Source organism: Quercus robur, chromosome 7 (assembly GCF_932294415.1).
Source record: "Quercus robur chromosome 7, dhQueRobu3.1, whole genome shotgun sequence".
Lineage (NCBI taxonomy): Eukaryota > Viridiplantae > Streptophyta > Magnoliopsida > Fagales > Fagaceae > Quercus > Quercus robur.
Window position 1 is genome coordinate 9,934,938 of NC_065540.1, and position 141,893 is coordinate 10,076,830.

At 35.4% G+C, this 141,893-nt stretch overlaps 14 protein-coding genes and 1 non-coding gene across 18 annotated transcripts; 8 read left to right on the forward strand and 7 right to left on the reverse strand.

The window, feature by feature from the left end:
* Positions 1-4,093: 4,093 nt before the first annotated feature.
* LOC126692133 (patellin-3-like) lies at positions 4,094-6,757 on the reverse strand. The gene is made up of 4 exons (XM_050387626.1): positions 5,568-6,757; positions 5,204-5,328; positions 4,935-5,085; positions 4,094-4,780 (listed from the first exon to the last, which is right to left on the reverse strand). The coding sequence occupies exons 1-4, from the start codon at positions 6,627-6,629 to the stop codon at positions 4,526-4,528; spliced, it is 1,593 nt and encodes a 530-aa protein (XP_050243583.1). The 5' UTR covers positions 6,630-6,757; the 3' UTR covers positions 4,094-4,525.
* A 13,887-nt stretch (positions 6,758-20,644) lies between these two features.
* LOC126692134 (iron-sulfur assembly protein IscA-like 2, mitochondrial) lies at positions 20,645-23,696 on the reverse strand. Its single transcript, XM_050387627.1, has 4 exons — positions 23,352-23,696; positions 22,697-22,827; positions 22,474-22,582; positions 20,645-20,979 (listed from the first exon to the last, which is right to left on the reverse strand). Exons 1-4 carry the CDS (start codon positions 23,511-23,513, stop codon positions 20,914-20,916), a joined length of 468 nt encoding a protein of 155 aa, XP_050243584.1. The 5' UTR covers positions 23,514-23,696; the 3' UTR covers positions 20,645-20,913.
* Positions 23,697-29,565: 5,869 nt separating this feature from the next.
* Positions 29,566-31,988, forward strand: LOC126692135 (glucosamine 6-phosphate N-acetyltransferase-like). Its single transcript, XM_050387628.1, has 2 exons — positions 29,566-29,753; positions 31,334-31,988. The coding sequence occupies exon 2, from the start codon at positions 31,376-31,378 to the stop codon at positions 31,847-31,849; it is 474 nt and encodes a 157-aa protein (XP_050243585.1). The 5' UTR covers positions 29,566-29,753; positions 31,334-31,375; the 3' UTR covers positions 31,850-31,988.
* A 3,466-nt stretch (positions 31,989-35,454) lies between these two features.
* Positions 35,455-40,879, forward strand: LOC126692136 (uncharacterized). Its single transcript, XM_050387629.1, has 5 exons — positions 35,455-35,842; positions 37,018-37,153; positions 37,252-37,992; positions 39,387-39,576; positions 40,484-40,879. The coding sequence occupies exons 1-5, from the start codon at positions 35,766-35,768 to the stop codon at positions 40,507-40,509; spliced, it is 1,170 nt and encodes a 389-aa protein (XP_050243586.1). The 5' UTR covers positions 35,455-35,765; the 3' UTR covers positions 40,510-40,879.
* A 2,174-nt stretch (positions 40,880-43,053) lies between these two features.
* LOC126692137 (uncharacterized protein At5g03900, chloroplastic) lies at positions 43,054-51,514 on the reverse strand. The gene is made up of 14 exons (XM_050387630.1): positions 50,967-51,514; positions 50,160-50,267; positions 49,954-50,057; positions 49,742-49,825; positions 49,116-49,188; positions 48,950-49,015; positions 47,905-47,994; positions 46,235-46,300; positions 45,797-45,939; positions 45,597-45,683; positions 45,426-45,489; positions 44,446-44,589; positions 43,930-44,093; positions 43,054-43,569 (listed from the first exon to the last, which is right to left on the reverse strand). Exons 1-13 carry the CDS (start codon positions 51,354-51,356, stop codon positions 43,950-43,952), a joined length of 1,563 nt encoding a protein of 520 aa, XP_050243587.1. The 5' UTR covers positions 51,357-51,514; the 3' UTR covers positions 43,054-43,569; positions 43,930-43,949.
* An 8,431-nt stretch (positions 51,515-59,945) lies between these two features.
* Positions 59,946-65,339, reverse strand: LOC126692138 (external alternative NAD(P)H-ubiquinone oxidoreductase B2, mitochondrial-like). Its single transcript, XM_050387631.1, has 10 exons — positions 65,178-65,339; positions 63,642-63,912; positions 63,005-63,211; positions 62,642-62,892; positions 62,305-62,524; positions 62,087-62,191; positions 61,279-61,545; positions 61,065-61,186; positions 60,289-60,408; positions 59,946-60,204 (listed from the first exon to the last, which is right to left on the reverse strand). Exons 1-10 carry the CDS (start codon positions 65,273-65,275, stop codon positions 60,117-60,119), a joined length of 1,749 nt encoding a protein of 582 aa, XP_050243588.1. The 5' UTR covers positions 65,276-65,339; the 3' UTR covers positions 59,946-60,116.
* Positions 65,340-69,658: 4,319 nt separating this feature from the next.
* On the reverse strand, positions 69,659-73,937 carry LOC126692140 (pentatricopeptide repeat-containing protein At2g36240). Its single transcript, XM_050387632.1, has 3 exons — positions 71,738-73,937; positions 69,974-70,098; positions 69,659-69,867 (listed from the first exon to the last, which is right to left on the reverse strand). Exon 1 carries the CDS (start codon positions 73,848-73,850, stop codon positions 72,369-72,371), a length of 1,482 nt encoding a protein of 493 aa, XP_050243589.1. The 5' UTR covers positions 73,851-73,937; the 3' UTR covers positions 69,659-69,867; positions 69,974-70,098; positions 71,738-72,368.
* A 7,798-nt stretch (positions 73,938-81,735) lies between these two features.
* On the forward strand, positions 81,736-87,715 carry LOC126692142 (1-(5-phosphoribosyl)-5-[(5-phosphoribosylamino)methylideneamino] imidazole-4-carboxamide isomerase, chloroplastic). Of its 2 annotated transcripts, none has more exons than XM_050387637.1 (8): positions 81,736-81,899; positions 82,033-82,225; positions 82,637-82,844; positions 83,465-83,550; positions 84,296-84,397; positions 86,039-86,172; positions 86,454-86,502; positions 87,294-87,715. In XM_050387637.1, exons 2-8 carry the CDS (start codon positions 82,037-82,039, stop codon positions 87,468-87,470), a joined length of 945 nt encoding a protein of 314 aa, XP_050243594.1. In that variant the 5' UTR covers positions 81,736-81,899; positions 82,033-82,036; the 3' UTR covers positions 87,471-87,715. The 2 variants fall into 2 exon arrangements, with proteins under 2 accessions (XP_050243594.1, XP_050243593.1); XM_050387636.1 differs by having other exon boundaries at positions 81,744-81,899; positions 82,020-82,225.
* A 2,282-nt stretch (positions 87,716-89,997) lies between these two features.
* LOC126692141 (heme-binding-like protein At3g10130, chloroplastic) lies at positions 89,998-93,942 on the forward strand. 2 transcript variants are annotated; one of them, XM_050387633.1, is made up of 8 exons: positions 89,998-90,268; positions 90,364-90,450; positions 90,995-91,065; positions 91,463-91,564; positions 91,661-91,765; positions 92,393-92,528; positions 93,480-93,589; positions 93,690-93,942. In XM_050387633.1, the coding sequence occupies exons 1-8, from the start codon at positions 90,055-90,057 to the stop codon at positions 93,762-93,764; spliced, it is 900 nt and encodes a 299-aa protein (XP_050243590.1). In that variant the 5' UTR covers positions 89,998-90,054; the 3' UTR covers positions 93,765-93,942. The 2 variants fall into 2 exon arrangements, with proteins under 2 accessions (XP_050243590.1, XP_050243591.1); XM_050387634.1 differs by having other exon boundaries at positions 90,000-90,262.
* Positions 93,943-96,377: 2,435 nt separating this feature from the next.
* On the forward strand, positions 96,378-102,835 carry LOC126692143 (uncharacterized). The gene is made up of 12 exons (XM_050387638.1): positions 96,378-96,804; positions 97,351-97,415; positions 98,093-98,165; positions 98,353-98,371; positions 98,902-99,021; positions 99,731-99,800; positions 100,214-100,257; positions 100,354-100,395; positions 100,728-100,787; positions 100,955-101,022; positions 102,388-102,445; positions 102,560-102,835. The coding sequence occupies exons 1-12, from the start codon at positions 96,491-96,493 to the stop codon at positions 102,650-102,652; spliced, it is 1,026 nt and encodes a 341-aa protein (XP_050243595.1). The 5' UTR covers positions 96,378-96,490; the 3' UTR covers positions 102,653-102,835.
* LOC126693852 (small nucleolar RNA snoR145) lies at positions 101,728-101,876 on the forward strand. The gene has a single exon (XR_007645563.1). It is a non-coding gene; the product is annotated as a small nucleolar RNA snoR145 (small nucleolar RNA).
* A 3,805-nt stretch (positions 102,836-106,640) lies between the features above and the next one.
* LOC126690991 (serine/threonine-protein phosphatase 7 long form homolog) lies at positions 106,641-111,048 on the reverse strand. Its single transcript, XM_050386079.1, has 8 exons — positions 110,938-111,048; positions 109,142-109,899; positions 108,751-108,841; positions 108,304-108,624; positions 107,334-108,140; positions 107,124-107,231; positions 106,910-107,019; positions 106,641-106,769 (listed from the first exon to the last, which is right to left on the reverse strand). Exons 1-6 carry the CDS (start codon positions 111,046-111,048, stop codon positions 107,142-107,144), a joined length of 2,178 nt encoding a protein of 725 aa, XP_050242036.1. The 3' UTR covers positions 106,641-106,769; positions 106,910-107,019; positions 107,124-107,141.
* A 1,745-nt stretch (positions 111,049-112,793) lies between these two features.
* On the forward strand, positions 112,794-113,451 carry LOC126690992 (GDSL esterase/lipase 4-like). Its single transcript, XM_050386081.1, has 2 exons — positions 112,794-113,098; positions 113,213-113,451. Exons 1-2 carry the CDS (start codon positions 112,921-112,923, stop codon positions 113,449-113,451), a joined length of 417 nt encoding a protein of 138 aa, XP_050242038.1. The 5' UTR covers positions 112,794-112,920.
* A 9,803-nt stretch (positions 113,452-123,254) lies between these two features.
* Positions 123,255-129,386, forward strand: LOC126692144 (alpha carbonic anhydrase 1, chloroplastic). Of its 2 annotated transcripts, XM_050387640.1 has the most exons (7): positions 123,258-123,384; positions 123,465-123,591; positions 124,291-124,505; positions 127,283-127,389; positions 128,494-128,596; positions 128,738-128,920; positions 129,030-129,386. In XM_050387640.1, the coding sequence occupies exons 2-7, from the start codon at positions 123,513-123,515 to the stop codon at positions 129,162-129,164; spliced, it is 822 nt and encodes a 273-aa protein (XP_050243597.1). In that variant the 5' UTR covers positions 123,258-123,384; positions 123,465-123,512; the 3' UTR covers positions 129,165-129,386. The 2 variants fall into 2 exon arrangements, with proteins under 2 accessions (XP_050243596.1, XP_050243597.1); XM_050387639.1 differs by having other exon boundaries at positions 123,255-123,591.
* A 2,646-nt stretch (positions 129,387-132,032) lies between these two features.
* On the reverse strand, positions 132,033-133,386 carry LOC126692145 (uncharacterized). Its single transcript, XM_050387641.1, has one exon. It carries the CDS (start codon positions 133,271-133,273, stop codon positions 132,428-132,430), a length of 846 nt encoding a protein of 281 aa, XP_050243598.1. The 5' UTR covers positions 133,274-133,386; the 3' UTR covers positions 132,033-132,427.
* Between the last annotated feature and the right edge of the window lie 8,507 nt (positions 133,387-141,893).

Here is a 141,893-nt window from a genome sequence, read left to right on the forward strand (position 1 = left end):
ATGACAATATTTTACATGTAAAACATTTTCAAATGTAAAATATTTTATATGAAAAATATTTTCACTAAAATATTTTTATTTTACCGTGTTTGATTGTATACATGAAATGCTCTAAAAATCATTTTCAGTTTTTGTTTAACTGTAAAATGAAATTTTTTTTCCTAATTCTCAAAACCCACCAAATGCAAGCACAGTCACACAAACCACTGCCACCACCAAAACCATCAGCCACCAAACCACTACCAAATATTCAAAAAGCACCCACCAACTACCCATAAAACAACCGCCAAATCACAACCAACCTCCAAACCATCACCAACTACCCAAAAAACAACCACCAACAACACAAAATCTAGATCAGAAAGCCAAAAAAAAAAACCAAAGACTAGATCAACAACCCAAAAAGAAAACTCACGAACACAGAACCTCATCTGAAAATTTAACAGCCTAGCAAATCCAACTACAGCGAGATCGGAGTAGCCACTGGGTTGGTAACACCGATGATGGTGGGTGGTGTTAATCGGTGGGCGGCACCACTGGGTTGTGGGAGAGAAGGATTGGTGGGTGAGGTAGTGGCTTGCGTTGGAGGAGAGAAGAAACAAGAATGAGAGATGGGGAGTGTAACGAGTGTTGAGAGTGTGTTGGGCAAAAAGTGCATAATGTTTTACGCTTTTTTCAAGTGTAAAATGTTCTCCAAAATTTTGCCTTATTTTGCTTCTTTGACAGAAAATATTTTCCTACAAAACAAATATGGTAAAATGTGAAAACATTTTTTTGAAAATATTTTACTTCGAAACAAATGGAGTGAAAAATTCTAAAACTACTACAAAATTCTACTAGAAAAACATTACAAGTTGATGCGGCAAAAATGTGATGGCATTTAAACATCACAATAGATGAATGCTTGAATTACTTTTTGTGATTAGTGATATGTCAGTTGGTAAGGTTTATTTTATAAACTTTCTAGTATCCCTAGCAGCACTCGATAGCGAAGGCCGAAGGGTGCTAAGTTCTTTGCTTCAATGATTTTTACTGCACCAAGATGGCCTGGGTGGGAGAAAAATTACTGAAATCATTAGTCATGGCAACAGACCCCTGTAAGAATTCCCTTCTGCAATTTTTATTACTGGCATAGATTTGTTGTGATTGGGACAATATCACTGTCACCTTGGACCGGCATTCATATTTTGTTATCATGCATCAACTGCAACAATATCATCAGTAGTGAAAAAGGATGTGATTAATTTTTTACATTCATCAAGTTCATCTTTCATATGGGTCGAGCATAGGCTTGATATCAATGTAATCCACGTTTCCCCATGCTGGAATCAGCTCTATTTAGGAACTGTGCATTGGGGGAAAGAACTTTCAAAACATAGACGACTATGATTGATTCAAAACTGGCATAACCCGAAGCAATCAATGGCCGCACGGGCGTTTGGAGAATTATGGCTCCCTCCGCGATAGTCTGTTTAGTGTCTTAGGACCACCATATATGGAAAGCCCCGGGCCATTTCGAGATCGAAAACGAGTCTAGCCAAGTACAAGTTTGGGCAGCGCAACAATTGGCTAGCTTTTCATGTTGGTCCTGAGACACTTACTGGCTACATGACCAACCCACTGTTCGTATGTTAGCTGGTGATGCTGATCAAATGTAAATAGAAAGACATGAATGATATTCTTCATATGGCCTGCTTCACTATCAGTTCAGCTGAGAAGAACTCAGAACTAGAAAAAACCTGTTGAATGCTATGGGATGATATGGTTTGAATGGACCACTCTCAGGTAGTATTTTGTTCTGTCTTGCCACACTAGGAAGACTGAGAACTCAAGAGTCAAGACAAGCTATTAAGGTATTGTGGTTATTTTTTATTCCATCATAAAATGCAAATGAATAATATCCATCTTCTGCAGATTTTGTATTATAATGATAGTATCTTACACCATTAATTGATAATAAAGTCGCATTAACATTAACGTGTAAATTGTATAATCTATGCCAAGAATGTTTCTTTACAAAACTAATATAAAAACTCATAAAACCTTTGAGCAAGGAGGCTATATCTACATATTCATTGGAGGATGGTCTTAGGGGTTCTTCAATGGGAAGAGACCCTTTTCCGACTAAATCAACACTGTTAGCATTCCCATCCAACACGCTCAGCCATTGCATGTAGCCCTTGGAGCTGGAACATTCAAAATAACCCAATTGCCACATAACACCCTTTATTCCCAAAAACCTTCCATTTCATAGGCATACCAATATCAAAACAAGGCAAGAAACATGCTTGCTTGGCCTACAATTGTGCCTCACCTTTCCCAATTGGCCAGGAAAAAGACTAAGGTAGCCAGTGGCATATTGGTGCCATGAACCGTATTGGGCATAACGCTACTCATCTAAAACATACCAATTAAAATACACAACAATTTTGGAAATTTTTTGACTGTTTCAACTGGTACAAATATAAAATGTTATAAAAATGTTATTTAAGCTAATACATTAGCTTCATGTACTTAAACTAATATTTGAGCCTATGAAATATGTTGATTTTAAATTATATGTTACAAAAATAGCATGTGTTATAAATTTGAAAAACATCTTACAACTAGTCCTTCAAATCTAAAAACTTTTTAAGAATTTGAAATAACATCTTACACCTAATTATTTCAAATTTATATATTATTGAAATTCAAATCCATCCATGAATTTCACAAAATTTGTACTTTGTTGGTGAAAATACCATTTTGGTAGGCATGCATTTTAGGGTATTTGTCAAGTTGATCCTTGCTATTTTCAACTTGCAATCAATTTGGTCTCCATTATTTTCAATTTGCAGTCATTCTAGGTCCAAATTTGGGTTTGTTTTAGTTGCTAAGTTTATATGTGTGTCTACAAGAGTTGGAGATTGATAAATTTGATTTGTTTTTGGTTGTCAAAAAGTGCAAGAAAATGCAAAAAAAGATGTGAGTTGACGACGGTGACCAAATTGACTATAAGTTGAAAATAATATAGACCAAATTAACTACTACCAAAATGGTATTTTCTCCAACTTTATTCAAATCATGTAAACTAAAAACTAAAATTGAATTTAGAATTTGCTGAATTCCCTATATATTAAATAATAAAAAAATTGCTGAATCCCCTGCACTTGAGTTTCCAAGGACAATACACCCAAACCCACAAACATCAAAACTACTTTAGTTTCAGTCTAAAGAAAAAAAGTACTAAAGAAACCATTAGCATATGTCACACCTAGAGCATGAAGTGAGTGCATATTTTTATCAACTGGCTTTAATTTTCCCACTCTTCAACCACAAAATAAGTGTTCACTGACTTGTTTTTAAAATTTTATGTTCTTTCAAAAACCTAAAGTTTGCTCTCTCTAGTTTCAGCCAAAAGAAAAAAAGTACTAAAGAAACCGCATATGTTACACCTAGAACATCATGTAAGTTCAGCTTTTTGAGAAAAGCATGAAAAATGAGAAACATGTATGTTGTAAGCACAACTCACCAACAGATCCTGCATTCAGATCTCACCCAAACAAACCATTTAACAGTGTGCGAGAGATATAGGACAATGAGCATCAAAGATTAGGAACAATCACCAAATATAAAGACAATTAGGGGATACCTGTAAGTGAATAAAAAGAATCACAACCGTGAAATTAGGTAAATCTAGCTTGCCTGGGTTGCAGAAACAGCTACATATCAGTTCTCATCTGGTGATATCAAATACAGAGTACAAAGCCACCAATGCAACCTAAGGCAAAACGTTGGCATGCTAAACAGCATGTGAGAACATCATTGAATGAAAAAATTGATGGACAAAGAAGTATTCTTCCTGGCCTAGAAAAAAATAAAATAATGAAAATCTAAAGTATATGCTTTTCACAAAAATCAAATGGAGGAGACTGGCATACATGTTATTATCAAATTAATAACCAATTTGCTGCCGTATTATACATCTCAGTTCAATTTTCAAGAAAATGGATGTAAATTGGAATGATAAAATGTTACGAAACCAATGTAGATTTACATATGCCAATCTGACCCTTATCTTTTTAATTAATGTACTTCCAATATAAACCACAAGTTAATGGGGCTAACAAGTTTCAGACTTCATTTATATCAAAATACAGTGTAACACCACCTCATCGTAAAGGACAACGAAATTTTACACCACAATCACTCCAACTCCACTTGAACTTGTATGACAAACGAACTGATAATTCTAACACCAAGTATTACAAACCAGTGATCTTCACCATCTTGCTCCTCACCAAAAAAAATAAACAAATAAAATAAAGGCCAAGAAGAAAAACAGAGACTCACCATGAACCACAAGTGGAGTAATTGTCTATCCATTTCCATATACTAAATTACCAAAGTGAACAAAAACACCAATCTACAGACACAATGGCAAGGCCGAAATCTTCAACCATTATGAGGATGACCAATTAATGACAAGTGAAACTACAGTTTTTGCAAGAAAAGTTTCCGAGTGCTTTTAGCAGATTTGAAATCCTCAATCTAAGAAGGATTTGATTTTGAACCTGTATATCAGCTTCTTCTTTTTTGAGGTTGGATTATCAACGGTGAGCAATATTTTGCCTAGTTCATCAACTTTGTAGGTGTGTGAGACCACTGGTTCATCAGATGGAGCCTTCTTCGTGGCTTTCTGTATATTAACTGTATAAGCACCTTCAGCATTAGGCACGAATTCAGCACCATAGCTCACCTCCCAGCCCACTACACGAAGCTCCCAAGTAAGGATACATTTCTGCAATTTACCCCATCTCCAATTATTAAAAGAACAACTCTTTCAATCATCACCAATCATGCATATGCAAGCCAACATTACATATTAAGAATCTGAAGTTAGAATGAGTACACAAAAAAGCATGCAGAACACAAAGTTAATAATGTAATCAGACCTCATAGATTATGATTTCCACAGTTTGCTTGGTTGCTGGTTTAACTGTAATCTCTGTGGCTGGATCAGAAACGCTGAAGTCCGGGTTACAATCACAGTAATCGACACTCAAGCCACCATATTGAACTGGCACTTGCTCGGGAGATATGTATCTAATTTACCAATCAACATCAATTCATAGTTAAAACCAGCCAGCCACAAAGAAGGATGCGAAATTGTAAAACTAAATTAAGGTCCAAAATATGTATATATAAACGATTATCTACTAACTTGAAAAGGGTTTCAGCAGATTTTGATGGTCCTGCAAAGACAAACTTGCTCTTGGTCCTCTGGGTCAAGAATGGATTGATGATCGCATAGAAAGCAAGATACCACCAAGGAACATTGATAAACACCTTAAGAAATGAAAAACCAAAAATCAAAACAAGTAAATCCAATGAATCTAACAAAACAGAATCAACATAAAAGTCAAACACCAAATACCCAACATAAACATTCAAATAAGCCCAAAAACAAAAACAATTGGGATATTCTGTTAGAACAATTGTTAAATCGATTAAAATAACCATTTCTCAATAGTTCAAGCTTGAACCACTCCACCTCCCTCCCATTTTGTAATAGCTTAAGCTTATACCTGTTTCGCGACAAATTCAGGATAATTGTCTTGAAGCAACTGAAGAGCTTGTTTGGTAGCCAAACGGAGCTCTCGCTTTCCGGGTCCCGGAGAATTCTTGAGGTCATTAACCTGAAAGAGTGTGGAAACACCAGGTGGATAAAAATCAAGTTTCCTGATACCCTTCTCAAGAAACTGTACCCTCCATTTCAGGAAATTGTCTCTCTTCTCCTCATCAGCAAACGCCTTTGCATACAACTCCTTGTTCTGAAACTCACCATAAACATTGTAACACACTGGGTGTCCTTCTCTGTCAAATCCATGCATGAACACCACTTTATCCCACTCATCCCCAAGGTCCTCGTTCACAAGCGCATCGATCCCGAACTGTTTCCTCCATTTGATTGTGTTCTTGATCATCAACAATGAATCTTTCACCTTGAAATCCCTGGCTCGTAAGAACTTGAGAAGAATCACATCGCTCCTGTCATCTTTAAGAAGAGGAATACCCCAGATGGATATTTCTCCTTCTTGTTCTTCTGCTTTGTTTTCCTCCACTTGGCCTTCCTGCTTTTGAGTGAACTGTTTAGTGTCCAGAGCCTCTTGGACGAGTTGCCTCAGGTCTTGTAAAGCTTTTCGCTCGGAATCTGATAGATCAGATAACAGGTTGCTCTCTTCTTTGAAAGAAACAACAGAGTGAGAAATCTGCTTGGTGGGTTTCTCAGATTCCACAGCAGGAACAGCAACAGCGACAGCAGCAGCAGAAACAACCTCTTGCTCTTGGGTAGATGTACTTTTCACCTCCACTGCAGCTGGCGGCGGCGGAGGGAGAAGCTCTTCTTTCGTTGGGGGTGGCTGAGAGAGTGACCCTTCTTCTTCTTCTTTCGCAGTACTCTCAGATTCAGTCACTGTTACAGTGACAACAGCAGCTGGTGCTGGTGCTGGGGCTGATTCTGGTTCAGGTGGCGGCGGCTGTGACTCTTCTTCTTTATCAGCCGCCACCGCCGCCGCTAGAGATAGATGACCATCGGAAGGTGGTGGGGCCACTGCTTGAGGTGGTGGGTTTGGTGTTTCATCGGCCATTTTGAAAGTGACTGCGCTTTTGCTTTTTTTGTTTTGTGAAGAATAAAAAGAAAAAGAGTGACGATGAGATTTTTAGAATATGATGAGATGAGAGAGTTCGGTGAGACCGACAAAGAGCAAAGTGAGGTTGAGAAATGTCTGGAATCTAATTATAGTAGTAAATATTACTATGATACAAAACATTTTGCTTTTTCATCACCTTTTTACAATTTCCTTCAAAATATAAATATCTTGCCCAACCAAAAGTAATTATTCCATTTTCTTTTTAGGTTAATTGTTATACATTACACAATTGAAAACAAAAAGATAAATCACATATTTCTGATTACACTTAGTGCCATAAATTTTGAAATTTTGTATAAGTTAACAGCAAACTTAATATAATAATAGTTATAATAAAAAATTGAGATGTACAATTCGAAAAGTTTAGGATGTAAAATATAACATGAGTATAGTTTAAAGTAATAAAGTATTTTTTGAACTAAAATTATGATTTCAATACGCATTTTTAGTTCAAAAATAAGATTATGTGTATTTTGTGTATAATAGAATAACAATCCCTCTTTTTAATAGTATTTATTACCCAATCTTAAATTGCAAGTGTTCCCATAAAATAAATAAATAAATGCTTTGCACAAGAGTTTGGTGACTGGTGCTTTTATTCAATAAGGGTGAATGGGGTGAACTCTCTTCACTAACTACTGGATCAAGTTAATATGTTTTTTCAATTAAACATTTTAATACTTAATTAACGAAATAACACCGTGTTAAGACTGAGAGTTTTATAATTTAATTGATTAATATTTTTTTTTGGGGTTTTGAGCTTCTCCAACGAGTTCTTGACTGTGCAATAGTTGGTACTTATTTGACATTGCTATATCTCAAAAAGATTATTTGTTGGTGCTTCTGTTTGATCTGCATGAGTTTTGCAAATGAGGGTGGGTTGTTTAGTTCATTGTGCCAAGTTGCTTGGTGATGCATAAAGCTTTAATTGGATATTAGGAAGCTTGGTGGCTTTGTATGTCTTTCAATTAGTTGTTTGTGATTGAAAATCTTTTATTTGTAAAGATTGTGGCACATGATCTGTTTGTTTGTTTAGTTGTGAACCTTGCCATTTACAATAGGTGGATACTAGATTCTTCTGTATCTTGCTTTTCTCATCGATGATGTGACTGCAGGTAAGTTAACAAAAATGGTGACTCATCAAGAATTCTTGAAGTCGGCTAATGAAACAAAAGCAATGGTGAAATTTCAACTCAAGAAGGTTCTTTGTATGGGGTTTGCTGTTGGAAATTGCAGTATGGAGGAAAAGTAGATCTTACAGAATGTCCACTTTGACATGTATTTCTTTTATTCTCCTAATGACTGCTGTTACTGTCAAAATTTGTTACGTTATCTTAATTGTACCTTTTTTTCAAGCCTGTACTCCATATAGAAGATAGGCCAAATCAAGGTCCAACGGCGTATAATAATGGATATATATCATTCTCATTTCTTAACAACAACAATTATAGTAAGACCAACTACACGTTAGAAAGAATGGAAATGACAACTTTTAAGAGATTTTTATAGAGATAATAAACAACAATAAAACAATAGTCAAATCATAAATTGATTCCTCGCATACAACATGTGAGATACTTCAAAAGCTTGAGGCCCTTGATTTTGAAATTTGATTGTAATACAACCGACACAATGGTTTATTCTTCTAATTTTTTTGAATATTGCATACCTTGTATTTTGAATTAAACTATTAACTACCTAGGGAACTTAGACTATTCATTTATAGTTGGGATTTGGGGGATTGAGGGAATGGTTGGCAATGTGGGTCTTGGGAGTGTTGGCAATGAAGGCAAAGGCGGAAGTGTTGGCAATGGGGGCAAAGGTGGCAGTACCGGCTTTGGCAATGAGGGCAAGGTTGGCACTGTGGGAATGCTTGGTAATGTGGATTTTGGAAGAGTTGGGATAGTGGGAAGAGGTGGAATTGTGGGCCGTGGGAATGTTGGCAATGAAGGTAAAGGCGGCAGTGTTGGCTTTGGCAATGTTGGAAATGAGGGCAAAGATGGCAGTGTTGGCTTTGGCAATGAAGGCAAAGGTGGCAATGTTAGTTTAGGCAAAGTGGGAATGGATGGAATTGTGGTATGTGGGAATGTTGACAATAAAGGCAAAGGTGGAAGTGTTGGAAACAAGGGCAAATGTGGCAATGTCAGCTTAGGCAAGGTTGGCAAAGAGGGTTGATCAATAGATTGTAAAAGTATACGAGTTGCAAGGCTAACATTAATGTTTGAGATGGACATTGCAATGAATATAAATAAGATGAAGTACTTGAAAAATGCCATACTATTGGAGTACTTTGTGTTACAAGATTGGAAGAAAAAGTCTCTGTTGTGTAACAACAAAGGAGGTAATGGTTGGTGGGAGTGATGATGGTGAGTGGTATATATTGAGGTACCGATAATAAATGTACATAACTTGCAATTTATTTTTCATTTAATGAATATAACCATTGAATGGAAAGTTACTAAGACCTCTTATTAAAGTTACAAATGTATTTATTTTTAATCTTAAGAGTTACAAAATTTTTAATTTTGCTTGAGACTTATTCAACCCGTTTAACTCATGTAACTCTTTAGCCCATAGTGCCTATTAATACTCTTTTAAATTAAACACCCTCTGCTAAAATTATGGTGAAACTGATGGTCATTTTTGTTGTTGCACTTTCGCTGAAAGAATACAGAAAAGACTATGTGACAAGTGTAAATTTGCTGTAAAATATACAAGAACTTGGGCACACACATTAAATGGACTGGTAATGGCTGCTGTTGTTTACTATACTATGAAGGAAAGTTAGAGTCAGAATCAGTCTTCTTAGGTAGGTTAGTTAGAAAGAAGGACTATCCGGTTTTTTTTTTTTACAGCTAAAGGACCCTTCAATGTAACTCCTATGCTTCTTGTTTTAATGAGATTTCTTCTCTATAAAGCAAAAAAAGAAACAATTTCTCTTAATCAAGCAAGTGAGAGAGAGATGCTACATGCATCTGATACAAAAGAAACCACCTTCTAGTCTAGGCAGTCTTCTTAATCAATAGTTGGATTTCCCTTATGTGTACAGTTGATTGCCTAGTTATCTTAAGTTTTGGTTATGATGTTGATGAATGTCACAACAAAAAAGGAATAGCTTGGAGAATGACCTAAGCTACCAAAATTAGCAACATAAAATGGAACTGGCAATCATTTTGGATTTTTTTTTAAATAAATAAATTTCAATAAGCCTAAGGACACACCTAATTTTACTTCTAGCTAATGTGTTAAGTTATGATTGGTGCATGATAAAATAATGTCAATGGTGGATCTATGTAAAAGTGATACTACTCTTATCATAAGTTAACACAATAATATGGTTTGAAATTGGGTGTGTATGTAGAATTGTTGAATAAAGCTCAATAATTTCTATGTTTTTTTTTTTGTGCCTAAATTATGTGGTTTGGATTGGATATCTGTGTTTTGTGCGAGCGTGTGTTGAATCTATTAGCTGTTTACTAAATTTAGCTATATAACTATTTATGAGAAGTCTCAATTGTTACTTGAATAGTTCTTTTAGGATATAATTGTGGTTATAGGGATGCCAACTTAGGCTAATTGCTTACATAAACAATGGGGAAGTAACTTGAAAATATTAGGATATAATTGTGGTTATGGGGATGCCAACTTAGGCTAATTGCTTACATAAACAATGGGGAAGTAACTTGAAAAAACATATATATATATATATATATATATTTGACTTAATCTAATCTAATATGGCTTAGAGAATTCTCAATTTTGAAAACCAAATATAAGTACATGAAGAGTTAAAAAAAGCAAACAAACAAAAACAAACAACTTAAATGGGGGCAAAGAACTTTTAAAAAACTATGAGATAATTACAGATTACCCACTTGTGGTTTAGCCCGAATTTAACTTATCCACCCGTGATTTCATTTTTGACATTTTACTCACCTGAGATTACTTTCGTTTAGTTTCTGTTACCCACCTTTGTTAAAAAAGAGGGGTAAATAAGTCTTTTTACACCCATTTTATGTTTCTCTCCTCCCAAAACAAGAAAAAAGAAAAACAAGATTAAAATATGGTATTAGTTTCTCACAATTCACAAACATGAAGAACATACATCCAATAAACTAATACAAATCAAATCAAGCAATACCATCAAAGTACAAACCACAGATCTATCAAAATACAACCCCAAAACCCAAGTCAAAATACAAACATCAACACACCCACACACATCCAAACCCACGGATCCATCAGTAACCATGTCTCAAACCCCATTTTTCAAACCCCAACAATCAAAAGGAACCCAATCCCTAAATCAAATAAACAAAAGAAGAAGAAAAATATAGCATAAGATTTGATCCCACGTTTTATACCAGATTGGCTTCAAAATTAAGCCCACAAAAAAGAGTCACAAATTGCTAGCAACACATTGAAAATTAACATGCAGAGAGAGAAAAATCACAATTTCAACTTCTCTGTTGAAAAAAAAAAAATTAGAGAACTTTAATGGAACTTAAGAACAAATGATTTCAAACCTAGGCATATATTTGAAACCCCAATTTCAAATCCAGACATATATTTCAGGGACTTCTCAAACCCAGAAAAATTAAACTCAAATCAACCACTCCATAGATCTCATCCTCTCTCTGTCTTCTCCCTCTTTCTCTTTCATCCATCCATCCAATATATCATTGAAATATTTGTAAATAGTGGAAAAATCCAACCATCAAATTCCAATTTACCCTCAATACATATATTATTAGACTGAGTTAGCATTAGGAGGTAGAGGTACAAGTGGGCAAAGAAGACGCCGCGGCGGAGGAAGACGTGGGCGCTACAGGAGATGAGAAGCTCAGTGCGATTGATGAGGGAAGGGTCAAGCCTTTGACAACCAAACTTATAAATGAGCTTGTCGTAGTTGATCTTGCCTCCGTCTTTGCCTAACACTATGCTCCTATCTCCGCTGCTTTTTCTATCCATCAATCCCAAGACCCACGACGAGCTACTACCCATAGCCCCACAAACCCAGGTCCACCCACAGCACCACGACCCCACGCTGATCTGAAGCCCACCCAATAGAGAGAAACACAAACAAATTAAGACCAAAAGTGTTCCCAAACATGAACAGGTTGGTAATGCTCAAAACCCAAAATCTGTAGGTCTCCTTCTTCCTCGGTTTCCTTGCATGATGAAAACCTAGATGATTCTCAGACTAATAAATCAAGTGGGTGCCATTGTAGCATCTAAGATCTAAGGTGGGTGAGCAAGCGTGAGAGAGTGCGTGGGAGAGGAGTGTTTGATCTGATTTCTTGTTTGATTTTTTGATGAAGCTTGTTAGAGTAACGGAAAAATTAGAGGTGGATTACAAAGCATAAACAGAATGAACCACGAGTGGGTACAATGTCAAAAATGAAACCACGGATAGGTAAGTTAAATTCAGACTTAAAAAACTCAATTTTGAAAGCCAAAATATTGTTTCATTTTCATCATTGAATAACTTTCACAACTGCACTTGAATTATCAGACACCTGTGCAGAACGTGACACCAGAACTTAGCCTCAGTTGCATCACTCATGACATGTAAGATAATTTATGACACCTTATAATCATACAAGGATCAACATTAAGAAACATAGTAATAAATATAAAAATTGTAAAATTACCAATAGTTTTTTTTTAAAGTTACAAACTTTTTTTTAATCTTTATTTGTACTTACTATTCCATCAATGACAACCAATGACAACAAGTTCAATTAGTGACCTAAGAACCCGACTCATACACTAGATTAAAAAAACAATAACCAAAAAAAAAAAAAAAAAGGAGATTGAGTATAATATAATTTATTTATTTATTAATGTCAAAAATAAATACAAAAACTTTAAAAGTACCTACATGTATTTATTTATTTTTGAAATTAGAAGCTTATTATTATTTTTTATAATCTTAAAGAAAATGTGAAAATATCACTTTGGTCCATATATTTTGGTAACAATTAATTTGATCCCTATTATTTTCAACTTGTAATCAATTTAATCCTTGCCATTAACTCACTAACGAAAAATGTCAACGTGGCAAGCGGTGTGTACTTTTGACATGTCTAAATTTAGCCATGTCAACACTCAAAATGAAAAAAAAAAAAAATGTCACATCAACATTTTATATATATATTACCAATTTTATCTTTTATTTATTTATTTATTTTTTTACGTTTACCATTTCTTTCTTTCTTTCTTTTTTTATGGTAACCAAACAAATTTTTATTTTTATTTTCTCAATTTTATTTTTTACTTTCTTATATTTTCTTGGTAATCAAACGGTATACTATGATGCACCGACACGGACACGGATACGGTAATACGGCAATTTTTGAAAAACAAGAACACGACACGGTGTGGACACGGCAATTAAATAAATAATTAAATTTTATATTTAGGCATTTTTTTTATATTTTTGGGAAAAGAAGAATAGAGAGAGATGCTTTGAGTAAGAAAGGAGTAGAAAAAAAAGAAGAAATACAAAAACAAAAAAGAAAAGAGAGAAAAGAGATCCGGAGAATGAGAAGTAAAAGTAAAAAAGAGAGCTTTTTTAATTAAAATTACATGTAGGAAATAGGAATAAAATAATGTTATAAAATTTAAAAGTAGAAATTAAACAAGGTAAGATATTGTTGGGCAACTGTTGTAGTGGTTGGAAGATCTATGTACTTATATATTATTTTATTATTTATTTATAGTTCTAAAAAGTTGAAGTTTGATGTGTTTTTTATTAAACATTATTGGTTGCCAACTTAAACCCCACTAATGTTACTAAAAGACAAAATTAGTTATAAAAAAAACTAAAACAAAAGGCAGTCATCTTGGTTTTAACGAAACCAAGTCCTCTGCACCAAAAAGAAAACAAAAGCGTTGGAAAGAAAACAAAGGCGACGGAGGCTCTCACCTAACGCTTGAAAAAATTGTTCAAAGTGAGCGACTAGTCGGCATCGTGTCGGAGAAGCGAACGATCGTGTCAGAGCCGTGTCAGAGAAGCAAAAAAAATAAAACACCGCTCGGACATCGGAGTCCGACAAGTCGTACCGGTATCAGTGTCCGACACGTGTCAAACACTGGTACTTTGTCAAAAATGGCGTGTCGGTGCAACCTAGACGGTATACCTTGCAATTAGGTTCACCAACACTAAACCTAGTTCCACCAGTACCGATTCCAAAGAGCCACCACCTCAACAGTTCAGCACCACCACTAACCCAAATCGACAAAGAGCAAAGTGAGGTTGAGAAATGTCTAGAATGTAATTATAGTAGTAAATATTACTATAATACAAAACATTTTACTTTTTCATTACCTTTTTACACTTTCCTTCAAAATATAAATATCTTGCCCAACCAAAAGTAATTATTCTATTTTCTTTTTAGGTTAATTGTTACACATTACACAATTGAAAACAAAAAGATAAATGACATACTTCTGATTACACTTGTGTACCGTAAATTTTGAAATTTCATACAAGTTAATAGCAAACTTAACATAACAATGGTCATAATAAAGGATTGAGACGTGCAATTTGAAAAATTTAGGGTACAAAGTATAATATGAGGTGAGGTATAGTTTAAGATAATAAAATATTTTTTGAACTAAAATCATGATTGCAATACATATTTTCCGTTCAAAAATAAGATTATGTGTATTTTGTGTGTAACAGAAGAACAATCCCTCTTTTTAATAGTATTTATTGCCCAATCTTAAATTGCACTAGGGTTCCCATAAAATAAATAAACAAATAAATAAATGCTTTGCACGAGATTTTGGTGACTGGTGCTTATATTCAATAAGAGTGAATGGGGTGAACTCTGTTCACTAACTACTGGGTCAAGTTAATATGTTATTTCAATTAAACATTTTAATACTTAATTAGACCGTGTTAAGACTGAGTCTTGTAGTTCAATTTATTAACATTTCTTTTTGGGGTTTTGAGCTTTTCCAACGAGTTCTTGACTGTGCAATAGTTGGTACTTATTTGACATTGCTATATCTCAAAAAGATTATTTGTTGGTGCTTCTGTTTGATCTGCATGAGTTTTGCAAATGAGGGTGGGTTGTTTAGTTCATTGTGCCAAGTTGCTTAGTGATGCATAGAGCTTTAATTGGATATTAGGAAGCTTGGTGGCTTTGTATGTCTTTCAATTAGTTGTTTGTGATTGAAAATATTTTATTTGTAAAGATTGTGGCACATGATCTATTTGTTTGTTTAGTTGTGAACCTTGCCATTTACGCTATTTTCTGTGGCTATTCCAGAAAACACTTGAACATACTCTTAATTTGACACTCTGCCTTTTATTTACCTGGGCACTGGTTAATATCTTGATGTTCTGAAAATTTAGAATGCTAAGATACTTGCAGAATTTTGTTTGATTGATTAACAGACTTTTCTTTGTGTTCTATGACCTTTTGTTTTGATTATCATTATTCATAGGTTGGATACTAGATTTTTTCTGTGTCTTGCTTTTATCATCGATGACGTGACTGCAGGTAAGTTTTCAAAAATGGTGACTCATCTAGAATCGTTGCAGTCGGTTAATGAAACAAAAGCAATGGTGAAGTTTCAACTCAAAAAGGTTCTTTGTATGGGGTTAGCTGTTGGAAATTGCAGTATGGAGGAAAAGTAGATCTTCCAGAATGTCCACTTTGACATATTTCTTTTGTTTTCATTATGACTTGGGAAGCACGGATGCAGCGCCAGAGGAGTCGCACCCGCGTCCGACATGCGAGGGGTGCCGCTTAGGGATGGCAATTTTGCCCCACCCCGCCCCGCCCCGCAAAGGTGGTGGGGCGGGGATGGGTTTAGTATTTTTATCCCCAACCCGCCCCGCCCCGCCCCGCCCCGTCCCCACCCTGCACTAATAAAGACTATAATTGTAAATTTAGTAAACCCTAAATCACTAATATTTAAAGCGAAATACAAGAGTACAAGATATGAGATAAAATATTTTTTATTCTAAAACCCTATTGCTATTGCTGCCTCTGACCCATCCCTATTGCTATTGCTAGTCAATTTTTATTTGTTATAAGACAATCTTTATTTTGTTAAAGAACTAGTCAATTATCCTTGATGATTCTGTTCATTCAAAGACAATGTTTATTTTGTTATAAGAAATTTTGAATTATGTTGTTACGTATTAGACTATTTAAATACTTGGTTTATTTAAATGCTTGGATTTTAAAACATTTTGTTTTGTTGTGATTTATATTATTGTACCAAAAAATTTATTTATATATATAAAATTATATTAGAGGCGGGTCCCCGCGGGGCCCCAAGGTGCGGGGATGGGGCAAGGTAGTTTTCCCCGCACCTCGGGGCGGGGCGGGGATGGGGAAAGGCAACAACCATGCGGAGCGGGGACAAAGATCCCATCCTCCGGCCCCGCCCCGCCCCATTGCCATCCGCTGCCCGCGCGTCGGGCCGCGTCTTGCCACTTTTTTTTTTTTTTTTTTTTTTTTTTTTTCATGACTCGCGCTGACGCAGCTCAGACTCAAGCTGATTTGCGCAGACTTGGGCCGTATCGGCCATATCGGGCAAAACGACCGAAACACATCGTGCCGACGTTGAACAAGAAAATGAAAACAAACAAAAAATGGATAAAAACTTGTGACTGACTGTCTCTTGAGCCAGCGAAGATGGAGAGGAAAGAGGTTAGATTGTGATATCGGTGGCCTTAGCCCCTTTCTTCTTCTTTGCTTCTTCATTTTCTTCTTCCTTTTTTTCGCCAGAGCCAAACCCTTCTGTTCTGTTTCTTTTTTTGAAAAGTTTTGTTTTGTTTTTTTTTCGTTTTTTATTTTATTTTATTATTTACAGCAAAACTATAGGATAACTGGATAAGTTAAATGCCTTTGTTAACTTTTTTTTTTTTTTTTTTTGTGCCTCTCAAACCAAACACATGAGCCAGCCACATCTTCCTTCTTTTTTTCTTTTTTTTTTTTTTTTTTTTTTTGTAATGAGATGAAATACACCTATTTTAATATCTGCCACATATATCATTTATTTTGTTTTTGGGTTGACCAAATACGTGAGCCACTAAGCCACATCATTTTATTTATTTATTTATGGGAAGCCTCATCTATTTTGATACCTCTATCAATAATTCAAGTGTCAAAAACTTTAGTGTACTTATTACTATCTATCTATTTATTTTATTACTATTATTATTATATGAGTTTTCTATTATTATTATATAAAAAAGTATGCTTGGCAATATATTAAAAATAAAAATAAAAATATTTTTAATAATTTTTTAATCGCCGCACCCCACCGCACCCACACCCTACTTTTTCAAAAATTGCCGAGTCCCACAACTGCACCCGCACTCGAATTCAAAAACGCACCTATGTTTCATAGATTATGACTCTGTTGTTATTGTCAAAATTTGTAATGTTATCTACACGAATTCTTAATTGCTCCTATTTTCAAGCCCTTACTCCATATAGAAATAGGGCAAATCAAGGTCTAATGGCGAATAATAATGGATACATATCATTCTCATTTCTTAACAACAACAATGATAATAAGAACAATTACACATTAGAAAGAATGGAAATGACAACTTTTAAGAGATTTTTATAGAGATAATAAACAACAATAAAACAACAGTCAAATCATAAATTGATTCCTCGCATATAACATGTGAGATACTTCAAAAGCTTGAGGCCCTTAATTTTGAAATTTTATTGTAATACAACCAACACAATGGTTTATTCTTCTAATTTTTTTGAATATTGCATACCTTGCAATTGAATTAAATTATTAACTACCTAGGGAACTTAGACTATTCATTTATAGTTGGGATTTGGGGGATTGAGGGAATGGTTGGCAATGTGGGTTTTGGGAGTGTTGGCAAAGAAGGCAAAGGTGGAAGTGTTGGCAATGAGGGCAAAGGTGGCAGTACCGGCTTTGGCAATGAGGGCAAGGTTGGCAGTGTGGGAATGATTGGTAATGTGGATTTTGGAAGAGTTGGGATAGTGGGAAGAGGTGGAATTGTGGGCTGTGGGAATGTTGGCAATGAAGGTAAAGGCGGCAGTGTTGGCTTTGGCAATGTTGGAAATGAGGGCAAAGGTGGTAGTGTTGGCTTTGGCAATGAAGGCAAAGGTGGCAATGTTAGTTTAGGCAAAGTGGGAATGGATGGAATTGTGGTATGTGGGAATGTTGACAATAAAGGCAAAGGTGGAAGTGTTGGAAACAAGGGCAAATGTGGCAATGTCAGCTTAGGCAAGGTTGGCAAAGAGGGTTGATCAATAGATTGTAAAAGTATACGAGTTGCAAGGCTAACATTAATGTTTGAGATGGACATTGCAATGAATACAAATAAGATGAAGTACTTGAAAAATGCCATACTATTGGAGTACTTTGTGTTACAAGATTGGAAGAAAAAGTCTCTGTTGTGTAACAACAAAGGAGGTAATGGTTGGTGGGGGTGATAATGGTGAGTGGTATATATTGAGGTACCGATAATAAATGTATGTAACTTGCAATTTATTTTTCATTTAATGAATATGACCATTGAATGGAAAGTTACTAAGGCCTCTTATTAAAGTTACAAATGTTATTTATTATTTTCATCTTAAGAGTTACAAAATTTTAAATTATGCTTGAGACTTATTCAACCCATTTAACTCGTGTAACTCTTTAGCCCATAGTGCCTATTAATATACTTTTAACTTACGCACACCCTCTGCCGAAATTATGGTGAAACTGGTGGTCATTTTTGTTGTTGCACTTTTGCTGAAAGAATACAAAAAAGACTATGTGACAAGTGTAAATTTGCCGTAAAATATACAAGAACTTGAGCACACATATTAAATGGATTGGTAATGGCTGCTGTTGTTTACTATACTTTCGGGCCTCTCTGTTCGTCATTATAGCTCGAGAGGTAGAAAGAATTACAATCCCCATCCCATCTAAAATCCTAGGAATTCGTTGAAAGGAAAGTTAGAGTTAGATTCAGTCTTCTTAGGCAGGTTGGTTAGAAAGAAAGACTATCTGTTTTTTTTTTACAGCTGAAGGACCCTTCAATGTAACTCCTGTGCTTCTTGTTTTAATGAGATTTCTTCTCTATAAAGCAAAAAAAAGAAACAATTTCTCTTAATCGGGCAAGTGAGAGAGAGATGCTACATGCATATGATACAAAAGAAACCACCTTCTAGTCTAGGCAGTCTTCTTGATCAATAGTTGGATTTCCCTTATGTGTATAGCTAATTGCCTAGTTATCTTAAGTTTTGTTCTGATGTTGATGAATGTCACAGCAAAAAAGGCATAGCTTGGAGAATGACCTAAGCTACCAAAATTAGCAACATAAAATGGAACTGGCAATCATTTTGGATTTTTTTTTAAATAAATAAATTTCAATAAACCTAAGGACACACCTAATTTTACATCTAGCTAATGTATTAAGTTATGATTGGTGCATGATAAAATAATGTCAATGGTGGATCTATGTAAAAGTGATACTACTCTTATCATAAGTTAACAGAAGAATATGGTTTGAAATTGGGTTTGTATGTAGAATTGTTGAATAAAGCTCAATAATTTCTATGTTTTTTGTGCCCAAATTATGTGACTTGGATTGGATAACTGTGTTTTGTGTGAGCGTGTGTTGAATCTATTAGCGGTTTACTAAATTTAGCTATATAACTATTTATGAGAAGTCTCAATTTTTACTTGAATAGTTCCTTTAGGATATATTTGTGGTTATGGGGATGCCAACTTAGGCTAATTGCTTACATAAACAATGGGGAAGTAACTTGAAAGGAAAAAAAAAAAATATATATATATATATATATATATATCTGACTTAATCTAATCTAATATGGCTTAGAGAATTCTCAATTTTGAAAACCAAATATAAGTACATGAAGAGTTAAAAAAAAAAAAAAAAAAAAAAAAAAAAAAAAACCTTAAATGAGGGCAAATAACTTTTAAAAAACTATATAAAAAACTCAATTTTGAAAGCCAAAATATTATTTCATTTTCATCATTAAATAAGTTTTACAACTGCACTTGAATTTTCAGACACCTGTGCAGAACGTGACATCAGAACTTAGCCTCAGCTGCATCACTCGTGACATGTAAGATAATTTATGACACCTTATAATCATACAAGGATCGGCATTAAGAAACATAGAAATAAATGGGGGCAAAGTTTATCGTACAAAGTCGGTAATTCTCCAGAAATCTCACATGCAATCAACCACATTTTAGCTTACTGCACAATCAGAACCACATAAAGTTTAAGTGACCTGAATAAAGTCAAGATTGTGGACCTTGAACCTTGTTGAGTTACACTTTCAAAAATAGGGTTGGAATAAATAAATATTAAAAAAAACACTGTACTTGGAAAAAATTCAGAAAGATATATTCTCGAATTTACTTCTCCTAGGTCCATTTCAAGTTTCAAAGATATCAAAAACCAACTTTTGTGCTATGAACAAAATTTAAACTTCTATAATTACATATGCCTACAGCAAAGAAAGGCTTTAGATTTTGGTATTCCAGGATCCAGGTTGCCCCTTTACGTGGGCCAGAATGGTGCCTTGCACCATGCTAAATGCTATCAAAGACGCAAGGGAGGGCTTAGCATGGTATAATTTGTGTAATTGCATATCAAAAGCACCCATTAAATGTGTAACAAGCATTCAGGGTGTTACTTGTGTAATCATCCATCAAAAGCACCCATTATATGTGCAACTAGCATTCTTTTAAGCATTCATACAAAAAAAAAAAAAAAGCATTTAAGTCATTACAAAATGAATAGCAAAGACTTGAGAGATTAAATTTATTTATATTTAGTATAGCTTGGAAAATGACCTAAGCTACAAAAGAATGCAAAAGATAATGGAATGCAATCATTTGAATTGCTTCTTTTTTCTTTTTCTTTTTTTGCATCAAAGCAAAAGTTCTTTTCTAGGACAAAAAGGTTCTGCAAGTACATGTATTCTTTATTTATTAAAAATTGTCAAACCTCCGAGTAAGATGAAAAATACAAGAGAGGAGCTCAATGACGAATGAGTGGTTACAAGTTACAACTATGTTCATACATGATTAATAGTATACAGAAATAGATATTCCTGTGAAGCCAAATAATTGTTATTGAAAAGAAAATATAATTAGCAACCAATTGGAGCCTAATGTAAATGACCTCTGAGCTGTGCAGGAAGAGAATATGGGGAAGGAACTTGAAAGAACACTACAGTTTCACCATGAAAGAACTTTTACAACTGCACCCGCCCACTGCACTTGGATTTTCAGTCACCTGCACACAACACCAGAAGATAGCCACAGCTGTATCACTAGTATGACATAAGATATTTGTTGACACCTTATGATCAAACAAGAATCAGCACTAAGAAACAAAAATGAAATGGGGTGCAAAGTTTATCATAGAGTCAAGACCAAGGAGGACCTTGAAACTTGTTGAGTTACAAGCTAAATACCTAACCCTATGGTTTTTAAACTGGCTCCAGTTTACTGAAGGTTCATAATTTTGTGCAATTCTATTGAAAGAAAAGGATTTGTCCCTTCAAATTATGCAGAAAATAAATAAGGACCATTATTATATCACCTATTCACATTCAAAAATTGTAACTTCGTAAGTTGTGCTTAGCAAAGTCTACAAATAAAATTATTCCACATCATTGAACTGCATGACATGATGCTTCTAGAATTTTGTGGAATCCAATTGCTTAAGAGCATCTTCAGGAAGACCAAAACCAGTATAATGAACCATGTCGACTTAGAGAGTTAAGTTTTTTCTCTGAGCCAATTAAGACAGTACTAAGGCCCGAATTCCAGGTCAAAAACAGGAAATGGTAATAATATTCTGTTTTTGATAGGTGGAAATGGTTATAATATTCACTTTTGTATAATCCAAACAGCCTCTGCAGTTGAACTTTGTTAGCATTTCTTAGATATCTTTTGGCTACTACTGCCCACCTAGTAGAGTATGAACTTAAGCTCATAATTTATTAAATAGTTTTTTTTTTTTTTGATAAGTAATAATTTATTAAATAGTTTAGGTGATTATATGTTATGTATAAAATGTTTATGCTATCATAGATCAAGTCTATCTTGTACAAGGTCCCAAAATTTCCCTCAAAACTCACTGCACATTTATGCACTTCAATAGATAATATGACAAGAAACACTGAACAAAGAATATTTCTATCAAAAGATATTTCTATGGAGCTTTGTCTTTAGAACTTTTGGGATTTCGTGGGTTCCCTCACGATCGGTGGCAGATTTCCCCTTTGGTTGGTGGAATTGGTTGGGGAAGCACTCATCTAGCATTTGGAATTTAATTCCGTTGTCTTTGATGGGGTGTATTTGGAGGGAACGTAATCGGCAAACCTTTGAGGACTTAGATAGATCCAATGACCAGCTGCTTGCTCTTTTCACTGGTTCCCTTATTGATTGGTCTAAGGCTTGGGGACTCACATCTAGTGATTCTCTCTCTTTGTTCCTTAGCTCTCTTTGTCTTTGTAATTAGTTTTTCCTTTCTGTTTTTGCTTTTCTTTTCTTTTTTGTAATTTCTGTTTTGCTTTGTGCTAGTTTGCATAAAGTAGTTTATCGAATATATTTCTTTCTTACTTATAAAAAAAATAAAAATAAAAAAGATATTTCACAGTTATTATGCTAATACATTGATAAAACCTCTCCAAAACAATGAGTCACCCTGTTGTGATCACAAGTATTAATGCAATGTGTGCATTCAGATATCCAAAAACACAACAAAACTAAATTGACTTACCACAAAAGCCGCTCGGATCAGCTCCTCAACATAATCAACAGTCGCCCCTTTTATGAAATCGTATGAAATATTATCAACCACCAACTTAACTCCTTCCTTCTCAAAAACTCTACAAACATTTTTAGATAAGAGATTAAAGTATTAAAAGTAAAAAATTAAATATACTTATTATACTCAGTTTACAATTAAAACCAAAAAGGGTAGCCAAAACGCATACGCATACCGGTCATCTGAGTTGGCTTTGTCATCCAAATCAAAAACATATTGGAACCCAGAACAACCACCAGTTTCCACACACAAACGAAGCATCTTTTCATTACCCGATGCCTCACTAGCTTGCAGCTCTTTCATTCTCTGCAGAAATTAACATCTAAAGGCATCAACTTTCTGACAACAAATATGGAAAACCCAGAAATTTTTGACTCAGGAAATTTCATTTCCTACATTTTTAAAAAGAATATAGGTCCTGAGTTTCATTGATGCTTATATAAAACTCAGAATTCCCTAAAACTGTGCAGTAATCAACATCAAAAATGAAAAACCCAGAAAATTTTCTCCTAGGAAATTTCAGTTTCAACTGTTATGATTTTAATTTTTTGTTCCCTACTTTTATTAAATAGAATATATGTTCTGGGTTTCATTAATGTTTCAATAAAACACATAGACCACAAAAATCCCATTTCATATTCTTCTTCCAAAAACTCCACACTTCCAATGTCTTTTGATGAGTCATTCATATCCATGAAACAGACAAATCCAATAAATATCACAAATTTGAAAGACCCAATACATAAAATTGAAGCAAAAACAAAACCCAAATCCCAAATTTGTGAAATAGACCAAAAAAAAAATTTGAGAGAGAGAGAGAGAGAACATACTCGGACGCAATTTTCGGTCAAATGAATATCATCGGGGGAAGGAGATGGATCAGAAGAAAGGGATTGTTGAAGAGCAGAAGAGGAAGAACTGAGAAGCCTTTGGTTCTGTCGGATTCGACCAACCAAGTAAGGTGTCAGACGCTGAAACAGTAATCTCTGCATCTCTTTCTCTCTTTCTTTCTTTCTTTTTTTCTTTCTCAGAGACACATATGTTATATGTGTAGCTAAGCTAGCTTTGTTTTGCTGATTTTCTATTTTTGGGTTCCAAGAATTTCGATGCTGAGAGATTCTTGAACAAAATCTTTTCTTTCTCGCTTTTACAAACACACACACAAATCCAAACCCAACTTCTTGGAGTTTTTGTGGCTTGTGCCAAACAAACACCCTCACGCCCATGTCAGCAAACCATGTCGTTCTTCTCATTACTAAACTGCTTGTCGTTCTTGATACTAAATTTAAAAACTTTCCATTTTCGGTCCAGGACCAGACCAGACCGAACAGTAACTATATATACACACTTTTAAAGAGAGTTAAAAAAAAGTAGGGGTGGCAATTTGTGTTTGAGTGTCAAGTTTGTGTCGAGTCGATTTATGAGTATTTGATTAAATAGGTTGACCTTAACTCGACATGTTTATTAAACAAGTAATGATTCTTTAGCCCTAGCACAACATATTTATTAAACAGGTCAGTCGTATCAACTCATTTAACAAATTTTATCAAAGTAAAAAGAAAAAAAATATATACAAATTTTAGTATTAACTTTGTTAGGGTCATATTTTCTATTTATTAGCTAATCCTTTGACAAAATGCACTTTACTTGTAATTGAGTAGATTTAAGTTTGGTTTAATGCATCAAGAAGTGTGTTATTCAAACATAACAAGTGTCATCATTAAAGATATGAAGTTGATCCAAAAAACAAGTGAAGAAAAACTGTTTCATTAAAACTCAACACTAGTTGCTATCGAGGTTTAATGAGAGAGCTCGTCACAAGCTTGACACAAGCTCAATCTATCGAGACTTACGAATTCAGAATTCTCAAATCTGAATTTCAACCCATGATGACTTAAATGATTAGGGTTTCTTTCTCTACAACCCTAGTCATATATAAGGCTTATTTTAAAAGTCATCAAGTATGGAAACATAGACTTAGAACTCATATACTCATTGAGAAACTACTATGTTTTTGCGCCTTAGGATTTTGTAATCAAGTGCTTCCCAATCTTCAACGTTTATGAAGTGAAGAACTTTGTAGCCAACAATAATCAATCAAGTTGCTAGAGTTAGTCACGTACTGGGATCTGTGCAAAGGAGTTAGTTACAAATTGGAGATTTGTGCAAAACGAAGAAGTCTACTACAAGATCAAGTCCAATTGGGTATTGGAGTGAATGTTCAATTGTAAGTTGGTATTTTGGGATAGACGAGGGTAGTGGTAAGATTCCTTGTACTTGTAACCACTTGATTATTGATTAGTGGATTATTGAGAATGGTGACCTGAAATTCACTTAGTGGGGTTTTTGCCTTGTGAAAGGTTTTCTCCATTTGTCAACAAATCACCGTGTTATTTATTTCCACTGCATATTAGTTTATTTGTTGATTTGTTAGTGCCTCCACGATTTGCATGTAATTTGACCTAATCAATCAACTTTGGTAATTGAATTAATTAATCGGGGTCAATCTATAACCCAACAAATCCAATTGATTCAAACTATAAAAAACCAAACAAATAGATTTTTTTTCAATATAAAATTTATAACTAATGAGTAACGCATTATAAATAATTATTCAAAATTAAATAATATCTTAATATTACAAATAATTAATCACAATATGTCATACAAAAAACTACAACAACTAATAAGTTTATATATTTAGAATTTTGAAGGGTATATTGATAAAATGACATTTAAATAAATGGGTCAAATGAGTTTTGTGGGTTGGACACGTATATTAAATAGGCCAGTCATGTCAATCTAAATATGACATGATTCTGATAAGTCTTAACCCATAATTTACTAATTTTGTGTCGTGTAGTGTAGAGCTTGCGAGTTGTGTCGAGTTTGAGAGTCATGTCAAATTTTGCCACCGCAAACCCCCCCCCCCCCCCCCCAAACAAAAAAAAAGACAAAAAAAAAAAAAAATTCCAAAACCCAAACACAGGTTGCAACCACTCAATCTCACGTTGATTCGGTCAATGGCACTATCTGTCTTTAACTGGTGGCTCTCTCTCTCTCTCTCTCTAGCCTATAATCTTGAATGAATATTTCACACTTCCTTTATACATGACCTTGTCATCTTCTTATGGAGATGTACAACTGAGCTAAGCTATCTTAGTTGTTTGCTTCTTTGTGTTGAGACTCTGATTGAAAATGAATATGGGTTCAACTGAATTTGTTTGTGCCAAGGCTGTAAGGTAGATTCCCTTCCCATGCCAAAATAAGTTTGAGGCTGCTGCTAGGAACTTTATTTTAGGCAGTCTGGAAGTAGTGATTGAACAAATGTGGACATTGTGGTTGGCCCAAATTATGTATTATATATATTTTTTTATTAGTAAGTTACACACATACAGAAAAAGTCTTGAACTCACGACCTCACTCTCCCTCTAAAAAGTTATAAGGGGAGGAGGTGCCAGTTGAACTAGATCTCATTGGTAGTTGGCAGAAATTATATTTGTAAAAGGGAGATATGATTGCTCTTTTAAGACTACTCTTTAGAGTTCCATTTTTGTGTTTGATTTCTACATTGAAAGCTCAAATTTTTATGAAAACACAAGAACTTGTTTAGACCCCCAAATAAAAAAAATACGGCTAGATTGCTTTTACTCTTAATTAATCAAAGTGCGGAACAAGAGTAAATAAAGTGCAATGAACCGATAACTACTCTAGTGCATAAACATGAACAACAAACAATAAAAGTAAAGTACAAGAGTAAGGGAAGAGAGATGAAACTACATGATAACACCAAGGCATGTTATTGAAGAGGAAATCGAAGAATTCAGCGAAAAACCTCACTGCGACCCTCCAAGTCGAAATTGATCCACTAGAGAATAAAGTTGGAGTACACGAATAACAAAAGACCCTCCAAACCTCGTCTACCCAATGTACTTGAGCCCTTCAAGCTCCTGCTATTAACAGACTTCTCGGAGTCATGTCTTCTCTATCTTTCAAGATCCCGCAATACGCTTGATTGCATCCACCAAGCCTCACCAGCTTCTTTTGGCAAATCTCCAAAGCTTCCCAAGCTTCAAAACACTCATTACACTTTGAAAATGTGTGGGTTGTGTTTAGGTACAGATCTCTTACCTTGGGTAGTTCTTTATACAAAGACCCAACGGAGCTGCCTTTCTCTCCTATTACTGCACGATCTTGACTCTCACTTCTTCCACTCTTAGTCTTTTTTAACACGTTTCCAACAACCCCCTTCTCTTCCTTAACTTCTCATATTTATAGCCAAAAATTAGTGGGGAATTATGATTACTTTCATGGTTAGTGGGAAAGAAAGTCCAATGTCATTATTCATAAGTGAGTGTTAGTTGGGAGTGGGGTGTGGTAAGAGTGGCATTGAAACTAGTTCCCACCTTAGTAGATCTGCTCGGTAGCGATATTTCCCAAGGCACTGCCGGATAGCCGAGAATCGGTAAACCTAAGCAGTTGCCTTAATGTTCAGTAAGTGGTGCACCGGGCGTGATCCGGGTGAGGAGGTATGGTGCGTAATAATTAAGACCATTTGCTCAATGGGCTTTAAGGTGGTATGAGACCTGGGCCTATGGTCCTTGTGGGCCTAGGGCCCGGGCCTCAGGCAAAAAGAGGTTGGAGTCATGGGCCGCATTGTTGGGTCGGAACCCAAGGCCCAATTGGGCCTGGGGTTCGGGTGCCATACAATAAGGTTGATGACCGTCCACAAAAAACTCAAATGGAGATCTATTGGATGAACCAAGAATTCATAGGAATGTAGAATTAGACATTCTTTTTTTTTGGGGGGAAAAAAATTTCAATTTCAGTCTCCTGAACTAGCTTCCATGGTCTGTGATGTTGAGCATTCCTATTTCTACCTTTACTTCAAAATTCGTTTTTAGTGTTGGGGAGCGAGTCATTGATCAATTTAGGAGTACACCTAATCCTGATGTTATTGAGTCACTAGTTTGCACTAAAGATTGGTTGTATGGAGATAAAGGTAACACTATTTATTTTTACATTCACTTAATATTTAGTATTTATTATAAGACTTTTGCTAAATTTTTTATGTTTAAACTCATATTTTGGTGTAGAACTTGTACTGTTGCAATTAGATGATCTCACTGAAGATATCGTGAATCTGGATATCAACAAGAAGTGCAAGGATGACTCCTCATCAATTGATAGCTTTATCTCTTCTAATCATGTCTCTTGATGTTGCATTTTCTAAATATATGAACAATTGTTATTGTTGTTATGGAACATGAACTTTTAATTTGGAACTTGGCCTTGTAATTTTATTTTATGTAGGCACTTTTACTACTTTTTTGTTGTTATGTTTAGATCTCCAATTGTATCTACATTTAATTATTGGTGGCTTTGTTTGGAATCTAGTGTTATGTAATTCATGTAATTTATAAACATAGTATAATATATGAAAATTGCTAACAGGTTAGATTTTATTCTGTCCAGTAGTTGAACTTGAGGTAAAAGGTTTAAGTCTTGAATCTTACCATGCTATTCTGGTCTAATTGTGAAATTCTTCTTTTTTAAATCCTCGTTTCCAATCAGTGTGTACAAAATGATGATACAGATTCGAAATCATTTGTAAATTTTAGTTTTACATTGTCAGATCACGTAATACAAACACGAACGCTTAAGGCTATTGTTCCATCTATTCCTGTATAAAAAGCAAGGCATGATTCTTTGATAGTTCTCAAGTTATTCTCATATGCTTACTTTTGTAGATTTGAATGAAGCGAATGTTTCAAGAAATAGCATTGGTTTTCAAAAACTACAGGAAGTCTGAGCTAGTTTAGAGCCTGGAATTATAATTGTACATTTTTATCAAAGCATGAAACAATTCTAGGACTCACAAAAAATAAGAAAAAGAGATAAACATTTAACCTGAAATCTTGTAGTTCAACTGGTTGATGATATTTTATAGTATTTTTAACAGAAACATCCCGGATTCATATCTTTCATCCTGTTGTAACTATCAAAAATAATAAAAAAATAAATACAAGGTTGACATTTGAATGGTGTTACGTAACTTTTGTGGATAACTTAGAATCATATACTTGCTTAGGTTTCTATTAGTAATAGTAGTGTTCCAAAGAGTTTGACAGGGTGACTACTTTTGGTATTTGAAACATCATCTAGAGCAGATGCAAAATTTATGTTATTCTTATTGATGAATTAAGTACATAATTTTTTTTCCCGACATTTCTCACATTTTACTGATGCAATAAGTTGTGATTGATTGGAAATAAATAACATCACATGAGCCTACACTTTTATTATGCAACAATTACAATATGAAAAATGTACTTTTTAGGCATGGGCCTATTTGGTCAGCTTGTTCAAACAACAATTTTCACATTTCAAAATATACTTACACATATTTTAACACACTTTTTTACCTTCACGTATTTCAAAAAATTTCAAACAGTAATTCTCAAACTCACTTACCAAACGGGATTCGGGTCCTAATTATACTTTTACAAAATATTGAAGCAAAAATGAGACATTTTACATTCTAATTATAATTTCTAGTAAGGGAGTTGGTACTCATTGAAATCCTTGCAAGTCCTAGCTAACTGAGGTGGTATTATACTTCTTCTCCACAAAAACAAAAATGTGGTATTTTACTATTATGTATAACATGATGCATGCAAAGTCCTCACATATGGATAGATCCCACAGTAATTTTTATTGTTATTTTTTCTTTTTGGAGAATCGGTCTCATACTATTTTATTTGAGAAACAAACTTACGATTAAATACATACTTTACTTACACTCTCTCATCAAACTCAAACACATTACTTAACCCAAAATAAATAAATAAATCCTCTAAATATTTTTAATAGAAACATTCATGGTTCATATCTCCATTTCGTTGTAACTATCGAATTATCCGAAAATAAATAATAAATCCTCGTGAATTCTTTTTTTTTGGTGCCTAAGACACCCATTTCTAAAATAAAAAATTATATATTTCTCTTTTCTTAAAATTATATATTTAATCCTTTAATTTCGATTTTTGCTTTTTTATCCTTTTCACAGCGGGACGTGCTTCTCTCCCGTTTGTTATCATCCAGTTCTCTCTCGTCTTTTCCATCTCTTCCCAAAGCTTGGAGTGGACTGCAAAATCGAAACTTTCTTCATAAATTTCCCTGCTTGCCAAAGCTTCTCGAGTGACTGTGTCCTCAAATCGGAGCAAGACTCGGTACGCTCTCTCTCGTTCGAAACTGGGTCTTTCATTTTACTCAATATTTGATATATATTGTTGTAAAATATTTGCATATCTTGTTTGTTTCAGTTTGATTGACAGTAATTGATTGATTTTAGCTTCCAATCTCTTGTGCCCATCACAAGTTTTATTCTGCATAATTGCATTTAGATGAGAACAAGTTTTATTCTTGCATATCTTGTTATTCTTGCTTTTCTCCTCCTTGTGTTTGCTGTGCTTTGTTGTTATGCTATTTGTGAATGGGTATTTGATGGGTTGTGGGTTTTGATGCTTGTTTACTATAATTCTCTAGTTGGTTGCTGAGAAATAGAGGAATGTAATGTGTTTTCAACTTTTAGATATTGGGCCCTTTTGTTTTAACTCTCTGTTTGATTGCTGAAAAAAAAAAAATGAAGGAATGTAATGGAAAATTGGTTTTTTTATGTGTAAATCTTGGATCCGTCTGTGTCTAATTTTGTTTTGGTGTTGATATGAAGGTGTCAATGATGGTGTTTGGTGGTGTTGATAATAGGGAGGTTCAAATTAACCGTTAAGAGCGAGAGAGAATAGCAAACATGATTTGGGAATGCTCATTACCATTGATGCACTATATTTATGATGTAAACTTTTCATGATATAATGTTTTTTTATACACAATACTTTACATTTTTTTATGTTTGGTTTTTATTTAATGGATGTGAATTTGAATGCATGTCAATTTTTATGTATCATTTTCCATTCATGACTTAATTTATAAAACATTGGTAGGCGGTCGTGCACACACGCAATTAACTGCAATTTTCCATTTGTGTTATTTTATGTTGTGTGACTGTATATGCTTGTAAAATTAACGATCATCTTAAAAAATGTTATTATAGCGACCCTATTTAATTTTGGTATCATTGGCAAAAAATGCTTTCTACACTTTTTAAAACCAAATTGCAATTTCGTTCAGCATAATTACATTTTAGTAAATCTTTCAGCATAATACCAAACACAAACTTTTAGAAAAATACATTCTTTTATGATACATTTTTCTAAATGCATTATGCTAGAACATATTCCCTTATTAGAGTTACCAAATGCAGCCTTATTGATTAGGAATCCCCTTCTAGAGGTTATATTTGTGAATGCAGGTCCTACTAGTGTTCTAGATCTGTTATGATTGCCTGTGTGTTAAATGCAAACTTTGTGATAGTATTGATGCATATGCTATGTGCCGTTTTTTAGAGGAGGATAGTAGGTTTGCACTCCATGCTTCTTCAAAGGACTGTTTTTTGCAATTCAACTATCCATACGTTATTTTTACTCGTGTGGTCAATGCAACAGTTATTTGAGTTTTTTAGGCCATGACTTGGACTTTATTTTTCATAAACCAGCAGTGCTTAAGCTTTTAAACAGGGGAGGCAAGGCCTTCTTTCTGTACTTAGTTTAGAGGGGCTGGTTATGCCGTGCAATTTGATTAGAACCGATGCACTTATATATAACACTTGCTATTTTTGTGCTTCCAAAGAAATATTTATAACTCTTTATGGATCTAATGCTTTCTTGTTATTTATTCTAATGAATGGTTCCAGTTCCTAATAAGTTAGGCAAAGAACTGAAGTACTTTCGAAAAGATGCATGCCAGTAACTTGTCTAGTGAAGAAGAGAAGTTTCAGGTCCGAAAATTACAGATCTCAGACAAAAACAAGGGTTTCATAGAGCTACTGAGGCAACTAACTGTTTGTGACTCTGTATCTGACAAAGACTTTGAAGATCGATTTCGGGAGCTCAGCGCCCTTGGAGATGACCACATTATTTCTGTGATAGAAGATGAATCTTCTGGGAAAATTATTGCAACTGGGAGCATTTTCATTGAGAAAAAGTTTTTGAGGAATTGTGGCAAAGTTGGGCACATTGAAGATGTTGTAGTTGACTCCAATGCTCGAGGGTTGAAATTAGGCAAGAAAATTATTGCGTTCCTCACAGAGCATGCTCATTTGATGGGATGTTATAAGGTGATTCTTGACTGCAGTTTGGAGAATAAAGCGTTCTATGAGAAATGTGGCTTTAAACAGAAAGAAATTCAGATGGTTAAGTACTTTATTTGATTTATTTTTGTATCACTTACAAACCATTTTTGGCAGCGGTTGTTGTCTAATTGTATTTCGAGAAATTTTTTTTTTCAATTGGAATGAGGCTAACTCTCTCTGTGCATGGTGACTAATTCAGATTACTTATTTTATTGCAGTTGATTTTGTTGCATCAAGAAGTGAATCCGTTACAGGATATAGTTTTGCTGTTGTTATTAGTATCAAAATGCTTGATTATAATGTGAATTTGACTATTTGAGTACATTGATATACCCTTAACATGTTCTTTATATTTGGAGTAGCAAGTTGTAACCACCAAATTGTCAAGGCTGCTGCTGTTATCTCTGGTTGCAAAGTGAACACGATAATAAATGTTGAAGCTTATTTTGCTTTGCTTCTTTTGCCTTTTATGCAGTGAAGACATAATTTGAAAATTGAAACCATCAATTTTTCCTTAGAATCAGATGTACAGTGATCAAAAAACGATTTGCTGCTGGCATGGTAAACGAGGCCCTATTAAACCTGACCTTATTTTTCAGATTTCGTGGATTACCACATCGACTGCCAATTTTTGCAGAAGCAAAACCCATCAACAACAAAGTGTGACTTGAATGCCAGAAATCATTGCAGCAATTGCTGTAGCTAGTACTGACCTATAATCTTATTCAATATGAACTAGAATTATGTCTCAAAAGTTTTTTTTTTTCTATAGGGTCAAAACTCAAAAGATAGTGCTTATTATGATGGTTAATCTTCATAAAAAAACAGCTTCTCCGGGGGAAACAAATAGTCTTTTTGGCTCTCGAAAAACAGCTGTACCTGGTGGAGAAAGTGTGACAAAGTGAAAGCTTTTGTGCTGTTAAGGATCTTAAGGTCAACATGGCAAATTGCAATAACAATGTCTTGGTTGGTTTATTTACTTTTAATTGTTCTTCTCTTTTTGAAAAATACGCTATCCTTTCATAAAGATAAGGAGACAACATTGTTGCTGAAATTGAACTTGAACTTTTTCCGCGTGACATTTGGGTGTCTTTCTTTGGAGTTGAAATAAAGTGGATGAAAAATTTTGAAGAGAAAATAAGATGTAAAACTTTTTTAGAGTGTGTTTGGTTAGATAAAGGGGAAGGAAAATAAATAATAGAGCCAAGTGTTTTATCTCCGGGCTTGGTAAAAAATTTACTCTCCAAAATAGAGGGAAACAAATATTTGGACAAAAAACTCCCCTCTCTAACGTGCTAGGTACTGTTTACCGTCTTTTTTTTTCGTTTTGTCTTCTTCTGTTTTACGTGTCGGCTGTTTCTTTTCTTTTCTTATAAATTTCCTTCTTTAGTTTTTTTTTTTTTGTCCTTTTCCTTTTTTTTAATCTCCTTTAGTTTTTTTTTGTCGTTTTTTTTTTTTATAATTATAAATTTCCTTCTTTAGCTTTTTTTTTTCCTTCTTTGTACATTTTTAATGCTTTTATTTTTTTTTTCATTTGTATTTTTTTCTTATTTGTTATTGTATTTTTTTTATCTATTAGAGGCATGAAAGTAAATTTATACAAACTATATTTTCTATCTTTCCATTTTTCTACTATCAAACCAAACACCATGAAGAAAAACTAAAAACTTTTTTATATATCATCTTTCCATTTTCTATTCTTCCATTTTTCCACCCCTCCAACCAAATGAGCCTTTAAGTTGTGATTGCATTTATAGGGTGTTTGACAAACCACACAATTGGTTAGTTCTTATATAGTTTTCGAGCGCAAGTAATAGCTTATGAGTAATGACACTTCCATGGTATCTTAGTATGTGATCCAAATTCTATTTCTCATTCCTCCACTATCTACCCATCTCTAAAAAGAAAAAGAACAAATTTAGAAGTAAAATTTTTTTTCCACTCTAATTCCTACTCTACCAATGATCCAATTGTAACAATCATTCTAATTTATATGCTCATAGTGAGCTTCTTGAGAACATTACAAAGAAATTCATTTCCATAATTACATAACATATGTGAGACAAGAGAATTAAACACACATTTGAAGAAATTATCAACCTTGTTAACCCCCAAAAAAATAAGTTTCCACAATTCGATTAATATAGTAAGCTGTAATTGAACTAAATGTTACTTTCACGTGAACTCTTCACTGATACTATATTTATTATGCATCAATTATAAATTTGTAACAAGCACATCAATAAATAAATAAAATAAAATAAAAAAATGTATTCCTGGATTTTTTGGGCTGGTTCCCAGTCTTCTTCTTTTTTTCTTTTTTCTTTTCATTTTTGTATTTATTGATAAATTGATAAATCTTACAAATTCTTTGGACGTGGCAAAATGTGATTAGGCCATGCATCCCACATAACGTGATCACATCAACACATGATGGCTACTCTTTTTTGATGGCTGCTCTTTCCTTGGCTAGTACACCTCAGCTTTACCTTTCACTTTCGTTTCAACTATTTCACCTGCTTATTTTGTTATTTTTGTTATTTTTGTTTTGTTTTTTTTTTTTTTTTTTTTTAAGCCTGCTTATTTAGTTATTAGAGCATTCACATCAGCAGCTCCTGTATAAATGTATAAAATACACATTTAGGCTACCTTTACACATTTTGAACCAAAAAACGCACTACATCAGTCAATTTAAAATCGTGTATAATCATCTAAAATTTTCAACGAGCTACTGTACTGTGTAAATTTACACAAGCACTGTAGCATGTGTATTTAGTTTTTTATTAATTTCCGTTCGCACCAATTTTTCTCTCTCTTCTCCGTGCACAACGACCTCAACTCCTCATCTTCTTTTCCTCAGATGCACATAAACACACCTACACACAAACACATCCACACAGAAAAATCAACACAGAGATACACTTGCTAAAAAAAAAAAAAAAAAGATACACAAACACACCCACACACAAACAAACCCAAACGGAAAAACAAAAAAGAGACAGATCGGTGCTTATCGGAACGATCAGAGCTCGTGGGTATGGGTCTTGCCTGATCGGAGCTAGGGAGATCGGTGCTTGTGGGTCGGAGCTAGGGAGAACTAAGCTGTGGATCGGTGCTTGTGATTGGAGCTGTGGATCGGTGCAGCTGTGGATCGATACTTGTGATCGGAGCTGTGGATCGGTGCTGCTGTGGATTGATGCTTGTGATCGGACCTGTGGATCGGTGCTGCTGTGGATTAATGCTTGTGATCGGTGCTATAGATCGGTGCTAGTGATTGAGATGATGTGGATTGGTTTGTGACCGAGAGGGAGAGAGATGAGTATAGAGAGATAGACCGAGAGGGAGAGAGTGGGTATGGAGAGATGGAAGAGAGAGAGCAAGAAATAAAAAAATATGGTAGAGAGAAAGAGAGAGCGCGTATAAAAATGGGTAAAATGGGTTAGTTGAGAGAAATAATAAAATAATTGAGAAAATTGATTATTTAAATAAGAGAGGTGATAGAATAGATGAACTGACGTAGATGTTTTGTAAAAATAATAATGTAAAATAAAAAAAGTTAGTTTTTGATGTAAAATAGACAAAATCTTTTAGAGGAGCTGACGTGAATGCTCATAGTTATTACACCTTAAATGGAAACCAAAACAACCTGTTGGGTTGTGTATAAAACTTGAAAAAAAAATATCCTTTCTTTTTTTACTTTAACCCACAAAGCCCAAACCCTCCATTTTTATTTTCTCTCAAATCTCAACCATTCTTTGTAACTATTTCGAGATTCAAAATTTCCACTATATGCTATTGCTTTCAATTCCATTTCTACTCCATTACAAGTATTTGATCTTTTTATAAAAGAACGTGCCTTTTCTTTATTGAGGAATATGTTTCTATAAATGATTCTAAGCTTTCATTACATACCCATTTCCTTTCAAAGTTGAGGGTGCGAATTTTTTTTTTTCTTTTCCTTTCTTTGTTTTTTTGGGTAAATGTAATTATTGACATGGGTTCGAGCTTGAATCAATGGGAATCGGACCCTTTGTTTTCTGCAGCCGAGGTTGTCCAAGACTCTGCAGACAGGTCAGTTTTTGTTTTCTGTATTCGTTTTTGGAAGTGTTTTTATTGCTTTTGAAAGCAAGAAAGTTTCCCTTTTGAGAAGTTCTTTGTGGGTTTAATGAAAATCTGAGGTTTTTGTGGCAAATGGGTGTTATGTTAAGCACTTAGATACAGATTAAAAAAAGAAAAGAAAAAGAACTTTGGTAGTTGCACTTTTGAGTTTGTGAATCTGTTGCTTTCCCATATTGTCTATAATCGTTCTTTTGGAAAATAAAGCAAGAAAGTTTGCTTTTTGAAACGGTTTTTGTGGGTTTAGTGATAATCTGAGTTTTATGTGGCAAAAGGATGTTATGTTAAGCACTTAGATACAGATAAAAAAAAAAAGCACTTAGGTAGTTGCACTTTTGAGTTTGTGTGTGTTTGAATCTATTGCTTTCCCATATTGTGTTCTTTTGGAAAATAAAGCAAGAAAGTTTGCTCTTTGAAACGTTTTTTGTGGGTTTAATAATAATCTGAGGTTTGTGTGGCATAAAGGTGTTACGTTAATCATTTGGGTAGTTGTACTTTTGATCTTCTTTTTTTTGGGTGAATTTATTGCTTTCCCAGATTGTTTATAATCGTTCTTTTGGTTTTAATGAAAAATTAGGGAAATCTACAAGAAATAATGGAATGAGTTGGGCAAGTCTTCTAGGGGTGCAAATATTGTCATATTATGTAGTGCAAGTTTAAGGATCATACATTGCTACTTGTTTTGATTTTAAGTATAGTAGATAAGATTCTCTATGGCTCAGAATTTGAATTTCTTTTTGGTGGGTTCGAAAATTTGCATGAGGTATAAGAAGATGCTTCCCTAATGGTTCTTTGGAACTTCACCACCAAAAACAACATTTGCTTTTTGGTTGCTTTCTTAATCTGAAATTTGAAAACTCTTGAGCAGTTTGGATTGAGGACGAGGGAGGGGGAGTGGAATAGAAACAAGCCATTAGAGTAGTTCTCTTAACACAACAAATAAATATGATAACTTCACACGTTGCATATGCATTAGACACTTCCCTTTTTGTGTAATAGGTTCATCTTCCTAAAATATTAAGTTAATATGATTCAATTCTTTGCTTGGTTTAACATTTGGGATGATATTAATTTATCCTAGAATCTTTAGTTATATTGATCCAGTTCTCTGTTTTATTTTTGGCATTTAGGATGGAATCAATTTTCCGACTTTTGTTGCATGAGCGAAGTCTTGTTCAAGTTGAACATCCAGACCCAAAGCTTCTTTTGTCACTTGATTATCATAGGCGTGATCTTGCAACAACCCTTGAAACAGCAAAATGGCAGGTGTTTATTAATGTTGACCTCCATGTCCTATGTATATGTGTGTGTGTGTTTGATTCTTTACTTTTGTTTATCTTAAACTGGTTATTATCTCTAATCAGTTGGAAGATTTTGAAAGAGCAGTCAACTTGTCATCAATGAAAGACAAATCTCAAATGCGGGAAGACATAACTTCCGGACACAAGCAATTTGTCAGAGCCATCAGGGAACAAATCATTCATGTGGAGAAAAACGTGGAGGATACTTCATTGCGAGTTCCCATGAGAAATACCGAGTGGGTTAACTTGAATGAACAAGATAGAGATGGGTTAGCATTGTTTCTTTCTGGGGGAAATCCTAACGAAAACTTCAATCGTTATGATTCAGAAGACAGTAGTATGTTGAAAAGATTTATTGATCCAACCACAGCATCAAGTTCAAAAGACAGTGTGTCTGGGCTCATTGAACACAGCAGCAGAGAAATTGAAAACCTGAATATTAATGGGGTTTCACATATCAACCACAACCTTGATCCCAGGAAGGGGAATAACCTGAGGAGGGTGGGCTCTCATTATTCTACAAAGTTGGGTTTTGAAGCACCAGATTGTCTTCAAGAGACCTCTTGTATCAGACATGGTGAAGATGAGAGTTGGGACCTGGAAGCTAATGAACGCAAACCTAAAAACTTCTTCCATGAGAACAAGTTGCGAGGAATTCAGAGCAGATTGAATGTATTTGGTTTCTTGAATAACTTATGGACAGCATCTGTGAACAGGGTCACTAGGAATTATACGAAGAGGTTAAAAGATGGAGAAGAGCAAAGGGATTCCCCAACATACATTGACGTTTCTCATGGGGCACAGGTAATTTTAACTAGACCATGCTGATGACGCAATGCATATACACAGTTTATACCGCATAAATGGGTAATCAACCTCTGGCAAAGCAGTGAATACTGAATATAGTGCCACCGGAAACACTTTGGTCCCATTTCAATGAATATATGCATAATGGTTTTATTTAGAATAATGATGATATTTTGTGGATGTGTGCTGCACTAAAATTTATGAAATTTTTTCATAAATTGTTGAAAGTGGAAATTAGGGGTAAAAGTGGAGTTTTTTGTTAATTTTATTTTATTTTTAAATATTTTTCTTTCTGTCTAGCAATTCACTAGTAAGGAGAGACACCACACAGTCCACAAAGTAGACTCTTTACATTAAGGAATAATAAGGAAGATTGAGTTATCATTTGGCTATAACCTGTGTTTGCACTATATGAAATGACCCCGTTTGCACTGACAAATGCGTTCCTAAAATCCACTTGAACAAGTGTAGGAAAGCACTTGTTAAAAGGGAATATAGGGTGTAGTGAAGTATCTTATCATCATTTTTCCTGAGATACAAAGTCATGCATTACATTTAATTTTGAAATGCTGCTATAGGATGCATATTATGATGATTATTCTTATTTGATAAGAAATTATAGTGTATTCACAAGAGGAAAAATGAGTACAGCCCCTGTACATGAGGTATGCAACAGATACACAAAAGAAAAAAGAAAAAGAGGAAAATAAGGCTAATATCAGTTCTCATCTGCAATGATCTGTCAGATGAAAGAGAGATCATTATGACAAATTTAAGGAGTCTGTGTCTGCAAGTGTATAAGCATGAACCACTAAACCCCCCCCAAAAAAAAAAGAAAAAAGAAAAAGAAAACCCACCAAAAAAGAAGAAGCAATGATCTCTTATCTGACATGTTATTACCAGACATTTTATTGAGTCTTACTTTCTTGCTTGCTGTTATGGTAAAGGAAAGAATATAATTAAGAAGGTATAAGCTTGTAACTGCCAAGTGCCAAGTTTCAACTTTTTATTATTGGATAATTAAGAAGATGCTAGGCAATGGTCCTTGGACCAAATGTTATTTCCTACACCCATAAATAAGAAGCGGATGGTGAATTCACGGAATCCATTTTTTGTCGGTATGTGGACTATATTTACCTAAGAAAAAAGGAAGAAAATAAAGTGGAAGATGCTAGGGATTCAAAACCCCCATCAATTTAATGTGTTTTCAAATTCTTTTTAGTATGTGGGTTACACTCTTCTTTGTTTCAGTTGTGCATGAAGATAGAATATCACTTGACCATTTCTGATTCCGGCAGGATTGAATAAGATTTATATTTTGTGGATGGAAGTGCCAAGCCTTATCAAGATTTACTTTTCTTCGTGCTTATTGGTGTGGGTCTCTTTGACAGGGTCAGCATTTAGCTTCTGGATATAGCAATTCCCAAGGAATATACTCAAGTGTGTTGACAAAGGTTATGATCTTGTGCAACTGGCTTGGGGCATGTTGGGCAAGATATCAAAGATCTCCCTTCTATGTTCAAGTTAATAAAAAATCAATTCCATTGATATTGATGATATTATTTATAGTCATAATTTTAGGTAAGCACATTTGCACTTAAAATTCATTTTACTTTTCTACTTGTCGCTCGTATTAGTTATCAATCTAGTTAAATAACATAGAATTCGCCATAGGAAAAAAAGGTATTGTTTTGCCATGCTTATCTTCTGCATGAAATGCTTGCTCATGCAATCACTAAGTACCAATGCCTTTGTATTTTATTGCACTGTAATGCTTCTTTTTGCTTTAAGACATTTTTTTTTTTTCTATTCAATAAGCTTATTCATTTCTTTATGCTCTTCGTACTATCATGGTATTTTATGCACTGCACCATTCTATCCCTATACTTCTTAATTGGTCAAAGGATATATTTATCATCTTAAGATCACATATTATAGGGTGTTTTTTTTTTTTTTTTTTTTTTTTTTTTTCAACTATTGTGATCCAAGGAGCACCAAAAATATTTCAGATTTTAATTTTGAATTTGAAATTATTTTTCTTCTTGAATTTGGTTTTTAATGTTGAGATTTTTATGGGATTTAATTAGATATTTCATATGGATGTAATCCTTGAATACCTATTAAACTAGTACTCTTGTAATCATGAAAGACACTAGAATTGGAATTAGAAATTCATGGTATGTGTTTCTCTTTGTATGGTGGTGATGTTAAACACACTTAGGTAATGATGCCTAAGGTTTTCAGGCAGATTGTAGGTGGTGAAGCCTAGCATTTTTTCTGTTTTTTTTCTTTTCCTCTTTATCTCAATATTCCTACCCTTGTTCTACATCATGTTGTGACTTGAACCCTACAAGTATTGAGAATATTCAGAAAATATGAAGATTTTCATTTTCATGACTATGCAGATATATAATTAGATATCGTTTCTTTTTCAGAGTTGATGTTAGATATAAAACTGATCTCTGCTTAAATATGCTCTTTCATGCAGGTATGTTGGTATCCCGAATAGCTTAAGGGCTGTATTTTTTGGTACATACTACTATCCATGTATAGGGATGTCTTTGCAATGCCTTAGCGATGGTGGGAATTATTGGTTCTGAACTGCTAATTTTCCTACTTCCTGACATCCATTTTTCTTGCCTGGGTGCAAACAACTAATCTGTTCTCTGTAGACATTTCTGTACCTTTGGGCATCAATTTATACCATTCATTGATCATGTGATCATCATCGTTTCTACTAGCAATGCATATTTGAAAGTTTTAGACTGATTTATACAGCACTTGTCTGTAAAAAACTGGTATTGGTTTTGCTAATGGGTGTTGCTGATGGGTTTTTACACAGGTTACAATTGCAGGCTTTGCTTTTTAGCACTGCATGTGTTGATACAGTGGTTGATTAGTCAGTGTCCATTCTATGTATTGTAATTAGTAGGAAAGGTCTATGGAGTTGTCATTTTCACAGTTAATGTTACTACCCTTCCTGGGCACTATCTTGGGTCCAAAGAGGTTAAAATGTTGGGTACAATCTTTGTTGAAAGGAACTCCAGCTCTCACTTCTCATAGATACATCCGCCTGATAGATTTGAAACATGACTATAATAGCTTCAGCCCCTCCCCAATTAGAGGTTCAATATTGTATAAGGGATATACAGTGTAAAATATGTAAGGTAATTTATAGATAGGCTTTCACATGTGACTGGCCACATGGTCACAAAACAAGTATATAACAAAAACTATCAAATGATAACTTCATTCTACTTTATAAGGGCCTTGATAGAAGAGAGCAAAGTGGAGAAAGGAATTTCATCTGCCTCTCAATCATCTGGTCTTTATCTCTTAGATATACCAAATGGAAGCAATTGGATAGACACGTTCCAAACAGTTTTTCTTTTTTTGGGGGGGTGGTGGGGAAGAAGTTCTGGGGGCAGATTTACCATTGCCACCACCCTCTAAAATCTTACTTTAATACAATATTGGTAATGCGACTTGCTAGTTCAAATATGGCTGATGCTCAGAGTTATATTGAAGCTTTGATGATTTAGCACACTAAAAAGTTTCCTCGCTCACATTGAATGTCATCTATACGACTATATCTATATAATATTTAAAAATTGAAGTGTATCATTTATTTTTGTTTCACTCTTATTGAGTCACATTAGCATTGCATTTTGGTCCTTTCAGTTTACTTTGATCCATTTTAATTATAAGATCAATTAGTAAATAACTAAATTAGTTAATTTAATTATTTTGTCCAAATCTACTAGAACATGAAGTCATTTAAGCATTTTTTAAATTAATACTAATCAAAGAATAAAATCTTTTAATAATGCATCTTATGAATGTTTTCATTTAAAATTTTAATATATAAAGAACATTTAAATGATATAGTTTATTCTTTCTAAAAAAAAAAAAGTATAGTTTATTAGCTAAAAAATTTACAAAAGTGATATGATTGGTTAGTTTCACATCAACAGTAAAATAAACAAATTCCTAATTATTTTTTAGTGATAATGTAGTTAGTATAAATTTTACTATATACAAGTCTTACAAATCTATATAATATCTACAAATTAGTGTAGCATTTTAGTCCACTTAGGTCATTTTGGTCCACTTCAGTCCATTCATTTAATTAGGTCCAATTCGGTCAATTTCATTGCACTTAGGTCCATTTAGTCCACTTAGATCCATTTCAGTCCAATTTGGTCTATAAATTTTACTACTTATAAGTATTACAAATCTATATAATATTTACACATTAACGTAGTTTTTCAATCCATTTACGTTTATTCAGTCCATTTTAGTCCATTTCAATCCACTTAGATCCATTCAGTCTACCGTCCAATTCAATCCCCTTCAATTCATTTGTTTCACTTTGATTCATTCGGTTCATTTCGGTCCATTTTGGACTAATTGGGCCTTAAATTGATTTTTTTGTAGGTTGATTTTTTTTTCTTCTTAACTTTTGGGTTAAAAAGTATGATATTTTATTTTATTTGGGCCAAACTATTTAGTTTTTGACTAAAAAATACAAAATAATAATAATAATAATAATAATAATAATAATAAGTATTAGAAATTAGAGATATGGAACCTAAAAAGACAATAAAAATTATAAATATTCAAAAAAATTACCTTAAAATTCAAGCTTCAATAATATAGTCATTATATTTATATTTGAAAAGAAAAAAGAAATACTACAATTCTAAACTTATATTCATTTAAATTTAATGAAATATTAACATGTGTTCCTTGGAATAGGGGTGTATTTTTTTTTTTAAATATTTTGGATATGTTCAAATTAATCAACAGATTATGGTATTTAAAAAAAAAAAAAAAATTCTAATAACATCCTCTCCTTTTATAAAACAACAGTATAATTATGTAATTTAAATATTTTTATCATTTATATATGTATGTATGTATATATGTATTATTGTTGAATGCAAAATACATTATACCTTCCATTGCATAAAACTTATAAAAATAGAAAACAATTTCAAATAATACATGCACTATTTAACCTACAAATTTTACACCATATTCTTATAAAGTTTGCAATTAGTTTGTATAAAAATTAGTGCTACATCCATTCTATTGCCTTTTTTTTTTTTTTTGGTGTGTAAGTCAGCATTCATTTCAATTCACTACAAAGAAGTAATAGGTACAAATGAGAGTATTAATCGGTCCCAGCACCCCCTAACCGGGTTTTCGTCCCAACACTCTGGAACGAGTAACTCAACAAAAAATAATTACATTTCACAATCAAATGTATTAGGAAATCCTAAGTTTCAAATATGAAGCAAATGATACTATTAAATACTGTCATTGGCGTATGGTAATTTCACAGTAATGACCCATCTTCATTTGTATATGGCAATGGGAGGATATATTAAATCCAACTGAAATTATATCACAAAGCATCATTGCTATCCAAGCAGCATTCCTTGTTACCTCAGGAGACTGCAGAATCCATCCTTCCCATACTGCAATTACTACCAGTAGGACTCAACTTGGAGGTTCACACTAAGATGATACTCTAAAGTTCTCAATGAAGAATGCTGCGAGCTCAAGTACCTGAAATTACACATGCAACAATGGAGTAATTATTAAGTGAGAGAGCACCACGATGACAATAAAATCCAAGGATTCATTTCCCTCCGAAATTTTAGCAATTACTAAATCTAGTTATACTTAGTTTTTGCACACCCAAAATGTATTGACTCATATTTAAATCTGTGCATTGCAGCTAGTTAATAGCTAAGAAAAAATGGCTTGCAACACCCCAGGAACCAACAAGCACCTATACAAAAATCTGCAGGGGACTGGTTACAAACCGTAGCATCATGCAAGTGCGCTTAACATTATATTCAAATGTATCATACGGACTACAATCTCTCTCACTCTCTCATCAAAGGCCAGAAATGTTAACTTTACCGAGTTACGGTGGCCTTGGTTCAATCTGACTTCTCTATCTCTCGAAATCTCGTATCCCATTCCTGGGCCTCATAATCTTGCTCAATTAAGTCCCTGTCAGTGCTGTAGACAATTCGATCCTGCCCTATGACTGTTCTCTGGGCCATGTCCCGAGCACTAAGGAGCTGGATAATAAAATGATAATTAATCAAAAAAAAAATTATAAGGAAAATCCAACACAGAGATGAAGGCAATGATGTCATTCAAGTCCAAGACCAAGTCCCACAGGGCACAATTAAATGTACAAGCCCCTATAAATAAAAATGAGACTAAAAATTGTATCTCAGTTGTAGTAATAATGGATGCACATGGCTGTTTTTTCATAAACGCTATTCACATAGCATTAGGTAGATGGAGATTTTTGGACTCAGTACAACCTTTTATTTAACCACCTGACACATCAGCAACATAGAGAAAGTCTTTAACCTTTCTTTTTCTTTTTTTTTTGGCCCCCTAGATAAACACTAATGCAGTTACCTTCCGCCTTAAGGAGACATCAGGTGATTCAAGTGCTCGAGCACGCAGTTGCCTGGCTTGATTTCTCTTTTCTATTTGAGCATTCCTATTGCGGACGAGGAACCACCGGACCAAAGGAATTGCAAAGAAAGAACCAGCATAAATCTGCGGAGTTATCGTTCAATAAATAGATGCAAGCAAAGTTAAACCAACATTTGATAACATTGCCCAAAACCAAAGGCATCAATCTTATCTTTGCAAAAAAATGAGTGACACTAACACAATCGAAAAAAATTTAAAAATTGTTTAAAGGATACAATTTCAGCAAGTACTTGGATATGAGTTCACCAGCAAAAAACTTTTTTCTCATTGATTATAAGTTTTATACCATGAAAGCAAGTTTAGATTCTCAAAAGTTGAAGAAAGCCAAACATGGATGTGGTGAATCACAGATTCCATTACTGGATATGTAAAATTGCAACAAAGGACAGATACAAAATTCAAAAATTGCAACCCTCTGAACCACCAGCACGTCAGTGAAGTTTGCTTGATTGGTAACTGTAATTAATTGCAAATTTTAGATACCCATCAAATATGGAAGCAATGTGATAATGCCACAATGAGATTTGTTAAAAACTTGACAAAGCACAAGAGTTGTTAGCCACCAATTTTAACTGCAATAGTATTACAAACTGATTACAATGGATACCTTCTTTTTGTGTGTGTGTGCACGCTCACTCGCATGTGATAACAGACTAGAATGAATACTTGACATCAAGTGAATGGATACACACACACAAATAACCGAAATCCATAATTATTCACCAAAGAGTAAATCGATCAAGCATATTTCTCTTGCCCTAAAAAACTCAAGGACTACTTTGACCTTTCCTCTGAAAACAAAATATAAATCACCCTCTCACTGTAAGTCATTAAATTCTTGAACGGCACAATCACAGAAAGCTGCTTATTCATTTTGAATTCGAGACAACAAATCATACCTGAAGGAGAGGAAATATGTCAGTGACGAATTTAATCAACCCGCTAGGTTTAACTGAAATATCCCTTCAAATAGAAACAAAAATAAATAAATAAAAATAAGGTGGGGATATTAGAGCAACATATAGGAAAAGCCACCGAGTAAGAATTATTCACAAGATATCCATACTTACTTCAACATGGTTCCAAGAATAATAATACCAAAAAGGTTAAGTCCACCTAGACCAATTACCATTGCTCTTTCTGAAGTGCTAGTTTTGCTGCAAAGCAGGAAAAAGTATCCATATAATAATTGAATCACAGATGGAAATTTTTACCACATAATTTGGGGTGGGGGGGGGGGGGGGGGGGGGGGGGGGAGACAATGAAGAACCTGAATTGCCATTTCCTCTCATTGAAAAACTTCTCAATCCCTCCAATCCAATCAGTCCATCTTCTTCCCACATATTCCTTTCGTCCACTCCTTTGAGAAGAAGCTGTACGCTGTAGAGATGGAAAACGATACAGAATATTTCCCTGCATTATAAGAAAACAGGTAAATGTAAATTAAACCTTTTCATGCCAGATAACAAGATGTGTGAAAATCTCACAGGTTGCAGTATCAGCATTAAGATATGAGAGCATGCATATCAACACTACCCATAATACAAATATGATTAATGTGATGTAATGTCATAGTTTCTTAAGAGATGAAACAATCCAAGGTCACAACAAACTGCATTCTGCAGACTTCATCATATTGACACATATATTATCTGGACAAGAGAATAGAGACCATATAATTTTCTTTCAATAAATTGTTCTAACATACCTCTTCATCTATTTCAGGCTGACCATCAAACCGTAAAAGAACAGGTAAGATGTATGAGTCATCATTCTGGAACCAACAAAAAAGGAAATAAGTGAAAAAAAAAAAAATAAATAGCATATATGCAATGTAAGAACTGAAGGAATGATATTTTCAATTAGTCTATTAGGAGATTATTGATTGATGCCACGTCCATGAATGAAGAAAAAGAACATTAAATATGTATCTTAATATTTAACAACTTGAATAATAGAAAATAAAAGATAGATAACTTAGAAACTATGAAGCACGGGTGCGTTTTGGGACTCGGGTGCGGGTGCGGGTGCGGGACTAGGCAATTTTTGAAAAAGTAAGGTGCGGGTGCGGCGGGACTCGGCAATTAAAAAATTATTAAAAATATTTTTATTTATATTTTCTATATATTTTTACTCTTAAAATATTCTTAAAAAACACATTAATATACTTGATTCACAAAACAAAGAAAGAAGAAGGCAAGAAACACATCTGAGGTCAGAATTTCAGCTGCTCCGGCAAGTTTCAAGGCCGATTTCGGCCTGTTTCGGCCGTTTCTGGCCTGTTTTGGCCGTATTAGTTGCCAGCCGATACAACCCGATATGGCCGATACGGCCCGATTCTGGCCGAATCAGCCCGGTTCGGCGCGAATCCAAGAAAAAAAAAAAACTCAAACGCAGCACCGACGCACGGTCAACCGCATCGGACTCAGGTGCGCCACCCTCGCAGCCGCGTCCGTGCATTCTAGCTTAGAAATCAGTACCAAGCAAGAGAGAACAAACCTAGAAGTCAGCACCTAAGGTTGGTTGGAGTTAGCACCAACCCATTAGACAAATTTCAAGAGAAACTTTATTAAAAAAATCAAGTTGTTAATTGTTTCTGTAGGAATACAATATTGTGCTGATATATGACTTAACCCTGATTCTAATTGAGTTAGGAAATTGAAATTTTAATGCCTTGGGAAATCCCAATTATTGAATTACAAAAATAACCTTGACTCTAGAAAATTAATAAAAGACCAATACCCTAGTTAACTTTAAAAAATTTATGATTGACCAATAAAATACAATTTTGACTTTTAAAATTAAATAAAACCAAATTAAAATAAAATATAAATTTGTGCTTCCCACATCAATATTACAGCTGGAGATAAAAGAAAGCAACTAATATGTAGAGATAACATCCAAACACATTTTGAAACCTTCAATTATGCTCTTGAAAGGAGGAGAGGAGGAGGGAGGAAAAAATAGAGACTGCAACAAGCTAAAAGTATTAAGTCCGAGACATTAAGATACAAGTAGCATCAAAATTTAAATACTGAGTTTCTGGGTGTATTTTTTAATGCCAACATGGGGAAATTTAAGTTTGATAGTCAATAAAGGTTTGGAAAAATAATAATTTTTAAAAATTTTTTGATTAAAAAAAATTATATATATCTGATTTAAAAGATCCATGGGTTATAAAATGCAGAAAGAAGATAAATTAAGCATAGCCAAAAAAAGCAAGGTATCAGAGACTTTTTATTTGCAATGAAAGAGAGGCAATACTCCATCAATCTAATTACAATGACATATAAATGAACACACTAGCACTCCAAATTCAAGGCAAAAAGAACAAACACATAATTCATGACAAATAGATTACATCAAACATGAACATACCGTAGTTGCCCCTGTACTTTCTACGTCAAGATATGGAGCAAGTTCTTCAGCTGTGACAACACCACCATTGGAGGATATGTATTGCCCAATCTGCATATGCATATTAAGGAAAATGATTAAATTATTGCATTCTTCTTCCCTTTTCATTTTTTATTTTTCCAAGTTCTACATTCCCATGCAGACCTATAATTATATCTTTCCTTTTCTCTCCTCTTTCTTTACTAAAACTCACCCCCCCCCCCCCCCCCTCCTCCCCCCCCCACATAAGAAGTCAAGCCTGTGACCTGACCCTCAATGCCGTACTTATCCAGAGAGGACACAATTTGGTCCAAAGAACATTGCACCTTTTTTTCAAAAAAATTTTTTAACATAAAACAATATATTATTATCTGTAATGTTTTTGTGTGTGTGTGTGTGTCTTTGAGAGAGAGAGAGAGAGACAGAGACAGAGAGATTCCACTGGTCTAAATTATAGGATTTGATTTGAACTTGAGGGGTTTAGGGATTTGATTGCTATTTTAGTTGAGTTGATTTCCTTCCTTATTTGATGTAAATTGGGACTATATATAGACAACACTAATTGGTATGTTGATTTTTTATGAATAAAATTCTATTAGAGATTTTCCCTAGTTTGGTGATAATGCCAGGAAACTCTTAAGTGGTGAAGCCTAGAGTTCAGGCAGCTCCAGGTGCTAAAGACTAAGGTTGGTGTGTTCTTTATATTTCTTGCACACGAGCTCTTTGGAAACTTTGCATCAGAATAACTGTCTTAACTTTCCAATAAATATCATCACTAATTATAGCCCCGCTTCTTCCTTTTTGTTTGATAGATTATTATAGCCTCACTAAACTGCTCTTTTTGGAATGAGACACACAAAGAAAAATGGAGGTATAACATACCGCTCAAGAGAGGGAAGAGTTTGCTATAAAAAAATCTAAATGATATATGACTTTGACAAGGGAAAAAACTAATAGCAACAACAACAACCAACGAGCTTATATAAAATGTTAAAAGCGACAGACAAATTGAGTGCTCAAATATTACCAACTTCCATCTCTCTTCTTCAATTCCTTGATTTGGATCACCATCCCCAAACACGAATGAGAATATCTAAAAGATAATCATTTATAAAGTGAATATATATTTCCTTTTATCAACAGTAGAAGATAGCCAGCAACAAATAAAAATAAGAATCCTTTTAATCACATACAGATTCAATGAAGTTCATCTTGTTATCATCTGTTTGTATTCTTCGCCTCCTATAGTAATAAGGATCCCAGTACCTTGATAATATAAAACAACAAAGAGGTTACATAAGGCTCTTGCACATTCAAGTGTTCACTTGCATGAAACTCAATTTGAAAGCCAATGTTCATCCTTTTTCAGACAGAAATATCATATATACATATCTTTATCCTCAACTAATATCATCCATTTACCCCCAAAAAGTCTAATAAGAACAAATAAATTTATGATCACCAGTTCACCACAATAAAAACCAGCCAAATGATCCTCACATTTATCTCTCCCCAAAAATACTTCATCAGGGAGACATTTAAAAGACCACTCTCAAATATGCATGAATGATTAAACACTCAAGCTTACCATTATACCATATTATAAACACCAGACAATACCAATGAGCAAATCTCACAATAATTTTATAATAACCTTAAATTTTCACTTTGTGATCCCCTCAAATACCATTTGTCAGATCAACTGGACCATTTGAAACTAAATTGCCAACCAGTCAACCCTTGCCCCTGCATTTACACTCTTATGAAACGCAAGATCTGTAATACACCCCTCAAAAGTCTGAAAGTACAAAAATATTACCAGAACAGGTCTGCTGGACTGAGGTAAAAAGTAAATCCCGAGTCATAAGATCGGCCTCCACGTCTTCCACGACTATCGTCTTCACTGTCAACCAAATTCCACTATCATTGTCTTCATATTCAAGGGGTTTATTTTTCTTTTTTCTTAAAATGGACATCTTATCAAGATAAGAACATATGAATGATTTGAAAAACTAAAATTCCAAAGATTACCTTCTACTACTAGAAAGAAGTGCAATAATCGTGGTATAAACAAGAACAATTGAAGCAATCAGTGCAGTACCAAAGGAAACCCTTACTAAATACTCAGTCGTGGCCTGTCAATTCAAATTTGCACCAAGCACAAGTTAAAATAAAATAAACCATTATTTCCTAGTAAAACCTAATCACAACACCAAAATTGTAACAAGAATCAACACCTTGGCCTTCTCAAACAAAGGCTCAACTTTGATTCTAAATGACTTGGCCGCAAGCTTTGCGCGATAATCTTTCGGGAAAACATAGAGCACGTCACCCTCGTCCGATACCTGTTAGAGACCATCTTGAAAAAACAATTGCAATCACAAAATCAAGAACTCCAATACTATATCTAACCAAGCAAATGTATCACCACTCCCAACTCAGACTCTACACATAATCCTACACTCCATTTGTTACCTATCAAAAAAGAAAAAAAAACCTTACGCTCTGTATGTTTCAGCAGAAAATGTATTCTTCACTTTTTAGTGTTTGGTAAGACCGTAAACGCAAGTCAATGGAAAATGTTTTCTGTGCTCAACAGAAAATAAGCCCAATATAGCAGAAAATGTTTTCCGGAATGTTATTTATTCAAGAGATCATCACAAATAAACTCCACACTACAAAAAACTCTTCCATTCGTAACTTCTCTCTGTTTGCCTCCACTCTCTTCGTTCACAGACCGACCAACCATTGACTATTATTGACTGACCATTGACTTCTTTTTATCAAACAACTCACTTTCTCACTCAAATTTTTGCTTAGATGCAAATTTTGGGGCATGAATGAAAGTCTTTGCTCATATAATTGAAAATGTTTTCAGGCTCAATTCCAAGGCAGCAACCAAATACATGAAAATGAATCAATTTATCCCACAAATACATTGTTTTCTATTAACTATTTTCCGTCGAAACAAACGCAGTGTTAAATAAATTCACTAACACAATAACACAAACATTTCACATACATCCAAAAATGTGAGTGTGTACCTCCAAGAAGCCATTGGTGTCAGAAGCAAGCGCTTGCAAGGCCTTCTGAGCTTCATTCAACTTGAGGCCAGCTTTGCTCGCCACGTCACCAATGGTAACTCTACCTCCGCAAGCATCGACGGCGTCCATAGCTCGCTTTCTCACATCGGACGGCAACTTGTCGCTCTCCACCGCACCTCCGGGCCTTATCGTCGAAGCGACATCGACGCTGCTCGCTTTCACAGCTCCGACACGTGCCAAAACCCTAGGCTCCCGAACTTTCCAGGCGATTCCGAGAGAAACTGGTCGCGTTTGAAATTGGATTGGAGGTCTAGTGGAATTAGAGGGTCTAGAATTAGAGTAGAGGCCACAATTTGGTGATATTATGAAGCATGTGGAAATTGAGGCCATTGATTTTGAAACTTTTTTTGTTTTGTTTTTTTCTCAAGTTTTGGCCATGGAAATGGAAGAGAGAAGGCTTCGCACAGTTCTTTACTGAACTGAACTGGTGTCTCTGGGCTTGTGGTTCAGAATAGGTAGGAGCTTTGGATTTTTTTTTTTTTTTTCTTGGATTGAGCTAAAAGCCTAAAAGTCAAATATTTAAATACTAGATAAGTCTTTTTATTTATTTATTTTAAAAAAACCATATATATATATATATATATATATATATATGTCTAACTCTTTAAAGGTTGTAATAATTAATTAAAGATTAAATCGAACTTGTGTACCTTCTACCAACGCAATATTGTTATCCACATTTTTAATAATGTTATACAATTTTTCTATATAATTATGTGTAAACAAACGTACATAGTTTTTATTTTTTATTTATTTTAAGGATGTACTCAATTATGTACCCTAATGTATACAATTTTTGAAAAATTAGACTCAATTTTGTGTATCCTGTGTACACAATTTTTAAGCATGTATACATTTGATACCATTCAACGAATGATGTAATGTTTCAAAGAATGTAGTCAATATACGCAATTTTATACATTCAACAAAAATAATTTTTGTTTCTCAAAAAAAAACAAACATAATTTTTAAAATGTACACAATTCGATATATTTAACATTTGCAATTTTTCAAAGAATGTACATGTAGGGACACGATTTGCGTTGGACCACGGTAGGGTTGGGTTCGCACGTAAATGGACCCGTGCAATATCATTTGTAGAGAGTGGGGTCGAAAGGCTAAGTCATGTTTACTCGGCTGTGGTTTTGTTAAGTTTTTCCTGCATGATTTAGAGGTGTTCACCCCTTTGGTCCTCTCCTTTCCGGAAGGCCCCTTTCTTTAGGTTGCAAATTTTCCTTTTATATTAGCATGCATTCAATTTCCTTCGTCCACGTGTAGGGTCGAACTTTCCTAGCCTAACACTTGTCCCATCAGTTTAAGACATGAGTTGTTGGGAGTGGTTGAGTAGGCTAAAGAGACACGACTCTGTGAGAGGCAAGGCTCCGTCTAGGGCAGGTAGTTTGGGCAGCCCTTCCTAGATATTTTAGATTTCTTACAAGATTATCCCTATGCCGCTTTTACCCCTTTCCTTAGTGTAGTTCTGGGCTAGCCGAGGGCTGTACCCTCCTCGGCAGTTTCTATGGCCCATTGGTGCTTTGCGTTTATTGGGCTGGGACTACTATCCTCTTCGGCCTGGGCCTTAAGCATTCCTGTGAATAGGTGGATCTGGCCCATCTGTCGTCGGGCCCCACAATAGCCCCTCAAAACCCTGCTATCCAACTCCTCGGTTGGAAAGGTGGGTTTTGATAATACCGAGACTTTATTGCGGCTCATTAAGTTCGTCCCTTGATCAACGTCGGCGACTTCTCACCTCCCCAAGGAATGCGCCGGTCTACGAGGTATTTCCCTTGACTTACGCGTGATGCGTTTATTCCGTTTGGTTAGCCGTAGTGCGCTTTTAATGTCTTCCTTTTACGAGGCCTCTTAACTCCAGCGGTTACGGATTGCTTGGAGAAACGAAACGGTTTTGCATTTACTAGTAGATTTGTTAGAGGATCGGAGCGTGTCACGTACCCTCGTCTTTTTCCCCTATATAAAGAGAGAAGACAAGAAGGTGATTCTCTCATATGCGAATCCCTTAGACTCTTCTCAGAATCCACTTCTTCCCTCTGGTTATTCCTCATTCGATAACACGCCCCCCATAGTGATCAGCCATGAATGAATCCCTCCTTTCCCAGAAACACCATACCTTAACGAAACTCGAGATGGCTCGGTCAGGGCAAGGGTGGCGGAGACTCAAAGTTTGTCTCCCCATTCTTTTAGCCAAAATCCGAAGCAGGGACTCGTCATACCCCATTTCTGGTGTGACTGAGTTGAAAACCTCCCTTGTCATCTCCATCCGCTCTCTTATGAGCATACCTAATATGGCTCCCCTTCTCCCTCTTTTGCTCCTTTTATTTTCTTTTCATTGCTTCCCTCTTCTTCTCCTCCTTCCCGCTCATGTCTTCCATCTTCTTTTTCCCTTGCATTCTTCAGTGACAAGAGCTTGCTGAAGTGCTTCCATGTCTTCCAATTCGTCTTCCTTCTCCTTCATTATTTTTGTATAAGGATCTTCTCCTGATATGAGCAGTACTGAGGCATAGAGTTCAGAAAGACTTTGAAGGCGAACTCAGAAGACACCTGATGGTTTACTTATTTATGTTACGGATGCTGTTACTGTTCTAGCAGTTCATTTTTTGTATAGGCTTGTTTAAGCCCTTCCTTGTATGTTGTAACAATTTTTCATATTAATAAAAGTGATTGTTATTCTATTTCGTATGTCTTGTTTATATACTTTTAACAAATGTGAATGCGCTGCTCGGCATAATAGTATAACATTTCAATTAATAATAAATAAGGACAAAGTAATCGTTGGTAAAAAGATGCCGCAATGACTTTAACAAAATAATTATTCAACGTAGCAATCCGACCAGTGTGGAATGAGACTTATCTTAAAATTAGCCGTGATGGGTATTAAATGCTCCGATTAGATGTAAGAAGTAGCTATCCGAGGACGTGTTACCCACCGGATGAATGGCCTCTTTAAGTTGACGATCATTAGGTTGTTCTGCCATCTCGATGATACGCGAGCCTTAACCTTTTCCAATATTTAAGCCGAGAAGTTTCTTCATTTGGGCAGTTGATTTCCCGGGCAGCCTGAGTCCGAGGACTTTGCAAAACCTGGGTTTTGTTCAGGACTTATGCGTTTTATCTTATGTACTTGATTTTTCCTTTTAGTTTGAGCTCGAGGACCATGCAAGCCTTAGGTTTTGTCCGAGACCAATGTCCGCATTAGTATTTGGTTTTCCCTTTTTAGCTTGAGTCCGAGGACCATGCAAGCCTTAGGTTTTGTCCGAGACCAATGTCCGCATTAGTATTTGGTTTTCCCTTTTAGCTTGAGTCCGAGGACCATGCAAGCCTTAGGTTCTGTCCGAGACCAATGTCCGCATTAGTACTTGGTTTTCCCTTTTAGCTTGAGTCCGAGGACCATGCAAGCCTTAGGTTCTGTCCGAGACCAATGTCCGCATTAGTACTTGGTTTTCCCTTTTAGCTTGAGTACGGGGACCATGCAAGCCTTAGGTTCTGTCCGAGACCTTGAGTTCAAATTTTCCCTTCCTTTGAGCATTTCCCGAGGTGCTTAACAGTGGTTGTTCTCGGCCATGGTCATTGCTCGGCGTCGGCCAAAGTACCTGGGCCCTTACACAAAGCGGACCCGGGGCCACGAATCCACCTAGCCTCTGATTTAAGAGATATTTCTGCAACTTCTGGCCACGTGGTACTCTCTGATGTCACGGGGACCGAGGTGCACCTTTACGAGGCTCTTTAATCTTGTGGTTGCAATTGATGTTGGAAGTTGAGCCAAGACTGTTTTGTCTGTAGCGTTTCTTGGGAAGCCACATGAGTTGACTGCCATCACCTTGTCTTTTCCAATAAATGGGAAGGAGAGAAAGTTGCTTTATATACGCACAAATCCTTCAGATTTTCTCCCACATCACAGCTTCCATCTTCGGAGTTCTCCCTTTTTGGCATTACATGTTGAAAGTGAGGGTTGGGAAGAAAGAAATGTCTCCGCCACAGAAGCGCCGTGTCTTCATGAGGCTTTTAACAGTAAGGTATGGGCACAGGAAGCATAAGTTCAGGAGAGTATTCCATCTCCACCGAGGGAGAATGGCGTCTCTCCCTCTTTTAGCCAAAATCCGAAGCAGGCCCTGTTCATGCCAGCACTTTGGTATGGCAGAAGAAGGGTTTTCCTCCATCAGCGCCTCTGCTTTGCGGCAGGTGTATATTTAGAGAAAGCCCCATCACCTTCAACTCCCTGCACCTTTTCTTCAACGGTGTCAGGTTCAAGTTGGGTCTTTTTGGCTGCCTGAGTTATGGGCAGGTAAGGGTGCGGGGGAAGAATAAGGTCTCGGAGCTGTAGCCAACCTTTCCTCCGACATACCTCCTCAGCTTTCTACAGCTTTCTTGTATTTTTCTTTTTCTTGCTTATGTAGTACTCATGTAGTAAGCTTTGACGTAGGCTGATTCCAGCTTTTCATTGCACGATGTACTATTTCTTCATCGTAATAAAAATAGCAGTTTATATACTTGTTTTTGGGTATGGTTCTTTTGGCACACCACCTCGTGAATGAGTGCACTCCCCGTATGTGCTTTCTCTCAGCGCTACTTAGGGCAAGAGCCCCTTGAAACACGATTCAACTCGTTCTAATTTGTTTTAACTTACCTATACTACCAGGCATAATAATAATTGACAATAAGTTAAATTCAGGAAACTAACCTAGGTATCGGTTGAATGTCCCGTGATATGTGCGGGAATGCTGTCCGAGAAACGATGAACTCCAAATAATTCATTGCAGGGGGTGACTGAGCATCGAGTGACTTTGATTATGTTTTTAGAAACATGTTACTCCATTTCATATCGGCCCTTTTGGTGTTGAGGGTCCGAGACTTGTATGCTTCTTCTTAAGTAGTTGGTTTCCCCAGAGGCTTGGGTCCGAGGATCATGCAAGGCCTTGGTTCTGTCCAAAACTTGTATGATTCTTTTTAAGTAGTTGGTTTCCCCAGAGGCTTGGGTCCGAGGACCATGCAAGGCCTTGGTTCTGTCCAAAACTTGTATGATTCTTTTTAAGTAGTTGGTTTCCCCAGAGGCTTGAGTCCGAGGACCATGCAAGGCCTTGGTTCTGTCCAAAACTTGTATTCTTCTTTTTAAGTAGTTGGTTTCCCCAGAGGCTTGGGTCCGAGGACCATGCAAGGCCTTGGTTCTGTCCAAAACTTGTATTCTTCTTTTTAAGTAGTTGGTTTCCCCAGAGGCTTGGGTCCGAGGACCATGCAAGGCCTTGGTTCTGTCCAAAACTTGTATTCTTCTTTTTAAGTAGTTGGTTTCCGCAGAGGCTTGGGTCCTCAAATAAGGTGGGGGGAGCTGGCTTGGTGTTTGAAGCCCCTAGGCTTGTCCATGTCGTTGACAACGTGGAACGTAGCCCCTAGCAAGAGCTTATGTTGGAGTGTCAGCAATATGTCGCCGGTGATATAGGCACCTTCATAGCCCCTTGTTCGAGAGAAACTCAACTTCACCACCGCTCGAGCTAACATGCAAGCCTCCCCACAGACGGCGCCAATTGTAGGGACACGATTTGCGTTGGACCACGGTAGGGTTGGGTTCGCACGTAAATGGACCCGTGCAATATCATTTGTAGAGAGTGGGGTCGAAAGGCTAAGTCATGTTTACTCGGCTGTGGTTTTGTTAAGTTTTTCCTGCATGATTTAGAGGTGTTCACCCCTTTGGTCCTCTCCTTTCCGGAAGGCCCCTTTCTTTAGGTTGCAAATTTTCCTTTTATATTAGCATGCATTCAATTTCCTTCGTCCGCGTGTAGGGTCGAACTTTCCTAGCCTGACACTTGTCCCATCAGTTTAAGACATGAGTTGTTGGGAGTGGTTGAGTAGGCTAAAGAGACACGACTCTGTGAGAGGCAAGGCTCCGTCTAGGGCAGGTAGTTTGGGCAGCCCTTCCTAGATATTTTAGATTTCTTACAAGATTATCCCTATGCCGCTTTTACCCCTTTCCTTAGTGTAGTTCTGGGCTAGCCGAGGGCTGTACCCTCCTCGGCAGTTTCTATGGCCCATTGGTGCTTTGCGTTTATTGGGCTGGGACTACTATCCTCTTCGGCCTGGGCCTTAAGCATTCCTGTGAATAGGTGGATCTGGCCCATCTGTCGTCGGGCCCCACAGTACATAAATATGTACAATTCTTTATATTAAAAATACACATTTTTCAAAAAAATGTATGCAATTTTGTACATTCAATGTACACAGCTTTCAAAGAAACTATATAATTTTGTATATTTAATGTACACAATTTCTAAGATTATACATGTGGGGCTCAATAATTTGTGACACTAGCCCACTTTTACATTGGGGCCCAAGGCCCGAGCTGAGGAGGGGTAAAGCCGAGGATGTGTAATAAACGCCCAAATAGTCTTGAAACATAGCCGAGGATAATTCTGTCCTTGGCATATCCGAGGTCCCCCTGAGAGAAAGGGCAAGAATGGTATAGGAACAGTTTGGAAAAAAATCTAAAATATCTATGTCAATAAAGAAGGGGTCGCTGGATAGTATAACGACCAAGGACAAAGGGAAAGTTGCCATTACTGCCATTGAATACTCTGCACCTGACAGAGCCATGCTCTTCAGCTTTTACAACCACCCCCAACCACTTTGGGTATGGGCTGATGGGACAAGTATCAGTCCTGGAAAGTCGAACCTACACGTGGACGTAGGATAAGAGATACAGGCTAATATAAAAGGAGAAGCAAGCAATCCGAAAGAGGGGCTGGGAAAAAAGGCCAAGAACCAGAGCCTCCCAGACTGCCTCAAGGAGAAAGACTCCTCGAGCAAACACGGCCTACTTCTATACGAACAAGACGACTAACCCTCGTTTGGTGACCAAGGCTTAGCCTTTCAAACCCACGCTTTATAAGTAATATTTTTTGGGCCCTTTTTACGTGCGAACCCAACATCATTTTGGGTCGTTACAAATTAAGTCCTTACAGTACACAATTTTATACATTCAATGAAAAATTGTACACAATTTTTTACATTTAACATGTACAAATTTTCAAAGATTGTATACAATTCTATATATTCAACTTATACAATTTTTAAGAATATACACAATTCTATAACTTCAATGTACATAATTTTTTAAAGAATGTACGCAATTTTGTACATTCAAAGTATACAATTTTTTCAAAGAATGTACACAATTATGTATACTCAATATACAACATACACAATTTTTCAAAAAATAAACAAAATTTTGTATATTTAAAGTATACAATTTTTAAGAATGTGCACTGTGGGGCCCAACAATATGTGGGCCAGGCCCACTTGTTCACGGGAAGCTTTAAGGCCCAAGCCGAAGGAGGTGGTAGTCCAGGCTCATTAGTGTAAAGCACAAATGGGCCCAGAGAGGCAGCCGAGGATGGTGCAGCCCTCGGCTGGTCCAAAGCTCCACCAAGAAGAGGGGCAAAAGCGGCATAGGGACAATCTTAAAAGAAAATCTGAAATATCTAGGAAAGGTTGACCCTACACGTGGACGAAGGAAATTGAACGCATGCTAGTATAAAAGAAAAAATATGTAACCTAAAAAGGGGCTCCAGTCCCATTAGGAAAAAGAGGGTTCCTGAGGTGAATACACCTGAGCCATGTATGAACACCTTAACAAAAACCACCGCCGGGTAAACACGACTTAGCCTTTCGATCCCACTCTCTACAAATGATATTGTATGGGCCCATTCACGTTCTGACCCAACTACAATTTTGGTTCGTTCTGGAACGTGACCCTACATGCACAATTTTATATATTGAACGTACACAAATTTTTTTTAAAAAATGTACACAATCCTAATTCCTGTACATTCAATGACCATAATTTTTCAATGAATTTACTAAATTGTCAATTCAACGTGTACAATTTTTCAAAAAATGTACATAATTTTGTATACTAAACCTACACAATTTCAATCTACATATTTTTTTAAAACAACCCAAAGAGATGAATAGAGTCCTAAATAACGAGAGAGATGCAAAAAGCAAGTCCAAACGACATAGGGATCCATATGTAAACATAGTATCTATTTAGATACGCTTGAATAACCATTTCTCACAATTCGAATGTATATAACCTAACCCAATTCTGGTTTGCCCCAGTATGGAATGAACTTACAATTTATAATCTAATGATTGAGTCGATTACATGATTATAAGTTTATAGCCATAGCCCATTTCCATTTTGGGTAGAACAGATCTACTTATATTCCAGTTAGGTTAAGAGGGATCTTGAACTAAGAAATAGATTCTAGAAGACAATTTTTAAAAATGTACAGTATTTTGTATATTCAATCTACACATTTTTTAAAAACATACAAAATTGTGTACATTTAACGTATACATATACAATTTTAAAGAATATACACAATTTATATACTTGCACTAGGAAGTCCATATCACGTCATACCCATTAAGCAACACTCCTCGTTCGAAAAATCAAATAATAGCAAGAGCCTTGCAGCTCAAAGTTGGCACTTTTTGGTGTGTCTATAACATCCATAGTTCAATCTTTCCTCCTCTTTCTAACTATCAAATTATCCAAAAAAAAAAAAAAAAAAATGAAATGAACGAATAGTTCACACTCCGAAACCCAACCTTCTCTACAAAGCAATATTTCACAAGTCAGTCTCGAAAACTCACAAGTCACAACACCCCTGTTCAATTGCTAATATGCCATTGCAAATTGCAATACCTTAATGAAACTTCCTCTCCCAAAAGAACCCCCTAATTAAAGATTTGAAACTAACCAATTTGGACTGCACCCTTCTCCTTGGACTCCCTAAACCCCAAAGCTAACCCGAGCCTTGAATTACATCAATAACTACTAATAAAAATACCAAACGCATAAAAACCTGGCTTAACCAATACTTAGTTCTGGTTAAAACACCTTCAAACTACTAATAAATTTTCACTATGTGGATCACGAAGGACAAAATTGTGATAGACGAAAAACAAAACTTAGAATTCAAATAAATATCGATCAAAATTGCTAGGCCTCTATTGTCTAGACAAGATAATTTTATGGTTGAACCAAATCTCTAATGTAGCATATGGTCCCTTCTAGTCTCAGATTTTGCTTGAGTCCCTTCCAAATATGAATCTCCTTCCCCAATCAGAGATCACCAGCATTCTTGTCCTCCAACTGACTAGCTTGCTGTAAGTTGATACAACCATCAGACAATGACAACATGGTAACAACTTATTAGATCGTGGAAGCAAATGGGAATTAATAAATTACCTGGCATATACTGAGTACCAGAGCCACTGAGAGCTATGACCAATCGAGACCCAATCTCCAGGAAGTTGGAATGCAGCTTGTTCTCCTCCCAGTGGTGCAAATTGCCCCAAGTGCCTATACCTAGAATTAAAACCATCAAAAAGTTAGCTACATTGCAAGGATAATCTCCTGCCTACCCCATTGTGAAATTGGATGGATAAAACAGACACACATGCACGTGCACACACTTATTTCATATTGATTATTGTGCTGATAACTTGAGAGTGCGAAAGTAAATACACTTTGTACACAAATTATTAAGTGCCTTGCTCCTATACAAGTTACCAGATATGTTATATAAACCTAAAAGATTTTAGTTTACAAGGTTATTGTATTTTGCATGCAGAAAAGCCATTATCCAAGTGAGAGCTGAGACATAGCTGGGTCAGTGACTCAGTCTAGAGACTTGAAAATTCCAGAAATAGCAAGAAAAAGATTCAAAATACTTCCATAGCAAACCAGTCAAGACGACTTTACATAAAACTAGAACATGACTAGTTTGACACTGGCAGGTACATTAATGTAAAACAAGATTATGATTAGTTAAGTGCTGCATGTCTTTTGCTATCAAAACCATAATATACAATTCTCAATCTTATGTTCAATCACCTGTGACAAGTAGTTCTAGTTGTTATTGACTGTATTAATTCTGATGTTACAGCTTGCATAATGTCATACATACATTCTGTATCGCAGGAAAAATAAAAACAAAATTTTGTGCAAAGTTCTGCTTGTACCTAAAGGGATGAAACCGATGACGTCCAGATTCCCTAAACCTGAGAGGACCTTCAGGATTCTTCTCACACTGTTCCATGCGATTGAAACAGTCTGCAAGGTATTGGCCTTGCTGATAAGCAACCTAGAATATTACAAGGACACAAGAAGTCAAGAAGCGAGAATGTTTTTAGCAGAAGGTCAAATAGGTTATGCAAAGGAAACTAAATCAAGTACCTGAGCTGTTGGAGGGAGATTTTTCATCTGAGAGTCCACTTCAGTCAGAGCTGTCTTAACGTTATCAATTTCAATGGGCTTGTTTTGGTCATTCTCTTGAGTATTCTTCAGCAACGCAGCAAAATTTTTCATCTTTTTCTTCTTCAAATAAAGCTTCACTTGAGGGTACCTCTCCAGGATGTCATCCATAACATCATGAAAGTCCTTTATATTTAAAGTACCAGATTTATTCTTGTCTGCTTTACTGAATATGGCGGAAATATCTTCCTGAAAACAAGTTGTTAATAATAAATGAAAGATTTAAAAAAATTATAAATCTAAAAAATTATAAAATGTCTTCCTCTCAGCTGACTTGGCGAATAAAAGATATTCATGATAACTTGTAATTAAATGTAAAAAGACATTAACAAAAATGTATGTAAATGAGTTAGCACATGTTGAATCCTCAATTAGAAATTTATTGTATACTGTTTCTTTATAAAGTATTTACAAGGACTGAGTGTGTTTATTTGTACATAGGTGAACAGCTTGCTTCTTTGTTCAGTAAACTGATAGGGAGGAATTCTCTTAAACAAAATTGAGTTGAGAATTGCATATTACTCATTATATGTACTCGATATATATATATATATATATATTTTTTTTTGGGGGGGGGGGGGGGGGGGAAGACAAAAGAAAGAGAAATGACATAGCAATTGTTGTACACATTTTTTATCACAAGCATCCTGTAGGTCTTGAACCTATACACAATTTTGAGTGCTCTCTATATTCAAAAATACACAAATAAGTCAGGCTGTAGATATCATACCATGACTCTGCGCTGGTTTACTGTTGCACAATCCCCAAGGGCATATACGTTATCACATCCTTCCACCCTCAGCCATTCATCAGTAGCTAACACACGTCTGTTAGTCTGCTCAAAGGAATAGAAATTCAAACAATTAGAGTAAAAAAAATACAAAGCTAACACCAGTTATGATTGGAAGTGAAGGGAAAAGAAATCAGTGTAGTTTAAGAGCAACACACCTGACCAATTTGCTTCATGAAATCCGCTATTTCAGGGCGAGTCCCAATACCAGTTGACCAGACAACCATTCCATAAGGTATGTTTACAACCTCGCCAGTTGCTCTTACTTTAGTAGATATTTCTTTATCGGATACTTTTACGACCATTGATCCTGTTTTCACATTAATACCATCTCTTTGAAACTTTTCTTCAGCAAATGCAGAAATTCTCTTGTCAAACCTGTCACGTTAGCAGCAACTGAAAGCATTAGAAAACAAACAGAGAAAGAAGCAAGCAAGGGCTTTAAGCAATTACACAGAATTAAATTAAAAATGTGAAAAAAGCAATGTGCCATACATGTTCAGAATATGATTGCCAGCTTCAATGAGGGTGATTTTCACATAGTCTTTACTTTGAGGGTATAACTTGACTAAATCATCATAGACATAGTCATGAAGCTCTGCAGCAAATTCCACACCAGTTGGACCACCACCAACAACTACAAAATGCAAAATCCTTTTCTTCTCCTCTTCACTTATAGAAGGAAGGCTTGCCCTCTCAAAAGCATCAATCACTGTCTTACGGATTCCCAGAGCATCATCTACTTCCTACATAAAGTATTTTATTTTTTTAAGTTATAACAGAGTAAAAGAGTAAAATGCTAAATAAAAGAGTAAAATGCTGCTAGTATATTTTAATTTTTACTCCAAGTGAAGATACCTTCAAGAAGTGGGCATGCTCCATAACCCCGGGGGTGTTGAATGTATTTGATTGGGCTCCCATGGCTATCACTAAGTAGTCATAGTCTAAAGCAAATTCTTCTTTTCCATCAAAATTTTTGTCTTGACTAGATTGACAATAAACTTTCTTATTCTCTGCATCAATCTTGTAACATTTAGCTTCCTTGAAGTGAACATCATAGCTTTTCTGCCATGTCAAATCAAAGAAAGGTGTCATCTAAATAACTCCAGTTTCCCTGGAAAATGACTAGCTCAAAAGGCTTAAATTGCTCAACAATTTATATAATCATAAGCATTCAGCTTTTAGCAGATTTGAACTATATTAACAATATTATACACACGCATACTATACCATACAGATGCAATATGATGCGGAAGGATAGGAAATTATTCAAGTGACTTGCTCCTTACTAACCATTCTAGATAAAAGACTCATCCCATTCTCATACAATGATTTTTTTTTTTCTATTTGAACTTGACTTTGTAACATACAATCTGATATAACACAGTAAAACTCAGGCATGTTTTTAAGGCTACAGAAAAATTTATGACAGAAATGTCAATAGAAACGGATGTGGATAGCATAGCCATTTCATATCTCATTCATTTAAGATTACCTTCTTGGTAATACTGCGAATGGGTTCAACAATGCTGCGTGCTTCCACTGTGCCACAAGTAACACTAGGTAACAAAGGAGTGAATGCAAAATAATTACGAGGTGACACCACATGAACATCATATGAGGGGTTTTTCAATTCTTTCAAAAAGCTGGTGCCAGCCCATCCAGTTCCAACTACCACCACCTTCTTTTTCTTGAATTCACCTTGAATTGATTTAGCATACATAGATTTTTGTCTAGCATCAGAAAATGCCATAAGACCTCCACCACTGCAACAAATAGAAGGTCCAGATTAAGGGTATGAAAATTCAATAATAATAAGATAAAAGAAACCAATTAAACCACATAGCAACTACAGTGGGAAAATACAATTTGATAATAACAACAATTGAGGAGGAAATTTTTTTTATTCCATTTCAGGATCCAGAAACAAGCATTAAATAGAAATCAATCAGAGATAGTAGTCAATAGTAGTACCTATTGTCAAGTTTTAGTCTGCAGTTAAAGATGTACAAATACATAAAAATTAGGAAACCAGTCAATTAAATTTTAGTATCATTAGTTTGCAATGGTTATATTCACCACAAAAATCTTCTAGCTACTGACCCTGCTCTTTAAATGACTGTCCTTCATAATGCAAGATTTTTGGACAAGAAATCATGAATCACAGTCACATATTTAATTCAAGTATCACCAATTTCTTTTCTTTTATCTTTTTAGATCAAAGTCACTAGACCAAGCTAAATTCTATAAAAACACACAATACAAAGCACTTAATTTTCCTGCAACATCCAAATAATGAGTGAATTGGTATAATAATTTTTCTTCTTGTATACAAGTCATGTGAATCATGCAAGTCAAACTATATTTGATTTAAGTATTTCCTTCAGCTTTTAATCTCTATGGGTCCGTTTGGATTTGGGAGCCTAAAAGCGCTAAAACCCAAACGCTCATCTTAAACCCAAAACACCGTTTTGCAACATAAGCACACCCTATAGGACAAAGCAAGAACCTGGGAACAGGATTAAGAACCTGACTAGAGACTGCCACATGATTTGGACAATGTTTAACAGTATATATCAATTTTTATTCATCCCACAAGATCAAACAATATAAAAAAACAATGACTATAAGAAATAAAATATCAGTAATTTCTAGATGAAACATAACACACTTTTTCTCTCTCTTTTTCCCATATACACAGGACAAATCCTATGTAAAAAATAAAAAAATAAAAAAAAATAAAAACCCCATTAAAATAATATGAGGGAGTAAATTTTTTCACTTTATATGTAGTACACACACATAAATATAGCCAACTTGGTATTAAAAACTGTGTTTTTCATGCTAAATATTAAACAAATTCAATGAGTATGACACCAACGACAACAATCTTTTCCATCAACTTCAGGAACTGCAAAGATTGTAGTGAACACAAACCTTAAAAAACAGGCCTTTCTAGCCAAAAAAAAATAGTACTAAAACTCCTACAATCTAAAATATAAAAATTCCATGAATGCAAAAAGCATTAGACCTGACGGCAGTGACGGCACAGACAACAAGAACTCTCCCGAGCATGGGGTGAGTTTGAAAAACCTTAGGGAACCTTTGAAAGAAAGAGTAACCACTCATTGTGAAAACCCTTTATTTTTCAAAGGAAAAGAAAGAAAGGGTTTTGCAACAATGAGAAAAAGAGACAGTAACGATGTAGTGTGCCCTTTATATATATATGTAAGAAGAGGCAATGTCTGAGGAGTAACCCTCACGCAACAACGTAATAAACATTCTCAGGGTTTTGTGAGGGTTTATATTTTTTTATTAATTATTATTATTATTATTATTATTATTTTGTTTTTTGCTAGTTCTATTTGACTTGTCAAACTGGGTTGTAAAACTATTTGAAACGAGGTGTAACGGTGTAATAATTTTTTTTTTGAACAGAACGTGGTGTAATAAATTGGGAAAGGATCCTCTGTATTTTGTGACAGTGATACAGTATCTCTAATAAGCCTAAAATGAAGGAAGCAGATTATTTTGATTTTTTTTTTTTTTTTTTTTTTTGAGAAAGAGATTATTTTGATTGTTAATTTAGTATAAAAGACTTTTTTTTTTTTTTTTTTTTTTCAGAAGAAGTGTAAAAGGCTTAAAAGTACACAGTTTTGACATTAAAGTGATTAAATTAATATAAATTATTATGGCGGTTTTATTTCTCAAAAAAATTATGGTTGTTGTTGGGGAATTTTATAGGGTATTTATGGTGGTATATTCGCTGCTGCTCCTGAAGTGCAATCAACTTGGTTCATGTGACAGGAGGGAGTTACCCATTAGGCAAGAGGTATTTAATTATTGACTTCCGGTAGGATTTTTCTTTATTCTCTAATTATATCACTGATTTTTGCCAATAAAGAATACACTACTCTCTCTTACAGCATAAGAGCAGGTTCTCATAAATTTTGATGGCTAGCTCTTCCTTTCTCTCCCTTTCGCATGAAGAACAAGAGGAACTGGCTCACAGCAACAAGAAGGTTAAGAATGTGAATCATGCAGGATTCAGTGATAGTAGTGATTCAAGACCATCATCTCCAAACCAGCCCCAAGGTATGTGGAGTCAAGCCATATCTTTTAAGGACAAGGTTGTGGGTGAGATTCCTGGTGCATACACTCAGGCTTTTAACTTTGGAGACCTCATGGAGGACGATGAAGAGTTAGATGACGAAGTAGAGGCTCTTAGGGAAGGGCTAGTGGCTTTAAAGTTCTCGAGAGAGCTCAAACAGAAAATCATACACCCATGGGCAAGGGCGTTGATTGTTAAGGTATATGGAAGGTCGATTGGATTCAACCTCCCTATCTAGGAAAGTACTTGGGTATCCCCATTAGACAGCCGGGCATGTCTTCTCGAGAGTATAATTTTATTCTTGACAGAGTAAAACAAAAATTAACGGGTTGGAAAGCTAATTTGCTTTCTTTGGCGGGGTGTGCAGTGCTTATCCAAGCTTCCTTAGCGGCTATCCCTTCCTATGTAATGTAGTGTGCTGCTCTTCCGGGAAGAGTTTTGGATGGTATAGACCGGGTGAACCGAAATTTTTGTGGGGTAGTACGGAGAATCAAAGAAAGATGCATTGAGTTGGGTGGCAAAAGGTTACTAGAGCTAAGGAGGAAGGAGGCCTTGGTCTTCAAACGGTAAGAGGGAGGAACATTGCTCTCCTTGCAAAACTGAATTGGAGGTTGCACACAGAGCAAGATATGCTTTGGGCAAGGGTCTCAAAGCAGAAATACTGTTCTGGTAGGAGAGCAAGGGCAATAAATACAAATCGTCTTCCGTGTTCTCAGGTATGGACAGCTATAAAGAGAGGTAGGGAGGTGTTCAATAAAGGTAGTATGTGGCTGGTGGGTAGAGACAATAATTAGAGTTTTTGGTTTGGGAATTGGATCAAAGGGGGTCCCATTCGTCATAGGATCCTAGGCCCGTTGACCCGTGAAGCTGAATTACTTGAGGTAAAGGATGTTTTGACTGACTCGGGTTGGGATTGGGGTCGTATTCCCTTTGCTCTACCTCTGGACATTAAGAACTTGATCCTAGCTACTCCAGTGTCTATCACAAGCAGAGGGATTGACAGATTAGTTTGGGTTGGTAGTACCAAAGGTGGATTTGATGTTAAAAGTGCTTATAAATTGGCTGAGCATACTAATTATATGCCTGCTTTGTCTACGGGGTGGATTTGGAAAATTAATACCTTACCTAGAATTAAAACCTTTATTTGGAGATGTGTACATGATAGTATTGGTGTTAAAGGTTGCCTTGTTAGGAGCGGGATAGGTGCTGATGATTTATGCCCTATTTGCCAAGTAGATAAGGAATCAGTCTTGCATGCTCTTTGAGACTGTGCTCGGGTTAGGGCTGTCTGGCTGCAACTGGGAGTTAGATACATGAATCAAGTCTTTTGGAGTAGCGATCTTCAAGAGTGGTTAATAATGAATGGGAGTAAGGGTAGCAGGGCTATGTATGGAAGAAATCATTGGAGTAAGCTATTTTCTTTTGCTATTTGGATGATATGGAAAGGTAGAAATCAAACGATATTCTCTAGTAAAGCTCAGAATCCGAAGCTCTCAATTGAAATTGAGAATCTGTACACCGAGTTCATGTATTGTGCTAGCTCTCCAAGGTGGCCTATGCCAAGGGTGGTAGTTGCATGTCGTTGGGAAAAGCCCCCTAAGGGATGGACCAAGTTAAATACGGATAGGTGTGCTATAGGTAGTACGGGCTTGGCTGGCTGTAGAGGAGTTATGCGTGACAGTCATGGGGAGTGGATTTCTGGGTTCTCAAGGCATATAGGGATCACGAACAGCTTTGTGGCTGAATTATGGGGATTAAGGGATGGGCTATTGCTGTGTAGTAACTTGAATATTCCCTCTCTTATTGTAGAACTGGATGCTAAATCCATTGTGGAGATTTTTTGCAAGACGGGTTATGTCAATGATGTGATCTCTCCCATCTTGGATGACTGCAAGATGCTCATCACCAAGTTCCAGCAAGTGCAATTTAAACACTGCTTCCGCCAGTCGAATCAATGTGTAGATGCACTTGCCAGGTTAGGTGCTGATCAAGACTTAGATTTTAGAATTTTTGAAAGTCCGCCTGTGGACGCCTTTGTGTTCTTTGAACAAGACAACAATGGTCTGTGCTTTAACAGATTGTGTTCTATGTCTGCTGCTTCTTCTTAGTTTATAATATCATCTCTTTCACCAAAAAAAAAAAGAGCAGGTTCTCTCAATGAAATTTATGGAAAGTAAAAAAAAAAAATCCATTCATTTTGTGGGGGGGGGGGGGGGGGGGAGTAAATACAGATGCAATAAACTAAGAAAAGTTAGGGACTAGACAGATATTAGAATCCATGAGATTTCTCTTACAACATGCCCATAGCGGGAACAAAAAATAACTCGTAAGTCTAGCTGAAGAGATCGCCTTAAGCAAGCCAAGGCATCTACACTTTTGTTTGCTTCCCTGAAGGAATGCACAATTTGAGAGTTACGCACTCTTCGCAAGGGCGACCTGCAATCATCCACATATGTATTCCATTCATGAATAGTATTAGTTGCGTCCCATTGCAACTTTGCCCCGCCTATGGATTAGATCTCTGTGTTGCCCTACTCATTTGCTTGGCCTTCTATTCGTATGTTTTGAGTTGATGCCATGTGTTTTAACTTCTTAACTTTTTTTTATATGGATGCAATTTAGGTCCAATGCATCAGTGCACTAGATACGATACGATGCAGACACATGTAACCTTTTTATACATAGTCCAAATATGTTAACTTTTGTTAAATGAACTTCGCAAATTTTCTTTCCAAAAAGCCAGTAGTTGAAGAAGATGCAACTTCATCAAATTGTTAGGATCCATTTATGGTATGGGAGTATAAGAGCTAATGCGTAATTAGTGTCCAATATAACGTGAATAGCCAACTTGACAAAACTACTATTACATGTAACTCTGTTTAGTGCCGAACTGCCGATCCAAAACATTAAAGTTAAAAGATGAGTTATATGTTATCATGCGACGTGGCAAAAAAATCAAAAAGTTAAAAGATGAGTTATATGTTATCATGTGACGTGGCAAAACTTACCGTTAAGATGCTATCTTTTCCTTGTGCAAGGAAAATAACCAGAGACCATCTAAGCATGAACATGTCAAACGAGAACTAATGAAGTTTAGTTTGGAATTCCAATGACTTTGGCACCATTGGTATTCAAAAAGCAAAAATGAAATATATAACTGGCATAAGAGCAACCACAGTTGTCACTATATAATTAACACAACTAAGAACTGCAAAACAAGAAGTCGATTCAAGTTTAGGAAGGCTGATGTATGTTTCAGTGTAATTGAGTTGTAAGTTGTAACCAAGTATTTCTTCTATCATTAAATTATTGTCTGTATAGAACCCAGTGACATTGGTCATCATATATGAAAATATTTGTCAAAGTGATTATTTATCAAAGAGACGTTAGGATTTTGTGTGTGTGTGTGTGTGTGTGTGTGTGTGTGTGTGGCAATAATAGACAAAACATATGCGACTGCAATTGCAAGTACCAATACAACTTGAGGTTATTTACAAATTTAAGGGCCTCCCAAATGTTGCCTCAAATTCGGCTTGAATCTCTCCCAACAATGAAACTTCTCATCCAATCAGATACAGCTAACATCCTTGTATGCCAGCTCAGTTGCTTGCTAAACATAGGAAAGAATTATAACAAATCAGATACAATGATGCACACACTATTACCATCTCAAAAGACAAACACATGTAAAAATACCAGAAGCAGAAGATAATTACCTTGCATATACAGAATGCCAGAGCAATGAGTGCCGTGGTGGCGTGGCCCATTGAAACCTAGTCTCCAGGTACCTCTGCAGCTGCCTGCTATCCTCCAAAGGTTTAATTGCCCAAAATGCTTGTACCTTGTGGTCACAAGTTGCCAGCACCTCATTGGTTAGGGAGGGCCAAAATAAGTCGGCGAAAAACACAAGCAAAATAAAAATGTCTGTTTGGGAACAGTTTATGCTTTACTTGATAAATGAAGACAGCTAAGATCCATGACAGATGAAGACAATCACAAAAGAAAATTCTCTTAGACTGTGATTAATGTCAGCAAATGCTTTACTTGATAACTTTGTCAAAACATCTTTAACTATCTTGACAACCTTGGAAAGCTACTCAAATGGAAGGTATTCTCCAGACTCCAGTCACAGGTGATGACTACAAATGACACGTGAGAACAGATAAGGAAGGAATAGTTTTTTTTTGGTGTAGGGGGTGGGACAACTTACTCCTCTGTAATTGGCTATTCACAACAGTATGCAAGTATCAAACATGCCAGATAGTTTTAAAGATCAATTTAAAAACTAGAATACTGAATTAATTGCTTGCTGCTCAGGTATTATGATCCAGTCATACAATCCTGATAGATCTTTTGCTTGACCATTTTCCAAACATACTTATCAAATAATGATTTTTTTGCTTAGTGAAGCAGAAACAATGAGAGTGAGAGGAGGGGAGGAAGATTAATGTGTCCAATGACAATTATATAGTTTGAATATGTAATTTTTGCTAAACAAAACAGACCTCTTTCTCTGAAATTGGCTAAACTATTTCTGCTAAATACTGTTAAAATTAATCATTCCACGTAGTGGGTTTTTGGATGTCTGAGAAATGAAAGGCTCCATTGAATTGTTACAGTACTTTAATTCAGAAACTCATTCAATTGTGATCCAATTTCTAGATATAATCTCACATTAGCTGTCATGTCATACAGTGGCCATTTAGGATGATGTTTCTGTATGGTAAAAATTATAGGCTATATATATATTTGATAAGTAATTGAGATTTTATTGCACATGAAAAATACTCCATGTTCAGGATGATGAACATAAAGCACCTAGAGAAATACAAGCAAATCAATTAGAAGAACTAAGAGAGATTTGGAAATAAAGAATGGAAGTACAATTGGTAAAACCCCAAGCCTGAGACCATTCAAACAAAATGTGAACCCGCAAGGACTTCAATTGCAATTCAGTTTCTGTGGACTTTAATTTGCCATAATCTTTGCAAAGTTTTTCTTCTGTTCTTTGTTCTCTGATGTTTCTAAAGTCATAGCAGCAACAAACTAGGAAATAAGACCAATTAAACAATTGGACTGGACCTCACTTTCCAATATAGTAATGAAATACCTTAATGATTCATTTAAATATAAGTATTTAGAAGTAGTGATTTGCCAGAAGTATACGTCTTTCCTCCTTTTAAATATTTCTAGGTGCATAACTGTCTAGGTGCTTTTTTTTTTTTTGGTTTAATTGGTTTGAATAAATAAAGGGAAAAGTAATTATATGTTCTATTGGTGAAATTTATGAATGCATTTGAGTTTAATTAATATGTAGAATTGAAATGTTTAGGTGTAAAATCTCATTTCAAATTTGTAAAGCAGCCACCTGTATACACAAAGATGAAATACATTTGTGTCCCATTATTTGGATAGCAAAAAGTCATAAATCTACTTCAAATTAACCCAAACAGCCAAGCCAGTATAGGAAAGATATGTACCTGTACAGCAGCAGACAGACTTCACGTGCAAATCTACATGAGAAAGGAGTAACTTAAACCCTTCAACATCCACTTCCTTCTGATCATTCCCCTGGTGTTCTTTCAGCAGATCTGTTACATCCCTCAGATGCTTGCTTTTTACATAGAGATCCACTTGGGATACCTTATGAGGATGTCATGTCATCTATCACATCTTGGAATTCTTTAACAGTTAAGGTACCAGAGTTGTCTTTGTGAGCAGCTTTAAATGTGCTCAAGATATCTTAGAAAAGACAGAATGATAACAAAAATGTAATATTACTGTAGATTACAAATGTCAGTTTAGACTTCAGAGACACGGTAAAGATATCTCCTCTAAGTTCATCTCAAAAAACAATAATTTAGACACCATGTATGTTACTTTAAGACTAACAAAGGTGAATACAAGATGTATTGGTGCTAATGCAACCAAGTAACCCACAACATCAACAATTTACCGGCACAAGGAGCTTGCAATCATCACCAAATACCTAAATCTCTGATGACTAAGACAAAAGAGGACATTTTCCTCATTATCAATCAAGAATTTACAATTGTTTCCAAACAAGTGCAAGCACTGAAATCAAAACGTATTTGAAAGATGCTGATATACTCAGTTACCAATAACATTGGCTTGGCGCTGCACAGAACTTCTTGCATTAGCAAGTCCATCCATCAACCTATTATATGTAGCAATATTGGGTATGAACCCCCTATCCAACATCTCATCCACCACCACTTCCCCTTCCTTCTGCTTTCTCTCTCTTGTATAACCAGACATCAAAATACTATAGGTCATTCCATCTGAATCCAAACCCTTGCTTGAAGCCAGCAACCTCAATCTATTTGCTTCCACAGTTCTTCCCACATCGCAAAGACTTTGAAGGAGACAATTAAAGGTCACACTATCCGGAATTATACTCTCTTTAAGCATCCTCTCTGTCAGTCTAAGTGCTTCATCAATTCTCCCTAACCTCCTCAATCCTTCAATCAAAGTAGTACAAGCAATCAAGCTTGGAACATTTCCTTTCCCCCATAACTCATCCACAACCTCCAATGCTCTACCTGCATTTCCCTTCCCACAAAGTGCCTCCATTAGACCGTAATAATCATACCCATTAGGCAACACTCCTTTCCTCGAAAAATCAACCAATATCTCACACGCCTCCGAAACCCGACCTTCTCTGCAAAGCCCATCAACCAAAATCTCACAAGTCACACTCGAAAACTCACACCCCAATTCAATCATCTCATAAGCCATTGAAACACCTTCATCGAACTTCCTCTCCCTAAAGAACCCCCTAATCAAAGTGTTAAAACTAACCACATTTGGACTACACCCCTTCTCCCTCATCTCCTTAAACAACTCCAAAGCTAACCCGAACTGCGAATTCCTACAATAACTACTAATCAAAATATTAAACGTATACACATCCGGCTTAACCCGGTCCTTAGTCATTGTATCAAACACCTTCAGTGCATCATCATGCTTCCCACATTTCACAAACCCATGAATCAAAATGTTATATAGCGCCACACTAGGCCTCCCATCAATCAGTTTTTTCATAGATTCAAAGGCAACAACAGCATCATCCAACTTCCCAACTCTACAATAAGCATTGATCGAAAATCTGAATATGGGTTCGGTTCGTGGGCAGGAGAAAATACCGTCGGAGCAAGGGCAGGGATTGGAGGCGAAGAATTGGAGGAGGGAGGAAAGGTCGGCGAAGCGGTGAGAGATTGCGAGAGTGCGAGCCATCCACTCGAAAGTGGAGTGGTCGTGGCGAAAGGAGTCGATGGTGGAGGCCCAGTTGAAGATGTGGAAGTCGAAGTGGGTGAAGGAAGGGTGGTGGTGGAGCTTGGATTTGAGGAAGTAGAGGAGGTGGGTGGGAGTGAAGGGTTGGGCGAGGTGGGCGTTGAGGTAGTGGAGGAGGTGGGTGTGGGTGTGGTTGTGGTGGCCGGAGAGAGTGAGGGTTGGGAGTGGGGTGAGATGGGTTGGTGGCGGTGGTGGTTGTGGGATTGGAGAGAGTGGTGGTGGTGTGGAGATTTGCAGAGCTTTTTTGGAATTGGCATTTAGGAGCTTCTTCAAACCCATTTCTCTTGACAATTGGCAGAATCAGCCAACAACACTACGCTCTGTAATGGCGGGATGGTATGTGGGCGGTTGGGTGGGTTTTGAATAATTATCTATTCATTTGAATAAAATTTCTCCCAAAACTTCGGACAAAATGAACTTATACCCTTTTCACTCAAATTAATTAGTTTTTTGTCTTTCTTTTCAAATTAATTAAAAAAATTTTCCTCTTTTGAAACTCGACTTTCTCAAAATCGAGTTAAAAAAAAAAAAAATCTAAAACCCTATAGTGACGTTTTTAAGGACCTATCATGACGTTTTGTAACTTGATATCCATGAAATCGAGTTATAGGCAATAAAATTGCATATAACTCGATTTCATGGATATCAAGTTACAAAACGACACTATAGGGCTTAACTCGATTTTGAAAAAGTCGAGTTTTAAAAGAGTGACATTTCCCTAATTAGTTTGGGAAGAGGGGCAAAAGGCTATATAATTTGGATGAAAAGGGCATAAGGCAATTTTGTCCCCAAAACTTCACATATATCTTTATATTGAATGTGTACTCTGAAAATTAGACCGTTTAATTACATGTTTTTATTACACCCTTCATACTTTTAGAATTTCAAGAAGATCAAATCAATTACTATGTCATCAAACAAATGTTAAAATTTCAAGTTTTGATAATCTAAAATTATGTATAAAAAATAAGTTTATTAATTGAATAGTAAATAACTTCCAATTTGAACAAAATTTGAAATACATAATAAGAACATGAGAAATATAAAATTTAACGGTTAAACTTTCAAAATTCATAATATATATAGATATATACAAGAAGTTTGAAGAGAAACTTTGTTCTATTCATACATATAAATATATTCTTATTTTTTACTCTTTACTTGCCTAATTCATTTAGGAGTAATTATTTAGTGTTCTAAGAGCACAACAAGTGCGTGTTCGACTCTCTAACATAATAGTAAATTTCACTAATTAAATTCATATAGACTAAATATTCAAATGAGAAGGGAGAGTATGCATACGAACAACTAATTTGGGCTGCCACGAGTAAAATATAAGGATCACAAGTTGTAATTCTTATTGGTTAGCCCTACAAGAATTTGGCATAGACCAATACGAACAAAAATTAAGAATTTTGTGTAGAGCACTTGAAACCTCCCTACAAAGGGTGATCTACATTGATTGGATGTGATCACAAATAATCTATACGAGGGTTGCCAATTCACAAAAACTACTGACCAACTCTTATGTTTTTGCACTTGTGCATAGAAGGTTTGAACTTGCACGAGGTTTGGGGTAGAGGGGCCTTTGCTAATGCACTCTCAAAAAGCTAGTGTGAGGGTCATTATCATAGATATGCGGGATAAGTGGTGGTTGCCTTAAGTAAGAAAATTCGTGCTCCTCTTAGGGCACTTGAGATTGAAGCTAAAGCTATGGAGGTGGCAATTATATTTGCACATGATATAGGGCTACAATATGTAGTTTTTAAGGTGAATCTCAACTAGTTTGTAGTGCATTGCAAGGGAGGACTATCGCTTCATCAGTAATTGAAATATCATTGTGGGTACACTGGTGCACTTGTGCCAGCCAACCCACATTCCTGCATAACATGCTAAATCTCTTTGTTAGAAATACTGAATGATTGTATTGTATTTCATAAATCAAAGAATATACATCAGTGCCTTAATATAGGAGACCTATGTGTGCGGTACAAGTAAAGTATAGTACAAGTACAAGTGTGCTATACAAGTAACCTAATTAGGCCTAAAGCCCATAACATAATATACGTTAACAGCCCCCCTCAAACTCAAGGTGGATGTGAGACCAGCTTGAGGTTGTCAACCAAATCACGAGTGCGTCTCTTAGGAAGTGACTTGGTGAAGATATCTGCAAGTTGATCTTTGGAGGAGACGGAGAAAAGCTTGAGAGCACCATGGACAAGATGATAACGGATAAAATGACAATCAATCTCGATGTGTTTAGTCCATTCATGGAAGACATCATTGTGAGCAATATGAATGGCACTCTGGTTGTTACAATAAAGGGGAGTAGCAAAGGATGTGGACACACCTAAATCCTTAAGAAGTCATCGTAGCCAAATGAGCTCAGATGTGGTATCAGCAAGGGCACGATATTCTGCTTCAGTACTAGAGCGGGCCACAAAGGTTTGTTTCTTACTTCGCTAAGAAATCAAAGAAGAACCAAGGAGAAAGCAATAACCTGTAGTAGACCTGCGATCAGTGGGATCTCCTGCCCAATCAGCATCAGAGAATGCACGGAGTACAAGAGGAGACTGAGCTGAGTAGAAAAGGCCATGGAAGAGGGTGCCCTTCAGGTATCGAAGAATGCGCAGAACAGCAGCATAGTGAGTTGATTGTGGAGCAGACAGATACTGGCTCACCTGATGAACAGCATAGGAGATGTTTGGACGAGTAACTGTGAGATAAACTAGGCTGCCAACCAATCGTCTGTAAAGAGAGGGATTAGACAATGGTTTCCCCCCCTGAGGGAGTCAGATGCGCATTAAGCTCAACTGGAGTGTCAACAGTCTTGCTATCAGTGAGTCCAGCTCAAGACAAGAGTTCAGAAGCATACTTAGCTTGAGTAAGATAAAGTCCATCTGTAGAATGAGTGATTTCAAGACCCAAGAAGTAGCTGAGATGTCCAAGATCTTTCATCTCAAATTGCTGACTGATAAAATCCTTGAGTTCTTGAATGCCACTGAGGTCATCACCAGTTATGATCATATCATCCACATACAGGAGAAGTAAAATAGTGCCTTTGTCAGTGCGACGAAGAAATAAGGCAGAATCATAATGACTAGCCATGTAACCCAAATGAGAGATGGTAGAGCTGAATTTGGCAAACCAAGCTCGTGGAGCTTGTTTAAGGCCATAAAGTGCACGTCGAAGGTAACAAACCTTGTTTGAGTCAACAGAGAGACCAGGAGGAGGTTGCATATAAACTTCTTCATGTAAATCCCCATTAAGGAATGCATTTTTGACATCCATCTGAAAAAGATCCCATTTACGGGCAGCAGCAACAGCTAAGAGGGCACGGACAGATGAGATACGAGCAACCGGAGCAAAGGTCTCTTCATAATCAATTCCATACTCCTGTGCAAAACCTTTTGCAACAAGACGAGCTTTGTAGCGCTCAATGGACCCATCAGAGCGAGTCTTAATCTTGTAGATCCACTTACAACCAACCACAGATTTCCCGGGAAGTAGTGTCACCAAATCCCAAGTATGGTTTTTAGATAATGCATCAAGTTCCTCTTTCATTGCAATCTGCCATAAAGGGTCAGTGGAAGCCTCACGATAGGTGTGAGGCTCATGTAATGTAGCAAGAGCAGTGTAACAATGATAGTCAAGTAAATGTGCAGGAATAGATCTTACTTGAGTTGAGTGACGAGGTGGAATGTCTTGTGCAAGATCTTCAGGCGGAGCAGGAGCAGGGGACCCAAGCTCAGGGTTGGGGATGGGTAGCTCGTCTTCAACCTGTTTATCTTCCACATGTTCATTAAAGGGTGAACTAGGAAAGGGATCAGTGATATCTGGTGGTTGGACAGAGAAGTCTACAAGAGAATCAGGGGCAACTACAGGAGGATCAGGAGTAGCTACAGAAGGAATATGTGCCTCATCTGGAAAAAGATCTAAAACAGAGGAGGAAGATAGGGAGGCACGAAAGTGAGAGAGCTCGACAAAGAGGCGATGTTCCCAAAAGACAACATTGCGGGAAACACGAAGATGATGAGAGACAGGGTCATAACACTGATACCCCTTTTGAGTTTCGCCATAGCTAAGAAAACAACAAAACCTTGACCGAGGCTCAAGTTTGTTATGCTCATGTGGCTGAAGAAGAACGAAACAAGTAGAACCAAATGAGCGAAGGTGGTGATAGTCTGGAGATGACCCAAAAAGGCGCTCATATGGAGTTTGATTTTGGATAATCGGACTCGGAATGCGATTAATAGTATGAACAGCATGAAGAGCAGCTTCGCCCCAAAAAGGAGCAGGAACTTTGGCAGAGAGAAGGAGAGCACGAACAGTGTCAAGAATATGACGAAGTTTCCGTTCGGCTCTACCATTTTGCTGAGAGGTACCTGGACAAGTTAGTTGATGAACAATGCCATAGGAATGCAAAACAGCTTGGAAAGCATTTTGAGTATATTCAAGAGCATTATCAGATCGAAAAAATTTGATGCGTTTGGAAAACTGAGTTTCAACCATTTTTGCAAAATTAGAATATACTTGCAATAATTCAGAACGATATTTCATATTGAAAATCCAGTTATGGCGAGAGTAATCATCAACAAAGACAATAAAATATCGAGACCCACCAATACTAGAGACAGAAGAAGGGCTCCAAACATCAGAATGAATAAGGTCAAAGATATCAGTGGATATTGCTTCACTAGTATTGAAAGGCAAAACTGATTGTTTTCCTAATTGGCACGAAACACAATCAAAATTTTTTGTAGACACTGAACTTAACAAACCTCTAGAAGCTAATTGTTGTACCCGAGAGGAAGATGCATGACCAAGTCGAGCATGCCAAAGTGCAAGGGAAGGAATTGAAGAAGCTGTAGCAGCTGCAGCAACAGAAACAGGAGCAACAAGTGGAAGACGAAGGTTGTCCACGGGAAACATACGCCTAACTCTAGGACCAGTCCCAAGCTCCCGTCCCGTCCTCGGATCCTGCACAATACACCCAGAATAATCAAAGATAATGCGATAACCCAACTCAGCTAATTGTCCAACAGAAAATAAATTATAAGAAAGGTCAGGAACATTAAAGACTCCAGGAACCGAGAGATTGGAGGTCGCAACGGAACCTATATTATGACCAGACATTGTGGAACCATTTGCTGTACGAATATTAAGAGGGTGCGATGCAGGTTTAAGGTCAGAAAATAAGGACGAGTGAGGTGTCATGTGATTGCAACAAGCATAATTCATAAGCCAAAAGGTAGGAGACATACCAGATAAAGCTGAGAAAGAAGAGGAATAAGATGCATTACCAACCGTACGAATGACATTGGCGATGATATTTATAAGGTCATCTCTGGAAATGGTGAAAGTGAATCCAGAAGATTGAGACTTTGCAGAGACAGGAGCCATAGGTTGGACACTCTCAATGTTAGCAACAGTAGCAGCAGAAATGGAAACAGCTAATTTGTTGCATTGATAGCAAGTCTCAATATTATGGCTAAAACGTTTGCAAAAATTGCAAAAATGTTTGTTGGATTGTCGGCGACGATTGTTGCAAAAGGAAGAAGACTTGTCCTTATTCTTCATTTTAAAGCAAAATATGCAAAAATAAACTGCAAAAATGAAATCTACGCGAAAAACTGAGTAAGGAGCACCTATACTGCAAAAAAAGTCAACTCTGCAGAAAAGTCAACGGTCAAAGTCAACGGTCAAAGGTCAACTCCAGTGATGACGTCAGCAAGATGACGTTGTCGGATGATGTCAGCTAGGGTTGACGTAGCAGAGATGACGTCAGCGATGACGTCAGCAGATGACCCAGCGGCGCGTGGGGCGCGTGAGCGCGTGGTCCAATCTTCGCCGAAACTTCTGTCGACGCGTGAGGGCGCGTGGAACGCCTGATGATGCCGATTCTTCGCCGGTGATGTAGATTGGAGCAAGATGAATCCGATGACTGCGGCGGTGAGATGATCGGAGCAACACAGATGGCGCGTGGAAAACCGGCCGAATCTTTGATCGGCGCGTGGCGGCGCGTGAGAGGTCAGATGATGATGATTCCGGCGGCTATGTGTAGATCGGTTGAAAATCTACACGTTGATATTTCTTACGTCTTAATCAGAGGTCTGATGTGGAAGACCTGACGGAGGCAGTGATCTTGGTGGTGGTGATCGAGCTTCTGACGGTGAAGATTCAACCTTGGCACCTCTGAGGGCACAAAAAAAAGATTTACTGACCGAAGAAGTCGAGGCAGCGGAAAACACCAACAAAGACAGGACTGCAAGACACAAGAAGGTTAGAGCAATGGCTCTGATACCATGTTAGAAATACTGAATGATTGTATTGTATTTCATAAATCAAAGAATATACATCAGTGCCTTAATATAGGAGACCTATGTGTGCAGTACAAGTAAAGTGTAGTACAAGTACAAGTGTGCTATACAAGTAACCTAATTGGGCCTAAAGCCCGTAACATAATATACGTTAACACTCTTGAAGTACCGCACTAATCGACATGTACACACACACACATGTAAAAACCTGTATTTCACAACCTGAATATTTCTCCATTCCTCAACCTCTCTCATGATTCTCTCTCTTCCAATCTCCGGTGGTGCCCATTGATCCAAATCAGTGATCCTCCTTTAACTTTCATCCTTAAACTCTAGTTAATCAAACGTGAGTCTCAACTCTAATATCTATTGTGGCTTGTAGGTTTGATGTTTTTAATTTTTGATATGTAGGTTTTTGATGTTTTAACCTATGGGTTTAGATCATAGATTTTTGGGTTTAGATCTTAGATTTTCAAAATTCTCTCTTACTTATGGTGGAATCCGATGAAACTAGTTTTTGCTTCAACATAATTTATCCTTGACATTGTTGGAAAATCACTTCAATGACGTTGCAATGGTTCATGTTTTAAGGAAATAGACGAGGTCGACACGAACCTAAAACCCCCTATCACCCTTAGATGTAACTATGTTTAATTCTTTCAATAAAATTTATAAGCTTCCCATAAATAAAAAAAGTATTATAGCTAAATATCACCCAAAAAAATTCCACATATGGCTCCCTAGTACTTTTTAATTTTCTATGAAATACTATTGGGCTTTAGTCAACAAGTTTGAAGAGAAACATGTTGTAACATTTTCAAAAAAAATTCAAAATATTTCTCCTTATTCTATCTCTTAATCCATTTCCTTTAAAAATTATAATAAATATTTTAATCAAATGTATTGAAAGGTGAGGATGAAATGTAGTATATTTAAAAGGGTGCGTGTAACTTTAAATAATATTACATTTTTAAATAATTTTTCATTAGATGCAAATTTTAAAAAATTCACCATTAAATTACATTTTTTTTTCTTATAACTTTTATGCCTATAAAATTTCAAGATTATCATAGTTCTATAACAATTCTCATCTATGGTAAATACACATCCAGTTATTACAAAATTTATCTAAAATTTCAAAAGAACAAGATCGATAATTTTATGTTTAAATTTCAAGTTTTGATATATTTAAATTATGTGTATAATATGAGCTTATAAATCAAATTGATAGGTGTAAATTATTGGTGTAATCTTAATATTAATTCGATAAATTTTTTTTTGGTTTCCCACAGTGTATCCTTAAAACTTTCAACCAGAGACTAATCACTGTTCGTGCCGGGTCGGCCCATGAAGGGGTAAAGCACTGGCCCAAGGATTCTTTTCAAAGTGCAGGTAGCAGGACTCGAACTAGGGAGCACACCTAGTCAAGCCAAGTACAAGCACTCTGAGACCAAGCGCCGAACCGCTTGACCAACCCCACTGGGTTAATTCGATAAAAAATTACTATTATACTATATAAGATTTTTGATAATGTGTGTTTGGGTTCGACTTAAGCTGCGTTGCTTTTCTTGTTCCTGCGTTTTTGTTTTTTTTTTTTTTTTTTTTTTTTCACGCGTTTTGTTTTGGGGTAATGCGGTTAATGTTCAATAAACAGTAACCGCAAATGTTGACTTTCTGTAGTGAACAGTGCATATATGCACTGTTCACGGACCCACAAATTACATTTTTAAACAACTTTTTCATTAAAAATGGGTCCCACGGTACTATTAATATATTTAAAAATTATTTTGCTATAGTATTTTCAGTTTTCAGTTTTCAGTTTCAGCAAAATAAGTTCTATCCAAACACAGCCTAGATATAAAAAAAAACACAGCCCACTAAAGGAGGGAGTAAAGAGTAGCCGTTCTGCCCATCAAAAAAAAAAAGAGTAGCCGTTCTGAATCAGCTGATCTCCGATTCCGTCTACTCCTACAAACTTCAACAGTGCAACCGAAAACCCCAAACCTGGGTATTTTTTTGTCTTTTTATTTTATTTTATTTTCCACTTCTATTTCTTTCCTCATTAGCATTACGTTTTGTTTGTTTGTTTTTTGAATTTTTCCCCTACTACTACTATCTGAATCCATAGCAACAATGCACAGCACGATGTTTCGGACCCTCCGTACAACAGCAACATCAACCTCCGACCTGGGCTCGCTCCGACCTTTAGGTTCTTCTTTCCACAGCCGAAACAAGCATAGAATCGTCACAGCTATTCCTTGTGTTGGTTTCTCACGGTCACGCTTGTCTATTAGCTGTTCGGTTCGTTTCCGTCCTTGCATTGATATACACAAGGTACCAGAACTAAATATTGGCCAAATTTTGTATTGGGTTCTCAATATTTTTATCATTGATAATTTTTTGGCACAAATTTTGTCAGTGCCTATAAGGTGCTTGATGAAATGTCAAGGAAACACAGTTTAGAGATATTAAAGGTTTGGTAACTCTTATTCTGTTTTACGATAAAGGGTATCTTTTACATATTGTTTTGTCTAAAATATAATTTCTTTACTACTGGGTTTTTGGATTGTCAGAAGGGTATGAGGGAAGATAAATTCTTCTATTGTATGCGGTGGCCAATGTGTATAAATGGGGGTGGATGGCTATGATACATTTGGTTATATTCATGCAGTGGTGCTAATTTGAGGTGGGACCTTGGGTAATTTTACCTGATTGTTGTGTTTGAAATATGTGTTTTTTTATCAGGGGAAAGTGAAACAAATTGTTGGGTCAACCATTCAGGATTTGAAGGAGGATGGGTCAGCTCCTGTTACCAATTTCGAATCAGATAAGTCAGCGGCTGAGTTTGCCAATTTGTATAAAGAAGATGGACTTACGGGTGGTCATGTCATCATGATTGGAGCAGATCCTTTGAGTAACAGTGCAGCCATTGAAGCATTGCACGCTTATCCCGGTAGGTCTACGCTTTCATAAACTGGTGAATTTGTTTGCTGTCTTCTGATATGTTGTTTTTGTGGTTGCTTTTGTTGACTGATGCCATTGAAGACTAATTAAGTTTTTCAACTTATATTGATGGAAACTCAAGTTCTTGATTATAGTCTCTCTCTTTTTTTTTCCTCTTTCTTTTTTTAAAAATAAAATAAAATAAAAGAAGTAAAATCTATTAGGATGATTCTCTCATTTTGACTAGAGCGCGACCAGATCCGGTTAGATTTAATGAGAATGACATTAGGCTTCACTTAGCATGATCTTCGTTTCACAATTTATATGTGATCACAAACTACTTTAAATTACTGCTATTCACCTACTTGTGTATCTATTTATCTTAAATAATTAGAACAGACATTCTGTTAGCTGATCAATTTTTGTCTAGGACTTCTTTATACATTTTTGGGATGTGATTTTGATTTAGCATTCGCACCACTTTAAGTGCCGTATATGAAGACATTCAACCCTTGGAACCGAGCATTTCAAGATAAAGTTGTTTTTCCTTTGATCTCTATAATTGATTATAAGTTTAAAACTTACAGACTTTTCCTCTGCTAAACTTACTGCGAGGACTGGTAAAAGTAGGCGGTTTGCAAATTGGGGGCGGAATCAATTCTGACAATTCGTTGAGTTACATAGAGGAAGGAGCTAGCCATGTCATTGTCACATCGGTATGTTATAAATTGTTCTTTAAATTTCTGTTTAAAACTTACGTGGAAAACATGAATAACTACTTAATGAATCAATATAATTCTGATCTCTCTCTCTCATCAAAATGCATATGAAATTTCAAGTCTCTTTTTTTTTTTTTCCTAATCTTAAGCATAAACATGGGAAAGCCTCATAGGCTGACTCATTTGGGCCAGGAGTACTCCTGGTACCTGTTTAAATATTTCAAGCTGACTTACGTGTGGTTTGTAGACTGCAACAGCAGCAACACCCCGACCCCCCAAAAGAATGGAAACCCAACAATCAGCATGGTAGGATATATTTGTTTGTTACCTTCTATGAGTTATGAATTCTCCTTGAACTATGTCAATGCTATCAAAATGATAAAGACTCTTTTAATTACTTCGTTCTAAAAGCCACTTCCTTCTAACTGTTATATGTATTGAGTTATTAGCATTGAACATGATAGAAGGAATGTTTTTAAATAGCCATTGAAGTGGTGCGAGGGTTAAATATAAGATTTGCATCCATACTCCTTACCTTGGGTAAAGACATATACTTTTCTCTGTATTGGAAGAGTGCTCATGTGATGAAACTGGATTTCATGTAATGCTGGTTAGAGCATAATGCTTGTGGAACGATGTTTACATGGAAAATAATACCAATAATTTGAGATAATCTAAATAAAGAATTTCTCTGGGTTAAAATTTTAAATTGGTCATCATTTACTTCTTGGTTTCATTACAGTATGTATTCAAGAATGGACAAATGGACCTTGAAAGGCTTAAAGATCTTGTTCGTGTTGTTGGAAAGCAGAGGCTTGTGTTGGACCTTAGTTGCAGAAAGAAGGTATCAGACAATTTCAAATTGAGCATTTATGCAGTGCATAACTGGTTTTCCAGAGTGAGGTTTTAGTCAGAAATATCTTTAGGCATGAATATGTTGCATGTCTTACAAACTTATATTTGAACCAGGGTTTGTACTGGTTTTTTGTATTCATTATTTTATTGGTAACTAAGACATATCAGCAGTGTTGGTGAAAGCATGAGACGCACTAAAGTGCAAAGGCCTTGGAGCCTAGGCAAAGCAGAAGCATGCGCCTAATTGAAGTAAAGCCCATATATATATATATATATATATATATATGTTGAAGAAAAAGGTGTATAATAACTTCTGATAGAAGGATTCACAGTATATAATCTATATTTCTATGCCTATAAAAAAGGATTCACAATATGTAATAAAAAAATTAAAAGAGTATTACTGCCTCAATTACTTATAAAAAAAAAATAAAAATAAAAGAGTAAGATATTTAGCCTATTAACTCAATTGGTTTGAATCTTATGCAATTGCTTTTTTTTATTTTTTATTTTTTATAGGAGTCTTATGCAATTGCATAAAGGTTATAGGTTCAGATTCTAAATAGCCGAGTTCAATTTCTTAAATTTTCTATGTAGTGAATTTGAAAACAATTAGTAATAGAAAATATAACAATCAAGTGATCAATTAATCACATAAAATTTTAAAAAATTGTTTGTAGTACTTTTTATTTTTTATTTTTTTCTGTTTGTAGCTCTGCCTCATATACACATCCCTTGTACTAGGGTTGCTTCATTTTCACTCCTTTATTAATGAAATATTTTCTTATAAAAAACTTAAAATTTAGAAATAGCATTTTATATAATTCTTTTGTGATACTAGATCAAAATGAAGTATGTGGTTGAATCAAAAATATACCCAAAAGGCAAAGACCAAAGAGCACTTGAATGGTATATGCCTAACATAAGCAATGCAATCCAATCCTAAATTATATAATCATCAGTTCATCATTAGCATTAAACATTAGACCATAATCAATTTCATCATAAGATTTGTAACTCTCATTTGCTGTTTGGTCCTTGCAATTTCTTTAATTTCTTCTAGAATGTATCGTGATGATGAATAATGAGATGTTGACTTGTGTTGTGCATCGCATCATTAATGAGCTCCAGCTCAACTTGCACCTCCTCCCTTATAAGTTCTAGGGAGAGGGTGAGATCATGGGTTCAAAACCCATTTTGTGTGTGTAACTTACCAATAAAAAAGACCAAATCAAGAACCCATATAAATGTACTTTTGAAAATATGTCCTGTTTTAGCTGTCTGAAGTGCTTTGGCTGTAGATCTTCGCATTTTACATTTTCAAGTGTGCTTTTATCAATGCTGCATGCTCTAGGCTCAGATTCTTGCACATAGAAAAGCATACATTAAGAATAAAAAATAATAAGTCTGATAATTTTGTATAATTTTTTTCCCATTTTGTTTGTTAGTTGATGGGATATGGTGATTGCACCCATTAAATGACACTTCCTCTTCCTACAATTGTGGGATGGAGGGTAAGGTTGCGGATTCAAGACCTATGGAGTGTGTGTTTAACTTACCAATAAAACAAATTATTTGATAGTTATTCAGTTTCAATTATTACCTTATATGTGTTGATTTTGATTTGAAGGAAGGTAAATATGCAATTGTAACTGATAGATGGCAGAAGTTCACCGATGTATATCTTGACCGAAAAATATTGGATTTTCTTGCCAAATATGCGGATGAGTTTCTTGTCCATGGTGTTGATGTTGAAGGGAAAAAGTAAGTCCTAAATGTTGCGGTCCTTAATTCGACCATAACTTTTGTCTTATTCCTTACTTTCAAACTCCTATACTCAGGATTCATAAGTATCTAATCACTTTCAGACATATTATTTGTAAGGGATCATTACTGTAATTGGGGTTTACTTTGCTTATGGTTGGCATGCCAAAGTGAAGGAAATAAAAAGACTGTCTTTAATTGACAATAAAGATTGTAAAGTGTCTTTGATTTCCAAAAGAGTTCATCAATATAATATGATTTTGATTGTTTTTTGGTTGCAGGCTGGGAATTGATGAAGAGCTTGTGGCATTGCTTGGGAAGCATTCACCGGTGGGTAATGTATTAGCTGCATTTATTAACTGTCATTTGTCTTGATGATTGTCTTGCTACCTTCTCATTTCTTTGTTGTCATATGATGAACTGATAATGCCCAAAGCACTGGATTTACCAAAATCTTTCTCATGCCTGAATTACCTTCATTTGAACCATTCTAAAATAGCGTGCCTGTAAAACATAATTGTGAGCCTTGTACTCACCTACAAAAGGGTAAAAACTTAGGCACAGTTCCTTAGCTACAGTACATTAGGTGCCCTAATTAAATTCAAACAATGCATTGAATTTAATTATTCTTGGAAAAAATTCTTATAAAAAAAAAATTTCTTGGAAAAAATAACACAATTTGTACATTATTGGTTAATGCAACCATGTGCTTGAATTATTTTTTGATGACATGGAACCTCACCAAGGCAAGACCCATCCTTAGGGAGTAAACCACAGATACATGACTCCACCCGCTAGAACTGTGTATCAGGTAATTTAGGGGAACTCCTATTGGGGATTTGAACCTAGGATGTTTGGGTCTACAGCTAATCCCAAGCCTTCCACCACTAGGCTCCTAATGTACTGCACATAAAGAACTATACCTAAGTTCACCCCCCCCACCCCCCAAAAAAAAAAAAAAGCAAGCATGATATTTTTTCTTTGGACCTATAGTTTGCAGCCTCTTGGAAGTCCGTCTGTAATGTATGAAGTCACTAGGCATGCATTCCTATATCGTTCCTCTCCTATATGCATGCTATCTTACATGAATAAATTGTTAATACATCATGGTCTGGTGCCAGATTCCTGTAACTTATGCTGGTGGTGTGACGGTGATGGCTGATTTAGAGAGAATAAAGGTGGCTGGGATGGGTCGTGTGGATGTTACCGTGGGCAGTGCTTTGGATATTTTTGGGGGCAATATGGCATACATGGATGTAGTTGCTTGGCATTCTCAGCAGGAGGCTTTTACAGATTAGTGCCTCCTATTGTGTTGTTTGTGTTTTTTAGTTCCATGTCAGCTTTCGCATCTCATATGCAATTTAAGCAAAGAGAATTAACTTATCAAATACTAAAAATTTGAAGGACATTCTCAACCTTCTGGACTTGTAGAATTGATGTTGGGACTTGAAGAGATGTTGGCAACCGGAAATTTAGAAGATTAATGAGAAAAGAGAGGAAAAACTAGAAAAACTATTGAAATAAATTAAGAATTGATTTGTCACTTGCTAAGTTTCCACTCTTGGTTTTACCTATATTGCCCTGAAGCTGGCACCATTTTTCACTTTCAGGGCCTTTTTTTTTTTGGTTGAGAATCTGAGTGTTAAATTCTAGTTCCCTCCTATTTTCGCAACAACCCGTTTGTGGTTTCCAATGCATTTATGGCGAAAATGGGTAATTACCCATAAAAAACAAACTATATAGTTAGTAGAGCCGGTTTACAAACTATATGCATTTTTAGCAACTCGAGCCTTAAAGGCTCGATTTTGGGCCCCTAAATCGAGCATCTGAGGCTTGATTTTCATGGATTGTTCATCTCTAATGTGACACTTTTTCCAGGTGGCGTCTACGTGGAAATCGAGTTTCTAAGACTCGATTTCTAATGAAAAATAAAATATTAATGCAACCCAAAATGCAGAAACAGCGGAAAAGAACGCAGAAAGAAAGAAAAAAAAAAAAGAAAGAGAAGAAGAAGAAGAAATGGAGATCAGCTCAAGCCGACCTAGGCCGCGCCAGATCCAGGCTGGCGACACAGGTCACGCGCGACAGATCCAGGCCGGCAACCCAGGCCGCGCGCGACCAGGTCGCCGCGCGCAACCAAGTTGCCGCGCGACCGCGCGGCGACCTGGGTAGCGGTGCGACCGCGACCCAGGTCGCACCGCGACCTCACGCGACCCAAGTCGTCGCACGACTGTTTCTGGGTTTTTTTTTTTTTTTTTTTTTTTTTTTTTTTTTTTCTTTCTTCTCTGATGAACACATTCTTCTTTGGGTTTTTTTTTTTTTTTTTTTTTTTTCCTTTCTTCTCTGATGAACACATTCTTCTTTGGGTTTTTTTTTTTTTTTTTTTTTCCCTTTCTTCTCTGATAACACATTCTCCTCTAGGTTTTTAGGTTTTTTTTTTTTTTTTTTTTTTTTTTTTTTTTTTTTTTTCCTATTGCTCTTGTGGTTTTTTTTGTTTTGTTTTGTTTTTAAATGTAAATCGAGTCTTAGAAACTCGATTTCCATGTAGACGCCACTTGGAAAAAGTACCACATCAGACGCAAACAACCCATGAAAATCGAGCTTTAGAGGCTCGATTTAGGGGTCCAAAATCGAGCCTTTAAGGCTCGAGTTGCTAAAAATACATATAGTTTGTAAACCGACCCTACTAACTATATAGTTTGTTTTTTTATGGGTAATTACCCATTTTCGCTTGCATTTATGGCTGTGGACCTATGGTTACTGCGTTAGCTTACTAGATCTTTCAGTATAATCTCAAATCCAAAAATTAAGCAATACAATGTTTTTCATGTGTTAAGATGGCAAATTATAATTGGAATCACTTTTGCATTAACTTATTGTAGACACTATTTCAATTGTGCTCCATGGCCCATGCTATCTTAACATTTCTTGAAAAGATTTCTCAAGCGATTCGATTGATGGGATTTGGTATTAACATTTTTTGAAAAGTTTTTTTGAATGATTCGATTGATGGGATTTGGTGTGATATTCATGAGATTAATGAGATTGATATTTAAATATTTTTTCTTAAAATGTATTTGATTTGATCCTATATGCAGGTAGTAAAAATGATAATCGTAATTTGGTGAGATTTAAGAAAATTAAATTTTACCAAAAAATAAAAAGTGGTATCTGTTGAACCTACTCCATGCATTCCACTTCGTGTCACATATTAGGCTTGCTCCGTAGAATAGGCTCCTAAGATAATAATATAAAAATAAATAAAGAATTCAAGGGAAGAAAATGCAAAATTCAAGAGTTATGGAATTCAATGGGAAAAATATACCGAGTAAAATGTCATTATGGCAAAAGTATCCAATAATTACCACATAGGGTGTGGCTTGATGGTAAAAGTCTTTGTCCCCGCGGTCAGAGAGGAGCGATTCGAGCGATAACCCTAACAAGATTTGTATGGTACATGTGTCGTGAGGTCGATGAGCTCACACTGGAGATTTTTTTTTTGAGAGATGCTACGTCTACAACATTTTTACAATATTTTTACAACAAATCATGGGTGGTTAGTTGTTATTGGTTCAAATTTAAAACTAACACTAAGATTACTTTTTTGCCCCAACAAAAACAACCAGTAACAACTTGCCACTTAGGATTTGTTGTAAAAATGTTGTAGAAATGTTGTAGACATAGTATTTCTCTTTTTTTTTTTTCTCAGAAAAAAAAAATCCAATAATCATAGTATTTTTTTTATTATTATTATTTATTTTTCAGAATTGCCGGGAAAAAATGAAAATTTTAACCACCACTTCTTTTATGAGTGAACCTCCTCAAATTCTCACTCTCTCTCTGCAACAGAAATTCAAAACACGCATACACAAAAAAAACAAAATGATGCTTCTGTGCAAGCCTTCACTTCTCACTCTACCTCCGCTCAGAACCTCAACTTCCACTCCAAGAAACCCTAAAAGATCGCTCTCGATCATCACCACCAACTCAACTTCACCGACACAGCGGCGAAGAACCATGTCCGCCTTGGAAGCCCGAATCTCTCTAGTATTCGCTCTCGCTTCCCAGGCCTCCTCTCTCTCCCAGCGACGTAAATGTCCATAACCAATTCCTTTTCACATTTTTTCACTACTTTTTAAACAATCTATGCTTTTGCTATTCGAATTTTGACGTTGTCTTCCTTTCGTGCAGTTTTAGTGGATACAGCTACCGAGGTTGTCAAATACGTGTCCCCGAAGAGGTTCGAGAGTCGAACTCTCGAGGAGGCTTTAATGGCAGGTAAAATACAGTTGTTGCACAAGTTGATTTGATGATGTCCGCGTCCTTATTTTGATATTTGTGGACAGTTAGTTGTATTTTTTGAAAAATCTATATAAAACATCGTTAATTGTGGGAAAATGCTAAAGCTAGTACCAATTTTACTAGAGCAGATTGGTATCACATTAAAAGTGGGAAATGTTAAAGCTTCGGGTCAATTTTACTATAAAACGTTACAAATTGACATGACAATGAATGTGATTGCCTGATTGGCGAGATCTGTATAGTGAAATTTATGCTAGTTCTACTCGATAATGAAGGGTTTAAATTCAATGGTTCTTGTTAACTAGTGTCCCATGATTACAGATCAATGATTCACGGGCGCATGTATAGATTTAAAGTGGTTGTGTATGCTTTTCTTGGTATTTGTCCATGGTTTTATTTTTATTTTTATTTTTGGAAAAAGAATAAACAAACATGATTTAATAGTGTGAAATGCATCTTGTGTTGTCTATCTGTTATGGAATTATGGGATTTTGTGTTGTCTTTTGGGTTTTTGATGTAGTTCCGGACCTAGAGACGGTGAACTTCAAGGTTTTGAGTAGGGGAGATCTTTATGAGATAAGGGAAGTTGAGGTATGAATTTGCTACTACAGTATGTTCTTTACTCTGCCTCGTAGACTGATGATTATTTGGATTTGGATTTGGGAATTTTATGATAAATACGAATAATTGATGGTCATGTTCATAAATACAATAGCAACAACGGATTATAAAATAATAAGATAACAATGAAAAGAATGATTACAATATTTACGCGTATAATGTCTAAATTGAGAGGTTAGGCTTTGGTGAGATGGCAAGTGCCATTCACCAAAAGTGATAGGTCATGGGTTTGAGTCTAGGAATCAGTCTTTCCAATAAAATTGGGGGTAAGGCTACTTGCCATAACCTCTCCCAGACCCCACAAAAGTCTAAGTTTTGTGCACTGGTTATGATAATATCTAAATTGGGGTTGTGATTGTGGAAACAGCCGTACTTTGTAGCGGAAACAACAATGCCTGGGAGGACTGGATTTGACTTCAATGGAGCATCTCAATCCTTTAATGTATTAGCTGGGTACCTGTTTGGTAAGGTAGTCTTGAAATTTTGTAATGAATTGCTGTCATACTTTCTTGTAATGTACTTATCTTTTTTACTTTGCTTAATCTGGTGCCTTTGCTGTTTGTAGAATACAACAAAGGAGACAATGGAGATGACCACACCTGTTTTTACGCGTAAGACCCAATCAGATGGAGAGAAAATGGAAATGACGACTCCTGTGATAACAAAGAGGGTATGATATTTTTTACATGCATCATAATTCATATGTTTAATAATTTTTGTAGTTTCTGATGATATGGAATTTTGATATGTTCTTGTATGTTTTAAATGGCACTCGTGGTGCCTATGTTGCTTTTCTTTTACATTTCTCTCAGAGTATGCTCTTTAAAAAAAAAAATCAATCTTGTCATATGGTCATAACTTGACCTGTCTAAAATGATTATATTTTAGTTTGGCATTACCTTGGACCAGCTGAAAATTACAGTCTATTAGCTGAAACTTTTTCTTTTTTAACGGATTTTTTATCAGGACTTTATTGCTTTCAAATATCAAAGATTGCCCTTGGACTCTAATAATCTATCTAGTTCTTTCATTTGATGAACAACTATAAGGCCCCAGTTTCACATTTTGGTCCTTAATTGTATGGTTTGGTTGTTTTAGCCAAAAGCCAAGGAGGTCTTTTTGCTTGGTCTAAGTGTTGGGTTTCATTTTTTTTCTTCTTCTTGTTTTGCAATTTTGTCCTAAGTACAGTAGAAAGATGTCAATTGTTATAAAATCCTAATTTGTAGTCTTTTTCAATATTTTGCATTTGGTATATTTTATTTTTTATAATGATGTGATATTATTGCAAATGTTTTAGATGGAAGATCAAGATAAGTGGCAGATGTCTTTTGTCATGCCCTCAAAGTATGGTGCCAATCTTCCGCTGCCTAAAGATTCATCTGTGACAATCAGAGAGGTGCCAAGGAAAATTATTGCAGTTGTTGCCTTTTCAGGTCTGTCCTTCCCTTTATCTGATAACCCCCGAGCTATGTGAATATATAAAGTGGGTTAAGAATCTTTTAAATGCACCATCATTCCTAGTTATTAAATATTGGATGTTATTTATTACCAAGGCTTTCTAACATTAGAACATTGGATCAGACTCGAGAGCATGTTGTTAAGTACACCTGATTGTATGTAAGTTTCTATGCATTTTGAGCTATGCATTAGTGATTGGGTTGAGATAGTGGAAACTCTGCAGTCAATTTGTTGTGAGTGTAGTCAATTATAGTGGGTTTTGCAACACAGAAAAAAAAAAGAGATTAAAATAATCACTCATGGAACACAAAGATTTACATTGTTCTGCCTTAAGCCTATGTCTAAGAACAAAATTGAGTTGAAAGTTTCACTATTTCGCCAAAAAATGGGAAGATCACAAATGTAGCATAGACTCTCACAAAATCTAAACCCCAAATAAGCCCAAAGCTTTCTATCTCTCTAAATTGACAAGGCTATGGTATGAGGAAAAAACTAAAAGCTATGTATATATATATTACCCCAAACTTGGCTTCTGATGCAAGGAGGTTGGTATACAATTCAAAACCAAAGCAGAATCGTATTTCAAGGTATAGCCAAAGTTGGCTAGATTGTTGCTGTGGCAAATACCCAAAATCCCCTTTTACCTCCTTTTCAGGGGTTGCAATCCAAATACAAGTCAATCTTGATTACTTGTAAACTGACCATGGAGAATAATTCTATGTGAGCCAACTGGAGTCCTGCACGTGATGCAACTCCAGCTAATTCAAGCCTCCTTATATAGAATTGGATCATAGTTGTAGTAAGTTCTGTTTAAATTGTGAGCTAATATAGTACTGTAATTATTTCAGAAATAGAGTAGCATATTATTCATTATCAAAGTGGATATGATGTATTTATAATAATTGTCCCTTCTTAATTTCTATTAGGATTTGTTACTGATGAAGAAGTTAAACAACGGGAATCAAAGTTACGAGAAGCTCTGAAAAATGATGCACAGTTTCAGATTAAAGAGGGTGGTTCAGTGGAAATTGCACAGGTGAGATCCCTACTGAAATGTTAAATACCAAAGGTCTCTGTAAACATTGATTTCTGGACACTTTGTTTGTGTCAATGACTTTCTGTATCTATGGTTGCAGTATAATCCACCATTCACACTTCCATTCCAACGCCGCAATGAGATTGCTCTGGAAGTAGAAAAGAAAGAAAAATAGCAACATAGCAATTTTAGAATCTTGAGGTATAGTAAATTAACACACTTTCTGTAAAATAGACAAAAACAACTTTTTGGATATCCAGGCCATTCATGTTCCATAATGTAATATCTTACATAATTGATTTGGTGCTTTTGATATGTGTATATAGTGAAATATCCTTCTTGCTATTCCATTATGCATCATGGCACGAGTAACAGTTCTCAGATACTGGAATTTTGTTAAGATCATGTGTTTGGGTTTGGTGTTATTTTAGTTGCATTGTTCCTCAACTAAACATGAATCTTGCATGAGCATGGTTGTTTGTGAATAGCTGAATGCTAGAAAAACCTAATATTAGTGTTATGTGAATGTGAGTTGAATTGGGATCTTGAGATGAGAAATAAGAAAAATCTACAGAAGTGCATACCCCTAGCAACGACTAGTTTAAAGTAAGCAATATAATCAAGTCTAAGCACATATAGACTTCACCAAAGGATTTTTAGTTACCACAGTCGAATTACATTGGATTGTCAGGAAACCGTGAAATAACAAGCAGAGAAATTCTAAAATAAAGCAGCAATGATTTCATATACAGCTTTACACGAATGTTAAAATAAACAAACTTGCATCTTCCAATGCCCTTTTTGTCCTTTCATGTTTAAATGTTACCATCTGCACAAAGCAGCAATGATTTCATATACAGCTTTGTATAAACTAAAATTAAAAACTAAAATGTCATTACAATGCAGGAAAATAATCTTAAATATTATTACATGTTCAACGTGCTGCTGTGCTGGTAGTCTGGTATAGAGTAGGACACAACATAATCACAAAGTTATCCAAAACAAGATGATCCTCCAAAAAAGACAATCAACTCCACTCATGACAGAAACCCGTCATGGCTTCGATTAGGACTTCACAATAGGGATTGCTTTGGAACCAAGTTTATTTCATTGTAGTTCTTTTATTTGAGCCTCTTTGTTTTGGGGTTGTATTTCTGAACCGTGGTTATCTCCTCTCACCATTTCTCAACCAAATTTCATTTCAGCTTACATCATTTTCCTTTATCATCTCTATATGTTAGGATGTCTTAATCTTAGTATAATTTCTTTTGGAGGTACAAAGCTTTCCTTCGGTATACTACTATACTGTCCAAGTAAATTGTTAGGCATGAAGATAAAAAATAAAATGAAAAATGTGCCAAATTGTGACTTAAATGAAATAAGTGGAGTAGAAATGTAGAATCATCTGTATTCCATCAAGATTTGGCCAATATGAATTTTTCTACCATATAATTCTTATTAAGCTAAATTGAACAAACATAGGAAAGCATGTGGAGAAAATTACAGGAAAAACTAAACGTAATTAACTTAATACAAACAGTCTATTGAACTCCAAATCACCTAAATTAGAATAATCCTAAGCGAAGAAATTACTCAAAAACTAAAAATTCCTATTAAAAGAACCATTCAAAAGATAAGGAATTCCTCTCTTCACCTAAAAAGCATTTACATCGAGTGGACTCATCCTAACATGTCCATAGAAATATCCCAAAGCCCCTCAATTTGGAATGTCAAGCACATTAGGTACCTGTATAATATATAAACATATAAAAATCGCATTCCTGCACAGCCCCACACTAGTACTAAGGACGATGCATAACATTTCAAAATAGTATCCAGAAATGTACACTGAAAAAAAAAAATGTGTGACTAACGTTGCTCAAAGCTTCAAGTCATATACAGGTAATGTCTGGTCCAAAAGGCTGAGTTAGACCTGTAATGTCTCTAACTGATCAGGACTTCTATGGGGATGGTTACGGAGCTAAGTTTGTCTCTTGTGGTTCTTTCTTTCAGCCTCTTTGTCCGTATTAGTTTTGCTTTCACCAGTCGTGATCATTTTGTGTCACATAATCTCATTTATTGGATTTTTTTAAAAGTTTTAACCCAAAGTGTCCGACATAAAATTTTAAGTTGGGAAGAGCGGTGAATTGAACCATAGATGTCTCCATTAGAAACACTAGTGTGTAGCTTGTGTATATGCACAGATACAATTAAAAATATTAAAAATAATCACAATTACACGATTCAAATTAGTATTTTTTTTAGAAGATATTCAAATTATATATGGTATTAGTTTATATTTTTTTTAAACGTACATTTCTAAAATATGTAATGGTTTCTCATTATATATATATATATATGTATGTATGATTTAAAATTTAAGTAGTTTTAAATTTTTCTGTTTTTGCACCCAATAATTCATTTGTTACAAAAATTAAAAACTTAGATGGACATGTGACAAAAAATTGGACTTCAATTGAAATCCAATTTAGAATCTAATTGGATTTGGATTCTTCAATTTTTACATTCAATAATTCGCTTGACACATGAAAGAACTTCACACACACACATATATATATATATATATATATATAATTTACGAGGTATAAAATTAAAAATTATATAAAAAACGTTTCACGAAACTGAGAATCAAATTAAAATCTAAAAAGTTAGACCCTCCGGCACATATTAGGCCACGAGTGGAATGGTCATGTCCTGATCACAGTACCAAGTACACATACACACACTCTCACTCACGAGTCACATGCAATGCTAAGCTAAAGTTGTTCGATCAACGACACAAGTTATAAATATCCAGAGACACAAACCACCAAAAAACATTCGCTCTCTTCTCCCTCCTCCACTCTTTTTTTGGCCGAACTGCAAAGCAAAAAAAAAACCATGGCCACAGCTCTCAACCTTTCACCACCACCAATTTCACTTCTGAGGCCACTCTCGTACCGCAAAATACCCATGATCACCACCACCATTAGAGCATCAACAAGCTCCTCTGAAACCTCTCCTCCTCTTACTACTTCCACCAAAGACCAAGGACTTTCCTCCTCACCATCATCATCGGCAACTTTTGCTCCTCCACCTGATTTCAAGCCACCGGTGCCGCAGCGCTTCGGTGTCAGACCCGACAAGAGATGGGAAGTCTTCACCGCTTCTCTTGGCTTGTTTTTTCGCCTTGGGACTGGTGTTTTCGTTTCTGGGTCAGTTTGCTTTTTTTTTTTTGTTGCTTTTGTTTTTTCTGTTTCCCATAATTTATTTTTTAGAGTTGAATGGGCCAAATTATCTTGTGTGTGCTTGGTTTACAAAAAAATTTCTATCCTCTAGGGTCTTTGACTGTAAAAAATGCAACATCTTTGTCGTTTGTTTATTTTTTGGATGAACCTTATATAGGATGCTAGTGTTGTAAATTCACCTTCTTAAAAGATAAATTTTTGGAACACGAAGGAATTTGAAAGGGACTATTAGGCACCAAATAGAGTTCACTAGGAATTGAAAGGATTAAGAATTGGATCATAACATTTCTGAGGAAACATGCAAGTGCATAGACAGGACAATATTGTTATACTATTTGGAAAACCATACAAATCTAGCTTCAAAATCAACTCAGGTTAACATTTGCAGATATTTATGTTATAAAAATCTACATTGTTGAAAGTGTTTTATCATACATCATTATCTCTTGTATGTAGCTGTGGACACTTACATAGATTTCCTAAGTTTGTTACTTTGGTTTTATACCATGGCAGGTATTCCGTGTCCTTTGTTCCCAAAAATGAGATTCCACCTGGCCAGTACGCTCTTGATGCTGGCGGTAACTTGAATTTCACTATGGCTACTTCTTTGTCATCTTAATTAGTTACATTTGTGTGCTTGTAGTTAAAATGCTAGTAGAAGTGAATGTTCCTACCAAATGTAGAAAAATGATATGACATCCTGAGTTTATATACATCTATATTGGGCACTATTCAAGAATTCTAATGTGTTGTTTGTGGTGTTTTCTGTCAACCCTATACAAAGTTCCACATAATTTTCTGATGGGAATTTTCTGTCACATTCATGCTATAGATGTCATTATTGAATCTTATTAAGTATTCTTGTTTGGTTTACAAAAGAAGAGGAAGTTTTCTACTATTTTGAGATGTTTTACATCTCCCAAAATTTTATGTTGTTTTTGTATTTATATGTTGAATATGTAGACAATTTACTGGACGATGGCGCTTGTGAATCCTTGTAATAGTTAGAAACACAATGATGCAACTTGTAGTTCACTTGGAACCATCAAACTGCAGATCACTTTTGAGATTTACTCCGAAATCCCTTATGTAATTGTTTCTGCCATTTTATGCCAATATTTTCTGTGGCTGACTAAGTATACCCTGATTGTTAATAGCACAAATCTGAAAGGATATTTTAATGCTGATATAACTCTCTGTAGACAACTCTGCCCATCTGTCTTCCTGATTTCTTCGTTCTTGGACCAAATTACAGATTCCAAGGCAAAAGAGACTTCAAAATTAGGCCCTCGGCCAGAGAAGCCTATTGAGATATATGAGTTTGAAGGGTATCATTTTCTTCTCCACTGAATTCGTTGGCAGTAATTGACCTTGATGCTAACTTTCTTTTCCAGGCCTTTTTTATCTTCTTATATTATTCCCCTTGTAATTTGTTATATGCCCATGTGGTGAACAAAGACTGACAGCATCTTTTTCCCCTTCCTTCATATATGGATTATCATGGATCATGTAAAGCTGTCCATTTTGTCGGAAGGTAATATCAGCATCCTAGGATTTCTGTTTGATTTTTAGTGATATATTAAATGATTTTCCTTATCCTTTTGTAGTGCATAATTTTGTTAAAATTGTATATGATGGAAATAATATCCCACTTGAAACTACCTCACACTTCATGTGCATGACTGCTGTATTGCACACATAATTATTGGATGGTGGTGTTATGTCTTAGATGACAGAATGATCTCAGGAAATAGGCAACAAGTTTAGCTTTTAAAATAAAATCTTATGGTTTTAGGTGAAAGTGTAATTGTATATATCTTCTGAAAGATGGAACACTATTGAGATGGCTGCTGACCAACAAAACAAAATGCGCAGCTTCTCAAGAATGTGGTTGGACATGAGCCGAGTATGTTGTTTAAGGGCCATAGAAATGTTGGACATTAGGAGCATCATATATGATTTACCAAGAGATCCAAAAGATTTCTCTACCAGAGCCGATTTTCCCCTGAAATTACTTTCTGTGACTATTTTTAATGGTTTGGACTAACAATTAATTTTGTACAGGTTAGGGAAATCGTTGCAGTGTTGGATATCGATGTTCTATTTTATCCTTGCCCAAAAAATGGTCCAAACTTTCGCCGCAAAGTTGCTCAGATGGGTGGAAAACAGCAGTTCCCTTACATGGTAAGATTTATTTATATTTAGTTATGTTTATTAATTTGTCCCCTCCTCATCCACACTTCCAAAAGGAAAGATTTCTCATAATTTAAATGGGAAAATTAATTTAGAAGCAAGAGAAATCCTAAGTTTTATTGTCTTGACATAGGGCTTTGGAACATGATTGAGAGTTACGAAAAGAGATAAAGAAACCTCCCTTATTTTTTAATCAGTGTCTAGTTTCTCATAACTTCTTTTTTACCAAGTCATCAAACGTTGCTGGTATTATTTCTGGACTTTGAAACTGTCACAAATGAAATTCGATTCTGGTTTGCCAATGTTTTTGGAAAGGAAAATAAAGAGAAATTGATTAGAAATTTGATTGATGAAAAAAACCAATGTGAAAGGCTGTGAATCAAATTCCTTTATAGATGTTTAATCTTGTCTCTAGATATACATCACCTTTGAATAGATAATTGGCTCAAAATTAATTAAATAGCTTTTTAAAATAAAGATAAGGTAAAACACTATATTATTTTTACTAAAGTGAGTAAGAAATCCTTACCATACTTTTTCCTAGTCAAACCATCTATGTTACATTTTTTAATTTTTTAATTTCTTGATTTTCTTTTGTATTTTCTATCTTCCGTGACACCATGTCCTGGGTTTAACTTATTACGATTGGGTAGTATCTTCAAGTGGGAGCTAAGCTACAAGCTTCTTTCTCCTGTTGCAGGTGGATCCAAACACGGGAGTTGCAATGTACGAATCAGATGAAATAATTAAGTATTTGGTTGGAAAATATGGTGTGTAGTCACATTGACTTGCACTCAATTGGTGCATTTTGAATTGTCAATTATTTTTTCATTTTTTGATTCAGTTATTTCATATTAACAAGAGGACCATATATTTGAAGCATACTAAATATTTGGAGATCTCTATTTTATATGAAAAACTTGAGAATGTCCTCTTTGTGAAGTTCTAAATTTTTTTAATTTGATATATTTTCCTGTTATGAGCTTTTTCCATCCATGCCTTGTTAGGTACTACCACAACTTATTTTTGGTTTCTCTTAACTTAGGAAACTTCTATTTTTCTTGAATGAGAAATCAACTTCTATTTTTCTTGAATGAGAAATTGAATATAACTGTTACTTTATTATTTCTGCTGTATACCACAAATAGTTTACAATTAATGCTGTTTGGTTTCTTTTGTGTAGGTGATGGAAATGTTCCTCTCATGTTGTCACTTGGTCTACTGACGGTTAGCTTATTTTTCTTTTGTAGTAATTCTTCTCAATCTGTATGAAGAGTTTTCTGAAGTATATATTATTCATTGCTTTCTGTTTTGCTCTTGTAGACTTTGACTGCAGGCCTTGCAATGATTGGTCGCATGGGGAAGGTATAAATTGAATTTGAACTCATTGCTTGCAATAGTCTCAAATTTGTTTTCCCAATGTCTAAGAAGAAGCTCTTTTGACATGCATGTTAGTCTTTAATATATAATTTTTTTTCACAGTTTTTTTTTTTTTTTCTCTAAATTGGAATAACAATAAACTCTTTTCACGTGCATTTTCTGTCTATGGCAAGTCAACATTTCTTCTAGTGAGAGTTCTAAGAAAGTTAATTCTTTCTTATGTGAATCTTAGATTATCAAGATTATTGGTTTAACTATCAGCTATACAAGTAATAGCTAGTAAATCTTGCTTTGACCATCTCTCATTTATTATGCAGGGGTCTTCTTACATTCCATCAAAACTGCCACCTAAACCACTTGAAATATGGGCATATGAGGTTTGTAGACTTTTGAATGATAATTTTGGAGTTGGGTTCAAAATCAGTTTCTTAGGCGCCTTATTTAGAAATTCTTTTTAACTTCATTGTAGCATACATGATGATATAGTGTAGCTATTTTGTTTACTTATAGAACTTAATTTGAAATGTTAATTCTTTCCTTACAGGGTTCCCCCTTCTGTAAACTTGTACGTGAAGTACTTGTAGAGTTAGAGTTACCACACTTACTTCGCAGGTAGGTCCATCTGTGGTGATCTATTTGGTTAGCTACCTCATAAATGAGTCTTTTTTTCAGTTGTTTTAAATGATGTGATGCCTTTTCAGTTATGCACATTCATGTGCCTGCTGTCTTTTATTATGTTGGCAATTTGGTGCAATTTCTAGAGTTCACAGTCTGAAAACTATGATTGTAGTTGTACCTACAAAACTCTTTTGATGAAAACAAGAACAGGTGTAAATGTTAATACCTATATCTAATGAAATAATTGCAAAATTTCCAATTAAAAAAACTGTTTCCAGTTTCCCCTGTAGGTTGGGATAATATGGTTGTTTCAAGCATCCTACAAAGTACAAACTGTGTGGTTTTGAAAATTTATAAACTTGTACATGTGCTTATACACTATCAAGAATGAGATTCTCTCAATTTTTTTTAGTATCAAATGCATTTCATGTGCAATTTTTTTTTAATGCTTGCTACATATGTACTAAGTCTCTAAATCATTCATTGCCATCTAACATATTTCTTAATTGTCATAACATTTCATATTTTACTGTTAATATTTACCCTCTCTCTCTCTCTCTCTCTCTCTCTCTCTCTCTCTCTCTCACGCATGCACATACACACACACCACACATGCACACAAAATTCTTTTGATGAAAACAAGAATATGTGTATATTTTAGTACTCATATCTAATGAAACAGTTTGAAAATGTATTATATAGTGAAGGTCCCAGCAGAGAGGGGGAGATCTCTATAATTGTAGCCTCTCTAACACATATACAAATTCCTTCGCAGAGTTGTATGCCGAATCGTAGGATGCCCAAAAAGCTTTTGTTTTGGACCATTCTGAACCCTCGGCTACATTCAAATATTTTATCTTTCTCTTACCTATCAAAAAAAAAAAAAAAAAAAAACAGTTACAAAAATTCCTATGAAGTTAAACTGTATCCAGTTTCCCCTGTAGATTGGGATAATATGGTTGTTTCAAGACTCCTACAAAGTACAAACTCTTCTATGTATGTGCTTAGCATTGGGCCTGTACTTTATAGAATGGTATTCTCTCATATTTTTTTAGTATCAATGCAATGCATGTGCATTTAATATTTTATATGTTTGCTACATATATACTAAGTTTCTAAATCATTCATCACTGTCAATCATTTAAACTTCAATATTACCATGAGTGTTTTGTCCTTCCCAGTTTAAGTTGTGTTTGGTAATCTTCATACTTTATTATGTTTCTGAGTTGGAAATTGTTTTCATCAGTTTTTATGGGGATTTTATTGATTGGGGTTGCTTTTCATGTCTTTCCTTTGCATCCATAGTTTTATATATACTGAATCATGACCGATACATTTCCATACTGTTTCTCCTTTTAGTTGTGCTCGTGGCAGCCCAAAACGGCAGATACTATATGAGAAAGCTGGACACTTTCAGGTATTTTTAAGTTCCTTTCCTCAGTCTATCATATCTTCTTTATGAGAAGTATTCCACTTGCTGCATGATATGGCATCAGACAGAAGACATAAGTTTTACAACAATTTTTGGCAGGTACCTTATCTAGAAGATCCAAATACTGGGGTGCAAATGTTTGAAAGTGCAGAAATCGTGGAGTATATAAAAGCGACTTATGCTGTTCAATAAGCAATGCTTTTCAAATGTTTAGAGATTTTGTTCTTTTTTCTCTTATACATCTCTTTCTTCACTTTTCTTTTGAAAATGTATGTTTACCTTGTTCCAATATATATACTCTGAGATGTAATTATTGTATATTATCATATTCTTTCTAGTGGAATTAAGTGCCTCAATTTGGTGTGGGCTGTACTAGACCAAGTGGTTGATAACATGGTGCTGCGATCTTGTGTTCAATTTTTATTAATGTATGTATAGGAGGATGGTTTATTATTTTCAGTTGATTGTATAACTTCTGCTACAAAATCTATTGTCCTCCAAATAGGCAAAGTAGTGATAACATCAGTGCCTTTGACTCTTTGTCATTTTACTAAAGAAGTGGGTCAAAAGAGATCCCATCCAGTTTTCTCTGATTTAAATGAGAAACCCTGCTCAAATTCAGAACTCTTTTCTTATAAAGTTGTACTTGTGGTGAACCCATTAGTAAAGCATGCCATGTTGAGGGCTGCGAAGTCAGGAGGCAGTTTAGTATCTATAGTGAGACCCATGAGAAGAGCATTTTCTCATGTAGGACAAATTGCGGGAATCAGTAGATTTAGGGGAAATTGTGGGTCTATGGTTTAGAATTGTAGAAGCAAGTGTTAAGATTCAAAATTTACTAGGTTTTATGAGTTTTTTAATCCCTATTTTGTAGAAGAAAGCATGTGTGGGGGGGATTTTTTAGAAAATAACCTTGAAACCGAAACTATTTCATTAGTTAGGAAACGTTTGAAACTAATTTGGAATATAGCAACTCGAGTTCAGTATCCACGATTTCCTGGGTTTATTAGTTTATTATTGCTAGAAATCGAGTTAAAAGAACTCGACTTCTAAGGCTGGAAAACGAGTCCAAAGGACTCGGTTTTAAAGCATGGAAACCGAGTCCCTTGCACTCGGTTTCAAAGCCTGGAAACCGAGTCCATTGGACTCGATTTCCAGCCTTAGAAGTCGAGTTTAACGAACTCGTTTTTCAGGCTTAGGAACCGAGTCCTTTGGACTCGATTTCCTTTTATAAACCAGCATCAGTTCCATCAAACAGCAACACTCCCATCCCATAGCAGCTTTCACGTGGGCATCACAGTTCCCCCACAGCAGCTTCAGTCCCCAGCCCTCCATGTGTCTGTGGGTCCCAGCTCCAATAAGTTCTCTCTTGCCGTGGGAATAAGTTGTATTGTGAATATCAGAAACTCAGTCTCTATATGCTCTCTCAACTGTTTCAACTCAGTCTCTATATGCTCTCTCTGTATTGTGAATATAAGTTCTCTTTCAACTCTTTCAACTCAGTCTCTATATGCTCTCTCTGTATTGTGAATATAAGTTCTCTTGAACACTCTTTCAACTCACAGTCTCTATATTCAACTCACTCACAGAACACTCATCACACAACATTCTCAGGTAATATTTTTACAATGTTGTGATTATTTTGCTAGATTTTTTTTAAAGAAAAATTTAGAACATATTAGGAAAAGTTTTGTTTTTTCTTATTTGTTAGTGTAAATATTGTGATCAATTTATTTGTTAGTATATTGTGATTATTTGCTAGGTTTTTTTTAAAGAAAAATTTAGAACATATTAGGAAATGTTTTGTTTTTCTTATTTGTTAGTGTAAATAGTGTGATTAATTTATTTGTTAGTATATTGTGATTATTTGCTATTTTTTTTTTTTAAATTAATGTTATAACACATTTATATAAGATCATAAATCTACTTAAGAAAAAATATCTATAATTAGTAGTAATTTAATGATTAATTGTTGGGAATATTTAGTAAATAATTGTGATTAAATTACAACATATTGGGGAATTTTTTTTTGTTAGTGTAAATATTTTGATTAAATTACAACATATTGGGGAATTTTTTTTTTTTTTTTTTTTTGTTAGTGTGAATATTGTGATTAAATTATTTGCTAAGTTTTTTTTTAAGAAAGTTAATATTGTGATTATTGGGAATATTTAGTACCAAATATTGTGATTATTATGTGAAAATTTGAGTACTCTAGATATGCAATTTTTTCCTTTTTATTTTTATTTTTTCATTTAAGAGAATATATAAAACTTTTTTGGCTAAAGGTTCGAAGCTCAAAATCTTATAAATCCAATTATTTTTTATTTTTTTTAAGGAAGTTGCAACAGTAAAATTGTAACATGAAATGGTCATGACCATGACCATGAATGAATGTGTAAGGATGGTGCAGCACGAGCACGTATAGTTTGTGAAAAATTTACAAATATTTGGTGTTATTACCATTTGTAACATTCCAAGTTAGGAAAAAAGGAGCAGACTTTAAAAATAGAAAGAGAGCAAACGCTGTCCATTTCCATAGCCCTTTAGGATTTTAGGGGATTAGATATTGGCAAAAAGAATGGAGTCATTAGGGTTTTTTTAGAAAATAACTACAAATATTGTGATTATTGGGAATATTTAGTACCAAATATTGTGATTATTATGTTATTACAACATATGGGAATATTTGTTTTGTTTGTTAGTGTAAATATTGTGATAATATGCTAAGTTAAAAAAAAAATTAATATTGTGATTAATTATTGGGAATATTTAGTACTAAATATTGTGATCAATTGTTAGGAATATTTAGTACTTTTAGGTCTTTCTCATGGATATATCATAACATTATGAGTTTGATACCTAAGATAGTAGTCTTTTTACCATAAATTATTTCAAGATATATTTGTTTAAGATTTGTAACAGAGATTTCAATGGATAACTGGTTGGTATATAATATTTTTGTTCATCATAACTTATTTGAATGGGTTTTGAAAGTCATGCCCCTAGAATGATTTAGAATTTTTAAAGAATATGAAATTGGTAATGACTATTTTTGTAAGATTACTAAAGGTGAGTATATGCAAATTTGGTTGAGGTTAGTATTGTTGGCATTTCATACGCAAAGTTTTGTGATTGATGTTGATTGAGCGTTATAAATTTGTCACTAACACAATTGCACTTGATGATCTATAGGTTGACAATGATCTATATAAATATATACTACGGTGGACCCCTTAGCAATGCCAACCCTTATGATGGAGCCTCATTTCAAGGTCCGGGTATCCAGTGCTACTATATGATGATACGCCGTAAGCTAAAGACCCTGAATGAGCTGAAAGTAAAAATTATGGAAGAGTTGCAAGTGAACCCTGCTTTGCATGACATACATATTACTTTCCGTTCTCCATATGAAGTCCTCAATCAATGCATTAATTACAGATATATGGCGATAACAGAGGACAAACATGTGAAATTCATGTTTAGTAAGATGGACAAATGGAAACAAGCAGCAGATTTTGAGTTATATGTCACTTTGGAGCCTCGTGCAGAAGTCGGCGTAGAAGACGAAATTGTACAAACAACTACATCTCTACAGTTTGCAGTCCTAGATGATCAATGCACCACATTGGGAGGCTATACACCCCCTTTTCAAGAGACACCAGTAACAATTGAGAGTGAACCTGGAAATAGATATGAAGATCAATTTTGTACACATCGAGGTGAATCCTCTACAGTTCCAGTAGTTGAAGATGAAGATGAAGACGAAGACTGTTCTAGGGAAGATTGTGAGGATAGAGATGAGTATGAAGAGAGGATTGACGATGGTGACTTTGACAGGGGTCTTGATGACCATGAAATTACTCACATTCCTCATGTTGATGATATGGCTGAATGTGATGAAGATGATGAGGACGCTAATGCTAGAGTTCAGCATGTTACAAATACGGCCCTCGTTTATGAACCTCCTGCCTCATCATTTTATGAAAATACTTGGGAAAATATGGTTGATCCTGAAGTTGTTCAGCAATCATTTGGTTCTTGGAATGCAGACATGAATTTTGCGAAAGGGTTGATTTTTGCTAATAAAGATGCGGTGAGACGTGCATTAACAATTTACGCCGCAAAGCATAACAGAAACTTTGTGACTAGTAGGTCGACCACAAAGCATATATATTTAGTGTCTTTTCCAAGGAACCATCAACTCCTTTACGAATATCAAAAAATGTTGGCAAAACTTGAGGTTTCAAAGAGGGATCATTTAGCAAGGACTCAAGCTCCCCTTCATTCAGTACGGGGCTGGACAAACCTGCTCCATGGCAAAAAATTATAACGTGCAGTTCAAAATTTGAAAACTGAAAGCATTACATTATCATTTTACCTAAAAGTCAATTCAAATTAATTGTTAAAAACACCATTAATATGGCAGAAAGAGAGATCCTAACAAACCTGTGAAGCATTTTCAGGTCCAACCTAGAAAGAGTGAGGTGTTTTCTAAGCTAAGTGCTGATCATCACTTAGGGTCAGAAACTCCAATTCTCGAGTGTCCTCCTTTGTTTCTTGATAAACCCACATCAAATAATTAGGAATGTTTTGAAAGCATTAAAAGAATTAAATAAATAAAAAAAAAGTGATTTCAGAGAGCGAGAGAGAGAGAGCGAACCTCTATGGGATGCTAATCCTAATGCATTTTACGCTTATGCTGTCTCGTATAGTGTCTGGTATGTGGGGGAGGGGGTACTGCATCTCCTTCGTGAGGCTCCTCACGTTGCTGCAAAGATGAAGTTACAACCAAACAATGGATTACATGAATTCCAATACCAACCATAACAGTAGTTACTCGATATTTATTACATTAAATGATTTGTCATACCGTGGGGCCAGCGTTGTGTCCTGCTTTGTGACCACCTGTCCCACAAGGAGGTGCTTTCATTGTACGTTTAGGTCGACCTTGTGGGGGTGACTGTAACCCAACAACCTGCTCATTCTCAACATGCACAGCTGGTTGTTTTGCTTGACTCCCAACAACTGCGGGGGAGGATGGTGTAGCAAATGAAATGTGAGTGCCCGTACTCATGGGATCTATATGCAGTCTAGGAGTGGGCATGAATGACATGGAGTGACTATGGGGCGGTACATGGTCTATATGACCAATGTTGTACGATGGGGATTGCGTGTGCATGACAGGAGGGGTTTGATTGAAATCAGGGCCGAGATCAAAGGATGGTGGAGTAAATGAAAGATGAGCAGGATCAAAAAATGTATGTGAGGTGTGTGAAGGGATCTCGGGGTGAAAAGATGCAGGAGTAGTGGGTAGAGAGATATCTAGGTCAGAAACTGCATGAGCAGTATGTGGAGGGATCTCTAGGGAAGGAGATGCATGTGGAGGTGGAGGGAACTCTGGGGCAGGAGATGCACGTGGGGGTGGAGGGAGATCTGCCCTACTGACAACCTGATGGGATGCAGCACGCTGACCATGGCTATGGCTGGCACGAGTTGAGCTCGTGCTTGGTCGTCCAGTATCTTCTGGCACTTCTGGATTTGCCCCATCGATATCTTCCAACGGAAGTCGAGCAGTTATACGGTGAAGGCGTTCCACTGTCTTAAGTACAGCTGAAATATGCTTGTACTCAAGACTGCCTACTGTATAAAGTCTCAACAACTTCTTGTGACTGGCAACCTGAAAGTAAATAAATACAATTAGTACATCATACTGAAGTTCCTGATACGCAACAAAAATTGAAAAGAAAGGTCGAAGCAATTACCATAATAATAAGTGAAGCCGAAGTGTGGTCGACGAACCTCCAAGTCACCCTATCGTACTAATCGAAGTATGGATGAGCAGGCGACATATCACCCTCTAGTCGTGCTCCAAGACATAGAGATCGTGCTCGAGTATTCCATACTCGGATATGGCCATCATGTCTGTCCCTCCAATTCACCTCCACCTTCCCCCTCAGGTCTATGGCATGAAGGGCTTCGTCAGTATCAACATATGGGGGGGGTTCTTGTACCATCCCGAACTGACGAACAACACGGTCCGGTGTATGTTTCTCTACTAGCCAGAAACATACAAGCGGTACCCTTGCCGTCCATACATCCCTTCCGGCGACACAAAACGCAGGCAGGTGGGCTAATTCAGCTTCATATGGTTGCCACACCACCTAAAATAGTCAAATCAAAGGGCAGCACATTATGCAATGTTCCATATCTATGAGCTCTTTTACATTTATAAATACAATAATCATAAACAATAGTCATAAACAATAGAATAAACACAATGTTGGTACCTGCTTTGGATGCATACAATCTAAAAGCTGACGGTACCGGACCAGACAGATTTCGGCGGGGCTATTCAAGGTGTTCACAACCCACACAGTCCTAAAATTGCGAAAGAGGGAGTCAATACTTGGAATTGAGAATATGAAGTAATCAACAACAATAAGTGATGGGCAATCGTAAATTTAACAGTACATACCACTAAGATTATACTAATAAATGATTATCTATACATATGATTAGAGGTGGAGCTAAAAATTAATAAGACTTATATTATACATCAATCATAACATATGACCTCCGTGGTTGTCAAGGTTAAAATTTTATTTTCTATGTCTAACAATGTGTTTAAAATTATGGATTTATTTCCAATAGAGAGAATCGGTCAAGGAAGAGACTTACTTAATAGACAATGGAGAAGGTGCAAATGGTGGGCCATATGCACCATCTGGTGGGAGGTCCATCCTTGGGCACAAAAAAGGGAATCTGACCCATGCCCAATACTGAACTAGCAACAAGGCCCCACCAATCTGACTAGCACCTCTGTCGGTTGCCTTGCATAACTCTCTGTACAGCCATGCAAGGCAAGCGCTCCCCCAACTGTACTGAGGTGGATTCCGAAGGTTCCTCAGCATCTGCAACCACATCGTATGCACCCTATCACCAGACTTGTCGGCGAAAATTGTGTCTGCCAGGAGTGCTAGGATATAACACCGTGCATATTGATGCACAACCACCTCTGTTGCATCATCGGGCAACCCTTCGTCAATTTTTTCTAGTAGCTTCTTTATTTGGATCCTTTGTCCTTTAAGCGTGGTGTCATTAGTAGCAATTCCAAGCAGACTCTGACATTCATCTTTCCATGTCAAGTCAGTTGTTCCAACAATTGCCTCACCATCGATTGGAATCCCAAAAAGAACCTCCACATCTTGTAATGTGATCGTTGTCTCACCATGTGGCAGGTGGAAGGTGTGGGTTTCAGGCCGCCATCGCTCAACGAAGGCCGTGATCAGGTTATGATCAATCTCTCTACCTGGGGTCCTATACAGCCCCTCTAATCCAACTCTCTTCACAATGTCGACGATACGATCATCCACCACTATCCGGCGTCGTTTTCGGAACTCGTCATTACGACCGCGGCATTTCAGTGGCCCTGGATCCTGCACATGATAGAATTATGGTGATGAGATGCAATATGCCATAATCTTTGTATATATGATTGTAGTTATTGATCCCAAAAAACAAAAATAAAGCAATTATGAAGGGACCTTAAAATATCAACCCCAAAAAGAAAAAAAAAAAACCAAAAAAAAAAGCAACAACGGGAGCAAAATAAAAGGATGCAATGCACTTTATACATTTGTCTAGTAATGAAAGGCTTCCCATGCGACCAGCCTATTGTTGCCTCTAAACCAGGAAAAGTCAAAAGGCTTCTTAAAGCTATTTCATTAATTTAAGAAGCTTTAAGTAAATATCTTGGAATTTGGTTGTATTTCGTTGTCATAGTTGCTGATTTGTGTTTGTTTTCCCTTAAGCTCTGTTGTTGTCCAACCCTTGAATTTACTTAACTAAGTATTTTAATGCAAGTAAGAAACTCAAGTGAAAAGGGTCCTTAAGGATTTTATTTGATTTATGACAAAAGCTTGTCTTCAATATGATTCATTAAGCTAGGTTTGTTAGACAAGTTGTAATTCCAAATGGATTCCTAAATATAAACTTCTATGTTTTGCTTTTGGAACCTAAGGATCATATTTTATGCATGTACCATTGCTTCCAATCTCAAGCACATTTTTTTTAAAAAAATTTAGCTCTGTTTGACATGATATGAAAAATAAACAACCTAAATAGAGGAAAGTAAAAGAAACTAGAGGCAAAGGCTAGCGTTCTCAATAATAACAATAAAAATTACTGCAACAACCACAACCTGAACAACTTCTTGCCAAGCAACAATAAAATTATCACAGGTCACATTGCTTCAAACAAAAATAACTCTTATGAACCTAGGATTGCTTTGTTCATGTACACCCACACTAACAGTCAACCAATCTAACTTAACCCAACTAATGCGCATGACCATGCATTGAAAGCTAGTAATACCATTGACACTTAGAATTTCAGAAATGGGAAGAAAAAAAAATCAACATAATGTAAAAGGATAAGAAGAGAATATTCAGCAGGTGGTCGGTTTTCATTTTTACCTTGCCTTCCCAAACAGCGCACGCTCGATGTGTTTTTATAAACCTTAACACTGAATCGTCAGTGGGCTCAGGACCAAACTCATCAGGGAGCTGAGCAGGAACGGCAGCCATACTGCACGAAGTTTAGGGAGTCAAGAGTAATATAATCACATGTTAAATTGGCAAGGAAAGTGATGAACAAGAAAATGATTCAGTTTATTTTGACAACAAGCAGATGGTCCTCTTTACTCATAAAATTAATTTGGGCTACAATGAAGTTTTACAAAAGGTGACAAAAAGAATGAAGGAAAATCATATCCGCGTTGATTAATTTGGGCTACCCACATAGTTGGCCTTACTATTTTCTCTCCTACCAAATGGACCCTACAGTTACGTGCTACATAAAAGATCTGAAAAAATTAAAAAGGGGGGAGGAGTTTGTGGGGTGGGTTCTTAAAAGACTTTCTAAAATTGATTGTCTGAACTCACAACAAAACATCCAAACCAGGGTACAATGGTGAACAAAGCCTTTACCCTACCACCCCAACACAACTAGGTACGAAAAATCTCATTTCTACACTTCATCCTACCAAACATAATGTAAGAAATCATAAAATCATTTCAACATTGCAGCATTGCCTGTGTAGATTCATGTGAAAACTATGCAGAAGAAGTGAAGAACCAGATGTTAAAAATAAGACAATATAATGCAAAATTTAAATACCAGGACAAAAAATAAATAAATAAATAAATAAAAAATCTTCAATAACAGCAATGTATAGTAAAGCAGATGAACAAAGGTAACAAAGCAAACATGGCAGCCAAGATTTGAAATGCAGCAACATAGTAGAATCATTACCTGCAATATCACTATGCAACTACCTTCTCTAAAAGCTTATGTTGTGAAGCCTTTTCAAGCCTATTCCTGCAAGGTATAAAATGCAATTAGCACCTCAAATACGTATATATATGGATGAACATCATTTCTATGCTTATATAAAGAAGGAAGAAAGGAAAATAAATTTCTAGACAAACATTTTAATATATATGATGAATTTCATATTGTAATATTTAGGAGAGCCTTTTTTTTATAAGAATAATTTTATTGAAAAAAAGACTACATACAAAAAGCACAAAGCAGCCAAAACAATTACACGAAAAAAAAAAAAAAATTATGTTCAATAAGAAAGAGACTATAAATGCAGGAATGGCGTCACTAGTTGTGAAACAAAGACCATAAAACCAAAAGACCATAAAACAATATAAAAAAAGGAATAAGACATTTAATGAAAGTTAAAGCATCATGATATATGTGGAACTGCCAAAAATGAAGAAATATGCTGATTTGAGAACTAAAACGATTAATTGGAAAGAGGAGCATTAATGGCAAAGTCCATTTACACTTGTATGAGCAGTTAATAACGTAATTTTTTAATTTCCAAATGATGAGAAATCTATCAATAGATTCTTTACATATGTACATATGTATAAAGAAAATCCCTGCCCTCTCGTTCAATGCCTAACAGAAAACCAAGATTAAAGAGATGTTTTTATTCAGGCCTTTTCAATGCCTCCTATATTTCTACAAATACGTTAGACCCAGTTAGATGCTAGTCATGACAAGAAAAAACTATCAGAGCAATTTATTTGCTAGGAAGGAACATATATCGTGATTATGGCAACTTCACACAAGATGGTGAAGAGTTAAAAGTTCATTGAAAAGGCCACATGATAAAAACCCTAGGTTCAAACAGCAATTCAATAAATAAGAAATCATGTCATCCCAGCAATCAATGCTACCTATTTACTGGTAAGCATAACTTGTGCATTCAAATCACAGAAATAATAAACATTTTATAAAAATAAAAATCCAAAAACCCATTAATAACTCAATTCATTGGTCATAATTATAATTTGATTTGTTAGGAAATATATAAGAAAGGAGGAAGAAAACATGTGATCTTAAACCTGCCCCCTTTGGGTTGTTTCCCGCTTGTGAAAGCAATGACACCAGAAAAAGCCAATCCATGCGTGGAGGAAGTAACATCAATTACGAAACTACACAATAAAGCACTTCCTAAAGCCCTTAAGAAGCTAGAGAGTGAACTGAAAGGACTCAAATATTCAATAGCCGATTTCTACACTTTTCTTAGTGAAAGAATAGATAATCCTTCAAAATATGGTATGTCACTTCCATTTTAATAGTACGATATGTATTTTTTTTTTTTTTAATTGTACTTTGCTTTTTATTTTTGCCATAGACTAATAGCATCTTTGTTTTAATTATGTTGGGAAGGTTTTAAAGAAGGGAAGATTGCATGCTGTGGAACTGGTCCATATAATGGAATTTATAGTTGCGGAGGAAAGAGAGCAGATGGCCCAAAGTACGAATTATGTAGGAACATTAGTGACTATGTGTTCTTTGATGCTCCTCATCCTTCCGAAAATGCCTACCAGCAATTCGCAGAGCTGATTTGGAGTGGAAGTCCCAATGTCATACGACCTCATAGTCTCAAAGAGTTGTTTGATCACTGATTGCATTAAAATTTTAATAAATGTAAAATAAAAAACTTATGGAGCATATTATAGTTTAATAAATTAATGATTTTGTTATATAACAAATGTCATAAGGATAGTGATTAAGATGTATTTAATGTTTATTTTTTTTATTTATATTTAAAAAATATTACAGACAAACTATACGCATATATTCCAAAAAGCACACACAATAACCACAATGAAATTATGCATGTAAGCTAATAAATTATTAAAACAAATGTATTTTCTTCTTTGAAAAATGTGCATTACTGCTCAAAATTGAGCAATTATTAATCCTTAATATATGAACCCTTATAACCATAAATTTATATGTTTAATAATTCAATCATCATATGATACTCTCAACATTTGGACAATACACCAAATTAGAGGTGGATCCAAACACTAGAGATGCACCTCGGCCAGTGGTGGCAAACACTACTAAAAATGATTCAGGGGATTGGATGCAACCCGGTGAAGCATATGTTCTTGTAGTTAAATTATAAGAAGATTTTCTATATTTTTCCTCTTGCATTGCCTTCCAAAATTAATATGCAGTCAAATTCGTTTACTTTGAACAAATCTATGTTAGATCTTAACATGCAATCAAATTGATTTGCTTTGAACATATCTTTGTTAGACCAGAAATAATATTACTTTAATTATTCAATTCCAAGCGTATCTATTATAATTGCCATACCCATACCCAGCAATATCTGGGCAATGACAGAAACTCACTATAAAAAATAAAAAAAATAAAAGAACATATAAGCAAAAATCATACAATGATATAAAAACCCAAAAAGAAGAGATCAAATGAGAATGATACCCTGCGGTTTGTTGGGACGGCGACGGCGACGGCGACGGCGACGGAGACGGAGACGCTGACGGCGAAGGCGACGTTTCTATGACGGCGACGGCGACGGAAAGTGAGAGACCGAAGCGAGATGGAGGGCCGACGGCGACGGACAAGGACGGAGCTGAAGAGAGGGAATGAATGCGACGGAACGGCGACGGAGCTGAAGAGAGATCGAGTGCGACGGAACGGCGACGGAGCTGAAGAGGACTGAGAGTGAGAGAGAGAGAGAGAGACTGAGTTTGTTGAGTGATGCACTGTGAGTGTGGGAGGGAATGAGAGTTTTTTGAACTAAAGAGTTTTTTTTGAGAGAGTACTGTAAAGTGTGGGAGGACTGAGTTTTTTTGAGAGTTTTGTTGAGAGACACGTGTGGCAAAAGAAAATAGAAATCAAGTCCAACGGACTTGATTTCTGTGTAGAAAAACCGCTAGTCGGTTTTTATACATACAAACCGAGTCTAATAGACTCGTTTTCTACACACAGAAATCGAGTCCAATGGACTCGATTTCTATGTGTAAAAACCGAGTGTATTGGACTCGGTTTGTATGCATGGAAATCGAGTTTATTTAACTCGATTTCTATGTGTAAAAACCAAGTGTATTGGACTCGGTTTGTATGCATAGAAATCGAGTTTATTTAACTCGATTTCTGTACGCCCATTTCCCACGTCGTTCACTGCAAAAAAGGAAAATCGAGTATACTAAACTCGATTTTACAACCCACAAATCGACTCCAATAAACTAGAATTGTTAGAAACCAAAATAGTTTAAAACGTTTGCTAACTAATGATATTGTTTAGATTTTATAGTTATTTTCTAAAAAAATCCTGTGTGGGGTTTTAGGGTTTGATAGGTAAAAGAAGGTCTTGATTTCGGGTTGTAAGGAATAAGGAAAAGAGAGGATTGTATAGTGTTCAGGGCTGTGCAAATAGTACTCATGAACAAAACCACGAGAAAGAGGAGAAGGAAAGAAAGACGAGGAAGGGAGAATATAAATTGGGGAAAAGAACAAAAAGACCAATGTGCCTCAATACTCACAAACTCAATATTTGATCAACTCCATCTCCCTTTGGGTCCATTAAGAGTCCATTTGGGAATAGCTTATTTGGTTGAAATTGAAATTTTTTTTTGCTGAAAGTATTGTAGATAAAACTAAAAAAAAGCTGAAATAGTACAGTAAGACTTATGAATAGTAACAAAAATAAGCTAAATAGTAAAAAAAACTGACTTTTTAAGTTAATGTCAACTGCAACCTAAATGTACATACACACACATGTATAAATGACATTTTAAATTTTTTTACTTGTAATATTAGGACTATTGGTTTGACTAGTACATTAAACATGTAATAATATACTAACTTGGACTCCAAGGAAATAAAGCCTAAAATACTAAGGATCTCTTAAAAAATTGACTCTAATAAAATAAAACCAGAATAAAAAACTATTTCAGCTCTAAATGACTTAGACCTTGATCTTTAAAATATCACACTACTTTCGCTTCAATTGGACTCACATGGGAACCCCCTAAAACAATTGTTGAATAGGAAAAATTTGCAAAAGTAATAGCAAATCAATCTTCCATTACTGCATCATTTTCTCCATTACTCACATTGTTGAATCTCTGAACTCACAACTTTCTGCCAAGTGTTTGTTAACAAAATTTTTTATTTGCTATTATTTGGTTAATTCTATCTCTTTTTTGTTCTAAGTGGGCTCGTTTACTTGCTTTATGCTCAAGATATTTAATCAGAAAGTGTCATTGATAGCAACATCAATAAAAAAAAAAGAAAAAAGGAAAAAAAGAAAAAAAGAGAGAGGTTAAAGTAGTTGCAGGGAGAATAGAAGAGTTGGAAAAGGAAGATAAAGGAAGGAATTATCACTTTAAAGTGATGGTGGAACGATGGATGCGTCTCATGTTGGAATGAATCATGTGGCCCAAATGGTCTTATATGGACGAAAATAACTTAAAGACTCCAAATTATTGGAATCTATAAGCGTTTTTAATGGAGGATATTGGCTTTACTTTACTTTTTTTTGAGAATGGCTTTACTTTACTTTTAAGCAGAAATGTGGTAGGCTTGCATTTCTTATTCATTGTGGACTATAGATAATAACAAACAGGAAGCCCATTGAGTAGAGGTGGTGGAGATGTTATCAACCCCAAATGGATAGAACGAGGCACTTTTATTGATTAGTAAACTTCACTGACAACCTACTTTGATAGTAAAAAAGAGTCAGGAATCAACTTAGTCCAGCCCCTTGTGATTGGAGTTGGGACATTTTCAAGTAGGCTTTAGCTAGTGACACCACTTTTTTTTTTTTTTTTTGAGAAATGACACCACTTTTATTATGCACCTCTAGGTGTTTCCAATGGAGACATCGAGGATTCAAATCTTCCTTCCCCCCAACTAATGAATTATCAATAAGCAGTTATGAAAAAAAGTTGTGTCTTCTCATTTCATTTATTTGTCCAAAATATTTAGAAGCATATTTTGTTACATCAACAGGAGAATCAATAAGTTTCTCAAAAAAAAAAAAAAAAAAAAAAAAAAAAAAAACAGGAGAAAAAAAAATGTGCTACCAGATTTTGCAAAGTGTAGTCTATGGTCCTCATATGGTGGGGGAATTGAAAGTATATCCAAGACCTTTTCCACAACTGTAGTGGAGAATCTCTATCTATGTTTTTGAAGCTCAGAAGAAAAGAGTTGTCCTGGCTCCTTCTCTCTCTGTCCACTTTATGTGACTCTTGGAGGTTGAAGCATTACACGTTCATCAATGACATCTTGTCATGCTCTCACTTATCATAAAGAAAAGAGGTGCATCAACTGCATGGTGATGAGGCATCTGATTCCTGATCTTTGTGTACACTATTAATTAATACAAGCATGCATGTGCGACTCTGTTTCTTGCTCTTTGCCTTCTTTGACTCCAACTTTTGTCTGTCAGAGTGTAATCATGCAGAATTGCAGATAAATGGACTAGCTACTATTGAATGTTGATCTCTCAATTTCAAATATTCATCATGAATTTTTTACTCATCAAGTTATCATATTGTTCCAATATTCCTGTATTCTTAAAATCAATTTTGTTTAAGAAAACAAGATTGAAAATAATTGATGTGATAATATGTTGAATTTATTGCTATATAAACCTCATTGTCTTTTTTGTTTTTTCCTCTAAAACTCAAGTGGTTGGTCTAGTAGTTATTTAATCCTGAGTTTAGTCTCTTAACCAACACGTTGAAGCCACTTTTAAGAATTCATTTTGATAATCATGAGCTTCAGGAAAACCCTAAAGTTAGTTGCCATCATGAGGAGTCGAGGAGAACGACCATCCACATCTCATTTTTGTTTGTTAATACACATGTATTCTGCAAGATTTCATTGATATAAAATAAATAAATAAATAAATAAATAAAAAACTATTGAAATTTGAACTTCACCATTATGATTATAATGTAATTCAACACCCTGACTTCAAAATTTTGTCAAAAATTGCTTAATCATACCAATAACCTACCAACTTGTTTATAAGGTGGATTCCTATATTTATTATTCCAATTCCTACTGCAACTCTGAAAGAGAAATTGCAGTGAAATTTAAAATGTTGAATTCCACTTTGATAGATGATTGAACTAAAATGTATTAAAAATAATTATTTTATAATTATTTGGCTAATATTAAATATGTTTATTTTATTCATTATGTATTAAATCTAATCTGAATTTTAGTACTTAATTTTAAATGGTGAAAAGTTTTTGTATCATGTTTTGACTCTCCAATCATAAAATTCTAGATCCACCAAGAGTCTTGTACCTCAATTAACATCTCATGGTATTTTTAATGGAGATGTCTAATATTCAAATCCTTCCTCTCTGTGTAAGTTGTAACTAACAATTTATCAAAAAGAAAATCTGGATTCATGGAGCTCCAGATTGTACATTAACAAAAAGCTTGCTCTATGCTCGAGTATTAAAATACTGTTTATTCTGCAAAAACTATAATATAGTTAAAGTTTTAGTGGATCTTGTATCGTCTCCTGGCATACAAGAAAGGACAAGAAGCACAAGCATAAATATTTTGAGATAAATGTGACTGAGAGTTCACTAATATTGTGACACACATGGACTTACTTTGGCTTGTGGTGAGTGCTGTACCTGTAGGCATTTTTGTTTAAAAGGAACCAAACCATGTAAAACATTTTACCAGGGGAAGGTGATATCTATCTTTCAAAAATAATAAAGCTGTGGTTGGGGCCTATCGGATATTCAATTGGAATTTCTCTTTAATTTTGGCCCTCAACCTTGCTAGATCTTGTAAGATTTTTAGGCCTCAGAAGCATCTAGCCTCCTGAGAAAAGAATGAAGTGGCTGCCACTACAACCTTCATTATGGGCTGTGGGTGTAGGGGTATGGATATTTTCATGATGAGAAAAACTAGAAACACAAAAAATTTCATAATATTTTAGTAAATTGTGAAACATTATTTTCTTTTGATCACGTAAGTTATGTGAAACATTATTTTCACATGAACTTATCATTGACATTGTTTTTATTGTATATCAATTACAACAAGTTACTTCACGATTGTGAAAAAAAAGTTTGTGAAATTTTATTCTGTACTTTGACATAATTGTTTCTTGTTAAAGGGATAAATGATTAAATGCTAGAAAACTTGAAAAGCTACTTTTCCCTGACACTTGAGAATGACAACATTCTTATAAGAATTGGAAATCTTGATAAATATTAATGATAAAATATTGGGAATTTTCACTTAGTACGGGACTAGTTTTTCTTGCTTATTGATTCTTAAGAAACTCTTTGAAATTAAGATAATTTCAAGGACATGATCTGGAGTCATTATCTTGCTTAATTCCATGGCTTTCTCATTCTTCTAAGGTAGAATGGATAAACGCTAGAGAACTTGAACAGCTACTTTGTCCTTAGTCTTGAGAATCCATTTGCGTTGACCAAAAATGTTCTAATAGCATTGATGAAAATGGAGAACTTGAACAACTACTTTGGACATGTGTTTCATGGTCTCTAGCTTCAATGAAAGTGTTCCATAATCCATTGGCCATGTGTTGTATGCACTTGAAAGACTTCATAGGGCTGCAAATGAAGCGTGTTGCTCACGAGCAATTTGCCCCGAGTACAACGTGTATGAGAGTCGACGGACCCAGATGGGGGCCCCCAGGTCCAATTTTTTATTTTATTTTTTTATAGTTATAATATATTTTATTTGTGTAGTTGAGCCCCTTTCAAAATCTTAGGCCATTTGATTCTCAAAAAAAAAAAAAAAAAAAATCTTAGGCCATTTTTTCCTCAAGAAGTCTAACTAGCCTCACTCAAATACCAACTATCTAATTCAAAATTTTAACAAAAACAATAAAAACATTCACAATGGTGATTGTATTTTAGCATATATATATATATATATTTATTTATATATTACTAACAAAGAACCAAAAAATCATGTGTTATTAGAGAAACTAAAGCTAAATTTTTTGTAACTATAGTAAATTAGTATAAATATCAGTTGACAATAGCAAGTTGTTAAAAATAAAATACAATATTTTATGAAGATTATATCTCTTCTTTCAATTAAAAAACTCAAATTTTCTTTCTTCCTTTATTATTTTAATGAGTTGTTTATATTATTTTAAATGAAGTGGTAAAAAAAGAAAATAGAACATTTGATATTGGGTGTATTGTAAAGTAATGTGGTAAAATAGATAAATTGGCTTTTTAAAATGCTATAAACTAAAATTTTTAGCACCATCATTGTGAATACTCTAACTTCAACAACAACAAAAAAATCCTAGCTAGTCTAGTATTAAAAAAAATGATTTTGTTTTTGTTTTTATCTTTGTTGGTAAGTGATTGCATCTTAATGTATTTCGTAACAACGATTTTGAGTATTTATAAATTTTTAATACTATATGGATGCTTATTTGGAGTTTTTTTTTTTTTTTTTTTTTTTTTTTTTTTTTTTTTTTTTTTTTTTTTTTTTACTTCGGCCCCCTCTAGCTTAAAATCCTGGGTTCATCCCTGTGTATGACTAGCCATGGAACCAAACTTTGGCTTCTTTCAGAAGTTTCGAACAATTTGAAGCATGAACATATATAATTAAATAAGACTAGAAGCAAAACTCAGCTAAGGAATACAATAGATGTCATATGAAAAATGCTATACCCACAATATTTTCACAACAAATTGGCAGGTTGTTACAAGTTGTTATTGGTGGAGCAAAAAAGTAATTTTAGTGATAGATGTAAATTATAACCAATAATAGCTAACCACATATAATTTGTTGTGAAAATATTATGAATGTAGCACTACTCATATCATATACTCTTGAGTTATGTTTATTATTCAAACTTTTTGATAAATTACTACTAATCATCAAATGTTAATGAGTCTTAACTACGTATAATTTTGAAATTTTCAAGTGAGACTGAGAAGTATAGTGGAGACATAGTTTTTTTTTTTTTTTGGAGAAACAACATGGTTTAAACTTAAAATCACTTATTGGAATACTATGATAAAAGATTCTATAAAAAAAAGAAAAAGAAAGGAATACTATGATAAACTTCCAGTGATCCAAAATTTTAAGTTATTGAAAATGAGTAAATTAATAATTTAATCATTATTCTAACAATTACTTAGTCTATTTATTCAAATTCCGTTTGCTTTACATTAGAACTCATTAAATTTGTTTCTCAAAAAAAAGAACTCATTAAATTTATTGACCCTCTTTTCAGTTAAATTTGTTACAACTAATTATTAAACAAAGAGTTCTTAACAAAAAGTCCACAATATTCTCAAATTAGCATACTACCTCATATATATATATATATATATATATAGGAAAATACTAACGAATGTCCTTGGGGTACTGGTTAAGAATCTAATTAAAGAAAGTTTTTATAGGAAAAGAAAAAAAAAAAAAGCAATTAATGTTTTAACAGTTTTTTTCATTTTCCATAAAAGTGATATCAAAACTTTTTTTAACTGAATTCTTAACTAGTGCCCTAAGAGCACTCGTTAGCATAACTCATATATATATATATATATATATATTGAACACATACTACCTACCTCATATATTATTTACTTTTTAGAAAAACCAAGCATGTTATGGTGGGCGTACTGATAAGCATTAAGCGTAGGCTAATTTAGAAATGTTGTAAAATGGTTACGAAGTTTTGCTGCGTTTTTAGCTTTATTGTAAACAGATCATGCTCTGAAATTGAGCCACTCAATATTGCATGGGCACGCATAAACGAGTTGAGGTAGGTATGAGTTGTGTATCATTTACACACGACTGTCAACCTCTTGCACTTTGTGCTTTAATATAAAATTCATTTCTCTGCCACGAGCTTCAACAAATTTCATTTCCTCAACACATTAGTGGATGGTAGGGGAAACAGAAAATTGATTATTTTTTGAAAGGCCTAAATGTTGATGTGTATCACGTAAATGCTATTTATAGTGCACTGCCCAATTCCTTAGTGGATGGTAGGAAAAACCAGAAACTAATGGTGTTGGAGACCCCAAAAAGAATAAAAAAGAAACTAATGGTCTTGAGGGCATGAACTGTGTTTTGGTTTCCTTGGTGGGCATTCAAATTTAATACACAAAATTTGATCATATTACTCTGCCTACCCTTCACTTGGGAGAAAATTGATTGGATCTCTGTCTAATAATGTACAACTTTACAATCTCAATTATAGTATTGAATCTATTGACCTTTCTAATAACACTTTCTACTAGTGCTTTTGAGTTGTGCTGAGGGTAGTGATGTGGACTTGGATATTAATATGTGGTTTCAGTTTCGGACACCAGTCCCAATAAAAGCCAATGAAATTATTATCTACTACTACCCTTGTTTCCATCAAATTCCATTTGACTTTTATATTGAACCATGTTAGAGTCTTAGGGACATTCTTACAAATTGATTTACTAACTTTTAAACACAAAATAAAATTTTGTAAGAAAAATGTTTATAGCTTTTTTTTTTTTTTTTCAATTTTATTATAAAAAACTAACAAATTAAAGTGATAACAATTTACTATCATATTAACGTAATAAATAAAATTTTGAATTATCTGTTTATTTTATATTTAAAAATTCAATCATTAATTTGTAAGACTTATTAAGTAAAACTTATATAGAAAATTTGATGGATATCCTAAGAGTATTGTTTTATAAAATATTTTTAGAAACTCTTTATGGGAAAAGAAAATAGTAATTGATTTTTTTGACACATTTAATATTTTTCATAAAAGTGGTATCAAATTTTTTCTAAAATAATCTATTATCAAATGTTTAAAAAGTACCCATTAACAAGACCTAAATTTATAATATCTATAACATTCTTTCAAAAGTAATTAAGAAAATTATTTATTTTGTTATTGATGTAGCACATGTTATTTTGAGAATGCTACATTATTTAAAGTTGTAAATAACATCACAATGAATACACTTTTAAATTTGTAATATATAATTTGAATAATGAAAATGGATCCATTTGAAACCATTTATGATACAGAGAAACTTTTTTCTCAAAAAAAAAAAAAAATACGGAGAAACTTTTTACTTGTTTTTCTTTTATTAAAAAAAAAAAACCAACTTTTAAAATAAGTAATGTTTAATCTATTTTTTGAAATAACGAATTACTAGTTATAAAATTCTCATCACCAATTAATTTAAATTTATATAAACCAAATTAAAAAATATATATTTTATAACAAAACAAAGGGTAAGTTAAGAAAGCTATGCAAACTGTTCCTGTTGAGGCTAGTTGTACAAAAAGTTAAAAGTAGTTTTGTGGGAATCTCTAATTAAGAAATCTAAACCTCTTTTGTTAAGGACAGAAAGCCAAACTGTTAATGCAGAGCATGAGGCAGCACTACACGTGTATATATATAGATGCAGACATAACATTAACACCAAGCTAAGGTGCTCCAAGAGTTTCGAGGCAAAACTCAGCCAGATTTAGCAGAGAGCTTTCTAAATATATCACAAATAGCACTTAGTGGTGGTGGGAAAGGAAAGAAGCATTACCACAAGGTGATCCCTCTACAATATACGGTAGTTAGTGGTTACTAGTGAGCAGTATAATCATAACCTTCGTCTTCATTTTGTCACAGAGAGCTGAGTTTTTGGTTAGAGATTTTAGATTGATTAGCAGTGGCAATATGTCTCTTAGAATTTCCTTCTCGGTTCTTGCAATCACATTGTTGCTTGTTGGAACTTCTGCAGATGATCTTGTAGAAGGTATGCTTTCTATCACTTTTAGACGGAAAATCATTCCATACGTCTGATATATGCATATTTCCTATTATAACGGTGTAGGACATATCTAATGCATGCATGAGATAATTATTTCATTTCATTTTTTTGTTAAAAAGTCGTGTTTTCTAAAAAAATTATAGACTGAGAATATTTATAAATCCATACAGAGTATTACAGACCGAGCATTTTTTTTCCAGCTAAGTCATTTCATATGGACTGAACATTTCTCTTTTGGGAAAGGATAGAATGAACATATTTATTCATCCATATTTTGGAGAATCTAGGCCAAATGCTCATTTTTAATAGCGACTAATGTTGGAAAGTATGCCATGTGAAAATTAAAGAGAACAATGGAGAGTGGTAGAAAATGCAAGTATAATAAGGAGAAAAGAAAGCGAAGAATATCCGTGGTTCGGCTTAACAGCCTACCATGCCATTAAACTTAAAAGATCTTGATTCACTTGACTTGAGATAATAGACTACAAGAGAACCCATATTTATGATGGGGCTACATATAATAGTCAACCATAATTTAAATTGAAATTGCATATTAATTGTCTCAATCCCATAATTTTCTCTTGCAAATCAATCTCTTGATTTGGTTTTCATTAACATAGAAAGTGAAATTTACTTTCCAAACAACTAATATATTTTATGATTGAAAACTTTCCAATGTAACAGAGCTTAATTCAATTTCATTTGGTTATACCGGAGTCCATGGCCCTGAAAAGTGGGGAAGCTTGAGTCCATTATTCTCGGCATGCTCAAATGGGAAAAGGCAGTCCCCTGTGAACATAGTGAAGAACAAAGTTGTTCGTAACAAGAATTTGAAACCCTTAACCAGAGATTACAGAACTGCAAATGCCACACTGGTCAACAATGGGTTTAACATTGGGGTATGTTCTTAATTAAACTTCGAAATGGTTTTTCTTCTTTGCATTTTTTTTTTTGGTAAGTTATATAAATTTACATTATAATTAGCTTTTTGTTGATTTTCTGAAAATATGTTAAAAGATAGCTGTAAAGTAGTGACGTTTTAAAAAGCTTTTTATATATATAAGGTCCTGTTAATGGTACTTTTAAGACAATTATTAATATAAACTATTTAAAAAAAGTTTTGACACCATTTTTATAAAAAATATAAAAAACCATCAAAAAAATTATAGAAATTTTTTTTTCTTTTCCTAAAAATTAAAAAAAAAATCATAAACTAATATCCTTAAAGTATCTGTTAATTTTATATATACGGAGAGATGAGTTCAAATTACACTTGGTATAACTCTACAAAAGTTACACATTTTTTAAACCCTAGATTTCTAAGAAATCTAATGGTTAGAAAATTAATTGCTTTCCATTTTAGCTAACCTAATTAATTTGATAGAATATTATATTATTTTCTTTTCTACTTTCTTTCGCTCTCCTAATGAATTCATCTCTAACCTTGCACAAAAGCATATACTCAACGTTCTTGAGTTGTTCATGGTAATATGTATAGCTTTGTTTGTGACAGTGAAGCAAAATCCAGTAGTAGAAGCCTGAATACCTCAAAATAGTTAACCTTAGATGATTAAAGCACTTACAAAGTTCAATAATCACGTATATTTTTTGCTAGCCTTTTATTCAACAAAGTTGCACATAGTGGTTGACCAAAAAAAATAAAAATAAGATGTATCTTAGAAATCTACGATTTAAAAAATGTGTAACTTTTATAGAGTTATATAAAGTGTAACTTGAACCCATCTCTATCTTTCTCTCTCTCTCTCTCAAAGAGAGAGAGAGAGAGAGAGAGAGAGGTTTAAGTTAGATCTGGTATAACTCTAAAGAATTACAAATTTTCTAAACCATTGGATTGAAGTAGATCCAACAGTAAAAAAAATGCACTCATTAATGCTGATATTCAAATATGGATCTCATTTATTATCCTTATTTATAACATTCTATACCTATCTCTAATCCCAAAAATAGGTATATTTTTCTCTCTGCTCTCTCTCTCTCATCCACTACACATTTCTCTCTCCTCCATTGCTCTTCCACCTCCATTTTCATAAGGTTCCACCTCCATAGCCACATAGATTTAATGATCCTTAAAATTGCAGTTCTATTCTAATTTGAAGGGTTTGAATCCAAAAAAGATGTTCCAACTTCAAGAATAAAAATATGATATATTGTTGCATAACCACCCACCTTCTAGACTAAGATGGTTCTACAAGAATTTACAGCACAAGTGGGTGACAAATTCATGCATACCACATATTTACACCAAACTAGCTAGGCAAGGATGCACCATTAACCAGTTTTGAAGAACAAGTTTTATTTTTATTTTTTAACAACTAAAAATGAGGCAGATTGTTATTGTCTTATAACTTCTCTGATGATTTTGAGAATGAGGTGTATCGCCACAAAATCCTTCCAACCAAATTGTTTATTGTGTGAGAAGCCATTGGCACAATAAGGCTAGAAGACATAATTTTGGCATAACCATACACAAGCCCAACAAAAGTTGCCCTGAAACATGTTAAACAACAAATCCTGATTAATTGGAGCCCATAGTGCCTGAATATGGAGGTGGAATCTTATGAAAATGGAGGTGGAAGAGCAATGGAGGAGAGAGAAACGTGTAGTGGATGAGAAAGAGAGAACAGAGAGAAAAATATACTTATTTTTGGGATTAGAAATAGATATAAAATGTTATAAATAAGGATAATAAATGAGATTCTTATCAGAATATCAGCATTAATAAGTGCATTTTTTTGATCGTTGGATGTGTAACTCTAAAGAGTTACACCAGGTGTAACTTGGACCCATCTCATATTTATATATATAGACAAAGTTTAGCTACAAAATTAGTTGTAGCCTTAAGCTACAAACTTACTTAATATCTTTTTATTGGAGGTGAATTTTGACAAATCCTTCATTGGATTACATTTTCTTCTTATATCCTCTATGCTTGCAAAATTTCAAGAAAATTAAATATCAATAGCTATGTCATCAATGCATTTTTTAAATTGCAAGTTTTTGTAATTTAAAATTATGCACAAAATATAAGCTTATAGATCATATAATAAATAATATCCGATTGACACAAAATTCAACATGTATATTAAGAACATAAAGAACATGCAATTTAACGGTTAGATTTTCAAAATATGTTATAATATTTATTTTATTAAGTGAGTTTGTAGTATTAAATCACAACCAATTTTGTAGCTAAACTTTGTCATATAAAGCTATGCATGTTTCAAAAAAAAAAAAAAAAAAAAAAAAAAAGGTAATTCATAAATATTTTACCTTTGTATTGTCCTCAAGTGCAAGTCCCTACAAGGAAGCAGGGGTGCCATATATAAGCCCTCCACAAGAAACATTTGATGCTTAAATAATAATGAGATTCCATTTTAGCTTGAAGATGTAGAACCTTTTGGAATATCATGATGATAGAGAGTAAAATAATTTAACCATTCTTGACTATCCAATTTACTCGAATGTTTTTATTTTTATTTTTATTGCACAATAATGATATGGTGGAAACAATCTAGAAATTGGATACTCTAAAACCTTAGTATTAGAAACATCAAAAACAAAAGTGATAAAAGAGACTAATGAATAATAAATAATCCAATGCGCCTATGTTTCACAACTGCTACTGATCCAATGCGTGTGCCCTTTGCCTATGCAGTTGTTTTTTGAGGAAAATGTGGGAGTCTTGGTTGCAGATGGGAAGAACTTCAGCTTGAAGCAAATGCACTGGCATTCTCCTTCTGAGCACAGGATTAATGGAGAACAGTATGCTCTCTCTCTCTCTCTCTCTCTCTCATACACACATAAGATGCAAACACTTATAAATTAGGTGTGAAACTGAATAAGATTGCGTTTAGATTTGAGGATTTAAAATCAAGAGATTGGAAGAAGAATTGTTCGTATAAATTTAACAATATATGACGATTTATTGTTTTGAGAGTAAGAGCTTTTGAAATATCTTCTTACATTTACATTTCAAATTTAATTTAATACTAATAAAACTTAAATCCATCTAATTTTTATTAATAAAAATTGTAATTTTATACTGTACCCAAATCACTTAAATTAAAAATTAAAATCCAAATTCTTTTATTCATATAGTTCTATCAAAATAAACAATAAAACATATTGATCTACAAGAGTCCATTGATGTAAAACCTTATGTGTTGTATAATGGGCTCAGCCAGGGACAGAACTATGCTTGGACCATGGGGGGCCAACCTTATGTGTTGTATAATGGGCTCAGCCAGGGACAGAACTATGCTTGGACCATGGGGGGCAATGGCCCCCCATGGCCCAATGAGAAAAGGCAAAATATATAATATATAAAGCTTTTTTTTTTTTTTTTAATGCTCAATTTTTGTTTAATACTTCCATACTTTCACAAAAAGTACACTTTCTTTATTCAATTTTTTATTAAATTTTGATTCTTTTTGTGGATTTTTGTCTGGATTTTAAATGATTTATGAAATTTCTCTTAAAGCATTAGCATAGAATAATTGTAATTTAAATGTTTAATAAAGTTCCCTAAAGAAGCTTGGGATAAAAAAATACACACGTACGTATGTATTCTTTTATAAGTTGCTTGGATAAAACACATGGTTGTCTTTGGGTTATAACAAATTTTTTAAACATTTGGGTTTGAGTGTATCTCGCCTCTGGGCTTAACTGTGGGATTGACAAGAACTTTGAGCCCAAAACCCAAAACCCAAAAGGTTTCATCTTTTACAGCCAGCTGAAACTTAGCTAGAGGAGCTTGTCTCTGCATAATGTTGAAAGGCTTTTATCACAAAATCATGTTAGAACTTTCTGTTACTCTCTCATCTACTGTTACTACTTGCAATATGACTAAACAATTGATAACTACAGATTTCCAACTGAGCTTCATATGGTCCACAAGGCAGCTGATGGCAGCTTCGCAGTTGTGTCAATCCTCTACCAATATGGTGATGCTGATCCCCTACTTTCCAAGGTAATTTTTTTTTTTTTTTTTTTTTTTTTTTTTTTATATATCATTTTGAGTTGAATTAGCACTACGCAATTTAAACATAATTCCAAACCAAAACAATGAAATGGGAATTTTAATGTTTATTATGATGGTTTATGATTGCAGATTAAGAACGAGTTGAATGAACTGGCTAAGGAAGTGTGTGCAAAGAATGAAGAGTCTCATATTCCCGTCAAGGCCTTGGATACAAAGCACATGGAGAAAAAGACCCGCAAGTATTACAGATACATTGGTTCACTCACCACTCCTCCATGCACCGAGAATGTCACCTGGAGCATCCTCGGCAAGGTAATTAATTGATTGTTCATGCCATTCATGAACAAATCACACACAAGCGTGCACGTGCACACACATACATATAACAACAGACGGTTTGATATGGCTAATGAACGTGCAGGTGAGATCAATATCAAAGGAGCAGGTCGAGCTTCTTCAGGCACCTTTGGACTCTACTTGCAAGAAAAACTCAAGGCCTTTGCAAGAACTGAATGGGCGACAGATTGAGCTATTTGCTGAGCTTGGCGACAGTTAATCTTACAATCATTTTCACCATCTAATTGACATCAATATCTTCTGTAAAGGGGACCAAAAGGAATGAAACCAAAAAAAAAAAAAATTGCTTTATGTTTTCTTAGCTTATATATGAATATTCAGAGGTGCCAATTAACCAGTAGAGCTACAAACCTTTTAGCTTCATCTATTAACACGTTATGTACATTAGGGAATGGAAATCTACTTGAGTAATTTTCTGTCTGGTTTAAAGTCTGCATTATTCATAACTATTGATTTGTTTATTCCACCGAAACTTTTAGTGACCTCAAAGGGTGACATATCACATTCTTATCCACTTCCATTCCAATCCACACACCCTAAATCAGGACCATATATATTTTCATCTTTTACAGCAACAAGAAATGTTCAGCAATCTTGGGAAGAATAAAGGGGTCAATTTCATTCTCATCATTTTTCTCAACAATTTTTTTTTTTTTTTTTAATTTTAATAAAAGATTGCTGATAAGCAAGATTATTTGAACTTAAAATGACTTATTCAATAGTGCATCAAGTTGATACTTGATTTTCCATGCTGCTATACTTCATTATTTGTCAAACTACGACCTACACAGAAAGTCCTCTCCATCGATCTCATTCATCACTAGAGTTGAACAAGCTTACTGCATAAACGTCAATGACTGTCTTAGTGATTTGCTCAAGTAGCATTAGTCAAAAATGGAAACCTGTCCTTTTTTTTTTTGTTTTTTTATTTATTTTAAGGACCCATTTGTTAACAAAGTTTTCATAAGCAAATCAAAACTTCAATGGGTCATCTCCACATCTCCATAAGCAAGCTGGTTTTTTCAAAATAGTATTTGTTTTTTTTGGTGAGAATTAATGTGGGAAAATTGAACATAATTTTGACCATGGTTTATTTATTTATTTATAAATTCTAGGTGCAGATTTCTGGTTTTTTGTGTGACTAATTTAAAGAGAATACATTTTTTTTTTATAAACAATTTAAATAGAATTCATGATGTTAGGTAAGGCAGTCACTCTCAATTGGAAATAGATGATTAGTATGATGCCAATCTAGTCAATATTCTACTACAGTCTAGACCATTCACAAAGTGGCATCCACGATTCCACATTAGTAGTCAATGGCGCCGTTGCCCTTACAGTGAATCGGTGACTAAATCCTCATCTATGACTTGAACACTGAGTGAAGGCCACCATCAAAAACACACTGGCAAAGACTAAAATAGTAAATTTACACTTGAATACAAATCAATGACTGTACAGGTAGAACATGACACGTTGAATTGAATTTTAATGCAGCAAATGGGTTCAAACAAAAAGTACTGGGTTAAAAGTGTTTTAAACAACAACGACGACCCAAAAAAATAAAAAAAGTAACAGATATTTTAAGGATAAGGATATTGGTCTACAAACTATTTTAAAATTTTTGTTATGAAAAAAGAATTTGCAATTAATTGTTTTGAATGTTTTTTATATTTCTTATAAGAGATAGGTTCAAGTTATACCTGGTGTAACTATTAATTAGGTAAGTATTTAATGTTGTAATGGATAATGGTGTTTTGTTTTTATTCGTTGGATCTCTCATAAATCTACAATTTAAAAAAGGTGTAACTCTTGTGGAGTTACACCAGGTGTAACTTGAATCAATCTCTTCTTATAAAAATGATGTTAAAACTTTTCTAAAATAGTTTATTAACAATTGCCTCAAGGGCATTTATTAAAGTGACAAAAAAGAAGAAGTGAAATATTACAAGCTATGCTAACTAGTTTTGATTTTCAATTAAAAAAATATAATAATTGCGTTGGATAGATTTGCGTATAGAATTACAACTATTTGTTGGATAAGAGTAACGACTTTCCCAACTAACATGATTTCAATGAATTAAGCAAGAGAGTTATTAAAGTTTATCGCTTTACTTAATAAGTCATCATTCATGAGATCATCTTCGAATTTGACGAAGTTATCCATTTTTTGAGTAAAAAAATTTGTAAGTTATTTCCGCAAACTATGTTTTAGGGATAATTTTAAATTAAATCAGTAGTTTCTTGAGAAATTATTTAAATAAGCAGTTATAAAGGTTTCAAATTAAATCCTTTAGAAAGTAGAATTTATAATTTTATTAGTTTTATATGAACTAACTACTTTTAAATTGGTAACAATTTAAATATTGAACTTTTCGGTTTTGATTTGAGGTTTTGATTTTCAATAATAATTAAAGAAACTAGTTTATGCTCGTTTGTTTAGAAAACAAGTTAAGTTCAAGCCATAAGCTTGGGCTCGATTATTAAACAAGTCAAATTCAAACATAATTAACACATTTGTGAACAAGCTAGTGAACATGAAGACTTGATTTCACTATATAAAAATAATTTTTTATATGTATACTTGTTTAAAAATATATTTATATATACTTGAGATTAAATTGTATAAATTTGTCAATAAGTTAATATGATTTTAAATGATTATTTGTAGTAAAAATTCATAGAATTGTAAAGAATAATTTAATCAAGTAACTCGTAAACAAGCTTGAACTTGAACGTAAACTATTATTTGGTGATGAGCTCGAGCTTGGCTTGTATTAGAAAAAAAAAAAAAAAATTAAGTGCACAAACTTGAACTTTTAAAACTAAACTCGGTTTGGCTTGGCTTGTTTACTGCCCTTTTAACATGAGATTTTAACAATTTTTTTCCCTATTTCTCTTGCATAAGAGGGGTTGTATTTCTGTGTGAAACTTTTCTTTTGGCATTTGCTAAATCTACTTTTTATTAAGACAAAATTTATACCATCTGATGTATATATCATAACTTAATACATTAAAACAGTGAGTGAAATGTCCTAAAACCAAGTCAAATAAGTTAGTTTACAACTACCAAAAAAAAAAAAAATTATTAATGTTGTTGAAAGGGACTTAAACCCGAGTATTATTTTTTAGCCGATTTGAACAAAATAGAATTCAAATCCAAATATCATTTAATAAGGGCTTTTACAAGGAAAAAAATTTACAGCTACTCATTCAACAACACTCAATATATATTTACAAAACCTTAGAGCCTACAATACAAATTTAAAATTAAAAAATAAAAATAAAAATAAAAACTGTGTAGAAAATTGTACTAGTGACTATTATCACCTTTCACCCCGCGGAAGGGGAAACTGTTATTCAACGTGCCACGTCATCTCAACGACAAATTTTAGAACAAAGTGTGGGCTCCACAGATATTCCCAATCGCGACCGCTAGAGGATTGGACTCAACCAATCACATCAAGCCACGTCATCGGCCCAAGCGTCTGATCTTCTTCCGGATGCGAACCGGTTCATTCCGCCCAAACCGGGCGTTTCAATCTCCGATAAGCTCCCTCTCGGCGCGTCGAAATCGGAAGCCGTACTGTCACGCGCTCTAATCGCCGAACTCTTCCTCGGAGGCGATTCGGACTCAATCTGCGGCGCGTGAACTCTAGGCGCCGGTTTGTCACGCCGACCGGCTCGGAAAAGAGCACGAAAAGTGGCGAAAAATCCGGATTTTCGTTTCCCGGCCGATTTTTCAATCTCGGCGATCCGTTCGGAGGAGAGTTGCCGGTTCCTTAGTCTCCGATTTCGGTCTCTCTTCGATCTCACCCTTCCCATGCAAGAAACCTTCGGCGACGACGGTTCAACAACCGAAGAATCCGATTTGCCTACCGATCCGGACCTTTTCGGAAACAACCGAGTATTTCCCTGCTTGTTGTTCCGGCGACTCTTCGTGTCGACGAAACAAGACTTCTGAGGCTTCGGCAAGCCGAGAATCGAAGCTTTGGACTTCAAGTTGAGGTTGAGAGAGAACCGCTGAGAATTCGAGTTCGCACTCGGATTCAGATTCGGATTCAAGTTCGTCGAGTTTACGTTACCTTTTCCCGAATCTTTTCGCTCGTAAAAAGCGTGCTGGTCGAACCAGTCAAGCTCAGCGTCTTTCGAGAGCCAAAACGACTCCGGCGGGAAATCCGAAGGTACCTCCGGTTGATCCGACTGCTCCGGCCGGTGATCTCCGTCGGCGAGCGTTTCACAGGCGATTTTCCTATCGGAGCCGCCGGCACAGGCTGTAACTAGGTTCTCCAGATCCACTTGTGGCATCGTCAAGAACACAAGAACTCTGCAATGAAATTTAGAAAGCAAAGAGAGAGAGAGAGAGAATGTTGAAGAAGAAGGAAGGAGAAGTAGTTGGAAACTTTGAAACTTGAAAGAGAGGATTTTATATATAATAGAAAGAAACAAACAAACAAATTTTTTTTTTTTGTGGAAATTTTGTTAGAGAGAGAGATAAAATATTTTGGAGGGAGATTTTCAACTTGTTGACTCGTGCTGGCTGGTTTTGATGGTTTTGCTTTTTTATGTGAGAGAGAGAGAAAAGGAGGTTTTGGTAAAAAAGAAAAAGAAATATATCTTTTTTTCTTTCGTCAAAATAATACGAAATTGAACCGTACGAAACGTCGTTTTACTTTAATTATTATATATACTGTTATTTAAAAATTAAAAAAAAAACATTAATTTCCTTTTGTGAATGAGCTTTTAACTTAGTCCAGTGTGGCTGCTTATTTTGGAAGAATGTGTGAATCACCGTGACTTTTTTTTTTTTTTTTTTTGGGACCGACAACCACTTTATTCATAATATTTTTTATAACAAATTTGATGTAATAAACTATTACGAGTTGTGACTGATGGAATAAAAAAGTAATTTAAGCAATAAGTTTAAATTAGAACTAATAATAACTAATCACTTATGATTTGTTATGAAAATGTTGTAAACGTAACACTTCTCTAAAGTGAGAAATTACTAGATTTATCGAAAGATTGCTGTAGTGGTCTTTCTTGATTTTTCCAACTAATAAAATGCTGCCATTCATGCAAGTGTGATATCACTTGGTGGTTTATTATTTTGTTTTCTTATGTTGATTAGGAAGCTAATTCACACACTTGCATAGGGCATGTGTTAGTAAACTATTTATCATCAATGGATTTTGTTAAAGCTTAATTTATAAATTAAGTCAACTTATTTTTTTTAGGTACAGTTTTGAATGCATCTTGTTTTTTTTAAGCATAATTTGGATATATCCAACTTATTTTTATCATACCAAAATTAAACCTCAAATCTATATTTAATTTGTTATTTTTGACTTTGAAGTTTTTTTTTTTTTTTTTAATTATAGGATTTAAAATGTAAAATATTTTTCCTCATTATGTAAAATGCCTAAATAGGCCCTTGGATTAATTCAATGTGACTGCTTTGCTTTGAAGAATGTGGTAAATAATTTCTCTTGCTTCGTCATGCAAGCGTCATGACTTTTTCAAATTTTTCCTAACACATTGTATGATTTATAGATCACAATGCTTACTCATTAATATATGTACTATATTAGGGACCATTTGTTATAGCTTAATTTATAAATCAACTCAACTTATTTTATTAGGAACGGTTTTTAATGCATCTTATTTTCTTGATTATAATTTAGTTAAATTCAACTTACTTTTATAAACATAAATTTTTTGTACGATTTAATATAAATGCTCTAATATTCATTTTTGGATTTAGATCCTCTAAATTTTTTTAGAGTACTCTACCAATAGATTTTTTTAAATCCTAACCACTCTTTTATGATTTAAGGGTCTAGATTCTGCCATGTCAGCATTCTACTAATAATATTTTTAAAATAATAAAATAATGTTGCAAACAAAACAATTAAGATTATTGTTAATGGAATGCTAATATGACAAAATTTAGACCATTAAATCATTAAAGAATTGTTAAAATTTAAGGAAATCTATTTGGTAGAGTACCTTAAGAAATATAGATGATCTGAATCCTTCCTTTTTACTTCCAAATAATTTTATGATAGTTTCTATCCTTTATCTCAAAAATTCATCATTCACTTCTAATGCAAAAGAAACATTTGGGATACTAATAAGGACAGGATATTTACCTGTACGCCAATTTAATAAATTGTTGCTTTGAATTTCAGCCTTCTATTTATTGCTAAATGGAAAGCTAATTAATGAAGAGATAAATCTTCTAAATAACGTGAATGGCTCAACTAAACCTCAAACAATCTAACCACACAATTATATAAATATATATATATTTTTTTTAAAAACCAAAAAAAAAATAATAATATAATATAATATAATGACCACTTGGTGCCATTTTTTTTTTTTTAGAAGAGTGAGTTTCAACTTATTATGTCCGCTTTTGATAATAGTTTTTTAAACGGGAATTGAACCTCAAATCTCTTATACAACCATCAAAAATTTTACCAATCGAGCTAATTATAACATATACTTGTACCAGATCTTATATATGTATATAACAACTCAAATTTTCTGTGCCCCATACTTGTTAGTTTATTTATACTATATAATAACAAATAATTCTGGAAATCCTCTAATTATAGGAGTCAGAGATTTGCCATCTTGTTCCCCATTCCTGCAGTGAATCCAGCCTATTAGAAATACGTGCCACCGTCATGTTCTAAAAATAATGACAATAAAAATGATTGCTTGAATAATTGTACGTTGATTGAACTTTCAATTAATGTGCAATAATCAAAGTTCTAGTTTTTTCCTTGTAATTTACGAGGTAGATTCCCTTTCTATGCCTTTATAACCAATCTCTAAAGCTATGGCGGCAACATTAAGCTTTGCTAATCGGTGGCTTTAGATACATAACAAAACTGTTTCACCTATAAAAAAAATATTTTTTTATTTAATTTAATTTTACAATAAGTGGTGGAAGCTTAGGAGAGGATGTACCAACAACAAAGAGCAATTGATTCAAGTCAAGAGAAACTAAACATAATTTGTGTTTAGGATATCGTATTGATGTCATGCTGATGTCATATTAGCCGTTTTATGTTATAATTTTTAAAAAATTATTTGTGTCACTATATCGTATTAATGTCCGTACTTCTTAGGATATATATAAGAGTGAGCTAATTCAAATAGTGAGAATTAAACAAAATAGAAGAATAACTAAAAAAAGATTAGCAAAAGTAGTAAAATTTAGGAAATATTATTCTAGATATAATAGAATTACACACATATCCCCCCAAAAAAAAGACGTGACCAATCTTGATTAATTTGTTGAATATCTATAACGTTGTTTGAAATTTTGGGACCAAAGTTTATGGGTTTTTTTTCTTTCTTTCTTTTGCTTATGGTAATAATTAAGTGGGGGAGAGGAGTTTGATACGTAATTCTCCCAAATAGAGATTGGACAATGTATAGCATTGAAAATTCGAAACACAAACTTCTTTAGGGGGCAATTCTAAGTTTCAAGTACAAATTTTTGTGGCAAAAAAGGAGGCCAATGTATGCAGAATATGAATAAAAAGATTAAATTAATTAATACACTTTCTATATTTCAATGTGAGCTGCAATCCATAGTTAGTTTTGATTAGGCTCCAACAACTAACAACTCTCGTGACTCATGAATGAGTCGTATCACGTAATTGATGTCCTTGGGGGACTTATTTAAAGGAAGCAATTTTATATGGAGTAAGGAAAAAAACTGTCTTTACAAATAGTAAAAGCCACAATAGATGTCTCTGACTATATTTAATTTTATATATATATATATATATATATATATATATAAAACCGAAACCTTTGAAACTCCCACAATTTTCCACATCATCATTTTAATTTAAAAAAATTTTAATTTCCACAATTTTCCACATCATCATTTTAATTTAAAAAAATTTTAATTTTTAAAACTAAATAGTGAGAGTCCTAACAGGAGTCTCTTATATATATATATATATATATATATATATAAGAGACAAAATCTTTGAAAATCCTAAAGCAATCTCCTCTGTCCGTCTCCACTAAGAGAGAAAACCCTAAGTTTCAATTTCTTTGGTACGCTTGCTATTGCTTTTTCTCTTTTTTGTGAATTAGTTTTTTTTTGCTTTTGTTTTGTATGGAGTAGTACTTTACAATATATAGTATAACTACAAGTATTGTAATAAGTTTGCTAACTTTTTGTGTGGTTCAAAGATGCTATATTCTATATTATTTTAGATTATATAACCTTAAATTTTACCTTATGGAGACTGTGGGGGCCGGCCCAAAAATGATGGGCTATTCCAAACTCAGGCCCGTCCGAGGAGCGTACTATCCGAGGAAGAGCCTCGTATGCAGCATTACCCAATCCCAGCAGCTCCAAGGAAACCCGTCCGAGAAGTAATTCGTCCTCGGACATCACGAAGCCCAGACGAGAAACTCTGCTCAGCCATTTCAGCTCACCTTCCCCAACATATAAAACGAATTAAATTCAAAATATCTCACGGAAGGCTACCACCACATTAATTGCGCCCCAACCACCCTCTTGGCCGCATTAATGAGGAAAAGACTCCTGAACAGTACCGCCTTGGCCTCTGCAACTCACAAAGGGTCTGATGAGGGCGTCTGATGGGACAGGTGCTCGAGTGGATACTTGGATGACTAACAGGTGTAAGGCTGGGATGAAAAGGAGAAAAATATATAATGTAGTGAAGTCCCTCAAAGAAGGGACGGCAGAATTGTAAGAGGAACAAAAGAAATAAAATCAGACTTGAGGAATCCTTCTTTGCGTTCTTATTTCCTTTCTGCAAACAGTACACTACATGCATTAGACTTGCTAGTTTCACTGAGGCCAAGTTCTTTAACCCATTCTCTACAAGTATTTATTGTGGGTTGTGCTTTGGGCCAAGGCCTGATCAACAGAAGTTGGGCCAGGAAAATCGTGCAACCACAATTGGCGCCGTCTGTGGGAAGAACTAGGGCATCAGCTAGTGCAACGGTCAAGCATGTCAGAACTAGACCCGCACCAAGAGGATCCTCACCAAGCTAACTCTCAACGGACACTACATGCCGAGTCCCAGAGGCAAAATAACCCAACTGGCCCAGGTGAAAGGGGGAATCGTGAAGGGAGTGTGCATACCACCCGGACGAGCCAGAGTCACACTCAGATAGGAAGTCAAGTGTCTCAGAGGCGAAATAGTCACCAGGCCATGCAGCGAGAGATAGATGACCTAAAAAGGAAGTTACGACGTGCGCAGCGAAGACGATCTCCCTCTGACTCAGGCGAGTCTTCTAGTCCAGAAGACGTGAGTTACAGACGAAGGTCAAGGACCCCACCAAGCGAAACCTTTTCTTACGAAAAGGAACCACGCCTTGTACGAAAGTATGAGCGCCCGTCCAGCAAAGGCTCGGGGAGCGACGCCATGAAGAAGGCATTGGATCAGGTTTCAAGATCACCCTTCACGAATAGAATCGAAGGGGCTAAGATGCCAAGACGCTTCAACCAACCGGCGTTCGCCATTTATCACGGCAAAACAGACCCGGTGGAGCACGTGAGTCAGTTTAATCAAAAGATGGCAATTTACTCGCAAAACGAGGCCCTGATGTGCAAAATCTTCCCCTCTAGCTTGGGATCGATGGCAATGAGATGGTTCAACAGCCTGAAGACAAACTCCGTGGGCTCCTACAAGCAGCTCACTCAAGCTTTTTGCTCCCGTTTCATTACAAACACTAGAGTCCCTCGACCTCTCAGTTCGCTGCTGTCCTTGTCCATGCACGAAGGAGAAACCCTGAAAGCGTATTCGGATAGGTATTGGGAGGTGTATAACGATTTAGATGACAACCATGATAACATTGCTATCAGCACGTTCACAAGCGGCCTTCCCACTGGGCATGGCTTAAGGAAATCCCTCACCGGGAAACCAGCTACTGACGTCCAACAGCTGATGGATAGGATCGACAAGTACAAAAGAGTGGAGGAGGATCAGCTGCAAGGGAAGGGCAAGGAGAAGGTCGTCCCCTTTAAGGCAAATGATTTCAGAATGGAACGTCACAATCCTGGTCAGCCGAGGAGAGATTTTCCGCGACAGGCTGGGCAGAGCACCCCGCAAACAGTGAATGCCGTATTCAGAGAGCCAGTACAACAGGTACTGGAGAAAGTAAGGGATGAACCCTATTTCAGATGGCCGGGAAAGATGGCTGGAAACCCTGCCAACCGTAATCAGAACCTGTACTGCCAATATCATCAGGACCACGGGCATACTACTGAGGACTGCAGGAGTCTGTGGAATCATCTAGATCAATTGGTCCGAGAAGGAAGGTTACGTCACCTGCTGCACCCATCAAGCGGCCATCCCAGCCAAGCAGCACAAGAACCTCGAAGGGACGTGTCTCTAAGACCCCCCACCGGGACGATACATGTCATCCTCGCTGCACCAGGAAGAACTGGGCCGCCCATCCCCAGGGTATTAGCCGTGGATCATTTCCCCTACATGGGCAGGCACGGAGAGCCCAAGAGGTTAAAAAGGGGAAGCTCTTTGATACTGGGATTCTCGGATGAGGATAAAGAAGGAACAATTCAACCTCACGATGATGCCTTGGTGGTCACCTTGCGGATTGGGGGTTTTGATGTTAAAAGGGTGTTAGTAGATTCGGGAAGTGCGGTGGAGATAATGTACCCCGACCTATACAAGGGGTTAAACTTGACGCCAGAAGATTTAACAGCTTATGATTCCCCCCTCCTCAGCTTTGAGGGGAAGCTTGTCACACCGAAGGGGCTAATCCGACTGCCCGTACAGACTGGGGTGGAAGTGGTGGAGGTGAATTTTATCGTGGTCGACGCTTATTCACCCTACACTGCGATAGTTGCAAGGCCATGGATCCACAGCCTAGAGGCCGTGACCTCCACACTTCACCAGAAAGTAAAATACCCATCCCAAGGACGAGTAGAAGAGATCCGAGGAGATCAGGCCATGGCCAGGAAGTGTGTGGTGGCCGCCATTTTACATCGGCCCCCGGTCGAGACCTCGGACTCAAAAAGCTTATAGCAACCAGCCTCCTCGGTGAAGCATAACGAGGGGCTGGCCGAGGAGATAAGGTGTGAAGGCCTAGATAAGATTGCTGTCAGCGATGACCCGGAGAAGTTCTTTCAGGTCGGCTCTGAATTGCCCTCTCAAGAAAAGGAGGAACTGGTCAAATTTCTCAGAGAAAACGTCGATGTATTCGCTTGGGACGCCTACGATGCCCCGGGAGTCGATCCCAGCCTTATTTGTCACCACTTGAACGTCAACCCCTCTTCCACTCCGAGGAAGCAGCCACCCCGACGCCCTTCAAAGGAGCACGCTAGTGCCGTGAGAGACGAGGTGGCAAAATTAAAAAGGGCAGGGGCTATCAAAGAGGTCTTTTATCCCGACTGGTTGGCAAATACAGTGGTGGTAAGGAAGAAGACGGGGAAGTGGAGGGTCTGCGTAGACTTCACGGACCTGAACAAGGCGTGCCCCAAGGACCCATTCCCCCTACCCAAAATTGACCGATTGGTGGACGCAACCGTGGGGCACCCTCGAATGAGTTTCCTGGACGCCTTCCAGGGCTATCATCAGATACCCCTTGCGCTGGAGGACCAAGAGAAAACGGCTTTCATGACGCCCATCGGAAATTATCATTATAAGGTGATGCCTTTCGGGCTAAAGAACGCGGGTTCGACATACCAAAGGATGATGACTCGGATGTTCGAGCCACAACTGGGCAAAATCATTGAGGTGTATATAGACGATATGGTCGTGAAGAGCAAAAGGGTGTCCGAACACGTGAAAGACCTTGGAACCATCTTCGCTATCTTGAGGGAGCACCGCTTGCGGCTAAATGCCTCCAAATGCTCATTCGGGGTCGGGTCTGGGAAATTCCTAGGGTACATGGTCACCCATAGAGGAATAGAAGTAAGTCCTGACCAAATCAAAGCCATTAACAGTCTGCAGACTCCTCGGAACCCGAAGGAAGTGCAGAAGCTCACTGGCATGATTGCGGCATTAAGCCGGTTCATATCACGATCGGCGGATCGATGTCGACCTTTTTACCTCCTGATAAACAAGTGGAAAGAGTTTAAATGGTCGGAGGATTGAGTTCAGGCTTTCCAGCAGCTTAAGGACTACTTGTCCCGACCACCCATCATGTCCAGTCCGGAGGCAGACGAGGTGCTGTTTGCCTACATCGCCGTAGCTCCCCACGCCGTAAGCCTGGTATTAATACGGGATGATAATGGGGTGCAGCGACCGGTGTACTATGTGAGCAAGTCACTACATGAAGCCGAGGTGCGATACCTACCCTTAGAGAAGGCAATTTTGGCGATAGTGCATGCAACCCGGAAGCTTCCTCATTACTTTCAGGCGCACACGGTCATCGTCCTGACTCAGCTTCCACTTCGAGCCGTGCTTCGAAGTGCTGACTACACAGGAAGGATCGCCATGTGGAGTGCTCTTCTGGGGGCTTTTGATATTAAATATATGCCCAGACCCTCCATCAAAGGACAGGTCCTCGCGGACTTGGTAGCAGAATTCGCTGAGCCCTCTATAGAAACGGTGACCGAGAAGAAAGACCTGTGCGGAAAACTGGTCGGCGCGATTTCGGCCGGGGAAATCATGCATTGGAAGGTCTACGTGGATGGTGCGGCCAACCAGAGAGGATCAGGAGTTGGGATAGTTTTAATATCGCCAGACGGCGCTGTCATTGAAAAGTCATTAAGGCTCGGATTCTCGGCTACGAACAATGAAGCCGAATACGAAGCCTTACTTCAAGGAATGGCAATGGTTCAAAGGTTGGGTGGAAGAATAATAGAAGCCTTCTCGGACTCCAGATTAGTGGTCGGACAAGTGATGGGAGAACTGGAAGCTCGAGATACTAGGATGCAAGAGTATCTGGGACAAGT

Coding starts and splice junctions, on each gene's coding strand:
- LOC126692133 (XM_050387626.1), bottom strand. CDS start 6,629: ATGGCCGATGAAACACCAAACCCACCACCTCAAGCAGTGGCCCCACCA. Junction 5,086..5,203: donor TCTGCTGAAACCCTTTTCAA/GTTAGTAGATAA, acceptor TTGGTAAATTAG/ATACATATCTCCCGAGCAAG. Junction 4,781..4,934: donor TGGAAATCATAATCTATGAG/GTCTGATTACAT, acceptor GGTAAATTGCAG/AAATGTATCCTTACTTGGGA.
- LOC126692134 (XM_050387627.1), bottom strand. CDS start 23,513: ATGCAGAGATTACTGTTTCAGCGTCTGACACCTTACTTGGTTGGTCGA. Junction 22,583..22,696: donor AAAGCCAACTCAGATGACCG/GTATGCGTATGC, acceptor AAATGTTTGTAG/AGTTTTTGAGAAGGAAGGAG. Junction 20,980..22,473: donor TGATCCGAGCGGCTTTTGTG/GTAAGTCAATTT, acceptor TGTTGTGTGCAG/GTGACTGAAAATCCAAGTGC.
- LOC126692135 (XM_050387628.1), top strand. CDS start 31,376: ATGCATGCCAGTAACTTGTCTAGTGAAGAAGAGAAGTTTCAGGTCCGA.
- LOC126692136 (XM_050387629.1), top strand. CDS start 35,766: ATGGGTTCGAGCTTGAATCAATGGGAATCGGACCCTTTGTTTTCTGCA. Junction 35,843..37,017: donor GTCCAAGACTCTGCAGACAG/GTCAGTTTTTGT, acceptor TTTGGCATTTAG/GATGGAATCAATTTTCCGAC. Junction 37,154..37,251: donor TTGAAACAGCAAAATGGCAG/GTGTTTATTAAT, acceptor ATCTCTAATCAG/TTGGAAGATTTTGAAAGAGC.
- LOC126692137 (XM_050387630.1), bottom strand. CDS start 51,356: ATGGCCTCAATTTCCACATGCTTCATAATATCACCAAATTGTGGCCTC. Junction 46,301..47,904: donor AAAGTACAGGGGCAACTACG/GTATGTTCATGT, acceptor TGTTGGTTCCAG/AATGATGACTCATACATCTT. Junction 45,684..45,796: donor GAGAGGAAATGGCAATTCAG/GTTCTTCATTGT, acceptor CCTGCTTTGCAG/CAAAACTAGCACTTCAGAAA.
- LOC126692138 (XM_050387631.1), bottom strand. CDS start 65,275: ATGAGTGGTTACTCTTTCTTTCAAAGGTTCCCTAAGGTTTTTCAAACT. Junction 63,913..65,177: donor TGTGCCGTCACTGCCGTCAG/GTCTAATGCTTT, acceptor TATTTGTTGCAG/TGGTGGAGGTCTTATGGCAT. Junction 61,187..61,278: donor ATCTCCCTCCAACAGCTCAG/GTACTTGATTTA, acceptor GTAATATTCTAG/GTTGCTTATCAGCAAGGCCA.
- LOC126692140 (XM_050387632.1), bottom strand. CDS start 73,850: ATGGGTTTGAAGAAGCTCCTAAATGCCAATTCCAAAAAAGCTCTGCAA.
- LOC126692142 (XM_050387636.1), top strand. CDS start 82,025: ATGCACAGCACGATGTTTCGGACCCTCCGTACAACAGCAACATCAACC. Junction 82,845..83,464: donor AGCATTGCACGCTTATCCCG/GTAGGTCTACGC, acceptor TGGTAAAAGTAG/GCGGTTTGCAAATTGGGGGC. Junction 84,398..86,038: donor ACCTTAGTTGCAGAAAGAAG/GTATCAGACAAT, acceptor TTTGATTTGAAG/GAAGGTAAATATGCAATTGT.
- LOC126692141 (XM_050387633.1), top strand. CDS start 90,055: ATGATGCTTCTGTGCAAGCCTTCACTTCTCACTCTACCTCCGCTCAGA. Junction 90,269..90,363: donor TCTCTCCCAGCGACGTAAAT/GTCCATAACCAA, acceptor CCTTTCGTGCAG/TTTTAGTGGATACAGCTACC. Junction 91,565..91,660: donor CTGGGTACCTGTTTGGTAAG/GTAGTCTTGAAA, acceptor TGCTGTTTGTAG/AATACAACAAAGGAGACAAT.
- LOC126692143 (XM_050387638.1), top strand. CDS start 96,491: ATGGCCACAGCTCTCAACCTTTCACCACCACCAATTTCACTTCTGAGG. Junction 99,801..100,213: donor GTATTTGGTTGGAAAATATG/GTGTGTAGTCAC, acceptor TCTTTTGTGTAG/GTGATGGAAATGTTCCTCTC. Junction 102,446..102,559: donor AGAAAGCTGGACACTTTCAG/GTATTTTTAAGT, acceptor AATTTTTGGCAG/GTACCTTATCTAGAAGATCC.
- LOC126690991 (XM_050386079.1), bottom strand. CDS start 111,048: ATGGCTGCCGTTCCTGCTCAGCTCCCTGATGAGTTTGGTCCTGAGCCC. Junction 109,900..110,937: donor GCGCTGTTTGGGAAGGCAAG/GTAAAAATGAAA, acceptor TATCATGTGCAG/GATCCAGGGCCACTGAAATG. Junction 108,625..108,750: donor ATTGTATGCATCCAAAGCAG/GTACCAACATTG, acceptor TGACTATTTTAG/GTGGTGTGGCAACCATATGA.
- LOC126690992 (XM_050386081.1), top strand. CDS start 112,921: ATGACACCAGAAAAAGCCAATCCATGCGTGGAGGAAGTAACATCAATT. Junction 113,099..113,212: donor AGATAATCCTTCAAAATATG/GTATGTCACTTC, acceptor TATGTTGGGAAG/GTTTTAAAGAAGGGAAGATT.
- LOC126692144 (XM_050387639.1), top strand. CDS start 123,513: ATGTCTCTTAGAATTTCCTTCTCGGTTCTTGCAATCACATTGTTGCTT. Junction 127,390..128,493: donor CACAGGATTAATGGAGAACA/GTATGCTCTCTC, acceptor TGATAACTACAG/ATTTCCAACTGAGCTTCATA. Junction 128,921..129,029: donor CCTGGAGCATCCTCGGCAAG/GTAATTAATTGA, acceptor ATGAACGTGCAG/GTGAGATCAATATCAAAGGA.
- LOC126692145 (XM_050387641.1), bottom strand. CDS start 133,273: ATGCCACAAGTGGATCTGGAGAACCTAGTTACAGCCTGTGCCGGCGGC.